This window comes from Enhydra lutris, unplaced genomic scaffold (genome assembly GCF_002288905.1).
Source record: "Enhydra lutris kenyoni isolate GAN:26980312 unplaced genomic scaffold, ASM228890v2 scaffoldscaffold11, whole genome shotgun sequence".
Taxonomy (NCBI): domain Eukaryota; kingdom Metazoa; phylum Chordata; class Mammalia; order Carnivora; family Mustelidae; genus Enhydra; species Enhydra lutris.
In genome coordinates this window covers 6,550,421-6,673,434 of record NW_019154095.1, presented here as the reverse complement: position 1 = coordinate 6,673,434, position 123,014 = coordinate 6,550,421, and the positions used below count along the sequence as shown (strand labels likewise).

At 44.3% G+C, this 123,014-nt stretch overlaps 1 protein-coding gene across 1 annotated transcript; it reads right to left on the bottom strand.

Moving 5' to 3' along the window:
• Positions 1 to 39,520: 39,520 nt before the first annotated feature.
• LOC111144580 (1-acylglycerol-3-phosphate O-acyltransferase 5) lies at positions 39,521 to 113,355 on the bottom strand. Its single transcript, XM_022498942.1, has 8 exons — positions 113,080 to 113,355; positions 99,398 to 99,467; positions 93,983 to 94,098; positions 91,753 to 91,842; positions 80,463 to 80,553; positions 65,544 to 65,705; positions 58,661 to 58,784; positions 39,521 to 42,088 (listed from the first exon to the last, which is right to left on the bottom strand). The coding sequence occupies exons 1-8, from the start codon at positions 113,296 to 113,298 to the stop codon at positions 41,863 to 41,865; spliced, it is 1,098 nt and encodes a 365-aa protein (XP_022354650.1). The 5' UTR covers positions 113,299 to 113,355; the 3' UTR covers positions 39,521 to 41,862.
• Between the last annotated feature and the right edge of the window lie 9,659 nt (positions 113,356 to 123,014).

The following is a 123,014-nucleotide window of genomic DNA, read 5'->3' as shown; positions in this document are numbered from 1 at the left end:
GAATATTAGGAGGAGCCGAACAGCTGCTTGCTAAGCTCAGCATTCTCTACTGATCTATCCAGCGGCCATCACCGCCCCCGTAAGTGGCCATCACCCAGAGCCTCAAAACACACGTGTCGCTCCCATGGTCTTGGCTCCAAGGGTATTTATCTTACGTCTGCTGTCGCACCTGCCCACATGGCTTTCTTGATTTCTTTAAGGCTACTTCACTTCCTTCTTATCCCATGAAGCCACAGGGGACGCAAGAAAGGGACTACCAGTACCCTTAAACACTACCGACCAGACAAAAACTACCTTCACTGCCGTTTCTAAAAAGCAGGAAACCCGGGTCTCTCCAGAACCCGAGGGATATTAGGGCCGACTCCCATGTTTCTACAGCGACTGTATGCTGCTAGCGGCCAGTTGTCTCCTTCAGCTCTTTGCCCCGGGGAGTAAGTAAGTCGAGGGGCAGCTCATGGCCAGCGGTCAGTCAACACGCAGTAAGTGGAATTGAACTTCTAGCTTTTTCCTAGATGACCAAGGATTGTACTTCCATAAGCAATGCTTCTGAATAGCCATTTTGGTTTTGTTTTTTATTTTTTTACTTTTTAAAGTAATCACACAGCCAATGTGAGGCTCCAACCCACGACCCCGAGATCAAGGGTGGCACGCTCCACCGACTGAGCCCGCCTGACCCCACTGAGCAAGCCGCTTTGGAGACGGGTGTTTGTAAGACCATTACAGACCCCCTGCCTTTTTGGCAGAGGACTTTGATCTTGTAAGAACAAGACCGATGCTCTTCTGCTTCCACAGAGTAATCAGAAGTCTGACCAATGGGCCGTTGACAAGGTTGTGGGATGTGGGGGATGGAGTTCTAGAAACGGGATGGCAGAGGACCCCCGCTGCCACAGGAGGAGGCCATCAGACTCTGGAAAGCTCTCGCGGCGGGACAAGCAGATTCCCTCTGTGCTGTTGGGGACGACCCCCCTCCTACCACTGCTGCCTTGGCCAGTCCGCGGAGGCAGGGGGCTGAACACAGTCTGCAGAAGTGGGCTTTCGCAGCCCCGTGGTGGGAGGGGGAGCAGAGCACCACCATACCCCTGACGCCTTGCACAAGCCCTCCAGCACTTGCCTCCCTACCCACTGGCCCCCAGGCTGTGGCCGTTGGGAAGAGGCTTCCACTTTTCCTTGTCTTCTGCACCCCTCCTGCGAACAAGAGGAGGGTAAAGCAATTGGTTTCTATTGACTGAGTTATTTAGATTCTGAGCTGACAGTGAAACGCTTTCTGTGACCTTCGCTGCCCCAAAGACATAATTCATTGCCAGTACTTCTATTAAGAAGCAGAAAAACAACTTTTAACTAGGGGGTGACAGATGCGACCCTTCTGTAATGTGCAGAAACAGCGAATCAGCGCGAGGGACACCTGAAACTAGTGCATGTCAGTTTCACCTCGATGTTGAAAGAGCAGAAAGGTGAGAACGGAAGTTGTGAGGTCTCCTGCGTGCCCATGACAGCAGCAGGGAGCCTGGCACAAAGAGGACACTTGAACACCTTGTCACAGCTGCTATCGGACAGGTGCGGAGCAGCACGACAGAATTCGATTGGATGAAACAAGGTCAAGTTCCCTCTTTAAAAGCAGGGGTTCTGAGTGAGCTTGGAACGGAAACACACGCACCTGCGGCCTCCAGCAGCGCGCACTTCCTTGTCCCTCTGGGGTCTGCGGGGCCTTCCCGGGGCTCTGCCTCGGGTGCCGGTCAGTGCCGTGCGCTCCACGTCCCGGGGAGAGGAGCAGTGGACACACCGGCCAGGAATTCCCTGAGGACCGGGCGGCAGCAGGCCACCCTGCCAGTCCTGCCCATGCTCTGTGACCTCAACCACTCATGTGGCCAAGCCCACCTTCTGTGGAGAGAGGGGAATAGTCCAGCCCCTTGGGCTGAGTTTCTCCAGCCGCTGGGACTGGACTTTGTTGCCGAGTTAGTGCACGTCCAACAAGACTCTGAATTCACGACTCCAGAAAGAGATGCTAGACATACCCCTAAGCCTCGGCGTTTATGACTCCAGAGATAGATTCGATATTCATGTCCTGATGGATCTTTTTAGACATCAAAAAGGAGGTCTGATATCCATTTCTCTCATTGCTCTACAGCCTTGTCCTGGGGTTCCTGGACCAATGTTTTTGGCTCTGGCGTTGGCCATACTGGCCTTCGTTTTGATTCTGTATTCCTTCCTTGCTCTTGACCCCAGGCAGCGTACAGTTCCTAAGGACGGCTCTCACAGCCCTGGGAAAGGCAACCAGAGGAACCTGAGAGAAGATCCAGAAGGGGAGACCCTTGGATAGGGCGTTATGTGGGGGCTCAGGTAAGGAACCCCTGATCCCAAGATGGGCTTCTGACTTCCTTCTTCTGCATCCTTTTCTTCTTCTGGCAGAGAGAAGAGGGATTTGCTAAGCAGCCAAGATTCTGAGGAAAGCCTCGAGGTGGTGGGACCTTTGGCAGCAACCCCCTAAGGGGGACCTAAACCCCCGTGTGATGCCTCGTTCTGCTTATGCTTCCAAAAGACCAGAGGAGAGGTTAACCTCTGAAATTGTTAGCCAGATTCGTGGTTTGTTTGGTTTTTCACATCACATTCTGCTGCGCCAACCGTGAGACTCGTACGTTCTTTTTGAGCTGTTTCCTGAATATGTTCTCAAGTTAAATGCTGATTATGCTTAGGTATTTTAAGCATCAAGAAGGGATTTTACTTTAAACCTCAGTCTGGTTGTTCTCTTTAAAATAAGGTTATTACTTTTCTGCCCTTCTGAACTTAATTCAATTTTCCATACTATTTATGATGACCAACTATCCTGGTTTTCCTGGGGCTGGAGGGTTTTCTGGGATGCAAGGTTTTAGGGCTGACACCAAATAGTCCCAGGCCAGTTGGGATGGCTGGTCACCCTAATACCTGTCAGCCCTATTCACTTTCTGTCCTTTAATGTAACCACCAACTCAGAGAGGAGAGGACATACTCCCTGGTTAAAAATCTGGGAAACTGGACAAGTTTCCTGACATAAATTTCTAAACCAGCAGATCCCTATCCCCTACCCTTGTCAATCTTGCAAAAAATCAATTTGACTAATATCCCCCTTGCCAATCAGGCCTACCAAAGTCAATACAGTCACTGACTTCAAGCTCTATGGATGCCAGGGGAGATCCTGCTCGAAAGTCAAAGCTATAATCCAGATTCTAAGTTAACATCTCTCAGGGAGGAAATCTCCCATGGAAAATACCATGGAAAAATCCATGACTTTGACCACACAGATACATTCATTATGGCAAGACTATAATCACAACATTGCCCGTCAGGGTTTCCATTATAAACGGGGTCTGAATCTTGGTGGAGCACAATTCTTTCCAGCTGGAGTAAAGCATGGACAGGTTTTCAGCCCATTGGGGATTTTTCTGATTTGTTTGCAAATTGGCAAGCCTGGGGGTGGGGGAGGAGGGAAAGTGGGGGAAGCTGAGGCTGGGAACAGAATAAACAATATGGACTTTGTTCTTAGTTCTTTAAACTGAAACTAAGAAAACACAAACAGCAACCAACCAAGGTCAATGAAGGGCATCACTGAGATGAGATAATTCTGTCTTTAAAGGCAACACTTTGTCTTTAATTTACTTTAAAGTAGGGAATGTTTGATAAAAGAACAAGGATGTGCTTCTTCTTTTTTTTTTTTTTTTTTTAATTTTTCCTATACCTGAGGTTTAGTCAACCACAAATGTGAGCTTTGGGCTCTCCGTGCCTTCAGGGAAGCAGCATGATGGGGAGACCGTGTGGGAGATTAGACCTGGGCTCTCTCTGGACTCTTTCTCTAGCTAATTCCCTCACTGTCCCTAAACCAGTCCCCCTTCCTAAGCCTCAGAGCCCTCTCCTGTCAGGAGGAGGCCTGGCGAGGTTATAGGATTCTTACTCATGCCCACCAAGGCACAGGGTGAACTGTCTGGCCCCGGTGTCAGGAGCCTTCTCTCCCTTTCCATCCCTCATGCTCACCCTCTAAAGAGTTGCAGTCTGACAGGCATCCTGTGCATCTAGGGGTCTGCTGTTTGCCGAGGCCATGGAACCCAAGGGGCCTCCATCCCCTGTCCTGGATCTTGGCTTGTCCCAAAACAAATGCATACGGGATCCTGATGAAGAGTTAAGCTTGTTTTCACTAAAAAGTTTCACAGAATTTGCTCCAAAACCATAGCCATATTTGAGGAACATCTTGCTTTGGTCTTGTGACCTTGTTTGGCCTGAGAGCCAGAAACCTCATCCATGGTTAAAGGCTGGGGCCGAGACCCTTCTCAGGCCTCGTCGGCTCCAGGGTGATGGAATGGCGCCAATGCAAGGACCAGCACACACGCTGGGAATCTCCGGAAGTTCTGGGAATCGGGAAGAGGACCGAGTCTAGCTGTCCCTCATGTATCCGTTTGCTTTAAACGTCAGCCTCGGTAAAGTGAACGAGAAGGTTTACCTGCCTCCTCCGGCCCCGCTTCCCGTGCTCAAACGTCCTAAGAACTGGGAGGTCAGTAGGTAGTTGTTCCCGGCGGTCGGGAAGCAACGTGATTAATCTGAGTGCGGGGTCAGGCGGGCGAGGGTGCCAGGTGAATTTTGTATGGCTGTAAGAACGGGAGTCATTTGAACTGGTTATAAGATTTGAAGTCATTTGTTTTAAATACCTGTCTGCTCAAACTCAGCCTGGCTTAGTTCCCACTTGGGTTGGAAATAACAGGCCAGATGCCATCTTCTCTCACTTACTTCACGGTCGAATCTCGCCCTAACGACGAGGTCTGGGTAGGAACCTGCGCCGCGCAGAGGTTAATGCACGGCGTGCTCTAGGACCCGGCGGCCGTGGCTGATGGGGACCTTCCGCGGGGGCGAGCTGAGGGGGCAGATATTATGAGTTAAGCACACTTCCCACTCATGTTTTACTTTGAGACTTAATGCCCTTGTAATCTGGCCGAATTCCCAGCCCTGGGCAGAGCGCAGCATCCCGCCCCCGCCCCCCGGGCCTGCGGCTGGCCGGCGGGCCCCCTGCGCAGGCGCGCTCGCCCTCCCGCGCACGCAGGGCCGCGCGGGCTCAGCAGGTGGCGCTGTTGCCTCTGCAGCGGCGCGCGGAGCCCGCGTCCTCCCTGGTGCTCCCGCCAGCATCCCTTCAAGTGTAACGTAAGCTCCTATGAGAGCCGCAGTCACACCCCGGACCCCACGGGGACGACGCCACGGGCGTGTGCGCGCTCGGCACACACAGTGCTTGCTGTCTTTCCTCAGCAAGCTCATGACCTCTCCTGGTTGAAGTCGTGTGCTCAAGGCTTTACTGAGACCATTAGGTGTTCAGATGCGGTTATCCTTTCCCATTAAAGGAACATGAGGAATTTCCCATTTCAGTAGCAAGTGCCCTTCAGTTTGAAGTCAGCATTTGTGAGCTACCCAGCGTCTTATCCATGAAGCTCATCTTGAGACCCGACGTGCATAATACCTAGCCTGCATTTCGGATGACAGGGTCCATCGGGCTGGTTTTTATTATGGGGACAATTACTATTGCTGTTAAGGAAGAAAACAAGCCCTTTTCTGTGTCCCTTTAGGGACAGTGGATTCTGGAACGTGCCAGCAATTCTATTTTCTGGATTCCACGTTCAGTCTAACTTCCATGGATCTAGAGAGCGCTTTTCATGTCTGTAAGTTGAGAATCACCTCATCTTAGACAATGGAATATGAGTTAGTACTGAAGATAAGTGACCCATGAAGGCATGAGTAGCCACGGAGGAACCGTAAGAGCATATCCCTAAGTGAAAGAAGCCAGTCTGAAAAGCCTACACACTGTGTGATTCCAACCACATGACATTCTAGGAAAGGCAAAAGTATGGAGACAGCCAGATCTGTGCTTGCCAGAGGGTGGGTGTGGAGGGAGTAATGGGCAGAGCAGAGAGGAATTTTTAGGGCAGTGAAACTATCCTGTGTGATACCATATGGCAGATACATGTCATTATACATTTGTCTAGAGCCATAGAATGAGCAACATCAAGACTGACCCTAATGTCGACGATGACCTCTGGCCGATAAGGATTGGGCAGGGGTTGTGGGTTCATCATTTGTAACATTACACGTCTGGTGGGGACGTGGATGGGAGGGAGGCAGAACGTGTGAGGGTGGAGGGATGTGGGAAGTCTCTGTAGTGTTCCCTCAACTTTGCTGTGAATCTAAAACCACTCTAAAAAGTAGTCTATTTCCAAAAAACAAAAAACAAAAACCAAAAAACTTATGTACGTTCTCTTCTCAGGGATAGACCAAAACTTAATCCTTATCAAAACATCTACTCAGGCCCCTGTAAGCAGCCGGCGCTGGAAACGGAGGCCCAGCTCTTGGGTGTGGGAGCCCAGCAGAAGACAGACACGGGGGGCGGGGGGTGATGGGTCATCTCCCCTGTAGCCTTGCTCTGAAGATCAGATGCGGCCCCTCACGGATCGGTTCCTTCACTCGTTACGGGGGCTCTGCCAATGTTGGCTTGGAACCTGTGAGTAGGATATGACCTTGAAAGGCCCTCAGGATTCCCACCACCCTCCTCGGAGGCATCTCCATGGAAGTCTGGTCCGGTGGACAGAGCACCCACATTCAGTCCGCCTCCCTGGGTTTGAATCCCCGCTCCCTTCCTTGTGAGGTGAATGGCTTCACCTTTCTGTGGGAAGTGTCCCTCTCTCCAAAGTAAGAGTGACAGGAGCAGCCTGCATATTAGGACTGTGTGTCGAATCAAGTAGGGTAAGACCCAAAAGGCTTTTAGCCAAGTGTTTGGCCCAGATTAAGAACATGGCGTTTAGTGAAGATTAGTTTTCCAGGTGGCAGGCCTGTGAAGAGAGGTGAGTAAGCCATGAACTCATTATCTTTGTGACTACACGGAATTACACGACTTTTCTCTGAGACGTTTGAAGTTCCCTCAAAACTCGCAATACCCATGTGGCAGCTTTTGTCTGCCCTGTCCTCCCCGGGAGGGCGAGCCCACGGTGGGGACAGAGATGACACCAAGCCTTCACTCTGTCTTGGGGTCTCACTGTCAACCCCCTGGCAGGCGTGTTCAGACTTTCTGAAGGCCAGTGTGAAACTCCTATGGGGTCTTTTTGAGCCCGAGGTAAAGTCAAGGAGTAGCTCTCCTAGAACTTTCTCCTGGCAAGAAAAAAAGGTTACAGGGTTTTTTTTTTGTTTTGTTTTCTGTTTGTTTGGTTTTTTTTCTGGTTTAGAGAGTTCCTGACGTGCTTTTTCTTGTTTTTCTTCATACTTGGGGACAGCAGAAATGATGCACAACCTCCCCATAATCGCGGGGTGCTGTGCGCTGGACCAAGTTATATTTACTGAGAAATTTTTAATAAATAAACCACAGCCATGAACCCATGCGCCCTTATAAACCAGCCGTTTCTCATGGGGAGAGTTCAGGAGATTTTATGGAGCAATACTGTGTTCTCATGAGAATTTTATTAGAAATCAGAGACTTGAACTCCATCAAGCAGGAAATTTATGAGGTTACATGGGAACTATCCTTTCATTGTGACATTCTGGGTTAATTTACTTCTTCATATTATGTTGATTTACTTTGTAAATTTCAGCCCTGAATGTTGTCCTGAATTTCTTAGCAGACTCAAGCCAACTAATTGATTTCTTGACCTTTTCACTTTCCATTTTTATCCTTAAAAGAAGATAGATAATTATTGATGGTCTATATAAGAAAGCAACCCCCCCACATCTGTGGGAAATGCATATTGCTGGTCAGAAACGTGTCCAAGCAGGTCTTTTCAAATGCCAGGGAATAAACAGAGCTTAGTGGAAAAACATTTTTATAACCACTTGCAATTCTTTACGTCTCTAACTTTTCCGCTCAATAGTTTCTTCAAATAACGTTTTTTTAAAATTGTGTTTTGCGTAGCACCCAGTTAAAATTTCACTTACCAAAAAAACAAAACAAAAAAAACAACTTGTTTATCATCATGTAACCCAACTTGGAAAATAGCCCAAACCCAGAATAGATGTTTGTGCCGGGGAAGTGAGAGGAAGTGTTCTAAACAAGTGTTTCGTCTGGGCCTGTTCCAGCCCTGCATTAATTGTCGTGTTAATGGTGTGAGGAAGGAGGCCAGGCAGGGACTGGCCTTGAGCAGAGGCTAGAAAGTGAGTGGTAACACAGGAACTGGGCTTCCATTAACCAGATGACCCCTTTGCCCACATTTGAGCTTAACTCCTGGGGTAAAGTCCCCAAATTAGCTAATTTCTCTTAATCTCTAAATTTAATTCTTTTTTTAAAAAAGATTTTATTTACTTATCTGTCAGAGAGAGACAGAGGTAGCAGGGGGAGCAATAGGAAGAGGGAGAGGGAGAAGCAGCCTCCCCACTGAGCAGGGGAGCTCCATGCAGGACTCGATCCCAGGACCCTGGGGTCATGACCTGTGCTGAAGGCAGAGACTTAACCCACTGAGCCACCCAGGTGCCTCAAGACCTATTTTTTTAAGATTTTATTTATTTATTTGACAGAGATCACAAGTAGGCAGAGAGGCAGGCAGAAAGAGGGGGAAGCAGGCTCCCCGCTGAACAGAGAGCATGATGCGGGGCTCGATCCCAAGACCCTGGGATCATGACCTGAGCCGAAGGCAGGGGCTTAACCCACTAAGCCACCCAGGCGCCCCAGGGAGTTAGAATTTGCGGAGATGCCACAGTGGTATGGTTACTTTGTTTTAACCTTTTCTACCCAGCCATGACCCCAAAGTTGCTAATTTTAGAAACAATATTTGTAAGAAAACAATCAAGAAGTCACCTGCTTGCTGGCCTCAAGTTTCTTGGTATCAGAGAATGATAGCAGCTGCCCCGTCCCGGTTCAGCTCCTCTTTGAACCAACAGAACTTAGTTGTTCTTCCAAAAAGCGAATAACCATTGTTGCCACTAGCTCGTCTTTCTGAGTGCTCCGAGGCACTCAGCTCTGAGCCAGGCTCTGAGCTACGTGTATCTATCAGCACGTTTACCCCTGGAAGCTCTCTAAAGTGGATCCTTTTCCTCTCCCATTTCCCAGATGAAGAGCTTGAGGCTCAGGTTGGGGAAGCAGTCTCTCCGGGGTCACACAAGCAGACGCGGGGCCCAGAATATTCGGGGGCAAGCTGCTACCTAGGTGTTGTGGGGACAGACCATTCACACAAGCTCTGCCTTCAGGAAGCTCTCGTTCTGGTTTCAGGGGCAGAGGACTTGAGAGGGTAGCCAGTGCTCAGGTCCGTGATGGCCCGGGGTGACTGTCGTTGTGTCTGTCTGTGTGTGGGGTGGAAAGAAGCCTGGATGGCAAGTAAGCCCAAGGAAAGAGGCTCCATGTCGTATGTCCTCGGGGAAGCGCAGAGGCAAACAGGGAGATGCCGCGGCGCACCAGGAGAGTGGCCCGACTGTGGGAGCACCGATGACACCAAGTCCTGGAGAGGCTGTGGAGCAACGGGGACCGCCGGGGGCATGCAGAGTGTGCAGCTGCTTCGGAGACAAGTTGGCAATTTCTTACAGATTGAACATGTTCTAACCGTACGATCCAGGAGATGTGCTCCTTGGAACTTACCCAAAGGCGTTGAAAACTCATGTCTAGACAAAAATCTGCACCTGGATATTTATAGGGGTTTTATTCATAATTGCCCAAACTTGGATACAACCGAAAGGTCCTTCAGGAGGTGATGGATACGTAAACAGTGGTCCACCCAGACGGTGGAAGAGAATCACAGCCGTAAAGAGATGAGCTGTCGGGCCACGGGAAGACGGGAGGAGCCTTAAATGCATGTCACTAAGTGAAAGAACCCAATCTGGGAAGGCCCTGTGATGTGTGACTCCAATTCTCTGACGTTCCAGAAAACGCAGAACCATGGGAGCCATACAGAGATCGGAGGCTGCCCAGGACTGGGAGGAGGAAGGAAGGACTGGAGCTCAGAGGGGTTTTCAGGTGGTGAAAATGCCCCGTATGGCATCATCACGGTGGAAACACATCATTATACATCTGGGCAAACCCACAGAACATCCAACAACAAGAGGGACCTCTGGCGCAAACCACGGACTCCGGGTGATGACGACGTGTCCACGGACGTTCATGATTCTAACAAAGGTGCCGTGTGGCTCAGGATGCGGGGAGTGGGGGAGGCTGTGGAACGGGGATCAGGGACTGCTGGAAATCTCCACACCTTCCATTCAATTTTGCTATGAGCCTCTAATGGTTCTAAAAAAATTAACACTCTAAAAAACAAAACAAGGAAATAAGAATGTCTTTGACTTTAGGAAATATTCACTCCAGTGGTTCGGGAGCAGGGCACTTTGAAACAGGGCTGTACGTATCAAGAAACATAAAAACAAATCAAAGTGACAAATCTGGCTCATTGATGTGGAGACCATATCAACGAGTGCTGGTAAAAGGGAGGACAGCGGGGAGGCTGCCTGTTGGAGGAGGTCTGGAAGGGCTGGAGGGTGTGTTTGACTCATGGCCAGAGAAGGAGATGAAGGCCCTGGACCAGAGCCTGGGACAGACCTCTCATTCAGCCTGGGGTCTTTCCCGTGGGATTTTGCCTCCAGATTCTTACCCCTCCCCTCCTCTGGTCTCTTGTTAGGGGAATTGGTAACCAGTTGATTCACTCTAACCCTGGGCAAGCTGTGTTTGGTGATGGACCAAGGAAAATCCCCACAGAATACAAACCAGCCTCCCAGAACATACGCAGGAAACTGTTGCAGGCAACAATCTATCTTTAGGAAGCAGCCGCAGAATCAGGGTCTCTTGGTCCTTCTGCAGAGGTCTGAGGGTCCCGAGCGCAGAACATGCATTCCATGGGTGTGGCCTCTGCAGGACCGCCAGGAAGGACCACCAGGTGTCGGCAGGGCCTTCTTCCCTCTCCGCTGGGACATGGGATGTTTCCAGCGTCACACACTGAGGGAAGTCCCCTAGCCCTAGGAGAAGCTCCGGCCCCAGGGAAAGAGATCCAGAGAGTACCCCCTCCAGATCAGAGCAGTGCAGGGGCGGGAGTGCCACAGCAGGGTCAGAGGGCAACGTGGTAAGTCCTCGTGGCTCTGACTGCTCCACATCCTCACGCCCAGCTGGGGGAGGAGCACAGGACACACACTTCACATTTGAGATCCAAGCAGGCTCCCCATGGGCACCCGCACTGCAGACGGTCCCCAAGGCCCCTGTCACAACCTGGGCCAGGAAGGTGACCCACTTTCCACTGTCTCCTACCTTCAACCCATTGTCTTGTTGGGGGCCGGAATGGCAAGGGCTACAGGTGTCTTCTCTCTGCCTAGAGAGAGTTCTGGAACATTTGAAAAGGCTCTGACTCAACAAGAGGCCAAAGATATGGGGGTTGAGCAGCCGTCTAGCAGTGTCTTCTAGAAAAGGTGCTGACTCACCCTTGGGCTGCTGGTTTCTCCAAACAGTGATGTCTTCATCCAGAAGGTCGAGCTGAAAACAGGACAGGGTCAAAGCCGTTGCGCCTGATTCCCATCAAAGAGAAGCAGTTTCCTCACCGAGGTAGAGCAGAAACACTGGCCAGAGCCCCCAGGGGATGGAGCATTCCCGCTGGAGATTAAGCTAACTTTTGCAATATGTTCCTGCCCCACAAGAGCCCGTGTTGAGCACTTAGTGCACTGGGTTTAAGAAGCATCCACAAAGGTTCTGCTTTCCACCAGCTGTTTTCCTCCACAGAAGGCCATCAGGGGACACCCTCTCCCCAGAAACTTCTGGCAGCCATGGACCTCATCCGTCCTGCTCCCCTGCATCCCCAGGGCTTACAGCCATGCCCAGAATACCCTGGGTACCAATACAAGTTTACTGAAGAAAGTGATTTAAAAAAAAAAAAAGATTTTATTTATTTATTTGAGAGAGAGAGAGGGGGGCAGGCAGAGGGAGAGGGAGAAGCAGAACCCCTGCTGAGGAGGGAGCCCGATGCGGGGCTCGATCCTGGGACTCCAGGACCACGACCTGAGCTGAAGGCAGATTCTTAACCAACTGAGCCACCCAGGGGTCCCTAAAGTGATTTTTTAGTGCCCTTGACTCTGCACTGAAGTCGTAAAGAGACCTAAGCTCTTCCTGTCTTTGATGAAGAGCCTGAAGTGAGGAAAGCCCACAGAGCCTGAGGACAGAGGCTGCCCGCCACTCACTGAAGGGCCACGTGTGCTGGCAGCCCAGCCCCGGGGCTCAAGCTTAGGGGTGCAGCCTGTGCGGCCCAGGCCCCCCACCCCCGCCTCATCTGGGCCACTGCAGGCCAGACTGAGTCACACACGCAGGACATGCGACGGCGACATGAGCCCTATACTCGCACCATAGTGACCATCCTCCAGGCTCCTGAAGAAAACCAGCAGAGCCGGAAACCGAGTTCACTGTAAATTCAGCCTCTTGATTCCAAGCAAGGATCTTCGTGCTTTTTCAAAAAAGCTTGATTCACCTCCCCTCAGTCCCTAAGACCTTGCCCATGAGGTTTACCCCAGCACGGTCCTTTCTGGGAAGATGGAAAACGTGTGCGCAGAACCTGCTTAATTCCCCACGTCTTCCCACTATAGAGGCTTTGAATTTTCACTCATCCTCTCCTCGCTCTCCTGTCCCTCCTCCATACAAAAACCCATCTCCCAGCCTGGCACGTCAGCCCTCCCTGCTTCGTCCTTCCCTTTCTCCATGAGTGACCCACTTGTCTGTCTCTAGATGCTTCCCCTAAGATCCCGAGCGTCTCTGAGTATCCACCAGTAGGATACGTCACCCGACACATTTCCCTCGGCCCCGCTGCTCTCCCTCCCTGAGCCTCACTACCCCCAGCTCACCCCCACTTCTGGCTCCTTCCCAAACAGGGGCGGCCTCCAGCTGACACCAAGAATATATTGGATCTAGAAGAAATCTCAGAGGCCACCAACCCAACACTCTCCTTTTAGGCTGCAAGAAGAATGGAGGTGACATTCCTGCCCCAAGTCACGGGAGTTCAGGTGGGCTCGGAATCAGAGCCCTGACCCCCTTTCCCATTCAGAGCTTCCCAGTCCCACATGGCTTCCCCATCCCCGGACCCCCAGAGGCAACGTGCTCACTCCCTTGCTTACAACCTGGCTGGACCTCTGCCAGCAGCTCCCACTGCTCCTACGTGGGCTGAATTTGCGCACTGGCCTGAGACGCTGCCCTGCGCACAGACAATCCCTCACTCCCCAAAAGCTGCCCATGGTTGGTGCTTCTGACCCCAACGCTCTGTCCACGGGAAGTGATGCCGTTGCCCCTTCTCTCCCACAGTGCGATGCATGGCACAGATTGTCTCCTTTTGCTTCTGTAGGCTTTGCCCTTGAAATGGGGAGTCTTTCCCATCTTGTTCCATTTCTGTAGGAATTACGACAGTGATATAAACAGATGGCCCCGGTGGTACTCGAACAGTGGGGTAAAGGGTCGAGGCAAAATACATCTTAGAATAATTTAATATCCAATTATGGGATTGTTACACATGAATATTTTCCTGATTTCCTTTAAACAGCATACAGTTCCCCTTCAGGAGGCCAGATTCAGCAATCCTCATCAAATTCTTCCAGCATCCTTCTAGAGGCTTGAGTTAAAGGAGCTCTCTAGGGCTGTGCCCTGGAAGAGATAACAGATGTAATAGCATCTAATTGACGATTAGGGTCAGGATTTTTATAGGAGAAATTACTCCTCAGCAGCACGTTTTCAGTCATTCATTTTTCACTGATGTGTTTAGCAAATTCTTTCTCGGTGAGGCTGAAGTTTGTCTGGATGGACCGCAAGTGCCCGGTGCACACACCTTGGGTAGCCTCTGTCTGGACCACGGGTCAGAGGAGTCCTTTCTTCCTTTCCCTGCCCTCCTATCTCCAAGTCAGCTTTTATGCAGAAGAAGAAAGAAGAAGAAAAAAATAATTCTAGGACATGTTTTCAGCGTCGTAATCACAGAAACCACAAGCCCTTGTGTGAAAATGTGCAATTATGTCCTTTGCCATCTCATCTTCGAACACTTCGAAAGTTCCAAGATACCTTCTTCTACTTTTGCCATCTCACGGAAAGATACATTCGTATTTGAAAGTTTATACGGTATTTGTAAAAGCAGAGCAGAAAATAAAGTACATTGATGAGGGACGCCTGGGTGGCTCAGTCAGTATGGCGTCTGCCTTCAGCTCAGGTCATGATCCCCGGGTCCTGCGATCGAGCCCCACATCAGGCTCCCTGCTCAGCGGGGAGCCTGCTTCTCTCTCCCACTGCCCCCTGCCTGTGCTCCCTCTCTCTCTAACAACAAATAAATAAATAAAATCTTTTTAAAAAACCAAAACCATCAGTGGGCAGCAGAGACCTCCACGGAGCATGGGGGGTGGCGGGGAGCAGGCAAATTTGAAGAAAGGTTCTCAGCTGTCGAGTCGCGCAGGCCTGCTGATGGCCATGGCCAGGGCACCTACCTTGGGCCTCAGTCTCCTCATCCACAAACTGGGCCTCCTCTAACACCTGCCCAGCAGTAAGGTTGTTAGCAATTTTGAGATGGCGTAAGTGAAGCACCTTCTATGGTTTTGGCATATCACATCCATAATAAATATTCATGACGGAAAAACCCGAAAAGCAAAAGAAAAAAACTTGGTTGAAATACTTGAGTGATAAACACTAGTTTCTTCCTTCTGTGGGTTATCCGCGCTTCACTCATCGGCGGGGGGTTCCAGCCACGACCAGCTCCCATGCCCCCCATACAGGTCAAGAAAAGGCTGCCCCGTCTGGGTTGGGTTCTGCTCCCCGTCCCCTCAGCTGGAATTCCTGTCACAAAATACAACTTCCACGGCTGTGCCCAGTGGCCACTTTGTCACAAACCAGAAAATTCCGTATGTGCTTCCTCCGTCCCCCGATGGATTTGCGTATCCGGTTCTCCAGTCAGTTGGTCTTGCTCCGTGCACGTAGGGCTTCGTTTTCCACCGGGCCCCCAATTTCAGAGTATCCATGGGGCCTGGGCCCTTTGCCAGAGAACCACACAAATGGGGCCTGGAACTCTTCTCACAAAATCTAACCAAAACGTCCCCCTGGCTGAAGTCCAGGTGTCGGCTGGAACGCAGGAGCTGGGACGAGGGCCGACCGCTGGAGGAGCAGCCGCGGGGACACCCGAACGAAGGGCTGTTCCAGTGCGGGCCCGAGACGGTTGGCAGGAGCGGCCAGGAAACGCTTCCTCGGAACCGCGTGAACACGGGCGGCACCTCAAGAAAGTGTCCATGCAGGTGCACAGAATTTCTGGGCCCTTCTCAGCCCCTCCACGGGTGTCCTGGCCTCTGTGCACCCAAGCTCTTAGGGGTAGCCTTGTGGGGCCCCTCTTCCTGCTCAGTGTCTTGGGAGTTCTGGCAAATCGTCTTGGCCCCAGAAATGCAACACTGGAGTAGTCAAACCCCACCAAGGGGCCCTATTCGTGCATGGGGCTAACGTGCGAGGAAAAACCTCGCAAGACCAATATGGGGGCAGCTCTGGGCTTGAATTCATGGGGAGGGTCCATGAAGCACCCTGGGGGAGGAGAAGAGGAGATCGGAACAACCAAACCTCTCTCAGCGATGGAAGGTTTTTTGGCGGCAGCGACGGGGGTGGGAGGCCGTGCTAACGTACACAGGTGACTGGAACCACCTAGGATCAGGCCATGACTGTCCGTCACATTCAGTCATAATCGTGGCTGTAGTTTAGGGCACACACGCACCGTCCCAATTTATTTCTCAAACTGGTCATAGTCTCCTCATTTTGTAGATACCAAAACCTGTTTAGGAAAACCAAGGGATTCATCCAATGTCCCAAGGAGGCAGTTGGCAGAATCAGAAACAGAGCCTAACTGAATCAGAAACAGAGCCGTCTGACCATCTGCCCTTCTCCTTGCCAACCCCCAGCGGCTCCTCATGGCCCCCCGACTGTCACCCCATTTTCCTGGACACACTCGCCATCCTCCGCAACACCGAGGGTGTGCACGTTCATGTCTTCTGCCCGAGGTGACCTGCACTTCCTCTCGGCTTTACTTATCATGCTCTACGGATTCTCGAAAACCCTCTGAGGGATCCTCCCAGCCCGGGATGAAGCCACATGGCGGCCGCGTAGGCACCTGCTCACCACGAGCTGAGGCTGTCGCCGTGGCTCCTCCCCCCGGGAAGCATGTTACTAGGCAGCATTTTCAACAAAGTCTGTATTAGGTGTTTAAATATTGGGGAAATTGGAGAACTGAGATTTTAGACAAAGATTTGATTATCTGCGTCTGAAAAAAAAAAGGTCTATACGCAAAGTGGGTTTTTTTTTTTTAAGATTTTATTTATTTATTTCACAGATGGAGATCATAAGTAGGCAGAGAGGCAGGCAGAGAGAGAGAGAAACAGGCTCCCCACTGAGCAGAGATTTCCCATGTGGGGCTGGATCCCAGGACCCAGGACCCTGGGATCATGGCCTGAGCCGAAGGCAGAGGCTTTAACCCACTGAGCCACACAGGCGCCCCCGCAAAGTGGTTTTAACGGAACCCCTTCTCACTGGGATAGTCATCAGGGCTTTGTGCAAAGGTCCTGACTCTCCTCTCCTTCCCGTCACACGGAGGTAAGTCATGGCTGTGGTCGTGCCTCGGCCAGTGAAATGTGAAAGCGGAGGAGAGTGCGTGGCACTTCTGCATGGGAGCTCCACGTAGCGCCACGGCCGGGCAGGTGCTCAGGACGGTGGTCCCTAGAGAGCCCCTGGACCACCTCGCCAGCACTGGTGGATTAGATGATGACCCTGAAGGCCACACCCCGAGCTAGATCACAGCAGCCAGAGAGGGGAGTCCCCCAGCCCGCCCTACTCACCTCCCACCTGCCAAGCGGGCATGGGGTGCTTCGTTCTTTGCCTCTTGAAAAAAGCGAGGGTCATTTCCTGAAACACAACCAGGAGGCCTCAGCCAAGCCTGTCAGTAATTCCTCCCACTTGCAGCCCGCCTCGGTGCCAATGTGGAAAACTACTAGGCTGGAGGAAACTTTCCCCTCTCATAGCATTCGTATTTGGTCTATAGAACAGGTCACAGGGACCCCAGGGAGGCTGTGTTGCCGGAGAGCTGGTCCTTACCTCCCACCTGCACCCATCCTTCTGCCCCCACCAGAAAACTCTGCTTCCCAATGGCATGGCTTATCCTTCCTTTTTTTTTTTTTTTTTTTTTGGTCTTTTTCCAGTCCCATGTGCTGAAGCAATTTTTAGGGGAAAGACATTGATTACAAAGGACAACTCTAGTGATCGGATGTGAAGATTAATGAGGAGGAAATGCCCCGGGCGCATGGGCCAGGGTTGAGTGAGGTCTCAAAAAGGTAGTGACAGCCAAGAGGTAGAAACAGCCCATGCGTGCGTCCAGGTTGGAAGGATAAACAGGATGTGGGGTCGCCCTACAGTAGAGTGTGAATGAGCCTTGGAAAGGAATGGGATCCCGACACCTGGCCCAGCACGGATGGGCCTCGAGGACGCCATGCCCAGTGAAAGATGCCTGTGGGGTCAGGAGAAGTGCTGTGTGATTGCACTTACATGAGGTCCCTGGCGTAGCCTAATATTAGGGACAGAAAACAGAGTAGAGCTCTCCAGGGGCTGGCAGAGGGGGAATGCAGCGTTCGTGGGTAGTGGGAACAGTTTCAGTTCGAGAAAATGGAAAAGTTCGGGCAGTGGACGACGGTGATGGCTGACCAGCAATGAGAATGCGCCGAGTGCCACTGAACTAAAAACTGTGAAAATGGTAAATTTAGGTTAGGTATTTTTTTACCATAATTTTAAAAAGTAAGCAAAGAAGGAGGGGTATGCTGGTCTTTGGGGGAGGCCAACATTCTCGCATCGTCTATCACGGGCAGAACCAACATGGTGCCCTCTGCCCGGTCCGACACCCACCACACCCTGGGTTGTCTGATGCCAAGCCTTCTCCGGGCTGTGCCGACCCTCCCATCCTCTGCGCCCATCCTCCCTCCAGGTAACGGAGCAAAGGTGAGGCCCTAGAAGCTTTATGAAGAGGATCGGCTCGACGTTGACCAGCAGTTACTGTGCTAAAAGCCAGAAGTGCCTTTCTCGCAGTGCCAGCTCCCAGCGGGAGCTGCGAGCCTAAGAGGAAGGTTCTGGCACAGCTGGTTTCTCACCAGGCTGTCTTCCTGGTCTGCAGATGGCTGTCTCCTCACCGTGTGCTCACACGGCTTTCCTCTGTGTGCGTGCACGCATGTGTGCGCAGCGAGACACACACACCGAGAAAGTGGGCTCTCTGGTGTCCCTTGTCATCAGGACACACAACCTGTTGGATCAGGGCCCCACCCCTCTGACCCTGCTGAACTCTAATCACTCTCCTAGAGGACCCATCTTCACATACAGTCACACCGGGCGTTGGGGCTTCAACACATGAAACTTGCAGGGACACAGACCTTTAGTCTCTAACACTGCTGTCCTGATGAAAAGGGGGATTGGAGCACAGAGACTGACCCACAGCGGGAAGACGTTGTGAAGAGCTACGGAGAGGAGACAGCCCTCTATGAGCCAAGCAGAGGGGCCTGCGACAGATCCTTCCTCTCAGGCCTCAGAAGGAACCAACAACGCAGACAACTCGCTTTCACACCTCCAGACTCCAGAACCGCGATTTAAGCCCCGGTCCGTGGTATTTTGTTACGCCCGCCCCAGCCAACAAATACAGATGAGAAAGTCCAGGCTGGCCATGGCTAAGTGATGGACGAAGAGTTATGTAGCTGGCAGGGAGCAGGGCAGGAATTCGAATCTGGTCCGGTGGTGTGCGGGTGGCTCTCAGGCACGGGTGTGGGGAGCCCTGACTTGGAGCTTCTCCCTGTTAGCGTGGCATTAATACCCCCTATGGCGGATTGCCAGCTTCCAACATGGCGTCACCGACCAAGGCACTGGGGAGAAACGTGCCCGGGGTCTTGTGGCTCTCCACAGAGGAAGCTAGCCAGCTCCAGTCCAACCCTGCCTGAGAACTGTGTGGTTTTTCCTGGTCTTTCCTACTAACAAATGTTTTTTTTTATTTTATTTTTCAAACACATAAATGCTTTTACATGTATGGCTGGATAGGGTAGAAGTTGGGATACAAACTGGAAGGTTATTTTCCTATTCCCTCCCCTTACACGGTGTTAAAACCAGAAGGACTTCCGCAGCCTCAAGACTTAGTAACCTTGTAAATGTACCAGGTCTTGAACATCTTGTAGCTTCTCTGATATCATTTATTGAAAAAACAGGGTGAGGTGGGATGGGGAGACATTGGTCAAAGGGCACAAAGTTTCAATGATGCGAGAGGAGAGAGTTCTGGAGAAGTCACAGCATGCCGGTGATGGTCAGCAGCACTGGGCAGTGTACCTGAAAGTCAGTAAGGAGACAGATCTTCAGTTCAGTCTTCTCAACTCACGTGCCCCGTGCTACTGTGGTGGTCATTTCACGATGCAAAACATCACAGGAGACGTCTTACCATGAGACCATCAAAGATATCTCAGTAAAGTGGTTAGAGTAAAATAAAATAAAACAATGGGGAAAGCAGTAGCAATTATTAAATAACTGAGCGAGATAAGCTCTACCCCTTGTTTCGGTAACACGGAATAAACTAGCCATTTAAGAAGGTCTGTTGCATCATGTCTAGTCTATCCTGTGCACATTGGGTTACATCGTCTTAAAATAGTGCCTCCACTGTGTCAAAACAGCAGCATCCACAGGCAGGTCATTTGCTCATGGCAGCAGCATGGCAGTGTCCTGTGGTGCTCAAGACACCAGGAGACCCCACCTTCCAGGCAAACGTCCCCCTGCCCCCGCCTTGTAAGACTGCGGGAAGCAAGCTCTTAGGAGGATGCCAAGGGTCTGGACGCATACACCCTTCTCCTCCCTTTACCACGCCCCCTCTCAGCTTCCATCAGCTTCTCTCTGGGAAGTTCTCTGCCGTGGAGCAGGGTTCCCACTGCCGCTCAGAGAGAATCCCGTCTCTGATGCGAGTCTGGACCCTCTCTTCAGGAACAGCTCTGCCTCCTCCTGGGCTGCTTCAGAGCAGAGCTGTGGTCTTTGTTGCCCTCACTGGGGACGCAGAGTCTGAAAGCAGCACGTTAAGTCCCGTCCAACACGTAGATTAGACGGCCTTGTCAAGCACCTTTGGGACCCAACAAAAGTCCCATATGTCTCAGTCCAGACAGAATTCTTCAAGGCAGCGAGCAGAGAAGTTGAGGAAAAGCCATGTTTGCTGAAGCTGGCTGGCCCAGGAGAGGCCACTGAATGCCCAAAGCACAGCCCCCTCTTGCAGCAGGCGCCCAGCAAGGCTTTCCAGGGTGCAGTGCTGCTCTGAGGAAGAGAAAGAAACAGTCTGATGGTAACATAGTAGCAGGCACGGCAGAGAAGTCCTTTAGGAAATGCCAGTTGAATGAATGAAGAGGTGAGTGGACAAGTGGGTGAATGTCAGGTACCAGGTCCCTAGAGTCATAGCCCCATCAACTCCCCAAAGCAGACAGAGTATGTGTGTCCACGCAGGGACCCCTCCGAGGGATCGTGGTTACCAGCACACGACAGGGATAAATGAACAGAGGACTGGCTTTGCAATCTCTGATCTCAGCATTGCCCTCAGGGCAGACACAGATAGGAAAAGAACAGACAAGGTTGGCTCTCCGCAGTTCGCTTTGGAGGGTGAAGTAGAAGCGACGTATCTGTGTAGAACCCGTCTGTGATCCGTGGTGCAGCATCTCTGAGGATCTTCCTGCTGCACGTTGGTAAATTCTGATCTAGGGCAAAGATTTTATTTTCACGGGAAGAGTCTGTGATAGAGCCTTCCATGTTCTAGGAATGATTCAACACACAAGCTGAAGTTCACGGCGTGCTAGTGCCTGTCCTCATGTAATTTTCTCTCGGTCTGTATCAAATGCTCTTACAGATGAAGTTTTATGATGATTGTTCCCATTATAACTGGAACCAGAGCAAATAAATTTTTCCTGAGATTAACACTTAGGGAGATGGTCTTAATGGATACAGGAAAATTTAGAGTGAACATGTTGAATGAACTGTTTTTTCTTTTTCTATGAGGGCGGGCAGAACACTCATCAGATAACGTCTGTGACAAATCCATGCTAAATGAACTACTGATATTCATGTAATTCATATACTATGTTCATGGAACTCATCCATCTTTATGTCATAGATATGCAACTAGAATATTTATATAAACAAAATACTATTTGTAACAAAGTAATCTTGAATTCTTTAGTAAACTTACTATCTAAACGCATTCCACACATTTTTAGAGCAAACAACTGATATTTTGAAAGGAGACGATGATTTTCTAATTTATCTGTTTTCAATAATCTAGGAAACGATGTATGTGTAAATCCTGTCAATTTATAGGTTTTGGTCTGCACAGCCTACTTGCAGGTGCTTATCTCTTTTTAGAAACTTCTCCTGAAAATGGGGTTAACTGCATTTGGCAGCAGGTTTTTCTCTGGTCCAACAATTTCACTACCCATAACACTTGTTCATTGGACCTAAGAGAACCTCGAGTTCTCCACTTAATTTTATTCTCTAAGGAGTCAGAATCCTCGATTAAATCAGTTAAATCTCTTACTGAGCCTACATGGGTTTCCTAGGACAGCCATACCGAAGTGTGTGGCCAGAGCATCATCTCCCAGGTCTGGAGACTGGAAATCCAAGCTCAAGGTGTCAGCAAGGCCATGCCCTGTCTGAAACCCCTGAAACCCCTCAGGCAGCCTTTTCTCACTTCTTCCCAGCTCCTGGTGGTTGGCTGGCAAGCTCTGGTGGTCCTAGGTTTGTGGATGAAATCTCCAGTCCTCCTTGTTCTCGTGCGCTCTCCTTCCTCCCTCCCTCGCGCGTGTGTGCGAATTCTTCAGTGCAATTAGAAACCTTCTTAACAATCTCCAGTCACTATCTCCTCTCAGCCTTGCTGACATCCAACTGGTTTCCACCTTCAAACTCAACTAGAACACAGTTCCAAATTCACTCTCAAACTTGCAAAAGTGAGACATTTTCTGACTCCTCTTTGGGTTTTTCACCAAAAGTCTTTATAAGCAGTTATCCTATGGCCTTTGATGCTCACAGATGACAGACTCCTCAAAATCCTGCTCTGCTGGAAGCTTTCTGCTTTGCAACTTGCCCAGCCACAAGGTAGAACACAAGACAAATGGACTGGTGGCCCAGGAGTGTCCTGGTAGTTATACCAGCCTCATTCTAATAAGTGAGATGCTGGCTTTCCTGCCATCCTGCTCTCTCATTCCTCAAAACTCCACCTTCTTCCTATGCAAGATATTGAATTTCTATTCTTTAATTGACCTCCCCAACATCTGATTGCTTTAAAATAAGAACTGTTTGGTATTGGCTGGGACTTGGAGTAGTTAGGACAAGAATGTATTGATCTGAGTCTTAAAGGCTGCAAGGAACAGACAGGCTGATGTCACCATCCAGAAGGGGCCCTTGGAAGGTCAGCTACGGGACACGCAGGGTCTCTAAGTTTCGTAGACCAGGGAACGCAGCCAGATGTAGGTAGAAGTAGGGCAGGGGTTCCCCACAATCCAGAATACAGCCTCATTCACGTGCACCTGCTTCTCAGGGTTCAACTTCACTTTACAGGGCTCCAGAAAGGGGATTCAATGGGGTGGTTTGCCACCATCCAATATGGTGGACCAGTATCAGATGGAAACTCCCACCAAGTCCACTGGGACTCAGTTGGACTTCTTCCCGGTCTGTGCTCTATTACTCAGGAGGTCTTCTGTGTTTCTTCCCATGCACACAGCACAGTCCATAACAGCTTTGTTGGGGAAAACCTGTTGCCATCAGCATTCTTAAAATGCAACAGGCATCTAAAGCTTCAAAGACTTTTCCAGAAGTCTTTAGGAAACACGGTAACCCCTCTTGCACTCCTGCTGACAGTGTTCCAGGGTGCTGACCTACCTTATCGGATAAGCAGGATCATTTGACATACATTCACAAACGTGCGGCAAGTTTGTTCTCATGGTTCCCATAATCCTTTTGCGAATCCGAACCCAACCAGCATGGCAGCCTTTCCCCTCCCCCACTATATCACAAAGCTTCACATTCCTGGATTTTCTTTTTCACAGGCTAACCCTGTTAGTCTCTATCACCTCAATTTGCAGATTGTTATATAGACGCTCAAAAGGAAAAATGCATCCAGATCCCACAGTTTGTGTGTAACCGTTACGACAGCACGCTGCCCACGCGGAGGCTAATCCCTGTTCATCCTCAGATGGTCTCAAAACCAACGAGGGACATCACGTTCCCAGTGCTTTCCGACTGAGTCAAGTGGCTGTGGTTGGGGAAAAATTCGACTTACACCAGATGGACTTTCATGTTTCCAACAAGGTCACGGCTTCTGTGGTCAGACTCCGAGGAAATGAAGTAGGAAATGCTTTTGACATCATGACGGGCAGAGGACTCCAGGGCGGTGATCTCTCCCATTAGGTGTGGTTTTTCCATATGGAAAGAAAGCAGTCACCTAGCCAGCAGCCTCAGACTGGTCCTCGGCCAGTAGGAACCATCCCCACATCATGGCAGACGTCATACGTGGAAAATGAGCCTACATCATTTTGTCCCGTCCCAGGAAGGGTACTCGTGAATGACTGGGCGGTCGGGAGCGATGGAGCAATGGGCTTCCAGCCTGTCCCAGGGGAGGCCTTGCGATGTAATGACTCCCCACAACTGTAAGTTTCCTTTAGTTCAATTGCTTGTTTACATTTGGGAAGTTTTTTTGTCTTTTTTTTTTTTAACGGAAAACCAAGCCAAAACGGATTTTTTTTTTTTCTTTTTAGCCTGAAGATGGTAGTTTCCCATTCTAGAAAAACATACTAGCTTAAAATTTGGTTGATGATGGGGCGCCTGGGTGGTTCAGTGGGTTAAAGCCTCTGCCTTCGGCTCAGGTCATGATCCCAGGGTCCTGGGATCCAGCCCTACATCCGGCTCTCTGCTCAGCAGGGAGCCTGCTTCCCCCTCTCTCTCTGCCTGCCTCTCTGCCTACTTGTGATCTCTCTGTCAAATAAATAAATAAATAAATCTTTTAAAAAATTTGCATTGATGTCCTTGGACTTCTTGTAATGTGTTCTCATCTTCAGGTGATAATAGCAGATACTCATCAAGCCCTTGTTACGTGTCGGCTGTGATGTCCAGCTTCACCAGATTCCTCCAACAATCCAGTGGGGAAGGAACGGTTACCCTTTCCCGTGCTGCAGATGAGGGAACCCGAACTCAGAGAGACTTGTACCCAGAGCCGACCAGTAGCGGCCGGAAGCCCACATTCATGTGCCCACTGGACATGGGAGAGAAAGTCCACACTTTCTACACTTCATAACCTTCCCGTCCACGCCAGCTTCACTCAAGTTGGAAACAAGCACGTTATAGCAGGAACCCTAAGCATTTTGAATTGTGGCAGGTTATGCACGGGCCCGAACCCTATTTTCATAACACTTTATAACGTTTTCATAACATTCCATAACTTTTTCCTTCCCAAGACCTTCTTCAGACCACGCCATGTGCTTTTGGGGTCAAGATGCTCCACTGTTTTGTGAAAACAAAGGGGTGACTGGACAGGCAGAGGCCAAGCCTCCGGCCTCCGAGACCCTTGTCCACCCCAGGCCTGCAAGGCCAGGCTCTCTGCGAGTCCCCTCTTTGCAGCTCTTGGAAACTGTCCCTTTGCTTTAGATTTCCAGCCAATATCCTTCCCTTGGTGTCCAGAGAGAAAGTAGAACTATCTATTTCTGGGTGTTCTGCACAGAGTGAAAGCCTGCCCATGCCCCACATGTCAGAGGACCCTGACCAGGTGTTCCCGCCACCACCAGGCTCCTGCCGAAAGAGGAAAGCCCTGTGCCTCCTGTCAGTGGAAGAGCCAGTGCGGGTCACTGGGGTGTGAGACAGTGGCCGTGGAAGGCTGGGCAGAAAGTGTGGGGTGGATAACACGAGCCAACACCCCTTGGCCGCTGCTGTCCGCCGTTGGGGGCCATCTCCCTTCTCCGCACCCCCTGGGTCGCAGTCACCGGCAGGCGTCCGAGACAGCGAGTTTCTGGGATTCTCTCAGACCTACTGACGCAGGCTCTGTGGGATGCACCCGGGACAGTCAGTGACCAGATGGGGATCAACGCCTACTTCACTACCCCCGGCTCGGCTTCTGCCCCCAGCGGCTGAAAGCCCAAAGTGAAAGGGGCCCCTCTCACATGCCACCCAGCGTGACCCCCGCCTGGAGAAGGCTGCGGGGGAGAAACCAGAAGGAGAAGGGACGTCAAGTCTAGAAGCGGTTCTCTTGCAGGAACAAGGGGGAAAGCGCCAAACGCAAAGGCCCTGAATCTGGAGGCCAGTCTGGGAAACAGGATGCAGCCAAAATGACGAGTGGGTCTCAGAAGCAGGAACGCTCATCTGTGAAGATCAGCGCAGGCCTAATCGCCCCTCCTCCCCACCCCGCAAAGTGCAGGAGAAACGGGGCGCCCCCAGCCGGTGCCCTGGGAACAGGCTGCTTTCTGTCCAAGGGCCACATCAAAAGTCGTGGTACTGGTTTTTATTTTTCTGCGGGTCTAGCCTCTGGGGCTCTGCATCCCCCCCGCAGGAAACCCCGAGCTGTTTACGCCTCTGGGTCCACGGGAGGGGCTTTTCCCCACCAGACCGGCTCGGGCGCTGCGTTTACGAGGCTGGTTGTAAATCCTTCAGAGCCAGTGGCCTAGACCCTCCCGGGGCAGACGCCTGCCACCGTCCTCTTGAGCCCCGCGCACCCAGGCCCCCGGGCACTCTGCTGTTACTTTCCACCGGGGCCAGCACCGCGGAGACGAGAGAAGCTGAAGCGAGCTGGCCCAGAGGCTGGGACTCCCACATGTCCCCCAGCCCAGGGGCAAAGAGTAACTTGGGGTGGACAGTGAGTACCTCCATATCTGCGCCGGTTGGGGCATCTGTCCGCTTGGATGGTCTTATTCTGTGTGCTCGGTCCAGGCGAAACCCAGGGGGTGAACAGCAGGTGGGACACGAGGCAGGCGTTTCTCTGGGCAGGAGCTGTTTGCAGAGGAGCTCCTGACTGCCTCCTCCTGCAGGGGTCTGCAGGCTCCCGAAAAACAGGAAGGCCTGGGGAGAGGAAGAAAGAAACAGCCTTCAGCTTCCCTGCACTTTATTTTGGTCCCCTTTGGTAATGGTCTTCTTGTCAAATAAAGGAGGCCTTTCCTCGCCCCAAAAATATCACCAGCTTGTTCTCTCCCGCCTCTGAAGTAAGACAGGCTGACACAGTAGCACCCAAAGTTTAAACAGCATAAGTTCCCAGGTTGCTTCCGGCCTGTGGGGCGGCGGACCCCGGGCATCCTGGCAGCTGGGTTCTTCCTGCTGGGTGCCGAGCTCTGCCCTGTGCTGCCGGCAGAGCCGAAACCCGGCCCCCCTCCACGGGGCCCCCCTCAGCACAGAGCAAGCAGCCTGCATCTCAGTTTGCAGCCACTATAAGAAAATGCTATGGCCCAGAGGCCTGAGCAGCCCACAGGTGTTTCTCCAGCTCTGGAGGCTGGGGTCCGAGGTCAAGGTGCCCGCAGGCCCCATGTCTGGAGAAGGCCTGTGTCCTGGTTCATACACTGTGTCATCCGGCTGTGTGTCCTCACATGGGGGGGAAAGCCAGCTCTGATCTTTTCCTCTTCTTTTCTTATCAGGGTGCTGATTCCATCACTTGAGCCCTGCCGTCAGGACAGCGTCAAACCTAATTACCTTCCAAGGAGCCCCACCTCCAAATACAATCACATTAGGAACTGGGACTTGAACGTTAATTTGAGGGGGACCCATTCAGTCCACAGCACCCTGGTCGTGAGTTTGTTTAACAAAGACTGATCCTGTTAAGGAGGAGCCGGTCAGCTCAGCTTGGGGAAGACAAACCCCTGAGATGGGTTTTGAGACATGTGTAGGAGTTTGTTAAGAATGAAATACATGACAGACTGAGGGAAAGGGGATCCTACCCAAGGGTTTAGGTAGTTGCAGTTATTCTTAATTGTTCAAAGAGCAAAACAATAAGCCAATCCATCCAATAAATCTCTCCTCCACGAAGCATTTAAGGCACTCAGATGGGAGTCCCTCAGTGAACAGCACTGAGAAGTGAGTCCCTGTAGACTCTCCAGATCAACCGTTCTGCTCTAACGGACCTTCAGAGATCTCCGGACGGAGGGAGAAGTGTTGAGTTGTTTTTAGAATGTCAGCATTGTGGGGGATGTAGGTCTCAGCGAGTTTAGGATGGCAGGGAGGTCTAGAAGCCTTATGGCCATCTCAAGTCACCTCCGTCTGGGACAGTCTCAGTGTGCATGTGCTCTGCCTGCTGCAGTGTCCTGAAATGGGAATTAAATATAGGTGTGAAGGGAGAAGGGCGGGGGAGAGGCGGAGAGAGGCAGGACAGTCCCGTAGGGGCTCCACCAGCATTCAGAGATGACGGGGCAGTCACAGGGAAAGCACGTTGCTGGCACACAGACATTTAGGCACGAGTCCCACCTGCCGGACAGTGAGTCCTCTGAGCCCGGGGATGCTTCTCATTGATCCGTCAGTCTGCCCTAACAAAATACCACAGACTGGGCGGCTTCAATGGCAGGAGTTTGTTTGCTCCTAGCGCTAGAGGCTGGAGGTCCGAGGTCAAGATGTTGGATCTCCGGAGGTCACTCTCTTTGACATGTAGATGCCACCTGTTTGCTGTGTCCTTGCTGTGTGTCCCCCTGCAGCCCGCCCCCCACCCAGCCCCCGTGCACATGCATCCCTGGGCTCCCTTCCAGTTCTTACAAGGACATCAGTCAGACAGGATTAAAGCCCAACCCTGATGACCTCATTTTACTTCCGTCACCTCTTTTAAGACCCTATCACCAAATATAGTCACCTTCTGAGGTCCTGGGGTTAAGAGTTCAATCTATGAATTTGGGAGGACACAGTTCAGTCCATAACAATCCCCATGAGCCCAGAACCAAGCACAAGCACCCGGCACGTTGGTGGGGGGAGGGCTGACACGTACTGATTCACTCAACCTTAACATCTTTTTACTTCCACTGGACTCTGCTCGGCTCTAGAAAAATGGGCTACCTTGTCAACGGTGTATTTACAGAGGCTACACATTAACAGACATTTTGAGAGCAGGAGGGTCTATGAATTAGGCTGGGGAGGTCGGAGTACCACAGGAGGAGGCAGTCAGGAGCTCCTCTGCAAACAGCTCCTGCCCAGAGAAACGCCTGCCTCGTGTCCCACCTGCTGTTCACCCCCTGGGTTTCGCCTGGACCGAGCACACAGAATAAGACAGCCCAAGCGGACCGATGCCCCAACCGGCGCAGATACCGAGGGACTCACTGTCCACCCCAAGTCACCCTTTGCCCGGTGTCACCTGAGGCAAATAAAGGCAGAGCTGACCGCTCCACGCTTGCTTTCTTTGTCACACGCGCAAGCCCCCGGGCGCAGGCACCCGCCTGAGGAAGCCGCAGCCGCGGAGAGCCGACAAGCCCTGGAGGAGAATGTGAGCGGCACAACCTCTCCTCTCCGAGTTTCTGGTTGAGCGGGGACAATGCGGTCATGCTTGTCCCCGCCACAGCTCCCCCGAAGGCAGACACGTCGTAAACAGGAAGAACACGTAGAAAGCAGGATGAACAGGCACCAGGAAGTATCCACTGTTCCTTGGGGCCGAGCTCGGTCCTGCCCAGCAGGTCCGCTCTGCAGAAAGGAGGCTGCGAGCCTGGGTTTCTACACCAGATGTGTGGGCGCTAACACATGTCACCAAGCCCATGCGTGCGCTTTTCCAGCTGCCGGAGAGCTTGCAGGCTACCCGAGCTACTTATTTTGCACAGATGCGGGAACGGACCCCGTGCCGGGTGCCTTACAAGCTGAGCCAAGGGAGCAGATTGGCCTCTCCTCACGTCCAGGGGCTGGTGCTTCCTGAGGTCCCATCAGAGGCCCTGGGGAATGGGGGGAAAGTCCTGGTTGTGGGGTCAGGCCAACAGAGGGGGGCGGCCCCTGCGGGGACTTTGCAGTGACCTTTCTGCGTTACTAACCTGTGCAGGGAAGGCTCGATGCACGCCTGTCCCCTTGGGGTCTGGTGGGGAATGAGCAGGAGCGCGCACATCAAGCCTTTCCGGGGCCGGTGTAGGCCAGGCATGACTGAACGAACGTGGGGCCATTTCCTTCTAGTTCCTCTGCCCCATTCTCCCAGCAGCTCTCTGCCCACAGCCCTGCCTGCTGTCGCTGTCACGGGCAGGCTCCCTCCGCCTGGAGACCCCCCAACTTTCCTCCCATGTGCTCGGGCCTGAAACTGCCTTCCTGCTCTGCTCTCTGCCTCCTACGACTTTGCAGAGAAGCACACGTGTAATCACAGGCGGCAGCTCTGTGGCGGCTGGTTCGGCGGCGGCAGGGGCGTCTTTGGCTGGTTCCAGGCCTGGTCCTCTTGGCGACACGGCGAGAACCATCATGCCTGCTTTATAAATCCGTGCGCATGAAGTAAACACAGCCAGCACCTGCCAGGCGGTGGGCACTGAAGACACGATGGCCGTCCGCTGCTGGTGGGACTACTCAGGTCCAGCTCAAGGTCCACGTGCTCTGCGAAGCCTGATTCTTCCTAGAAATCAGAAGCCGTTAGACGCGGTTTGACACTTACCTAGTCTCAGTCATGAGCTCATCTGGCTGCGTGTCGCCTGCCGGGCTGTGCGCTGTGTGCGGAGATGGTGGCGCTGGAAATGGGAGGACGTTGCTACTCTGGATCATGACAGGCAGGATTAACTGTCGGCCTCAGCAGCTGGGCTGTCCCAGCTGGCCCCATGCGACATGCCAACGGCACATTCTTCCAAGAGCATTGCTGGAAGCATCACCATCATTTTAGGTGGGTTCAGGTCTGCTGAGGGTCATGGGTGTTGTTCCTCCTATTATTCAGGAAGACGCCAGACACTGACCTTCAGGTTGACAAGAGTCTGGCTGAGGTTGTCCCTCAGGGAAGACATAGGCAAAGTCGAAAGCTTCGAATGTAAAGGGTTAAGCATGACATGATGATGTCCCTGTGCTCTCTCCTCAGGTTTAACACAAATATCCATGTAAGCCTTGGGCGAAACCAACCGGGGGACATCCTGGAGGAGGACAGCCCAGAGGTGTGGAGGTGGGGAGGGGAGGTGGGGAGGGGAGGTGGGGAGGGGAGGTGGGGAGGAGAGCTGTAGCTGTGGCCTCCGAGACCCCGGGCCTAGACCCACCAGTGCCCTCTGTGGACCGCCTCCCAGAACAGTCCTGCCTCTTGGCGGCTCAGAGCCAGATAGGGTTCTCCAGCTCCTGGGGGGACAATGAGAGTGAGGGGGCGGGAGGCAGAGGCTCGTGTGTGGCGGAAAGGGCTTGGGCTCTGCTCTCAGGGCCACGCGCCCCTCCTGCCGGCCTGACCTATGGTGTGCTGTGTCTCTGGGCCTCGCCCATGGCGGGCAACGTGCTGGGGCAGCAGCACGCTCATCATGCCGCCCCTGCCACTGTGAGGGTACCCTGGTCCCAGTCCCCTTGGAGGAAGGGACCCCGGCCCAGCTCGTCTCCACCGTGGCCTTGGCCTCCTTGTCTGAACATCGCTGTCCAACTCCGGGATGCGGGGCTCCTGCCTCCCGCAAGGCCAGCCTGTCTTGGAGGTGCGGCGGGGTGCTGGGGTGGAGCGGTGGTGGCGAGGGAACAGGCACGTCCAGAACCTTTGTGGGGACTGGGTGCCAGGCTGGCCTCGGGAGACGGCAGCCTCCTCAGCGGGGCACTGAAGGCACGTCAGACCGAGGCACCGAGCCAGAGCTGTTCTTGCAGGCTCACTGTCCATCCCAGCCAGTTAGGGTACCGGGAACGGCGCTCCCGGGGGCGGAGTGTGCAGCTGGACTGTGCCCCTGGGCCTCGGGTGGCCTCAAAGACAGGGCAGCCCCAAGACGGGGACGCGGGCCGGGAGCTGAGCCCTGGCTGCAGGTTTGCCATTTGCCCGCGGGGGGCACGGCCTGCCCGGTGTGCGGCGGGTCTACGGCACCCGCGCCACTGGAAGAGGCTGAAATGAGGTCGTTGAGGCGGGGAGCCGGGGAGAGAAGATGCCGGCAACATTTCCTGTGGCTCCCATGGTCCTCGGGGGTGGCAGGACGTGTGAGGTTCCCCAGGGATCTGTCCTCTGCCCGAAGCACTCTGCTGCCGGACGTGGCCACCAGGGGGTGGCAGACAGTTGTGGCGAAGACTTGGACCCAAAGAGATGCCGCTGGGCCCCCAGCTCGGTCCCTGTTCCTACACTTGTCTCACAGCAACCGCACACTGCCCCATGTGGCCTGTCGAGACAGGCCTGAAAGCCTGAAAGCCTGAGGTGTGTTTGATCTCGTCCATTAACCGGGCCTCAGGTGACGCATGTTGGCCATATCCAAGGTTTGTGGCTGATGGTTTCGGTGGTGATGTCTCCTACTCTTCAGAGTCCCACGCCTCTCCCATGCCTCCCACGGCAGGGGAGGCGTCCTTCCAGCTGTGGCCCCACCAGACACACTCCATCCTCTCTGGGGCAGAAGAGCCAATGTCAGGCATCTCTAAGGACTCAGCTCTGCTTGGGATATTTTTAAAAAATGAAATCCGTATTCACTGAAGGACATTTGGGGATCCTTCCCTACCCCATGAGGTTATCAAGAGAAAGTAGAACATGTGAAGCGCTTTGCACACTGAGTTCGTAAACAACATAGGATGGTCTTCCGCTATGATGAAGTTTTTATTTGAATTATAGATATGGCAGAGACTTTGGGAATTTGTCAACTGTAAAACTTTACATTATGTACATTATCCATCAAATATTGCCACATAAAGACCCATTGCTGTCGTGGTCCAGCAGAGGCAGATGAACATGGCACGAATATGCATATAAATGTAATACGTTGTACTAAGTAAAGATTTCTACAAGTTGTTTAGAGAGAGGGTAATTGCGCAGCTGTGGAAATTAAGGAACACAGGGCAAGTCATTTATGTCAGAGTCACTGTCTCCAAACTAATGGAGGCTTCAGGGTGGAGTTTGGTTGAAGACTTCACTGTTCCCTTAAGCAGGTCACCCACCTACAAACCAGGGGGGACTCTCTTCAGAGGTCACCTAGACCCTGGGTTCAACATTAAAAATGTGAAGACAGGGGGCACCTGGGTGGCTGGTGGGTTAAAGCCTCTGCCTTCAGCTCAGGTCATGATCTCAGGGTCCTGGGATCAAGCCCCGCATTGGGCTCTCTGCTCAGCAGGGAGCCTGCTTCCTCCTCTCTCTGTCTCTGCCTGCCTCTCTGCCTACTTGTGATCTCTGTCAAAATAAATAAATAAAATCCTTTTAAAAAAAATGTGAAGACAGGTAATGCATCACTCTGAAAAATCCTTATCCTCAATGGGAAGTATTTTCTGTACCGTTGCATATGTATGTACACACATGTATATTTCATATATATGAAAGCACACTTATGCATCATGTATCTTCTCTTATTATATTGCTGATAATAAAGTCACATTGATCCGTGGTGATTAGGGTTCAAACTGGTGAGCACCAAGAAGACCAGGTTCTGTCTCTACTGCTTACTCCCTCCACCTGTAAGATCTTAAGTCACCGTATTTCCTTTTGATGATTGTTTCTGCATCTGGAAAGTGAACTGGCTGTGCGTGATGCCCCTCTACTTCTTTTCCTCCAACTCTTCAAGTTTCCCAACTGTATCACGGCACTGAGTTTTTTTTTTTTTTTAAGATTTTATTTATTTATTTGACAGACAGATCACAAGTAGCAGAGAGGCAGGCAGATAGAGAGGGGGAAGCAGGCTCCCTGCTGAGCAGAGAGCCCGATGTGGGGCTCCATCCCAGGACCCTGAGATCATGACCTGAGCTGAAGGCAGAGGCTTAACCCACTGAGCCACCCAGGCGCCCCCGGCACTGAGCTATTATAAATTGATCTAATATGTAACTACTAGTCTTTTTTTTTTTAAGATTTTATTTATTTATTTCACAGAGAGAGACACAGAGAGAGGGAACACAAGCAAGAGGGAGGAGAGGGAGAAGCAGGCTTCCCTTCGACCAGGGATCCCAACGTGGGCCTTGATCCCAGGACTCTGGGATCATGACCTGAGCCGAAGGCAGCTGCTTAACGACTGAGCCACCCAGGCACCCTGTAACTACCAGTCTTAATCTGCAATGCCAAAATCATTTACTAGATAAAAAGAGCATTCTTTTAGCAAAACAAGGGGAATCATCTGGTTTCCTATGCACTTCTCAGAGTTACTGGCTGCTGCCTTGTTAAAACCCTCATTCTTTTGCTGTCCCCATTTTTAATGTGTCTTCTGAGGCCACTATAAACACTCTGTTTTTCAACACAATTCATCTCAAATAACTTCCTTTGGGAAGAGTAAAAGGAGCAGACAGAAGTAACAAATTTTAGGTCTTTATTACAAGCAGATGCAACCTCAAATATTTCCATTAATTATTTGGTATCGTAGTACCAGGTACCATTAACTGATTACATCCATTTAGATACACCAGAGGAATTTCCAATTATTTGCAGATTGTCAGAGTTTACTGATTGCATTCATACTTGGACACATGATCAAGGGAAAGTGGTGACTTATTTAACTAGAGATCATGATACAATATGGAATCACCTTCAGATAATATTGCTTGAACAATAACCTATGTGCTTCAATTTAACATTTTCTAATTTGTTAAAATTTAAGGATACAAAAACAACAAAGAAGAGTATGACACAGCGTCCACTGCAAGCCCGATCCAAAATCACATGACTCGGTACGGTCGTATTTCTTCTGACTTTGTTTCTTGGTTGTACTTTGCTGTCCTGAACACCAATAATTTCTAGAGGATCCTTCCAAATCATACCTTCCATATCACTTATTAAATATTTACTGCATATACCAATATACTGCATATAAGGAATTTGTTGGCTTCAGGGTGTAAAGTCAAAACATAATGGCTTTAGAGACTCTTCAGCTTTTAATCATTGAATCCGATACTGCAATTAATCATACAATGTCTAGCCTCAGATGTCTATCTGTTGAATAAACACATCCTGCTGAGTGCCAGATATGAGCTGGGAACTGTGGTCGAGTCTCAGGATAGAAAAGTCCAATAGAAATATAATGCCACACAACTATGTAATCTTTCATTTTCCAGTAGCCACGTTAGAAAAAGGTGAAATTTTAATATATTTTATTGAACACAATATATCCACTGTTATTACAATATGTAATCAACAAAAATACTAATGAACTACATTTTTTAAAGTAGTTTATTTTAAAGTAACCAAAAAACAATCTGGTATTCTACCCTTACAGCACAGCTCGCATGTGGGGGACACCGGACTATGGTCACATGGGAAAGAGCAGGTGTGGAGGCGGGGTGTGACTCCCACATCGTCAGAGGGGAACTGGGAAGCGGTGTCCTGGCCGGGAATTTGGGGGTTAAGGGGCCGTGATGGGGCGAAACGTTGAGAGAGAGGAAGCTACTGGGGGTGGGAGGGAGAAACCAGCGGGCAGCCGGGCCCGAGGAGAGCGGTGGAAGGTGGCCATGCATCTGATGCAGTGGGCTGGGAGGCCGCCTGGACAGGGGGGCACGACAGATGGGAAGGTGGAAAGTCTGCGGGAGATGGACTCGATTCGTGGAAGTGACCCACTGTCACAGATTTGGGACCTGGCTGCCCACATCTGCAGGTCTCCTGACTCTCAGACTAGCGTTTCTGTGCCCGGCTCTGCTTCCGCGCCACGTGCAGTTTAGGCCTGTTGCTGCTCTCACAGAGCTCGCATCAGTGACAAAACAGATCCGGGGACAGAGCGACACGCTAGGGAAGTTCAGAGAACCAGAAGCCAGAGTGGGCGCGGGAATAAGAGCCCGCTGAGGACAACCAGAGCCAGGAATTACTGGAGACAGAGACACACGGAGGCTGCTCTGTACCCGATTTATTTCTGATCTAAAATCCCTTTTTTATCTCAACTTCTAGAAACAGAGGAGAGGACATAGAGAGACAACATAAAATAACGATATTAGCACACGAGAACAGAGGGATACGGTTTGGGCCTGATGTTTTAAATACACTCTATTTCAGTGTCAAGCTTGTGTTTGTCACCTGCCAACCTAGAGCAACAGATCACAAACCTACAACAGAAACAGCGTTAGTTCGAGCGTGAGCAGCACGTGCTTGTCGACATCGTACGAAGTATCTGAGGGGTTTACAGCAAAAGGCACGAGTGTAGCAGAACCTGAGCCAGTGTCCTCCCCAATACTAGGATTTCTGAGAACAGGGGTCACTGCCTTCATCGGGGCACAGGTCGCCAGAGCGCGAGCACTGTTAAGCCGGGCACCGGGCGCCTACCACGTGGCAGGCACGGACCCAGGTAGATCCGCGTGTCATTTCGGTTCTTCCTCACAGACAATTATTATCGTCTGTGTTTTGTAATTAAGGAATCAGCAGTTGGGGACTAATCCTAGTCCCCTCAGCTGGCGGGGGCAGGGGAGGGACTCGAACGCCAGTGGCCTGGCACCGGAATCCACGCTCTCACTCCTCCCTGAATGTCCTTCACAAAGAGTAAGAGGGAAAATGAATTCTACAAACCTATTCCCAACTCCTGGACTGCAGAAGGCCCTGATTTTAAGACACACAGGGTGCGTGAGCATCCATGGTGTCGGTGGTGTGACTGACATGGTGGTGTGGCCGCCGGCCGCATGGGAGTCAGAGCGGCCAGTGCGTGTACTCGGTCTGGGATCAGGGGTGTCGCCTCCTGCGAAGAAACAGCCCCCGATGGCCTGCATCGGGAGCAGCTCTCGCCCACCCGGCCCAGCATCATGCCAGCGCTGTGCGGAGGGTGGGGGCGGGGCCGCCTAGTCCAGTCCGAGTGCAGGGCCCAGGCCCCCCCACTCCACCACCCTGGCCGGCGGGCTCCCGAGGCGGCCTGCCCCAGGGTCCCAGGCGGCCAGCCCGCGCAGCATTCCAGGATCCTGCAGGGACAGCACAGGAGCAGCCGCAGACAGTGACGGCATCACAGTCCGGACGTTCTCAGAAGGGACAAGAGCAGTGCTGCCCGCGATTCTGCCTGACCTCCTACTAAAAGGTCAGCCTTCAGCTGCCACCATTCAGAATAATACCCAGGCAGCCGGGGCAAACACCGCCCCACCAGGTGTCCCACAGACGGACTCACTGCCATGGCGCCCTCACAGCCACTGCCCGGTGACCAGATTCTCCTTCACCTACCGCGCTCTTCCTTCTACGTTAGGTTCTTCATCCCCTTTTCCGTTAGACAAAGAAATCATCTCCCAGGGTGGTCCCTGCCACGATCCATTCGGGCCAGTGACAAAACAGTGGCACGGGGTGTCGAGGGGAGGAACATATCCCCTCTGCCATCTTTCCGTCTGTCCACAAGATGGGGCATGAGACAGGACAGACAGAAGGCGCTCAGGAACGAGTGAGACATGGTGCACCGTCTAGGAATCACTCAGCGGACCTGGGACCCAAACCCACAGTAACTCAGGACACGAGGACAGGACGCGGAACCGCAGGGAACATGTTGAGTAATGAACACTGCTAACCATCTGCATCCGAATTCCAGAATGCAGCCGAGAATAACGGACGATTATTTATCCACACAATATAGACAGGAAGTAGAGCTGAGATGATTTAGGAAGAATTATGATAATCTTTCACATTTATGTTCAACCTGTATAAAAATGCATTTTACAACTATTATCTCCTTTGACTCTAGGCTCTACGAGGCAAATAAGCGGTTCCCTTGCGTTATTGCTAAAGGAAGGCTCCAACAGGGGACGTCGTGTGCTGAAGGTTACACATACGTGGAGTGATAAGGCACAGACCATCTGATAATGTGGGGTTTCCCACGGGAAGTGACCCTCAGAAGGACCATTTCGAATATTACTGTACTCTGTGCCACTGCAAGGAAAGACCTTCGACTCTGCCAGTCCACATCCCCCTTTGCCAACGTGAGGACCCCGTGCTACCAACACAAGGAACAGGTACCCCCCAGCCCTCAAGCCCACCACAGAGTCCGTTTGGACGCCATGACATCTTCTCATCAAAGATGGAGAATCTTTCCTTTTGTAATTTTTTTTTTTTAATTTATTTATTTGACAGACAGAGATCACAGGTAGGCAGAGAGGCAGGCAGAGAGAGAAAGGGAAGCAGGCTCCCTGCTGAGCAGAGTGCCTGATGCGGGGCTAGATCCCAGGACCCTGGGACCATGACCGGAGCTGAAGGCAGAGGCTTTAACCCACTAAGCCACCCAGGTGCCCCTCCTTTTGTTAATTTCTGTGTTTGGTTTAGATTTTAAACAAAACCTCTTTAAGTGACTACGATCACAGTTATGACCATCTATTTGTAAAGGCACCGAGGCAGTAGGAAATACTGCAGTACATCTTTGTTAAGCAGAAAAGAACGGGCACACGTTTTTCTGCTAGAAGCATTAGTGGGACTTCGGAGTATTTTATTCACACTCCCAGAGTCTCCGTTTCCTCATCTGTAAAACTGGGAGCAAGAGAAGTTGAAGGACAAGATTCACTGAGCAGCGGCCACCTTCCATGGGCTACGACCAGGGCTCTGATAACTCACTGAGTCACCAGCCACCCTTCGAGATAACTGCGATGATCATCAGTAATTTACAGGGGAGAGCATTTAAACAGAAACATCAGGTAGAAACAGAAACTTTAAAGAACTCGTCCAAGGTGGAACACCAAGTGGGAGAACCAGGACTCACTTGCTGGTGGTCGGCCCACAGCTGTTCGCCTCCGGGCTGAGCGACCCCCACAGCCCAGGGTCCACATGTGAGGAGGAGATGAGACAACTCGCTTAGGATGTGAGCACGTGGCCCAGCACGCAGTAAGCACTCAACAAACTTTGGCAAGTATCAGAAAAAAACAAAATTATAATGTATCCTATAGCTGTTACTTGGCAATAAAACACACACGTACATAAAACATACACATTATCATAAATATGTGAAATAACCATCACCCAACAGATATTTTATCATCCTATATCACCAAGCAGCTTTTGAGATTTATATATATATATAATTTTTTTCTGGATTAATGAAGCACCAATAAACTCAAGATAAATCAGAATTTATTCTGAACATACCATAAGGAGACAAGACTGTTAGCCAAATATCATTTCCTCCTGAACATAGAGAATATCGGTGGCATCTTTTTTTTTCTTTAAGGCGCAATGATTTATAAAAATAAAATTAGCAGAATAGGTCTTTTTTACATATTCACACATAAAGTCATGAACCACTACTAATTTAGATGGAATAAGTGACCATGGATAAATAGGTACTGAGAGTTTGCTCTACAGATCATATTTTCTTTAATACAGAAGTAACTGAGCTTCCTATCTGGAGTGGTTTTCCGAATAATCACTTTTCCCCCTGCTCGAGATAGGGTATTTGTCCCTCTGACCTCATGCATGACTACCTTGAGAATAACTCCCCCGCTGGTAAAAGTAACAGATTTACTTTCTTGTCCACAAACTGGAAAAGGTGTCAAATGAAATCTTGGGGATAATGTTGACTCATAACTACTCTAAACTAAGTCAGTAATTGTATATCTGGCACTTCAAAATACCTGAGCCAAGTTTTATATTCAATTACATGGAGCTGACCCATATAATATCAAATATCTGAATGTTTCCAAATTATCAGTTTGACTAAGTACCAATTTCATTCTAATGTTTGACTGTTATGTTAAATTAGTCTGTGTATAATGCCAAAATACTAAGTGGTAACACATTCCAAGTAAGCCAATCTTTAAAATTATGTGTACCCCATAATAAAAACCAGTCTAACCCGACCCTCTCCCCCCAAAAACACTACTTAACAAAGATATGTAACTCACTACAAGGTGGTATCTGGAATATCTGCCAGGACAGCCTTTTCTTCAATCTAATACATCAAGAACAATACTATTATGGTTAAAATCTATTAGTACATTTGCAATTGTACACATGAATTATCATCAGGATGAACATTTCTCTTCCTAAATGTGTGTCCGATAGGTATCTGGCAGTTACTTTGTGTCTCCACCTGATGGGCAAATTTTATATATACCATATTTTTCTAATGGTCCATCTATTTAAAAGATCACTGTCTTGACATAGATCCGTTCAGTGAATGTAATAATAAACCATGTAACATTGCAAAGGAAAAATAAAGCTTTATATGTAACTAACGGAAAATTGGGACCACGGTACAGGAAACAAAATCACATGGGAATGGAAGACATGAAAGAAACCAGCAGTATGTACGGGGCAGGGATTAGTCAGATTGGTTCTTCACTTACCAAACTGGCTAAGTTTGGGCCCTGGACAAGGCTCAGTGAGGCACCCTACTGATTACGGAACTGTCAGACAACTAACACTTGCGATACACATCGTGTAAGAGGCACAGATGAGTTTGTACAATGAAATAAAATATTGCTTCACAATTTTGAGTATTGGAATGTATTTTTAAAAGTCTGCACAATATTTATGAAAAAATATTATAATTTTATACGTTCAGAATGTAGGGCCAGTCACAAAGCTTATGATGTAACTGAAGAAAGAGTGTTGGGGAATTTCTGGGTCACAAAATGTTAAATAGCACAGACAGTAGAGACAGTGAAAGATTTTATTTTTTCTTTTACTTTCATCCAAACACACCCTTTTCTGGAAAACATAAAAGCATGCACATTGATGGCATTCTTATAAAGAAAATAAGTAATAACTAAGCTGCAAATCAATAATGAGAATAACATAAACATAGGCTTAAATGATATGTGAAGAGATTTACAGGTAGATCCAGGGCTCTTAATTTTAGAAAATAATAATTCAAGTCATATCAGCACATGTTAAAAAGAAGCTTCTAATTTTCCAAATATTTTGATACAAAATTTTTAAACTAACAAATATATTTTATAGAACTTCTATGAGAATATAAGTATGTTCACAAGAAATATGATGTTCAAAGTGATCTTATGCAGTTCACTGTGACTTCTTAAAATCAGTTATAATCAACATAATTTCAATGTACTACTTCTTAAAATTGAAATTTAGAGCATATCCATGATATTCAAATAAGTTGCCCAACTTACATATACTTTGATCTAATTAGAAACAGGTTCTAACTTTAGGATAGTTAAAAAAAATATATTAACAAAGACATGGGATGGATTTAAATTTCACTTTACAAGTAAGAGAAAATGACAATTTGGCATGAGAACAATTTTCAGAAGTGTGACCTACACTGCCATGCACAATTAGGCCGGCTGTGTCCTGCGGGGATGTGTGTACACATACTCACACTATTGCACACGGACAACTCACACTACCCAGCGGTGCAAGGTGCTGTCTGACATGGCCTGCTCTCTGGGTCTGGAGAAAAACTTGGACGAAATTTCCTTTATTATTTTCATTTTGTTCATCATGATTCAGCTGGTGTGTTTCATCTGGGGCACAGATACAATTTTGCAACAAAAATCCATGAAGCAGAAAATGTTATCCTAAAGGACTGGTAGGCAATCAAGTTGAAGTTCTAACATCCACACTGAGCAGATCCAAAAAAGGTCATCCTCTTGCACATTCATTATTTCATGACTGAAAACTGAATTGGGTGATTTGTTTCCTGAAACACCGCTCTCGTTCGGAGGTGATATGGATTAACTGTGTAGCCCCATTAAAAGTAATGAGAACTAAACAAATTCATTCAGGCCTGATGGATTCAATCTCCCTGGCTCGTGGAAGGTCGATCTCTTGACATGAGACCAGCACAAACCGCCTCTGGCGCAGCCAGCAGGGCCACTCACGAGAGCTTCCGTGAGCCACACTCTGCGGGGGGACAGACACTGGCTGGCTCAGAGCCCTCCTGGGCGTGTCCTGTGCCAGGCGCCGAGCAGCACGCGGCCAGTCTTCCAAAGGAAGAGAATCCGAACACAGTGGAAACTGACTGTGATGACATGAAAAAAAACGACTTCCGAACCAAATGTTGTGCTAAACTCAAGAGTAACAAGCAAAGGCACGTGCTAGTAAATCTAGTCAGACGTCTGGAGGCTCCCATCACCTCAAATATCTGTGGACTCAGGTCCAACTAAGGTTCACACTGATTATTTTGACATAAAAAGTAATAGGAAACCTGGAGGTTTTCAAGTAGTTATGGCACAAATGTTGGGAAGTACTAAGAGCTTAGTGTAACTCTTCAAAAAGCCGGGCAATGTAAAGTTCTGCTACAATGAATCAGGGTCACAATTCTAACTTAAACTTAATTCTCATATTTTATACATTATTCTTTTGTATACAATACAGGGTGTGCAAATTTAGCTGTTTCAATAAATATTAGAAATGTTAATTACTCTGCAAATATAAAGTAAAATCAGCTAATAATGCAATACAACAAAAGCATGCGCTAACCAGAGCTTCCTCCCCATGGACAATTTCTTGCCCTTTTCCTTGTATCCCTCTTGTTACTTATATACAATTTCTTTCACTCACTTGGAGAAATTAAGCAGAAAGCAAAATATTACATAGCTCCAAGATACTAAATACTTTAGTGATAAATGCTGGACTAGTCAAAGTTGTAAAAAACTAAAAGTAACAAATACAGTGAAATATACTGCGAATTAATGTTCATGAATGCAGCTATCTGAATTACAAAACAATAACAAATTATACAATCCTAATAGTCTTCTGAAGATGACATTAGTTCATAGGAAATGCCAAGTAGAGCATAAACTGTTTAGCTTTCCCCTTTCCAGCGGCTTCTGTTCTAAAGTTGTAAAACCATGTATGCTTGCCCAAGACCAACTGCATGCCGGCTTTAATCAGAAATTCTATTTTACCCAATGTTCAATCAACAAGGCTTTATTTACACTTCTTATTAAAATCAGGAAACAATTTGCCGTACGGCGTGGCTGCCAACACTGAACCACGGAGCACATTCCACTGCCTGCAGACAGCTACCTGCTCAAGCTTTTATACTAACCCACAAGCAGCCAATTAAGGTTCCATAAATCCACGTTCTTACATAGAGTTTCCTTCCAGCCTCGGTCATAAGCATACCAGCAGTCAAACCACTTAAGATCAATAATGATGGTAAAGTCTTTTTGAGACTTAATTTAGAATTAACACTTTCCCCAGGAAATTTGTTTCTTCTTTCTGGATCCACTGAATCATAAAATTCTATAAGCAACCTATGGCCAGAATGGAAAAAAAAAAAAATTAAACTTTCAGGTTTAGTCATTTAATATTCTAGTTTAACAAATAGCTCTGTTTGCCTATTACATGCTGGAGAAGCTATAGGTCCTTGGGAAAAGGAAATACCTAGAGACTTGATTTAATTGGGGTTTCTAGACTTTGAAAATACCTTTATATGCTCATGATTAGTGATGAATTGTATTATATGTAATTTTTTTTAAAAGATAGTTTTAAGTAATTTTGTGGGGATGATTTTTTTAAACTTTAGATTTTTAATAATTTTGCAACAACCAGACTCACTCACACATGGGTAATAACCAACCCCACTTTGTCTCCACCTTCCCCAGTCTTTACTCCTCCCTCCTAAGACTCCCATTCCATCAGAAGTCAAAGAGAAGTTAAGCAGTTCTTATAACGTATAATGGAGTTTCCCCCAAAAAGCCCTTATTTGCATGGGATTATAAAAATAGGTACAAGAAGGAAAAAATAGCATAGTTAATTCATTTTCCTATCTTATTCAAAAAATGTAAAGTTATAACAGCAAGAGAGACTCAGCAAAAAACTCTCAAACACAAGTACAAAGCAGAAAACCCTTCTACTACCTTAACACACTCCCTAGAGATAACCACTGTTTTAAAGGTCCAGGCTCATTCTAAGTATGTATATAACATGAAATACATTGGATGTTAAGCATATTGTTCGGGTTTTTTTTTTTTCTGAGAACTGATTTTCATGTCAAAACACATGTATTTTACTTTTGAAATTTCTTCCATAACCCACGTGGGTGGCAGTGAATGGCTGGTGGTATAAATTCTGTCACGTACAACTGATGGGATACGAAATAAAGAAATGTAGCTACTTGTCCATAAACTTCATAAAGTTTCATTTTCAATGCAGCACACTTTTAATAATTTTCGTTTTCTAAAGTTAACTCAAAAGGGTTACAGAGGAAATAATTTTATTGTAATACAACAAAGAAAGGGGGACCAGAGCAGTCTGCTGAGAAGCGTATCAGGAGAATAAAACACAGGTAAAATTTCTGAATATAAACCTAATTTTGGAAGTCTTACTTCTGAGTCTGTAAAAACGCCACACTTGGGGTTTTAGTAAACAATGCGTCCTATAATTAATGGATCTGTTTTTTTCAAAAAGAGGGCAAAAAGTAGAGATGTTTAAAACATATCTTTCAAAAAACAGGATATGCACCAAAGGATAAAACTCCCACTGGCAGCAAACAAATAACAAATAATATATCCTAAAGTTTTCACCCAAGAGAATTCAGTTTCTAAGTATCATATCAAAACCTGACATCCGGGGCACCTGGGTGGCTCAGTGGGTTAAGCCTCTGCCTTCAGCTCAGGTCATGATCTCAGAATCCTGGGATCGAGCCCCACATCAGGCTCTCTGCCCAGCAGGGAGCCTGCTTCCCCCTCGCTCTCTGCCTACTTGTGATCTCTCTCTCTGTCAAATTAAAAAAAAACAAAAACAAAAACCTGACATCCACTTTTTATCTTCCTAAAAAGAGAAGAAAATTCTAAAATTTTTTCCTTTAGAAAACTGTATTAAATCCCAGGGGTTCTATCATCCCCTATGGAGGGCCCCTGGTCCTTCCAGATTTGTTCTTGGGTAAGCAAAACTTCACACTCCCTCCCTAGGTTCGACCTCATTAAGCCATGCCTCACCCAGGCGGTGTCTAAATACACCTGTAATTCATGGCAGCCAACGCTCAACAAGGCTCAACACTACTGTCTTGCTCTGAAGTGATGTGAATAGCACAGATGAACATAAGCTCAATCCCAGAAACTGTTTAGGCCCCAAAACACTAACAGCAAAAGACATTCTGGTCAGAATGTCACCTGCCCCTTCTTCCAGCAAGTATACCCATGTCATTTCTACACATACCCCGGACACAATGCTCTATCCCACAGCCTCGCTTTCTGGGCACCACGGGTATGCCAGCTAAGTTCTCAAACACAACACCTCTTTGACCAGGGAATGGAGACGGGGGGGCATCTCACAGTGAAAAGGGGTGTGTGTGTGTGTGTGTGTGTGTGTGTGTGTGTGTGTGTGTGTGTTTTCTAATTTTATATCCCACCACAGAGTACCTCTAGAAAATATTGAGAATGAAAACAGGAACGCCTCCTCAAACAAGTTCTTTCACAGACAACATAACAGTAAGGTTTAAAACAAGAACAGACTGGACTTGAGTTTACAAAAAAACATACATTAGTTTGAAATTATTTATTTACTACACTGAAATGTAGCCAAACCCAAGTTTTTGAAGTAGGAGAACTGTTGTTACTCACTTATCTTTAATTTCAAAACGCTCATGAAGCCATCTTCTCATAAATGCTTGTTCTTCTGGGACATCTTTTTTGTCTATACGATCAATGTGAATATGAATTTTTGGACATTCTTTGCAAAGAAATTCTAACAAGAAACAAGAAAATTCATTTTTCGTTATTTTACAACTCATCTTTATATAAAACAACTGAAAATGAGGTAAAATATATTTTTAAAAGATGAAAAAGTAGATTAAGCTTAAAAAAGAAAAAAGTTAATATAAAAAAAGAAATATATACTGATGGTTTTAGGTTTCAAGCTGAAGTAGAAGAGTGCTATAATGTCCTAGTCTACCACAATTACCTGAAGTCATTCAGTTAAATCAAAAGTACCAAATGTTACTCTGCATACAAAACCTTCAAGTCCGTAGGTGGCCCAGGAATAGAAACTTGTCCCCAAATGCCAACCACCCTCAGGCTCACTAAGCACCTGCATGAGCGCACCAGGCCGCTGCGTCCAAGCGTATCACTCGTCACACACTGTCACTGCTGTTCCCACTAGACTGTGAGTCCCCGAAGGGCGGAGGTGAAGTCTGGCTGGTTCACTCTGCCAGAGCACTGGGAGCACGAGGCACTTAACCCCCTGAGTCCCTAGTGCCTCGGCCGGGTATGTCAGCCTGTGATGGAGTGTCACATACCCAGCACAGACGTGGGAAAGAGAGCTCCACTCCTCTAGGACTTGCTGTTGGTTTCTACTCACTGGTACCCCCAGCTCTCGTGCCTTTGCCATATTTTCACATATCCTACTTGGTTTAGGAACCAAATTCTTTCTGTGGAATAGCTATGAGCTTTTAAGTGACTACAGTTCCTAAGACACGCTAATTTGAACAAAGCAGGCAGTTCTTTCTCAGCCTGCGTCACATAAGCCATGAGGCCAGGATTTATTCCAAGACAAGAACTCTGAGCTGGGAAATTCCCCTTCTCATGGATGCCTTTCGGTGAAAAGCTGAGATCATGAACAGATTAAATTCCCTGGAGAACAAGGAGATGTTCCGAAGAGATTTCAAAGGAGACTATGTTCCCTAGGTGGGAATGCAAGGAGGCTTAGACCTGTTTTCTCGAGTTGAAATGTGTTCAAAGACAGGGTTCCAAGAAGTGGTGACTCACATGGTCTGCAGTTGAAAGAAGTTTCTGCTTCAACAGGCGTCTCGGGACTCCACAGACATCTCTTTTTCGCTAAGGATTCTCTACGATTGTTCTTAACCACCGGTGTCAAGCCTTAATAGCACGAGGCATCTCCGGCATCAAAACTGTCCTGTTATATACTTTCAGGAGTGAACTGGCTTTGATGATACAGGCACAAAAAGCACAGGGGGAAGACCTGACTCTGCAGAGTTTTTGTCCTTGCTTTCTCAAGTTCCGCTGTCATTTATGTAGTCGAAGGATCTCAGCGGCAGAGTCTCGCAGAGGTTCGGAGCACGGACAGGGAGCCAGGCAGGTTGGGTCCCGCTCCCTGGTCAGCCCCGGGCAGAGGGGCTCGCTGTCGGTGCCTGTCTCCCAGTCCGCAAGAAAGAGATGAGGGAGCAGCGCTGGTCTGATGGGGCCGCCGTGAGGAGTCTGGACGTCGAGCTCCGAGAGCAGCGCCAGCACACCGTACGCCCTACAAGTCGGCGATTCCAACTTTCTAGCTGCACATTACTTCTCATCTAGCCCTCTCATTTGTATTTCTGATCCATAAAAATGCAGAGCCTGATACCAAGTCCCCGACCTGCATCTAATTATCTATGTCCCCCGCTCAGCATCGCCGTCATTCAACAGTAGGCCAACCTGTAGTTAGCCCTGATGCCGCAGGGATGCGCACGGCCACAGGCTGGGGAGATAAAAGTGAGCAGCCTTGAACTCGTAATTGTGGTGCCCGGGAAGTGACAGCAGTGTCTCTCACGAGACATCAGCTGAGGAGGGAAGAGACACGGATACTGAGAAGGACTTCCAAATTCATACGGGAGTAAAATCTACATGGTACCCTGGTGTTTACAACCCAGTTTCGTCTACATTATTTCATTCGACCTGCAGGAGTCCGTGTAGGCAAGTGCTACTACCCTTGTCAGGCTTGGAGAGGACCAAGACCCAGCATGGACGGCTGTGGAGCCCCAACAGCCCAGTTCCTGGGGTGGGGACCCAAATGAAAACTAGGAGAGAATCATCAGAAAAACACTAAAAGACTTTCAGGAGACAAGAAAGGAGTGACATAAATGTTTTTTCCATATTTAATAAAGCTCGTGTCTCTATACTTGTAAAAACTACATTAGTTGGTGCTTATTTCATACCGCGTAAGCAACAATTTTCCCATACTATTCAGAAATATATGGAAAAAGTATTCTAATTAAGGTATAACTTTTTTCCTTTTTTTTAAAGATTTATTTTTTTAGGAGGGAGGGAGAACACGAGGCGGGGCTGGAAGGGGAGGGGGGAGGGAGAAGCAGGACCTGCCAACCAGGTGCTCCAAGGTATCATTTTTTTCCAGTTAGAACTTTCCCAGGGGAGCCCTAGTAGAGCCCTAGAGTACACATATGCTAGGGCAATAGGAGTCTTTCAAGTATTCATACCTGTCACAAGGACTAGTCTCTGGAGAAACTAAGTTACATTTGGTCTGTGCCTGGGGAGCCAGGCGAGGCAGAGACAGGAGAGAAAAGCAGAGCTCCGACAGCGGGAGCAGAGAATGTCCATGTGCTGCGCGGGGACAACCTCCACACACCGGGGCCTCACCTGGCTCCCACACTGCTGGCTCATAACCCGCCCCCTTTTCTTCTGGGGAAAAATGACCTAAATCCAGGAGCAGAAAACTAGGTAGATAAGCCAGTGTACAGTCACATCAATGGACATCATGTAGCATTTTTAAAACATTATAGAAGTGTATATACTGACAGATAAAGATGTTTATGACTAAAAGCAGGACATAAAGAAAACAATATATACAAATGACCTTATCTAAAAATATCCGAAGGCACATACTCCAACACAGTGACGTTATAAAAAGGAAGATTTTGAGGAAAATATTCAAATTGTTAACTGCATCTGGACAGGTTAGCCTGTGGAGTTTTCTTCCTTCTTCTTTTGGATTACCTGTAATTTTCCCCTCCCAGTAAGTTTTATTTTCATATAAGAAAATGTTAACAGGAAGAAGCAGCCTAGCACCATACTAAGTGGTTAAACAGAACATCAAATGTTATCTTAACTTCACAATTTATTGTGGTACACCTCCTACTGTAGAAAAGGATTTTAAGTAAGTCTATAATCAGACTGGCCTGTCTCTCCTCTGCCTAGTGAACACTGTCCAGGGAAGACAAAGACCCTCATGACAAGCCCAGATGAATCACAAAGCGCACAGCCAGATGGGCGCCGATCAGTATTCACCTTGTAACAAAGACACCAGGAAACGGGAAGCACCAGGGACACTACCTGCTGCCTAGCTCTCTAACACGAGGCCTCATTAAGGCCCAAACCCTAAGACTCGTGATCACAACAGTTCATTAACCCCGCAGGTTCTGCCCTCCCTTGCAGCCAATGCACACTAGCAGTCTAGAGCGAGCAGAGGCCTGCGCAGTCAGCAGTCGTCCCGGGTGACTCGGAGGGAACTGTAATACTCTTGGAGTATAATGCAACTCAGTACGCTTTGAGAAAGATTGGCCTGTGGCATACAAAAGCATAATCTAGCAACTATGGAAATAATGTTTTTTAACTGGGCTATCAAATATGAGTATTAAGTGATAGTATGTATGGAGATACTATTTAATACTAATCCCACGGAACCACCAAGTACTTATGATATTCTAACTTACGGAATTTTATACCTAACTCAACGTACATCATCAATTTAAAGTGCATCTTCATCTATTCTAATTTAAAGTTGAGCATAATAGCAATCAATTTATATAATAATGAGAGTGGGGATTTTCAAGCCACTCTCATTCATCACTCAAGTCCCAAACTCACAATTAAAATCAACATGTGACACGGAAAACCAGATGTCGCCTCTCATGTGCACAGGCACACTGGCAGCAGTGGCGACGTCCATGCCAGACCCTGCCAAGGGTGGCTTCTGCAGAGGCTGCACAGCCCTGCACCCTGAACAAAGTACAGACGTGACTCTTGTACTTGAATTTCACCCACGGGCCTGTTACCAAACCCGATACTGGGATTTTTGCCAATCTGATAGTAAAACATGGTATCTCACTAAAAATCTTAATTTGTATTTTTCTTACTATGAATGAGATGGAGCATTTTTTTCTGTGACCTACTACTGAGTTACTGATCATCTTTTTATCAATTTGTAGAAGCACTTTCTACGTCAAGAAAATTCGACTTTTTTTCTGTGATCTAAGTTGCAAATATTTTCCCAGTTTGTCTTCAGTCTTTTGATTTTACTCTGGTGTATTCTTCCTTGTGGAAATATTCACTCTTAACTGACTGAAATGACGGACTTATTTTTCACATGGCTTCGGGTGTGACAGTTAGAAAGGCCAACCTTCTCAAAAAGAGACAATTTGTAAGGAAAACACAAAGCCACTGGCACTAATGTGTATGCAGTAGAGGAAGCAGAGCAGTAGGAGGGTGCTGGGCTGGAATCGAGACAACACAGCTCTAACGTGGTTTCCTCCTCAAGGCTTCCCACCCACTGGGGGAAGGTAAACGATTACCATAGGCGGAGCGCTAACTTTGTGGCTTAAGCACTGAGTGCCACAGGACCGCTAACGCAAGAGAAAGCAAATGAGTGAGGGAAGAGGAATGTTGTGGTAACAGCCAAGTTGGGGGAGGGCACCAGAGGAGAGGGGTTTCACCCGGGCCTACCCACAGCCTTCCATTCCAGAAGGCAGTGGAGAGAAAGAGAGTGGACAGCTAGGATACAGAGTCCTCGGAGGGCAGGCTACCAAGGGTGGGAGTTGGCCTGTGAGCACTGCCAAAGCCAGGAGCTCCTTATGACCGCGACGGTGGCATAATGAAAGCAGTTTGCAAAGGTTCTCATAAACAATTATATCTGTTTCTCATAAACAATACTCAATAAATCTTTTTTTTTAAAAGATAAACTGGTGATAATATTGTTGAACTAAATGAATGTGTTTTCAAATGTAAAAATAGGTCAATGATTCCTTTGATGGTTAAAAAAAGAAAGAAAAGGGCGCCTGGGTGGCTCAGTGGGTTAAAGCCTCTGCCTTCGGCTCAGGTCATGGTCCCAGGGTCCTGGGATCGAGGCCCGCATCGGGCTCTCCGCTCAGTGGGGAGCCTGCTTCCTCCTCTCTCTCTCTGACTGAATAAATAAATAAAATCTTTAAAAAAAAAAAAGAAAGAAAATATTAATACATTGTCTTTTTGACGAGAAGGGAAGAATTTCTAGAGTTAAGAATATAGACTTAATTTTGCACATGTGATACACAAACACTTAAGGAAAGTGGTTACCTCTGGGCAGGGGAAGGTGGACGCAGGCAAAGGGGTATGTGGTGGAAAGCAAGCCATTTCACTATACACTTTATACAGTTGTGGTTTTTAAACTATCTGATGTAGGACATATTCATTTAAAGTGAAAAAAATTGGGGCGCCTGGGTGGCTCAGTGGGTTAAGCCTCTGCCTTCAGCTCAGGTCATGATCCCGGGGTCCTGGGATCGAGCCCCACATAGGGCTCTCCGCTCAGCGGGGAGCCTGCTTCCCTCCCTCTCTCTCTCTGTCTGCCTCTGCCTACTTGTGATCTCTGTCAAATAAATAAATAAAATCTTTAAAAAAAAAAAAAGTGAAAAAAATCTTCAGCTTCCTACATGACAACTGCTCTGTGTCAAAGGCAATTGTGAGAGCAATCAGTCTACTACTTCAGATTTGTATTTCCAGCCACTGTGACCGATTTCATCCCATTCACCTCCAATTAGTGCTTCATCCTTCGGTAGCTCTCTCCCAACTTCCTGCTCTGGGAAGCTACTCCCTAGGTCTTCGGGACATATTTTGGACATCAGTCATCAGGAGGTCCCACTGACACACACACTTGACAGGCCTGGTATTTCAACCTTCAACAGCCACCGATGTGACATAAAAAGCTCGGGTTCTCTCTCTCGATCACAACTCGAATGGACACTTCGGTAAGGCAATACTCCCCACTTCCTTGTTTGCTTAATCCTGTATTTAAATTTCTCTACCAGTCAAGGGTGTCTTTGGTTATATTTAATTAAAATATTCTGCCCACTTAAAATTCTATTTTTTCTTGTTATAGCTGACATATATATAGGCAATAGCTAAAAAGTCTTTAAAACCCAACACAGGTTAGGGTGTCTGGGTGGCTCTGTCAGTTAAGTGTCAAACTCTTGATCTCAACTCAGGTCTCAGTCACAAGGTCATGGGTTCAGGCCCTTTGCTGGGCTCCACGCTGGATATGGAGCCTACTTAAAAACCAAAACAAACAAACAAAAAACCAAAAACCCCACAAAAAACCCAGCACAGGTTTGAAAAAAGAAAGAGTCATATTTAACTATTTCTTTCTTGCCAAAGAGATACTAAATTTCACAAGCATTATATAAAAGTCCATATGAAGGTGAACGCTGACCATTAGTATATCTCCGTACTGCCAGGTTAGCACTCTCCTCCCCATTCCCTCTCTTTGATTTCTGTAGCCTTCCGTTCTTACGTGCCAACTCTGGGTAGAAGGAAACTGAGTTAACGATAATGGGGAAGTCTAAAGGACTACTATGGCAACCAGGAAAGACTTGTGAAATTCAAACTGTTATGGATTAATAAAGAAATACCTGGAAAACAGATCAAGCATACACTTAGAAAATACATCAAGTAAATGTTATGAAGTACATGTACCCATTAAAGAGACTAATTACACACTCGCCAATATATGACATAATTGAAAATACCAACTCACCGGCCATGGACGGTGCTTCTTTCCGCTGTCCTTTATCATCAATAGTCCCTTCAAAAGCCACTGTCACATCATAAATTGCATCTAAGTAATTCTTCATAGAATCAAAAGCAACATGAGTTGCCTTTATTCTTGGTGTCAGCACATGTTTTAATACTGCAAAGCCTAAAAGAGAGGTTGTGGCCATGAGTTAATTACAAAACATCTCAGCAGAATATAATATCCAGACTGTCTTTAAATTTCCAGGAATAGACCAAAATATATTAAATATATTAAAGCCATATCTCATATACATGGACAGGGCTTGAGGTTTAGAAAGCACTCTTAAGACTTGATGTATTTAAATCAACATTCATTTACTACATATTTATTAGACATCTACAGGTACGAGACACTGGGGAAAGCTGTCAGAACGCTGGCCCTCAGGAAGCTTCTGACCTATCAGAAACCCTTCAATCTGCTAACCCCGGGCATGGGCGGGTACTACCAACCTTACCTCTGGCCACAGAATCAAGGCTGCATCATCCTGCCCATGGTCACTGCAGATTCAGGAGTACGATTTGTAATTCTGACTCCTAGTCCACGATTTAATTTTATTTCTATTCAAATAGGGACGCAGGAGGGAGGCAGCACCTGAATGACCCCTGCTGCGTCGAGTGCCCAAGGGAAGAGCTGCTGTGGTCTAGTTCATGTGGCACACTGGGCTTGATGCTTAGAACACTGTTGTTGTTGTTCTAAAATTAAACTGAGATACCATTTACATGCCATAAAATTCATCATTCCAAACTGCGATTCAGTGGTTCTTAGTAGCTTCACAAAGCTGAGCCACCATCACCACCATCAAATTCCAGACCATATCTGTCCCTCCAATCACATCCATTGAGTGTCCCACTACTGTTAAGACTTTGCTCTACCCTTCATACTCCCCACGGCCTCTCTTTCTCTTGATTAGAATATTTACTGACCGTGTAACAGAACAGAGTAGCTTTCTGAAGTGACATGAAAATAGACTAGACAAAAGTTGATTTGGATCTTCTCCTGCCTCTCTCCAGGGAAAATCAACTGCATAAGGAAGAATAGCTATAGTATGTTGGGACCCTCCTGCAGAAGAATTTTTAAAATGCAAAGCGGTGTGGGAAAGAAGAAGATTCCCACAACCACATATCTGACTGAAGTCCCCAGGGCAGAAGCAGCTTAATTTACTCAAAAACTTATAACAAAAGGCTGAATAGTATACAAGGCTGGGAAACATTCATTTGTCGATTAAATTAGTTAATACATCCTTCTTTGCTTTTGGAGCTCACCCAATTTTATTAAGTCCAAAGCTCCACAGAATCACTCTGTGGTATTCAGTAAGAATACTTACTAGAATTCATTAAGTTAGCGAGAAGACAGGAAGACAAAGTAGTATTTAAAAAAATTATACTGAAAGTCAGAAAAATCAGTTTTGTGACAGATGAATAAGAAATGCCCATCATTAATATGTAAGAAAAGCTAAGAAAAAAAAAATCTTCTCACTGAGGAATGCACCAGGAGCAGCTCGAGTGCCCCAGACACATTTTCTAGATCCAACCCACATTCTGCAGCTTCCACCTTTTATCTTCCAGCTCTTGAAAGAGAACAGCCAAAGAGGAAGAAGAAAAACAAGGAGACTGGGCTGACATAGAGGCCCTGAGTAGAAAACATCTCAAGAAGGAACTAGTCAACGAAAGACCCGGAAAGATCCAGAACTGAGAAGTGGCCCCCTGGCCAAACAAAGGTCACCTGTTACCTGGACGAGTACTTTCTGAGGAGTGGTAGGAACGGAAGCTTACAGAAGAGGTGAAGTGAGGTGAGAAAACACCAAGAGCCCACTCCATCCTGCATGTGTTTATTAACGCCCAGTCTGTTGATCTTCTAAGCCTAGACCACCACAGGACCCCCTTACCGTCCAACAAACGGATGCCGCTAAGCGAGAGGTCACTGGGAAACTGGAAGGGAACAGACCTCTTCAGAATGGGTGGAGTCAAACAGGAAAATGACAGGGGCCCAAACTTCTCCTTTAGCACAAAAGACAGGGAGAAGAAGAGTGACACTACAGGTGCGCTACACGTGGGTGTGTGAGCACGCACGCACACACAGACACACAAAGACACGCACACACACAGTTTGCTTATATGAGAATCAGACCACGTCGGCAAACTGGGGCAAACCGAGTAGCCAAGAGCGTGCTGGTGAGGTGTGCAAAACACTCTTGACAAGAGTGTGCAAAAAGCAGCTCTTAGAGCAGTAACATTAAAATCTTGAAATACAGAAGGATATGCATGACTCGATGCAATCTTGTCAGAGTAACAAAACTCCTTCAAGACAAAGACACCCTGAGATGCGAGGTGAAAAAAGAACAGATAGTTCTGTTCAAAAGGGAAAAGGAAAACAGAACTGCTCGACGTAGGGAGGAGCCAAAGTGGGTCAGGCAGGGCTGAGAACGGGCAGGGTCCAGTCACACCGGCAGGAGCAGGAACCGAGTGGGAACCGCGGGGCGGTGGCAGCAGGCTGCGGGGCAGAGCAGGCAAGAGCTACGCAAGGCCCAGAGCCGAAGAAGGACCAAGGAAAGCGAGGTTAGAATCAAGCCGAAAACAGGCTCAGGGCAAGGAAGAGAGAGCAAGAGGCAGAAGCAGAGCCATCGACAGAATTTGCAGGACCCAGTACAATTTCAAGACTGTGAAACAGAGCACCAGACCGAGCCCCGGATCCTGTGCAAGCAAACAGATTTTCCCTAAAAGCCTCCAAAAAGGACTGCAGCCCTGCCCCCCCAACCCCGACTCCAGCCCAGGGAGACCCACATCAGACTCTGGCCTCCTGACCCGTGAAAGAACACACACGTAGTGCTGTAAGACACCAACGTCTCTGAATGTGCTTCCACAAGGAGCAAACACACCCCCTAAGCTCCCTGCTAAAGAAGTGTTCCTGCTCCACCAAATGTGGGTCGACACTGGGCAGTAACTTTCTTTTTTAATGTTTGCCAGGTTGACATTTGATCGTGTGTGGATCATTCGTATCTCTTAAACTTCCTACTCACGCGCTTTTCTCATTTTTCTAGTTTATATTTTTTTCTTAGGTTAGCAAGAGCTCTTTTAATACTAAGATTATTAACACACCATACTTTGCAAATACTAGTTTAGCCTGCCATTTGCCACCTAAATTTGTTAACACGACATTGCAAGGCATAATAATTTTTATTTAGTCTACAAAGGAAAAAAAAAATTCCCTTTTTGTTTTAAAAGGACAATTAAACCTACACAACAGCCTGTGCTATTCATAGGATAAAAGCAAATGCCATTAAACCTAAGGAGTTTTAAAACTACAAGGATCTTTTTTACTTGTTCCAATAATACGAAAATTCGAGGTATTCAGTTTGCCATTATAGATGTGTCCCTAAATTCATCTTTTTTATTATTACTAGGGTTACTAAGTCTAAATATGTCATCTTGCCGGCTGCTATAGTAAAAAACAAAACAAAACAACATGAAGCTCACTTTAATAGGTTCAGGAGGATTAAGATACATTAGATTCCAAATTTCTTAGTAACCTCTGAAAAGCAATATATCTAAAATGACTACGGGAAGTTAGTCAAAATCAAACACTTCACATAAGGGAGGGGTAGGAGCTATTACAGCAGCAGCAGTGTCTGGATGTTTCCAGGACCCACATGGAGAGCCTCCCAGTATCCACCTCCAAGTCTCCAAGTAACTGCCACCAAACTCCCCTGTTTCTTAGTTAGGCCTAAGTATAAAATAAAGGCTCGCTCACCAATAAATATTAGATCCACATGTCCTAGAAAACACAAAAATCTGACCCAAGTAACCTGCTGAGCACATGACTAATCTTTCGGATGCACCAGAATCGTGGGGAAGGCAGAACGCTATCCCTGGAATGTCTGATGTAGCAGATGTGGGGTGGATCCCAAGAATCTGGACGTCAAGGCATTTCCAGGACAATGCTGACGTTGCTGGTTCACACAACACTTCAGGAACCCCTGACTCAGAACTCGGGCCATGGCCTGAACAGCTGAATTCTTTTCACAAATGAGCCAGTGAAGGAGTGAAAAGGCTGGGGGAATAAGGGGTAATATTCATTTTGGTAAAAATTTGTAAGTAAATGGTATGGAAGTGGCCTCAAAGAAGCAAAACCAAACTTTAGAAAGTCCTGGGCATTTGCTCTGTCCAAAGCCCTGCAGGAGCATACAGTGGTGACTTGATCCTCCCCACACTACTCCCCTCGGTGCTCCCCGCTGTCATCTGTAAGGCTGTGACTTGACCTAGGGGACAGGCGGGAACATGCTACAGAAACAGGGAGGAAGAGTAGGCCAAAGGATGAGAATGAGATACAGACAGTGATGGAGAGGTTGATATGCAAAGTGAACCAACCAGTTTCTTGAGAAGCACTATAAATATAAATATCATTTAAAAGCTATCTTACTCCCTTCATTCATCCCTATTCTTTTCTAAAAATGCCTTGCATACAAGAATAAAAAGTTCTAGAGGTGCTTGAGTGGCTCAGTCGATTAAGCGTCTGTCTTCGGCTCAGGTCATGATCCCAGGGTCCTGGGATGGAGCCCCACATTAGGCTCCTTGCTCAGCGGGGAGCAACCCTCTCCGTCTGCTCCTCTCCCCACTTGTGCTCTCTCTCTCCTCACTCACTCTCTCTCAAACAAACAAAAAATAAATAAATACAAAGAATAAAGAATTCTAGACTGGGAATACAAGTCCAATGTAATTCTTTTCTGTTTTTATATCCTGAACCATCTGTGATCTTTCATTCAATAGTGACTGAGGCCCATGAGATTTATTTTGTAGCCTTCCTAGGAACAGGCAGAATCCTACACCTCACAAATCACTGCAAAGATTAACAGATACCTGACAACACAAAATTGCATTAATAGTTCAAAAACTGACAAAGAAATGAACTACCAGGGAAGTAAGAAGAGGAAGACGTCATTCCTTGACCAGTTTGTTGGATTTAAAGTAAAATGATCTAATTGGGCACGTAACAAAACAAACATTTAAGAAACACAATTTTAGAATGATCATTTTTATCTGATACTATTTTATTTATATTCGTATAATACTGTTATATTTACATATTCTGTTGCCATTTTTCTTACTAAATGTTTCATCACTGATTTTGTTTGTTTGAGACGGAGAGAGCACAAGCAGGGGGAGCAGCAGGCAGGTGGAGAGAGAGAAGCAGACCCCTTGCGAGGCAGGGAGCCCAACACAGGCTCAATCCCAGAGCCCCGAGATCACGACCTGTGCTGAAGGTGGCCACTTAACCGACTGAGCCACCCAGGTGCTCCTCACCATTGATTTTTTTAAATGACAAGTTCTACGCTAGCCTTTCTAAAAATAAAATTCCCTTTTCCCTAATTTACTATTGCAAAGTGGAACAGTTTCAATATATACCTTGCTTACCTGACATTTAATAGTTTCTTGAGGAGTCTACCTATATTTCAGACCTTTTAAAATCTTAATTTTTGTCTTGAAGAGATTGTAACTAAAAACAAAATCTTGACTAATTTATTTAGAAATATGAATAAGTCTTCTTTAAAGAAAACTAAATTCAGTTGAATGGGAAGGAAATCTAGAAGGCACTACGATGACAAACTCTGAAGGGAACAATACTAAGAATTCATGACATGCTAACACAGACATTCCCTTAAATAACAACCCTAACACTAAATGCCCGTAGTTTGTGGCTAATACATTTTTGAAGTAAAACGCGTCTAAGAAATAGTAATAACCACAACCTTAAAATATTTAGAGTTAAGACAGACACACCCATATCCATCACTCATACTTCTTAAGCCAGCCAATACCAAAGACCATGGAAAACTAAACAGTAGAAGGTATAATTATTTAAACACATGAACACATATCACATGTTAAAAATCTAAATTAAACAGGCTGGTTTTGGTCTTTCTATTTATTTTTTTAAGTCAGAGTCAAAGGAAGGTATTTTAGGAGCAATAATAATGTTGTGAATATCACAGACTAAAAAGTGCTATTAAGTTTCAACTTTCTTGAAGAAAAATTAGTTTAACAGATGGAGAAACAAATTCTTTCATTTTTATTTTCAAGTAATCTTGATTAGTTGTGATCTAAGCGGAAAGAAAACAGGAAGCACTTTTTCTAGATATATGGTTCACAAATCAATTTCTTTTGTGTATGGTGGGAAGTAGTTACCTTATACTCACGAGAAAATATAGTTCTGATAGAGAGCAATAGTTTCTCCAGTTGTAGAATTTAAAGAAAGAACAATCAGCAATTAAAAATTATATCTATAAGACAAATTATTCATTTCCCCCCCTTCTGGTAACTTTAAAAAGATCTACAACTCAGAGAAAAAGGACAGATCAATAATTGATTAATTATAGGTGAGTGGGTTATTATCAGATTAAAAAGCTAGAGAATATATCATTATTATGACATTTTAAGAATTACTTAAAAATACTTGATCTAGCATTACAAAATTAGTGTGGAATTTTAAAATTAAGTAACTTTTAGGAACTATATTAAACAGTCATCTCAGTGAGAATGGATAATATAAGTAAATATTCATCTTAAATTATTTTAAAAAATAATGAATTAGGTTTCGGGTCAAGATGGCGGAGAAGTAGCAGCTGAGACTACTTCAGGTAGCGGGAGATCAGCTAGATAGCTTATCTAAAGATTGCAAACACCTGCAAATCCAACGGGAGATCGAAGAGAAGAACAGCGACTCTAGAAACAGAAAATCAGCCACTTTCTGAAACGTAGGACTGGCAGAGAAGTGAATCCAAAGCGACGGGAAGATAGACCGCGGGGGGAGGGGCCGGCTCCCGGCAAGCGGTGGAGCAGCGGAGCACAAAATCGGGACTTTTAAAAGTCTGTTCCGCTGAGGGACATCGCTCCAGAGGCTTGTTCTCAAACACAACACCTCTTTGACCAGGGAATGGAGACGGGGGGGGCATCTCACAGTGAAAAGGGGTGTGTGTGTGTGTGTGTGTGTGTGTGTGTGTGTGTGTGTGTTTTCTAATTTTATATCCCACCACAGAGTACGACGGGGGGGCATCTCACAGTGAAAAGGGGTGTGTGTGTGTGTGTGTGTGTGTGTGTGTGTGTGTGTGTGTGTGTTTTCTAATTTTATATCCCACCACAGAGTACCTCTAGAAAATATTGAGAATGAAAACAGGAACGCCTCCTCAAACAAGTTCTTTCACAGACAACATAACAGTAAGGTTTAAAACAAGAACAGACTGGACTTGAGTTTACAAAAAAACATACATTAGTTTGAAATTATTTATTTACTACACTGAAATGTAGCCAAACCCAAGTTTTTGAAGTAGGAGAACTGTTGTTACTCACTTATCTTTAATTTCAAAACGCTCATGAAGCCATCTTCTCATAAATGCTTGTTCTTCTGGGACATCTTTTTTGTCTATACGATCAATGTGAATATGAATTTTTGGACATTCTTTGCAAAGAAATTCTAACAAGAAACAAGAAAATTCATTTTTCGTTATTTTACAACTCATCTTTATATAAAACAACTGAAAATGAGGTAAAATATATTTTTAAAAGATGAAAAAGTAGATTAAGCTTAAAAAAGAAAAAAGTTAATATAAAAAAAGAAATATATACTGATGGTTTTAGGTTTCAAGCTGAAGTAGAAGAGTGCTATAATGTCCTAGTCTACCACAATTACCTGAAGTCATTCAGTTAAATCAAAAGTACCAAATGTTACTCTGCATACAAAACCTTCAAGTCCGTAGGTGGCCCAGGAATAGAAACTTGTCCCCAAATGCCAACCACCCTCAGGCTCACTAAGCACCTGCATGAGCGCACCAGGCCGCTGCGTCCAAGCGTATCACTCGTCACACACTGTCACTGCTGTTCCCACTAGACTGTGAGTCCCCGAAGGGCGGAGGTGAAGTCTGGCTGGTTCACTCTGCCAGAGCACTGGGAGCACGAGGCACTTAACCCCCTGAGTCCCTAGTGCCTCGGCCGGGTATGTCAGCCTGTGATGGAGTGTCACATACCCAGCACAGACGTGGGAAAGAGAGCTCCACTCCTCTAGGACTTGCTGTTGGTTTCTACTCACTGGTACCCCCAGCTCTCGTGCCTTTGCCATATTTTCACATATCCTACTTGGTTTAGGAACCAAATTCTTTCTGTGGAATAGCTATGAGCTTTTAAGTGACTACAGTTCCTAAGACACGCTAATTTGAACAAAGCAGGCAGTTCTTTCTCAGCCTGCGTCACATAAGCCATGAGGCCAGGATTTATTCCAAGACAAGAACTCTGAGCTGGGAAATTCCCCTTCTCATGGATGCCTTTCGGTGAAAAGCTGAGATCATGAACAGATTAAATTCCCTGGAGAACAAGGAGATGTTCCGAAGAGATTTCAAAGGAGACTATGTTCCCTAGGTGGGAATGCAAGGAGGCTTAGACCTGTTTTCTCGAGTTGAAATGTGTTCAAAGACAGGGTTCCAAGAAGTGGTGACTCACATGGTCTGCAGTTGAAAGAAGTTTCTGCTTCAACAGGCGTCTCGGGACTCCACAGACATCTCTTTTTCGCTAAGGATTCTCTACGATTGTTCTTAACCACCGGTGTCAAGCCTTAATAGCACGAGGCATCTCCGGCATCAAAACTGTCCTGTTATATACTTTCAGGAGTGAACTGGCTTTGATGATACAGGCACAAAAAGCACAGGGGGAAGACCTGACTCTGCAGAGTTTTTGTCCTTGCTTTCTCAAGTTCCGCTGTCATTTATGTAGTCGAAGGATCTCAGCGGCAGAGTCTCGCAGAGGTTCGGAGCACGGACAGGGAGCCAGGCAGGTTGGGTCCCGCTCCCTGGTCAGCCCCGGGCAGAGGGGCTCGCTGTCGGTGCCTGTCTCCCAGTCCGCAAGAAAGAGATGAGGGAGCAGCGCTGGTCTGATGGGGCCGCCGTGAGGAGTCTGGACGTCGAGCTCCGAGAGCAGCGCCAGCACACCGTACGCCCTACAAGTCGGCGATTCCAACTTTCTAGCTGCACATTACTTCTCATCTAGCCCTCTCATTTGTATTTCTGATCCATAAAAATGCAGAGCCTGATACCAAGTCCCCGACCTGCATCTAATTATCTATGTCCCCCGCTCAGCATCGCCGTCATTCAACAGTAGGCCAACCTGTAGTTAGCCCTGATGCCGCAGGGATGCGCACGGCCACAGGCTGGGGAGATAAAAGTGAGCAGCCTTGAACTCGTAATTGTGGTGCCCGGGAAGTGACAGCAGTGTCTCTCACGAGACATCAGCTGAGGAGGGAAGAGACACGGATACTGAGAAGGACTTCCAAATTCATACGGGAGTAAAATCTACATGGTACCCTGGTGTTTACAACCCAGTTTCGTCTACATTATTTCATTCGACCTGCAGGAGTCCGTGTAGGCAAGTGCTACTACCCTTGTCAGGCTTGGAGAGGACCAAGACCCAGCATGGACGGCTGTGGAGCCCCAACAGCCCAGTTCCTGGGGTGGGGACCCAAATGAAAACTAGGAGAGAATCATCAGAAAAACACTAAAAGACTTTCAGGAGACAAGAAAGGAGTGACATAAATGTTTTTTCCATATTTAATAAAGCTCGTGTCTCTATACTTGTAAAAACTACATTAGTTGGTGCTTATTTCATACCGCGTAAGCAACAATTTTCCCATACTATTCAGAAATATATGGAAAAAGTATTCTAATTAAGGTATAACTTTTTTCCTTTTTTTTAAAGATTTATTTTTTTAGGAGGGAGGGAGAACACGAGGCGGGGCTGGAAGGGGAGGGGGGAGGGAGAAGCAGGACCTGCCAACCAGGTGCTCCAAGGTATCATTTTTTTCCAGTTAGAACTTTCCCAGGGGAGCCCTAGTAGAGCCCTAGAGTACACATATGCTAGGGCAATAGGAGTCTTTCAAGTATTCATACCTGTCACAAGGACTAGTCTCTGGAGAAACTAAGTTACATTTGGTCTGTGCCTGGGGAGCCAGGCGAGGCAGAGACAGGAGAGAAAAGCAGAGCTCCGACAGCGGGAGCAGAGAATGTCCATGTGCTGCGCGGGGACAACCTCCACACACCGGGGCCTCACCTGGCTCCCACACTGCTGGCTCATAACCCGCCCCCTTTTCTTCTGGGGAAAAATGACCTAAATCCAGGAGCAGAAAACTAGGTAGATAAGCCAGTGTACAGTCACATCAATGGACATCATGTAGCATTTTTAAAACATTATAGAAGTGTATATACTGACAGATAAAGATGTTTATGACTAAAAGCAGGACATAAAGAAAACAATATATACAAATGACCTTATCTAAAAATATCCGAAGGCACATACTCCAACACAGTGACGTTATAAAAAGGAAGATTTTGAGGAAAATATTCAAATTGTTAACTGCATCTGGACAGGTTAGCCTGTGGAGTTTTCTTCCTTCTTCTTTTGGATTACCTGTAATTTTCCCCTCCCAGTAAGTTTTATTTTCATATAAGAAAATGTTAACAGGAAGAAGCAGCCTAGCACCATACTAAGTGGTTAAACAGAACATCAAATGTTATCTTAACTTCACAATTTATTGTGGTACACCTCCTACTGTAGAAAAGGATTTTAAGTAAGTCTATAATCAGACTGGCCTGTCTCTCCTCTGCCTAGTGAACACTGTCCAGGGAAGACAAAGACCCTCATGACAAGCCCAGATGAATCACAAAGCGCACAGCCAGATGGGCGCCGATCAGTATTCACCTTGTAACAAAGACACCAGGAAACGGGAAGCACCAGGGACACTACCTGCTGCCTAGCTCTCTAACACGAGGCCTCATTAAGGCCCAAACCCTAAGACTCGTGATCACAACAGTTCATTAACCCCGCAGGTTCTGCCCTCCCTTGCAGCCAATGCACACTAGCAGTCTAGAGCGAGCAGAGGCCTGCGCAGTCAGCAGTCGTCCCGGGTGACTCGGAGGGAACTGTAATACTCTTGGAGTATAATGCAACTCAGTACGCTTTGAGAAAGATTGGCCTGTGGCATACAAAAGCATAATCTAGCAACTATGGAAATAATGTTTTTTAACTGGGCTATCAAATATGAGTATTAAGTGATAGTATGTATGGAGATACTATTTAATACTAATCCCACGGAACCACCAAGTACTTATGATATTCTAACTTACGGAATTTTATACCTAACTCAACGTACATCATCAATTTAAAGTGCATCTTCATCTATTCTAATTTAAAGTTGAGCATAATAGCAATCAATTTATATAATAATGAGAGTGGGGATTTTCAAGCCACTCTCATTCATCACTCAAGTCCCAAACTCACAATTAAAATCAACATGTGACACGGAAAACCAGATGTCGCCTCTCATGTGCACAGGCACACTGGCAGCAGTGGCGACGTCCATGCCAGACCCTGCCAAGGGTGGCTTCTGCAGAGGCTGCACAGCCCTGCACCCTGAACAAAGTACAGACGTGACTCTTGTACTTGAATTTCACCCACGGGCCTGTTACCAAACCCGATACTGGGATTTTTGCCAATCTGATAGTAAAACATGGTATCTCACTAAAAATCTTAATTTGTATTTTTCTTACTATGAATGAGATGGAGCATTTTTTTCTGTGACCTACTACTGAGTTACTGATCATCTTTTTATCAATTTGTAGAAGCACTTTCTACGTCAAGAAAATTCGACTTTTTTTCTGTGATCTAAGTTGCAAATATTTTCCCAGTTTGTCTTCAGTCTTTTGATTTTACTCTGGTGTATTCTTCCTTGTGGAAATATTCACTCTTAACTGACTGAAATGACGGACTTATTTTTCACATGGCTTCGGGTGTGACAGTTAGAAAGGCCAACCTTCTCAAAAAGAGACAATTTGTAAGGAAAACACAAAGCCACTGGCACTAATGTGTATGCAGTAGAGGAAGCAGAGCAGTAGGAGGGTGCTGGGCTGGAATCGAGACAACACAGCTCTAACGTGGTTTCCTCCTCAAGGCTTCCCACCCACTGGGGGAAGGTAAACGATTACCATAGGCGGAGCGCTAACTTTGTGGCTTAAGCACTGAGTGCCACAGGACCGCTAACGCAAGAGAAAGCAAATGAGTGAGGGAAGAGGAATGTTGTGGTAACAGCCAAGTTGGGGGAGGGCACCAGAGGAGAGGGGTTTCACCCGGGCCTACCCACAGCCTTCCATTCCAGAAGGCAGTGGAGAGAAAGAGAGTGGACAGCTAGGATACAGAGTCCTCGGAGGGCAGGCTACCAAGGGTGGGAGTTGGCCTGTGAGCACTGCCAAAGCCAGGAGCTCCTTATGACCGCGACGGTGGCATAATGAAAGCAGTTTGCAAAGGTTCTCATAAACAATTATATCTGTTTCTCATAAACAATACTCAATAAATCTTTTTTTTTAAAAGATAAACTGGTGATAATATTGTTGAACTAAATGAATGTGTTTTCAAATGTAAAAATAGGTCAATGATTCCTTTGATGGTTAAAAAAAGAAAGAAAAGGGCGCCTGGGTGGCTCAGTGGGTTAAAGCCTCTGCCTTCGGCTCAGGTCATGGTCCCAGGGTCCTGGGATCGAGGCCCGCATCGGGCTCTCCGCTCAGTGGGGAGCCTGCTTCCTCCTCTCTCTCTCTGACTGAATAAATAAATAAAATCTTTAAAAAAAAAAAAGAAAGAAAATATTAATACATTGTCTTTTTGACGAGAAGGGAAGAATTTCTAGAGTTAAGAATATAGACTTAATTTTGCACATGTGATACACAAACACTTAAGGAAAGTGGTTACCTCTGGGCAGGGGAAGGTGGACGCAGGCAAAGGGGTATGTGGTGGAAAGCAAGCCATTTCACTATACACTTTATACAGTTGTGGTTTTTAAACTATCTGATGTAGGACATATTCATTTAAAGTGAAAAAAATTGGGGCGCCTGGGTGGCTCAGTGGGTTAAGCCTCTGCCTTCAGCTCAGGTCATGATCCCGGGGTCCTGGGATCGAGCCCCACATAGGGCTCTCCGCTCAGCGGGGAGCCTGCTTCCCTCCCTCTCTCTCTCTGTCTGCCTCTGCCTACTTGTGATCTCTGTCAAATAAATAAATAAAATCTTTAAAAAAAAAAAAAGTGAAAAAAATCTTCAGCTTCCTACATGACAACTGCTCTGTGTCAAAGGCAATTGTGAGAGCAATCAGTCTACTACTTCAGATTTGTATTTCCAGCCACTGTGACCGATTTCATCCCATTCACCTCCAATTAGTGCTTCATCCTTCGGTAGCTCTCTCCCAACTTCCTGCTCTGGGAAGCTACTCCCTAGGTCTTCGGGACATATTTTGGACATCAGTCATCAGGAGGTCCCACTGACACACACACTTGACAGGCCTGGTATTTCAACCTTCAACAGCCACCGATGTGACATAAAAAGCTCGGGTTCTCTCTCTCGATCACAACTCGAATGGACACTTCGGTAAGGCAATACTCCCCACTTCCTTGTTTGCTTAATCCTGTATTTAAATTTCTCTACCAGTCAAGGGTGTCTTTGGTTATATTTAATTAAAATATTCTGCCCACTTAAAATTCTATTTTTTCTTGTTATAGCTGACATATATATAGGCAATAGCTAAAAAGTCTTTAAAACCCAACACAGGTTAGGGTGTCTGGGTGGCTCTGTCAGTTAAGTGTCAAACTCTTGATCTCAACTCAGGTCTCAGTCACAAGGTCATGGGTTCAGGCCCTTTGCTGGGCTCCACGCTGGATATGGAGCCTACTTAAAAACCAAAACAAACAAACAAAAAACCAAAAACCCCACAAAAAACCCAGCACAGGTTTGAAAAAAGAAAGAGTCATATTTAACTATTTCTTTCTTGCCAAAGAGATACTAAATTTCACAAGCATTATATAAAAGTCCATATGAAGGTGAACGCTGACCATTAGTATATCTCCGTACTGCCAGGTTAGCACTCTCCTCCCCATTCCCTCTCTTTGATTTCTGTAGCCTTCCGTTCTTACGTGCCAACTCTGGGTAGAAGGAAACTGAGTTAACGATAATGGGGAAGTCTAAAGGACTACTATGGCAACCAGGAAAGACTTGTGAAATTCAAACTGTTATGGATTAATAAAGAAATACCTGGAAAACAGATCAAGCATACACTTAGAAAATACATCAAGTAAATGTTATGAAGTACATGTACCCATTAAAGAGACTAATTACACACTCGCCAATATATGACATAATTGAAAATACCAACTCACCGGCCATGGACGGTGCTTCTTTCCGCTGTCCTTTATCATCAATAGTCCCTTCAAAAGCCACTGTCACATCATAAATTGCATCTAAGTAATTCTTCATAGAATCAAAAGCAACATGAGTTGCCTTTATTCTTGGTGTCAGCACATGTTTTAATACTGCAAAGCCTAAAAGAGAGGTTGTGGCCATGAGTTAATTACAAAACATCTCAGCAGAATATAATATCCAGACTGTCTTTAAATTTCCAGGAATAGACCAAAATATATTAAATATATTAAAGCCATATCTCATATACATGGACAGGGCTTGAGGTTTAGAAAGCACTCTTAAGACTTGATGTATTTAAATCAACATTCATTTACTACATATTTATTAGACATCTACAGGTACGAGACACTGGGGAAAGCTGTCAGAACGCTGGCCCTCAGGAAGCTTCTGACCTATCAGAAACCCTTCAATCTGCTAACCCCGGGCATGGGCGGGTACTACCAACCTTACCTCTGGCCACAGAATCAAGGCTGCATCATCCTGCCCATGGTCACTGCAGATTCAGGAGTACGATTTGTAATTCTGACTCCTAGTCCACGATTTAATTTTATTTCTATTCAAATAGGGACGCAGGAGGGAGGCAGCACCTGAATGACCCCTGCTGCGTCGAGTGCCCAAGGGAAGAGCTGCTGTGGTCTAGTTCATGTGGCACACTGGGCTTGATGCTTAGAACACTGTTGTTGTTGTTCTAAAATTAAACTGAGATACCATTTACATGCCATAAAATTCATCATTCCAAACTGCGATTCAGTGGTTCTTAGTAGCTTCACAAAGCTGAGCCACCATCACCACCATCAAATTCCAGACCATATCTGTCCCTCCAATCACATCCATTGAGTGTCCCACTACTGTTAAGACTTTGCTCTACCCTTCATACTCCCCACGGCCTCTCTTTCTCTTGATTAGAATATTTACTGACCGTGTAACAGAACAGAGTAGCTTTCTGAAGTGACATGAAAATAGACTAGACAAAAGTTGATTTGGATCTTCTCCTGCCTCTCTCCAGGGAAAATCAACTGCATAAGGAAGAATAGCTATAGTATGTTGGGACCCTCCTGCAGAAGAATTTTTAAAATGCAAAGCGGTGTGGGAAAGAAGAAGATTCCCACAACCACATATCTGACTGAAGTCCCCAGGGCAGAAGCAGCTTAATTTACTCAAAAACTTATAACAAAAGGCTGAATAGTATACAAGGCTGGGAAACATTCATTTGTCGATTAAATTAGTTAATACATCCTTCTTTGCTTTTGGAGCTCACCCAATTTTATTAAGTCCAAAGCTCCACAGAATCACTCTGTGGTATTCAGTAAGAATACTTACTAGAATTCATTAAGTTAGCGAGAAGACAGGAAGACAAAGTAGTATTTAAAAAAATTATACTGAAAGTCAGAAAAATCAGTTTTGTGACAGATGAATAAGAAATGCCCATCATTAATATGTAAGAAAAGCTAAGAAAAAAAAAATCTTCTCACTGAGGAATGCACCAGGAGCAGCTCGAGTGCCCCAGACACATTTTCTAGATCCAACCCACATTCTGCAGCTTCCACCTTTTATCTTCCAGCTCTTGAAAGAGAACAGCCAAAGAGGAAGAAGAAAAACAAGGAGACTGGGCTGACATAGAGGCCCTGAGTAGAAAACATCTCAAGAAGGAACTAGTCAACGAAAGACCCGGAAAGATCCAGAACTGAGAAGTGGCCCCCTGGCCAAACAAAGGTCACCTGTTACCTGGACGAGTACTTTCTGAGGAGTGGTAGGAACGGAAGCTTACAGAAGAGGTGAAGTGAGGTGAGAAAACACCAAGAGCCCACTCCATCCTGCATGTGTTTATTAACGCCCAGTCTGTTGATCTTCTAAGCCTAGACCACCACAGGACCCCCTTACCGTCCAACAAACGGATGCCGCTAAGCGAGAGGTCACTGGGAAACTGGAAGGGAACAGACCTCTTCAGAATGGGTGGAGTCAAACAGGAAAATGACAGGGGCCCAAACTTCTCCTTTAGCACAAAAGACAGGGAGAAGAAGAGTGACACTACAGGTGCGCTACACGTGGGTGTGTGAGCACGCACGCACACACAGACACACAAAGACACGCACACACACAGTTTGCTTATATGAGAATCAGACCACGTCGGCAAACTGGGGCAAACCGAGTAGCCAAGAGCGTGCTGGTGAGGTGTGCAAAACACTCTTGACAAGAGTGTGCAAAAAGCAGCTCTTAGAGCAGTAACATTAAAATCTTGAAATACAGAAGGATATGCATGACTCGATGCAATCTTGTCAGAGTAACAAAACTCCTTCAAGACAAAGACACCCTGAGATGCGAGGTGAAAAAAGAACAGATAGTTCTGTTCAAAAGGGAAAAGGAAAACAGAACTGCTCGACGTAGGGAGGAGCCAAAGTGGGTCAGGCAGGGCTGAGAACGGGCAGGGTCCAGTCACACCGGCAGGAGCAGGAACCGAGTGGGAACCGCGGGGCGGTGGCAGCAGGCTGCGGGGCAGAGCAGGCAAGAGCTACGCAAGGCCCAGAGCCGAAGAAGGACCAAGGAAAGCGAGGTTAGAATCAAGCCGAAAACAGGCTCAGGGCAAGGAAGAGAGAGCAAGAGGCAGAAGCAGAGCCATCGACAGAATTTGCAGGACCCAGTACAATTTCAAGACTGTGAAACAGAGCACCAGACCGAGCCCCGGATCCTGTGCAAGCAAACAGATTTTCCCTAAAAGCCTCCAAAAAGGACTGCAGCCCTGCCCCCCCAACCCCGACTCCAGCCCAGGGAGACCCACATCAGACTCTGGCCTCCTGACCCGTGAAAGAACACACACGTAGTGCTGTAAGACACCAACGTCTCTGAATGTGCTTCCACAAGGAGCAAACACACCCCCTAAGCTCCCTGCTAAAGAAGTGTTCCTGCTCCACCAAATGTGGGTCGACACTGGGCAGTAACTTTCTTTTTTAATGTTTGCCAGGTTGACATTTGATCGTGTGTGGATCATTCGTATCTCTTAAACTTCCTACTCACGCGCTTTTCTCATTTTTCTAGTTTATATTTTTTTCTTAGGTTAGCAAGAGCTCTTTTAATACTAAGATTATTAACACACCATACTTTGCAAATACTAGTTTAGCCTGCCATTTGCCACCTAAATTTGTTAACACGACATTGCAAGGCATAATAATTTTTATTTAGTCTACAAAGGAAAAAAAAAATTCCCTTTTTGTTTTAAAAGGACAATTAAACCTACACAACAGCCTGTGCTATTCATAGGATAAAAGCAAATGCCATTAAACCTAAGGAGTTTTAAAACTACAAGGATCTTTTTTACTTGTTCCAATAATACGAAAATTCGAGGTATTCAGTTTGCCATTATAGATGTGTCCCTAAATTCATCTTTTTTATTATTACTAGGGTTACTAAGTCTAAATATGTCATCTTGCCGGCTGCTATAGTAAAAAACAAAACAAAACAACATGAAGCTCACTTTAATAGGTTCAGGAGGATTAAGATACATTAGATTCCAAATTTCTTAGTAACCTCTGAAAAGCAATATATCTAAAATGACTACGGGAAGTTAGTCAAAATCAAACACTTCACATAAGGGAGGGGTAGGAGCTATTACAGCAGCAGCAGTGTCTGGATGTTTCCAGGACCCACATGGAGAGCCTCCCAGTATCCACCTCCAAGTCTCCAAGTAACTGCCACCAAACTCCCCTGTTTCTTAGTTAGGCCTAAGTATAAAATAAAGGCTCGCTCACCAATAAATATTAGATCCACATGTCCTAGAAAACACAAAAATCTGACCCAAGTAACCTGCTGAGCACATGACTAATCTTTCGGATGCACCAGAATCGTGGGGAAGGCAGAACGCTATCCCTGGAATGTCTGATGTAGCAGATGTGGGGTGGATCCCAAGAATCTGGACGTCAAGGCATTTCCAGGACAATGCTGACGTTGCTGGTTCACACAACACTTCAGGAACCCCTGACTCAGAACTCGGGCCATGGCCTGAACAGCTGAATTCTTTTCACAAATGAGCCAGTGAAGGAGTGAAAAGGCTGGGGGAATAAGGGGTAATATTCATTTTGGTAAAAATTTGTAAGTAAATGGTATGGAAGTGGCCTCAAAGAAGCAAAACCAAACTTTAGAAAGTCCTGGGCATTTGCTCTGTCCAAAGCCCTGCAGGAGCATACAGTGGTGACTTGATCCTCCCCACACTACTCCCCTCGGTGCTCCCCGCTGTCATCTGTAAGGCTGTGACTTGACCTAGGGGACAGGCGGGAACATGCTACAGAAACAGGGAGGAAGAGTAGGCCAAAGGATGAGAATGAGATACAGACAGTGATGGAGAGGTTGATATGCAAAGTGAACCAACCAGTTTCTTGAGAAGCACTATAAATATAAATATCATTTAAAAGCTATCTTACTCCCTTCATTCATCCCTATTCTTTTCTAAAAATGCCTTGCATACAAGAATAAAAAGTTCTAGAGGTGCTTGAGTGGCTCAGTCGATTAAGCGTCTGTCTTCGGCTCAGGTCATGATCCCAGGGTCCTGGGATGGAGCCCCACATTAGGCTCCTTGCTCAGCGGGGAGCAACCCTCTCCGTCTGCTCCTCTCCCCACTTGTGCTCTCTCTCTCCTCACTCACTCTCTCTCAAACAAACAAAAAATAAATAAATACAAAGAATAAAGAATTCTAGACTGGGAATACAAGTCCAATGTAATTCTTTTCTGTTTTTATATCCTGAACCATCTGTGATCTTTCATTCAATAGTGACTGAGGCCCATGAGATTTATTTTGTAGCCTTCCTAGGAACAGGCAGAATCCTACACCTCACAAATCACTGCAAAGATTAACAGATACCTGACAACACAAAATTGCATTAATAGTTCAAAAACTGACAAAGAAATGAACTACCAGGGAAGTAAGAAGAGGAAGACGTCATTCCTTGACCAGTTTGTTGGATTTAAAGTAAAATGATCTAATTGGGCACGTAACAAAACAAACATTTAAGAAACACAATTTTAGAATGATCATTTTTATCTGATACTATTTTATTTATATTCGTATAATACTGTTATATTTACATATTCTGTTGCCATTTTTCTTACTAAATGTTTCATCACTGATTTTGTTTGTTTGAGACGGAGAGAGCACAAGCAGGGGGAGCAGCAGGCAGGTGGAGAGAGAGAAGCAGACCCCTTGCGAGGCAGGGAGCCCAACACAGGCTCAATCCCAGAGCCCCGAGATCACGACCTGTGCTGAAGGTGGCCACTTAACCGACTGAGCCACCCAGGTGCTCCTCACCATTGATTTTTTTAAATGACAAGTTCTACGCTAGCCTTTCTAAAAATAAAATTCCCTTTTCCCTAATTTACTATTGCAAAGTGGAACAGTTTCAATATATACCTTGCTTACCTGACATTTAATAGTTTCTTGAGGAGTCTACCTATATTTCAGACCTTTTAAAATCTTAATTTTTGTCTTGAAGAGATTGTAACTAAAAACAAAATCTTGACTAATTTATTTAGAAATATGAATAAGTCTTCTTTAAAGAAAACTAAATTCAGTTGAATGGGAAGGAAATCTAGAAGGCACTACGATGACAAACTCTGAAGGGAACAATACTAAGAATTCATGACATGCTAACACAGACATTCCCTTAAATAACAACCCTAACACTAAATGCCCGTAGTTTGTGGCTAATACATTTTTGAAGTAAAACGCGTCTAAGAAATAGTAATAACCACAACCTTAAAATATTTAGAGTTAAGACAGACACACCCATATCCATCACTCATACTTCTTAAGCCAGCCAATACCAAAGACCATGGAAAACTAAACAGTAGAAGGTATAATTATTTAAACACATGAACACATATCACATGTTAAAAATCTAAATTAAACAGGCTGGTTTTGGTCTTTCTATTTATTTTTTTAAGTCAGAGTCAAAGGAAGGTATTTTAGGAGCAATAATAATGTTGTGAATATCACAGACTAAAAAGTGCTATTAAGTTTCAACTTTCTTGAAGAAAAATTAGTTTAACAGATGGAGAAACAAATTCTTTCATTTTTATTTTCAAGTAATCTTGATTAGTTGTGATCTAAGCGGAAAGAAAACAGGAAGCACTTTTTCTAGATATATGGTTCACAAATCAATTTCTTTTGTGTATGGTGGGAAGTAGTTACCTTATACTCACGAGAAAATATAGTTCTGATAGAGAGCAATAGTTTCTCCAGTTGTAGAATTTAAAGAAAGAACAATCAGCAATTAAAAATTATATCTATAAGACAAATTATTCATTTCCCCCCCTTCTGGTAACTTTAAAAAGATCTACAACTCAGAGAAAAAGGACAGATCAATAATTGATTAATTATAGGTGAGTGGGTTATTATCAGATTAAAAAGCTAGAGAATATATCATTATTATGACATTTTAAGAATTACTTAAAAATACTTGATCTAGCATTACAAAATTAGTGTGGAATTTTAAAATTAAGTAACTTTTAGGAACTATATTAAACAGTCATCTCAGTGAGAATGGATAATATAAGTAAATATTCATCTTAAATTATTTTAAAAAATAATGAATTAGGTTTCGGGTCAAGATGGCGGAGAAGTAGCAGCTGAGACTACTTCAGGTAGCGGGAGATCAGCTAGATAGCTTATCTAAAGATTGCAAACACCTGCAAATCCAACGGGAGATCGAAGAGAAGAACAGCGACTCTAGAAACAGAAAATCAGCCACTTTCTGAAACGTAGGACTGGCAGAGAAGTGAATCCAAAGCGACGGGAAGATAGACCGCGGGGGGAGGGGCCGGCTCCCGGCAAGCGGTGGAGCAGCGGAGCACAAAATCGGGACTTTTAAAAGTCTGTTCCGCTGAGGGACATCGCTCCAGAGGCTTAACCGGGGTGAAGCCCACGCAGGGTCAGCGTGGCCTCAGGGCCCGCAGGGTCACAGAAGGATCGGGGGCGTCTGAGTGTCGCAGAGCTTACAGGTATTAGAACGGGGAAGCCGGCTACAGAGACAGAGCCGAGGAGTGACTCTCAGCTCGGGGTTACCTTGAACCGGTCGCAGGCTCGGTCAGCTCGGAGCGCGGCCGGAGGCAGGGTGACGGGAGTCATTGGGCGCTGTTCTCTGAGGGCGCACTGAGGAGTGGGGCCCCGGGCTCTCGGCTCCTCCGGGCCGGAAACCGGGAGGCCGCCGTCTTCATTCCCGCCCTCCGGAACTCTACGGAAAGCGCTCAGGGAACAAAAGCTCCCGAAAGCAAACCCGAGCGGATTACTCAGCCCGGCCCCTGGTAAGGACGGTGCAACTCCGCCCGGGGCAAAGACGCTTGAGAATCACTACAACAGGCCCCTCCCCCAGAAGAGCAACAAGAAGCCCAGCCAGGACCAAGTTCACCTACCAAGGAGTGCGGTTTCAATACCAAGGAGAGCAGCGGAATTCCAGAGGAGGAGAAAGCAAAGCACGGAACTCATGGCTTTCTCCCCATGATTCTTTAGCCTTGCAGTTAATTTTTTTTTTCTTTTTCAATTTTTTTTTCTTCTTCTGCTAAATTTTTTTAACTTTTACCCTTTTCTTTTTTAACGTTTTTTAACTAGTTTATCTAATATATATATATAATTTTTCCTTTTTATATTTTTTCTTTATTGGTTTTCTTTTTTTAATTGTTTCTTTTCTTTCTTTCTTTTTTTTTTTTCTTTCTGAACCTCTTTTTATCCCCTTTCTCCCCCCTCACGATTTGGGATCTCTTCTGATTTGGCTAAAGCATATTTTCCTGGGGTTGTTGCCACCCTTTTAGTATTTTACTTGCTCCTTCATCTACTCTTATCTGGACAAAATGACAAGGCGGAAAAACTCACCACAAAAAAAAAGAACAAGAGGCAGTACCAAAGGCTAGGGACCTAATCAATTCAGACATTGGTAATATGTCAGATCTAGAGTTCAGAATGACGATTCTCAAGGTTCTAGCCGGGCTCGAAAAAGGCATGGAAGATATTAGAGAAACCCTCTCGGGAGATATAAAAGCCCTTTCTGGAGAAATAAAAGAACTAAAATCTAACCAAGTTGAAATCAAAAAAGCTATTAATGAGGTGCAATCAAAAATGGAGGCTCTCACTGCTAGGATAAATGAGGCAGAAGAAAGAATTAGTGATATAGAAGACCAAATGACAGAGAATAAAGAAGCTGAGCAAAAGAGGGACAAACAGCTACTGGACCACGAGGGGAGAATTCGAGAGATAAGTGACACCGTAAGACGAAACAACATTAGAATAATTGGGATTCCAGAAGAAGAGGAAACAGAGAGGGGAGCAGAAGGTATATTGGAGAGAATTATTGGAGAGAATTTCCCCAATATGGCAAAGGGAACAAGCATCAAAATCCAGGAGGTTCAGAGAACCCCCCTCAAAATCAATAAGAATAGGTCCACACCCCGTCACCTAATAGTAAAATTTACAAGTCTTAGTGACGAAGAGAAGATCCGAAAGCAGCCCGGGAAAAGAAGTCTGTAACGTACAATGGTAAAAATATTAGATTGGCATCAGACTTATCCACAGAGACCTGGCAGGCCAGAAAGAGCTGGCATGATATATTCAGAGTACTAAACGAGAAAAACATGCAGCCAAGAATACTATATCCAGCTAGGCTATCATTGAAAATAGAAGGAGAGATTAAAAGCTTCCAGGACAAACAAAAACTGAAAGAATTTGCAAATACCAAACCAGCTCTACAGGAAATATTGAAAGGGGTCCTCTAAGCAAAGAGACACCCTAAAAGTAGTAGATCAGAAAGAAACAGAGACAATATACAATAACAGTCACCTTACAGGCAATACAATGGCACTAAATTCATATCTCTCAATACTTACCCTGAATGTTAATGGGCTAAATACCCCAATCAAAAGACAAAGGGTATCAGAATGGATAAAAAAACAAAACCCATCTATATGTTGCCTACAAGAAACGCATCTTAAACCTGAAGACACCTCCAGATTTAAAGTGAGGGGGTGGAAAAGAATTTACCATGCTAATGGACATCAGAAGAAAGCAGGAGTGGCAATCCTTATATCAGATCAATTAGATTTTAAGCCAAAGACTATAATAAGAGATGAGGAAGGACACTATATCATACTCAAAAGAACTGTCCAACAAGAAGATCTAACAATTTTAAATATCTATGCCCCTAACGTGGGAGCAGCCAACTATATAAACCAATTAATAACAAAATCAAAGAAACACATCGACAATAATACAATAATAGTAGGGGACTTTAACACTCCCCTCACTGAAATGGACAGATCATCCAAGCAAAAGATCAACAAGGAAATCAAGGCTTTAAATGACACACTGGACCAGATGGACATCACAGATATATTCAGAACATTTCATCCCAAAGCAACAGAATACACATTCTTCTCTAGTGCACATGGAACATTCTCCAGAATAGATCACATTCTCGGTCCTAAATCAGGTCTCAACCGTTATCAAAAGATTGAAATCATTCCCTGCATATTTTCAGACCACAATGCTCTGAAGCTAGAACTCAATCACAAGAGGAAATTTGGAAAGAACCCAAAGGCATGGAGACTAAACAGCATCCCTCTAAAGAATGAATGGGTCAACCAGGAAATTAAAGAAGAATTGAAAAAATTCATGGAAACAAATGATAATGAAAACACAACGGTTCAGAATCTGTGGGACAAAACAAAGGCAGTTTGAGAGGAAAATATATAGCGGTACAAGCCTTTCTCAAGAAACAAGAAAGGTCTCAGGTATACAACCTAACCCTACACCTAAAAGAGCTGGAGAAAGAACAAGAAAGAAAGCCTAAACCCAGCAGGAGAAGAGAAATCATAAAGATCAGAGCAGAAATCAATGAAATAGAAACCAAAAAAACAATAGAACAAATCAACGAAACTAGGAGCTGGTTCTTTGAAAGAATTAATAAGATCGATAAACCCCTGGCCAGACTTATCAAAAAGAAAAGAGAAAGGACCCAAATAAATAAAATCATGAATGAAAGAGGAGAGATCAGAACGAACACCAAAGAAATACAGACAATTATAAGAATATACTATGAGCAACTCTACGCCAACAAATTTGACCATCTGGAAGAAATGGATGCATTCCTAGAGACATATAAACTACCACAACTGAACCAGGAAGAAATAGAAAGCCTGAACAGACCCATAACCAGTAAGGAGATTGAAACAGTCATGAAAAATCTCAAAACAAACAAAAGCCCAGGGCCAGACGGCTTCCCGGGGGAATTCTACCAAACATTTAAAGAAGAACTAATTCCTATTCTCCTGAAACTGTTCCAAAAAATAGAAATGGAAGGAAAACTTCCAAACTCATTTTATGAGGCCAGCATCACCTTGATCCCAAAACCAGACAAGGATCCCATCAAATAAGAGAACTACAGACCAATATCCTTGATGAACACAGATGCAAAAATTCTCGCCAAAATACTAGCCAATAGGATTCAACAGTACATTAAAAGGATTATTCACCACGACCAAGTGGGATTTATTCCAGGGCTGCAAGGTTGGTTCAACATCCGCAAATCAATCAATGTGATACAACACATTAATAAAAGAAGAACAAGAACCATATGATACGCTCCATAGATGCTGAAAAAGCATTTGACAAAGTACAGCATCCCTTCCTGATCAAAACTCTTCAAAGTGTAGGGATAGAGGGCACATACCTCAATATTATCAAAGCCATCTATGAAAAACCCACCGCAAATATCATTCTCAATGGAGAAAAACTGAAAGCTTTTCCACTCAGGTCAGGAACACGGCAGGGATGTCCGTTATCACCACTGCTATTCAACATAGTACTAGAAGTCCTAGCCTCAGCAATCAGACAACAAAAGGAAATTAAAGGCATCCAAATCGGCAAAGAAGAAGTCAAACTATCACTCTTCGCAGATGATATGATACTATATGTGGAAAACCCAGAAGACTCCACTCCAAAACTGCTAGAACTTGTACAGGAATTCAGTAAAATGTCAGGATATAAAATCAATGCACAGAAATCAGTTGCATTTCTCTACACCAACAAGACAGAAGAAAGAGAAATTAAGGAGTCCATCCCATTTACAATTGCATCCAAAACTATAAGATACCTAGGAATAAACCTAACCAAAGAGACTAAGAATCTATACACAGAAAACTATAAAGTACTCATGAAAGAAATTGAGGAAGACACACAGAAATGGAAAAATGTTCCATGCTCCTGGACTGGAAGAATAAATACTGTGAAAATGTCTATGCTACCTAAAGCAATCTACACATTTAATGCAATTCCTATCAAAGTACCATCCATTTTTTTCAAAGAAATGGAACAAATAATCCTAAAATTTATATGGAACCAGAAAAGACCTCGAATAGCCAAAGCAATATTGAAAAAGAAAGCCAAAGTTGGTGGCATCACAATTCCGGACTTCAAGCTCTATTACAAAGCTGTCATCATCAAGACAGCATGGTACTGGCACAAAAACAGACACATAGATCAATGGAACAGAATAGAGAGCCCAGAAATAGACCCTCAACTCTATGGTCAACTCATCTTCGACAAAGCAGGAAAGAATGTCCAATGGAAAAAAGACAGCCTCTTCAACAAATGGTGTTGGGAAAATTGGACAGCCACATGCAGAAAAATGAAATTGGATCATTTCCTTACACCACACACGAAAATAGACTCAAAATGGATGAAGGACCTCAATGTGAGAAAGGAATCCATCAAAATCCTTGAGGAGAACACAGGCAGCAACCTCTTCGACCTCAGCCGCAGCAACTTCTTCCTAGGAACATCGCCAAAGGCAAGGGAAGCAAGGGCAAAAATGAACTATTGGGATTTTATCAAGATCAAAAGCTTTTGCACAGCAAAGGAAACAGTTAACAAAACCAAAAGACAACTGACAGAATGGGAGAAGATATTTGCAAACGACATATCAGATAAAGGGCTAGTGTCCAAAATCTATAAAGAACTTAGAAAACTCAACACCCAAAGAACAAATAATCCAATCAAGAAATGGGCAGAGGACATGAACAGACATTTCTGCAAAGAAGACATCCAGATGGCCAACAGACACATGAAAAAGTGCTCCACATCACTCGGCATCAGGGAAATACAAATCAAAACCACAACGAGATATCACCTCACACCAGTCAGAATGGCTAAAATTAACAAGTCAGGAAATGACAGATGCTGGCGAGGATGCGGAGAAAGGGGAACCCTCCTACACTGTTGGTGGGAATGCAAGCTGGTGCAACCACTCTGGAAAACAGCATGGAGGTTCCTCAAAATGTTGAAAATAGAACTACCCTATGACCCAGCAATTGCACTGCTGGGTATTTACCCTAAAGATACAAATGTAGTGATGTGAAGGGACATGTGCACCCAAATGTTTATAGCAGCAATGTCTACGATAGCCAAACTATGGAAAGAACCTAGATGTCCATCAACAGACGAATGGATAAAGAAGATGTGGTATATATACACAATGGAATACTATGTAGCCATCAAAAGAAATGAAATCTTGCCATTTGCGATGACGTGGATGGAACTAGAGGGTATCATGCTTAGCGAAATAAGTCAGTTGGAGAAAGACAACTATCATATGATCTCCCTGAGATGAGGGAGAGGAGATGCAACATGGGGGGTTAAGGGGGTAGGAGAAGAGTAAATGAAACAAGATGGGATTGGGAGGGAGACACACCATAGGTGACTCTTAATCTCACAAAACAAACTGAGGGTTGATGGGGGGAGGGGGGTTGGGCGGGGTGGGATTATGGACATTGAGGAGGGTATGTGCTACAGTGAGTGCTGTGAAGTGTGTAAACCTGGCGATTCACAGACCTGTACCCCTGGGGATAAAAATATATTATATGTTTATAAAAAATAAAATTAAAAAAAAAAAGAAAAAAAATAATGAATTAAGAAATACTAGTATTAAATATAGTAACATATAGGAAGATAATATAAGACCCTGTTATGGACTCATGTGTCCCCTCCATCCTCCGCCCCCCAAATTCATTTTGAAGCCCTAACCCCTAAGTGACTGCATTTGGAGATGGGGTCCTCAGGAAATAAATAAGATTATCTGAAGTCTTTCTCTGACTTACTTCACCTAGCATTATAATTCGCAAGATCCACCCACATCTTACAAATTGCAAAATTTCATTCTTTTTATGGCTTAGTAATATTCTATTGTATATAGAGACCACATCTTTATCTATTCACCAGTTGATGGACATTTGGTTCTTTCCACAATCTGGCTATTGTTGACAATGCTGCCGTAAACACTGGGGTGCATCTGTCCCTTTGAATTAGCATTTTTGTACTCGTTAGGTAAATACCCAGTAGTGCAACTGCTGGATCGTGGGGTAACTCTATTTTTAACTTTTTGAGGAAACTCCATACTGTTTTCCAGAGTGGCTGTACCACTCTGCATTCCCATAAACAGAGCATGCAGGTTCCTCTTTCTCTACATCCTCACCAACACCTGTTGTTTCTTGTGTTTTGATTTTAGTCACTCTGACAGGTGTGAGGTGATATCTCACTGTAGTTTTGATTTGTTTTTCCTTAATGGTGAGTGATGTTAAGCATCACTGGCCTTTGGGCCAATCAAGTGAAGCTCTCTTCTGGGCAGCTACACCTACAGGTCTAGAGTCAAACAGATGTGGGTGGAAGAAAGCTTTTTTGAGCCATCAGCAATCAAATAAACGGTGGCTAAAGCTATGGATCTGGATGAAGGCCACAAGAAAAAACATGAAAATGAAATGAATGAAGGAGCAAAGTCAGACAATAGAAACAGCATATGAAACAGGAGAGAATGAAGCAGACGAGGAGGCTAGAAAGGAGACTGACCAGGAACACCAGAGAGGGAGGGGGAATGGAGACAAGCCCTACAGAAGTCTAGGGAAAGAATTCCAATAACGGAATTATCAAGAATTTTGTATCAGATCCCAGTGAATTAATTAAAATTAACAAAAATAAAAATTCATTTCCCCTGATGCACTACCACATGTGGGTAGGAGCTGCCATGTTGGTCAGAGCAGACTGAGACACTGCTATTGCTGCAACAAGTTCTCCTAGACAGCCCACACAGACCTCAAGGCATGGGCTCAGTAAGTGCTTAGGGATCAATGTACGGAGATCATATACTAATTCACAGCCAATCATTAAAGGCAACTTTGAGAACACAGCACAGCCACTGTTTTCTGTTTATATTCCAAATTAGTGAAACTGAATAGGTTATAGGTATATTAGTTATCCAACTTTCTAAAACACAGATACTAAGAACATTCCTGTTATTGGGGACATTTGTAACTTCTAAGTACTGTGAACCAACTTTGCATCACATTTTCCAGTAGGAACTTGACATACTTCTAATGTAATTCATCCACAAAGGCAGTCATAGATATACCTCTGAGGTACTACGTCCCAAGAGATGAGGAGACAAGCTGAGTCCATGAGGCAACTCGCACCCACATAGCTGACGGACGTCAGAGTTGGGACTCTAGCCCAGGTATGTCAGCCCACAGAACGGAGACTCTTTCCATCACACAACCCACAATGGAGAAAAAGCTCCACAATCTGGTACCCAGCCAGATTTTCACTAAATCCATGGCACTGGAATATGTATTTTAGCAAGGCCTCGAATTTAATCTCATATATATATATTTAATAGCATGCCTATGAATTAATGAAAAAACTTCATTTCCAAAGAGATGATACATATATTCACTGAAGAAATGAACACATTAACTCATTTCCATTGCTGTAAGACATAAATATCCTCTCCAGGAACAAAAATGAAAAAGATATTTATTTTTAAAAATTATTTTTCAAGTATAGTCAAGTTTTTACTTACCTTCTTGAGCAGCAAATGTTTGACTAGCTGAAATGACTTTTGTTAGTTCTGGATTATACCTTGTTCCCTCTGGAAAAATCACAAGATACATCTGTGAAACATAAAGAAATTTGGTTTGTTTTGTGTGAGCTTTTTTGGTTGTTCTTGTGAACCTACCAGTGCCTACTCTATTAATGCTAAGAGAGTACATTCTATGGTAGGAAAAATGTATATTCGCTTTACATGTGACCTTCATTTCAAGCAGAGCAAACAAAATGCAAAAATGCAATTAAATCTTAGCATGAATTATATTTAAAACACAGTCATACATTCACTGGTAGGTCAATCATTAAGACTCTAACAATGTTTCTAATTACACACCAATATTCATTAATTAAAAATTTGCCCATGAAATTCTGACTCATTTAAAGCCTCAAGTAATTAAAGAGCTTTTCCCCCTAAGATTCTGAAAAATTACATTTTTAAATGGTGCAAATTTTAGACATTAGTGTCCCTAACTATTAATAATAAAAGCTTATCTCATCCAAAGCAATATCTAAATTTCCACAATATAAAATGTAGTAAGTATTCACATTTCAAAAGATTCCCACTATTCTTATTTTACACAGCTCCCTTAATGCATTTTAAAAAATTCAATTTATAAGCAGCTTCACAAATTGAAATAATGCACTTATAAAGGAGAAAGCTGGATGTTTACTAAATAATCAATTAGTTTAAGTTTTTACTTTTATCTCCTTGGGAAAATAAAGACAGAAACAGTGAAACTATACAATGAGAAACTCCTAACTTTATAAGTGAGTTACCCAAAGTATACCGACATTGTTACTTGATAGCCAGAACACACAACTGAGGCATTTGTAGCAAATCTTTTCAAATACAAACAGAATACAGGAACACAGGGATAGGAGGATAGCAGGAAAGAAAATTATGTTCCTTTTATCCAACCTCATCTGATTCCAGGTGATGCTGTCCATCTACATATCTGGTACAGACCCATTCCCTTATCTAAATGGTCTAGGATTATCAAACTCCTACGTAATAAATTTATGGGAGAGTTCACATTTTTTCATTAGATTAACATGATTAATCTCTTCCAAACTTTCACCTGAAAAACTTGTATTAATGGCAGCTCTACAATTCTTCATTTTCAACTTCCCTGAAAATACATGCATTTTTTATTCATCCATATAAATTGTCTTTAGAACCCACTATCGTTGCCTAACTTAGAAGTTAACAGATTTCTATGTATCCTAACGTCTGATAAGAAAGATTAACCATAGCTGCCATAAAAATGTAGAAAAATGAGTAAAATTAAAAATTAGTTCCCAAACCCACAAATTCATTATCATGAGAACATATATCAGCTTATGGGGCAACTAGCTGGCTCACTTGGCAGAGCACAGGAATCCCCACTGTGGGGTCATAGGTTCCAGCCCCACACCGAATGTAGAGGTTACTTAACAAAATAATAATAATTTAAAAAATAAAATCTTTAAGTAAGTGAACTTTGTAATCAAAGCCATGAAAGCAATTACTGATGATTTTTAGCTTTTAGTTCAAGCATTCAAAAATAAAGTGATTCAAGATTTGAATGGTTATTAATAATTCATGTGGCATTATTTTCCCATTTCTTATACATTTCATTAAAAAGAACACTGATGGCCAACAAGAAAGCAAGAATGAACAATTTTTTCAGGGCTCGTTCAAAAAGTATTTCTTATACACCTATTACGTGCCAGGTACCATGGAGGATAATGATATAGATACGGTCTTTGGAGACAAGTGAGAAAAAAGTACATTAAACAAATTTTATAACTACACTTCTGTGACTGTGAAGAAAAAGAGCAAGATATTATGAAGGAGAATTACAAGAGGATAACTGGAGTGAATGATGGGTCTGAGAGCTAAAGAATGGTAACAGAATAAGTGCTTTCACCAATAGATGGGGAACAAGGCAAGGACGCCTACTCTCACCAGTGCTAGTCAAGGCTGTACTAGAGGTTCTAGCCAGGGCGCTAAGGCAAGACAAAAAAACAAGAGGCATCCAGATTAAAAGAAAGAAGTAAAACTGTATTTATACACAAATGGCATGACTGTTCATGTAAGAAATCTAAGAAATATTACTATTTTTATTGTTGCTAAATAATAAGTCTAGCAAGGTTACGGAACAAAAAGTCAATAAACTGAATGTTTAGATACTAACAATCATAAATAAAATAAAAAATAATGTCATCTACAACAGCATCAAAAAACATGAAATTAAGAATTCATTTCAGCAGATGTGGATACTTTTGGCAAAAGATGAGTAAATCTGTATAGTTAAAAGCCACAAAACGCTACTGAGAGACATTAAAGAGGACCTAAATAAACACTGTGTTTTTGGATCCAAAGATCCAATATTGTTATGACAGCAATTCTTCCCAGAATGATCTATAGATTCAATGCAATTCAAATTAAAAAAACCCAGCAAGCTTTTATGCAGAAACCGACAAGCTGATTTTAGAATTTATACAGGAAATGCCAAGGACCTAAAACAGCCACGCAGCTTTGAAAAAGAATAAATATAGAAGATTTAACCACACCAGATTTCAAAACTTATCATAATAAAGCAAGAGTAATCAGGATAGTGTGGTAGAGGCATGGGGATATCCAGATGGATTAGTGGAACAGAATAGATGGCTCAGAAACAGACACATATGTATGCAATCACTTTATTTCAAACAACGGGGAAAAGAATGACCTTCTCAGTAAGTGGTGATGGATGTCCATATTTGGACACACAAATTCTCACCTTACACCATATACAAAAGTTAACTTGAAATGGGCCACAGACCTAAATGCAAACTAAAACTAAAACTTTCAAAAGAAAAACAAAGAAGAAAATCTTCAGATCACTGAGTTTGGCAAACCCTTTTACAGTAGGACAGAAAAAGCAGAAATTTTAGGAAAAAAAATTAATCAGACTTCAGCAAAATTTTTTAAACTTTTGTTAAGACTCTGTTATCATATGAAAAGGCATGTCACTGATGCAAAGAAAGACCCGTAAAGGGGCACCTGGGTGGCTCAGTGGGTTAAGTCTCTGCCTTCGGCTTATGTCGTGATCTCAGGGTCCTGGGATCGAGTCCCAAATCTGGCTCTCTGCTCAGCACGGAGCCTGCTTCCCCGTCTCTGCCTGCCTCTCTGCCTACCTGTGATCTCTCTCTCTGTCAAAAAAAGAAAAAAAAAAAAAAAAGAAGACTCGTACAGGAACATTCTGAGGGTTACATTTTAACAGCCGCAAACTGGCCGCCACTGCACAAAGCAGATGACCTTCTGCAGGGAATCCTACGCACAGAGACTGCACTAGAGAAAGAACACAGAAGAGTCTGACTACTCGGCTGCAACCTCCAGACTCCACTTTCAGGCCCCGAGAGCCGGGATAAATTCCTTATCCTCTCTGTGCCTGCGGCTTCTTGTCTGCGGGAGGAAAGGATGGTTGCACCTCACCTTCAAGAGCTATGGTAATGATAGCAAGTGATAATTTATGTAGTCTAATTAGCGTGCGCTTGGCACAAAAAATACTGCAACTTGCTGTTGTTAAAATGAGGACAGATGTGCTTTCCCAATGTGAGACGACGCATCGGGGCAAAGGGGAGCGACAGGAGCTGCGCAGCGGCCTCGAGCCTTCCCCGGAATCAGCTCCGCACACTGCATTCCCAAGAACGGCCTCTGAAGGCCACATGGCCAAAGCAGGGCTCCTCATCCTAAGGAGAGCTGAGCATGCCACAGAGCACACACGCAGAGTCACGATTCTAAAGTAAAACTTTTCTCCTCCTTCAGCTGTTCACACCTGATAACTTCCTCACCGCCGCTTTCACACGCCGACCAGAAAGGCAGAACTCTTCCGCAGTTCCCATGGAGATGGAGAAGGTGGCAACAGAGGAGGGGAAGGACGAAACATGAGGAATTAGGGCAAGAAAAGAACTCCGGGGTGGTGTGACATCTCTGGACCAACTTAATCCAGGAAAACCCCTGCTTGAGGGCAGGGAGACCCCAAGGATGACAGAAATTAACTGGCACACAGTCAAGACAAACCGAAGTATGTACAAGGTTATTGCCACTGTTCACAGAATCTTTTATTCTGCTAAATTTTCATTTGGAAGGAACCAGAGATTCTGTTTTCTTTAATGAGGACTGACTTTGCATCTAAGATCTCTAGTCAAGATGTGGGGCACCATTCTAAGTGTAGATACTTCCGCCTCTAGAGGAAATCAGCAAGCTATTTCATACTAAAATTCCATTCAGAAAGAAAAGAGAAAAAAAAGAAAGAAAGAAAGAAAAGAGCTATTTAAGGATTTGAAATATACTCCTATTGCAACCATCATCAATTGATGACTTTCTGTTAAAAACAGCCTTTCCTCTGTGCTTTGGATAAGTTAATTTACTTTTAATTGAGCCTCAGTTTCATTCCCAAAGGAAGACTGAAGATAGCTGTGAGCAGGAAAGGAAGTACGTGAAAATGTCAAGCACTGTGTGGCAGTCTCTTTATATTGTTTCCTTCCCCTCTGGTTTTTAAAAATTCTGTCTAGTTCACTAAAGAGTTTCAAAGCAGGCACATTTATATGGAAATGATATCTCAGAACTTAATATACTTTGATTAGCTAGACATCTCTTAATTACTGCTTTGGCTTTAAATAAAACCCATTTCATATTTAGACGTACAGAATATAAACAAGATAGTTCATCTCTGCTTTCTTCCCCCCAAATTAATCCAGTCTAGCAAATCACAACTGTTAAAAAGGGTTTACAATTATAATCAGAAACATTCAACTCATCAAAAATTCCATTATACATTTACAGAGGGAAAAATGCAAAAAAAGTGATGGGATATAAAGTAACAATCTCCTTCCTCAAAGAGCTTATTATTTAAGTATGTAAGTGCTACACATATGATCAGAAAACAATTACAAAGTCACACAAATGCATACATGAATGCAACAGGCAGAATAATGTCAGCTCCCCAAAATGTCCACATCCGGATCTTTACAATCTGTGAATACATTACAGAACATGGCAAGGGGGTTGAAGACTGCTAGCACTGGACTGAGAGATAATAACATCAGCCTAGAATGTCTAGGCGGGGCCAATGTCATCGCAAGGGTTCTAAAGATGAAAGGGGGAGGCAGAAGAGTCAGAACCAGAATGATGGCTGCAAAAAAGGAACAGAGCAGCCATTGCTGGCTTTGAAGACAGAAAGAAGCCATGACTTAGGGAATGCAGGCAACCTCTAGAATCTAAAAGAGGCAAGAAAATGGATTCTCTCTTAGAGTCTCCAGAAGGGACCTCCACCCCAATGACACCACAATTTTAGTCCAGTGGGATCCATTTTGCACTGCTTATCTCCAGAATGGTTAAAATAATACATATATGTTGTTATTTTTCCTAGATGTCTAAGGGTATGATTGACAATAAAAATTATACACATTTGAGGTATATAATGTAATGTCTTAATATACACAGACATTGTGAAATGATTACCACAAAGTAATTAACCTATCCATCACTTTGCATAGTTACCATATTTCTTTGTGTGTGTTAAGAACACTTAGAATCTACTCTTTTTAACAAATTTCAAGTATACAATATAGCATTATTACCTACAGGCACCACACCATACTGTATGTCCTCAGAACGTACTCCTCCTGTAACTGAAAGTTGGAACCCTTTGACCTACATATCCCCATTTCCGCCAATCCCTAAGGCCCTGGTAAACCACTGCTCTACTCCCCAGTTCTACGAATTCCACTTTTTAAAATTCCATATGTAAGTGAGACTATGCAGTACTTGTCGTTCTAGGATTTATTTCAGTTACTGTAATGCCCTCGAGGTTCACCCACATTGTCATAAATGACAGAACTTCCTTCTTTTTTAACACTGAAAAATATTCTGTTGTGTATACATACTACATGTTTTTTATTCACTCATTTGTTGACGGACATTCAGGTTATCTCCACACCTGGCTATTGTGCATAATGCTGCAGTGAATATGAGGGCAGGAAATAATCCTATTTCCTTTGAATATATACCTGGAGTGGAATTGCTGGATATGATATTTCTACTTTTAATCTTCTGGGAAAACTCCACTCCATTTTTTGTAGTGGGTGTACCAACTTATAGTCCTGCCAACAATGTCTAAGAGTTCTCTAAGTCGTCATCCAACCCTTAACTTTTGAGAACTATTTAAGAACAGTCACTGTAACAGGTGTGAGGTGTTAATCTCATTATAGCTGTGCCTGGCATTCCCCTGCCGATCGATGAGTGAGGTTGAGCACCTTTTCATACAACTGTTGGCCATTTATTTGTATGTCTTCTTTGGAGAAACGTCTACTCAAGTCCTTTGCCCAAATAACTCAAAATTGAGTTATTTGGTCTTTCTTTTTTTGTTGCTGGGCTGCATGTTAATCTTAAAAATTAGCATCAGATATGTCATTTGCAAATATTTTCTTCCTTTCGGCAGGTTGTTTTTCATTTTGTTATTCTTTCCTTTGCTGTGCAGAAACATTTAGTTTGGCGTGGTCCTACTGACTTATGTTTGCTTCTGCCGCCTGTGCTTTTGCGTAGTGAGTTTGTGGTGAGCTGTTATAGCAGCAGCTGGAAACGCCACAATATGCATAACTTTCAAGCATGTTACTTAATCCTAGCTACTGAATGAATTATTAACAGCTGTAACATATAAAGAAAACAAGCTTAAGAAGTTAAGTGACTTGTGCAAGGTAACAAAGTTTACATGGCAGACCTGAGATATGACCCCAAATCTGGTCTGGCCTCAAAGCGACAAGCACTCACGGCAGTGACAGTCTGTAATTCAGCACTGTTGCGCAAACATCAAAAAGCTAGACTTCTGCCCTGGAAAAACAGAAAGTTCTCTGGTAGCCCAAAGTAAAAGACTAGGTTATTTGAACGAGCCTTCCTAATGAAAATTTTAAAAGCTGGATATAACATCATTTAAAGAGTATCAAAGAGCTGAAAAGATAAAAATGAAAGCCCAAAGACCTTCTAATAAGAGTGAAAAGAAGTTGGGACACCTGGGTGGCTCAGTCGGTTAAGTGTCTGCCTTCAGCTCAGGTCAGGATCCCAGGGTTGTGGGATGGAGAGTCCCACATCGTGCTCCTTGCTCAGCAAGGAGCCTGCTTCCCCTCCTGTCTGCCACTCCCCCTACTTGTGCTCTCTCTCTCTCAAAAAAAAAAAAAAAAAAAAAAAAGGAGTGAAACGAAGTAAAGGGAATACCAAAGACTATATTCTTAGGGCAAAAGTAAACCAAAAGTCAATCAGTCTCACATGGATTTGCAACTTTAGTCCAGTTAACCTCAAGTTCAGAATTCGGTCTGGGTGGGCTCACAGTGAAGAAGCCTTAAGGGGCACAGCTAAAACAAAGGCAAATATTCTCTGGAGGAAGGCACTTTTTACCCTTTGAGTTGATTTCTACAGATAATTTTCCAAATAAAGTTAACCAAGCACGGAAGGAAAGAAAGTACCATGAGCAAGAACTGGCAGAAAATGACAGGGATTCACATACTGACATTACTAAATACATATCTACTCAATACAACTTTTAAATGATGCCTTCAGTATTTAAAGAAACAAAGTCTGAAGATTAAATCAAAAATAACATGGGTGCCTGGGTGTCTCAGTTGTTAGGCATCTGCCTTCAGCTCAGGTCATGGTCCCAAGGTCCTGGGATCGAGTCCAGCACTGGGCTCCCTGCTCAGCAGGAAGCCGGCTTCTCCCTCTCCCACTACCCCTGCTTATATTCCCTGTCTCTCTCTCTCTGTCAAATAAATAAATAAAGCAAAAATAACAGATTTGATAATAACCATACAGTACAGCATACCATGAAAAATACAAAATAAAGTTAAAAAACAGGTATTAAAAGGATTTATGGTATAGTGGATTGCATCTTGAAACAAACAAATAAAAAAGGACATTAGAAAAACTAGAGAAATTTGAATAGTCTGTAGTTCAATTAATAGTATGACACCAATGTTTCTTTCTTAGTTTTGACAAACGTACCATGGTTCGGAAAGATGTTAACATTAAATGTTAACATTAAGACTAGGTGAAGAATAAATGGGAAATTCTGTACTATCCATGCCACGTTTTTGTAGATCTAAAATCATTCCAAGTTTTACAACACATTAACAAAAGAACAGGACGAGGCTTCCATTTAGGACAAAGATATTACAAGAGTATCTCTCCAATGTAAAAACAAACAAACAAACAAACCAGAAAAACAACAAGCTGAACCCTTCAGAGTTGAAGTTGCTAGGCAACAGCTCACCTGGACATCTAAAAGAAGAAAGGCAATTCAGAGAGAGGAGATGCATGCACGCATTTACCTGGGGCAAATGCCAACGGTTGGCAAAAACAAGATTTAGTTAAAATTTTAAGCTGCAAAGGCTAAGTTGGGCTAGTTCAAAAGAAGAAGCCCTGAGGGCTACAGACACAGGATAATTCACTACAACTCAGAAGATCTACTCTACAACCACACTTTACACACACACCCCCCCCACATACACACACAAACCAAAAAGAAAAAAAAGAGAAATTGGAAAAGAAGAAAAAGGCCGGGCCAGGGCAATGTCCTGCACACTCATCCTGGTGATGACGACAACAACAATGATCATGATGGAAGGCTTCAGGGAGGAGAGAGCCAGTGCTGGGAAGGCATGAAGCCCAGCTGAGAGCCTTCTCCTCTACCTTTCCTGCAGAACATTCTTAAACTCTCAAGTGATGAAAACCCAATGTGGCTGGGAGATGTGTACAGAAGGTTAAAACTCTCTGCTGAGAATGGGGCAGGAACACATCCTGGGCACAGATGTAGGAGGGGGAGCAAGGCAGGATCAGAGAAGGCTGCACCCAAGACCTCCCTGAGACAAACAACAAGCCACCCCTCCCCCTCTCTGCCTCCTTCTCCCTCCCAACCCTCCTCCCCTCCAAACTAGCAAGAATCCAGAGGACATTGTTGGGGGAGGTGCAAAAAGGAGACTCTAAATGTAGTGCCAAAAACTGTGTGTGGAACAGGAACTGAGAAAAACTCTCCAGCAAAACATCTCCGGCCCTATACACATAGTAAAGAACGCTACAGTAATTTGAAGTTTCTGAGAAAAATTATTTCAACAGTAAAACCCAAGTCAATACAACTCCTGACTAAACTGACTCAAGCCCTCTGGAAGCCTCGAAAAAAGACCAGTGTAGCCATTCTCAGATATCAAGACTACTTCAGTCTCGACTATTCTACTCAAGAGGCCCAATGTTCAACAAAATCATAGGAGTTATTTAAAAAGTGAGATAAAGCAGTCCAAAGAGACAGAGCAATCAAAAATTTCAGGATCAGATATAGCAGGGATGTTGTAATTATCACATGGGGAATTTCAAGTACATGCCAGCAACATCATAAAGGTTACAGCAGAAAAGGAGGTCAATCCTCATCCTCAGATGGCTGCCGTTAGCACAGACGTGCACACCAGGAGACAGAATCCAAGGAAATTCCGGGAATGAAAAACAGGAACAGAGATGAAGAAGGCTTCTAAGTGGCGCCACCAGCAGGCGAAGCCAAGAGAACCATCAGTGAGCGGGAAACAGATCGTGGGTATTAGCAACACTGTAACACACCAGTGAAAGAGAGTGGAAAAAAAAAAAAATAGAAAAAGGCATCCAAAGACTGGGGAACAAATAGCCCCAAAGATGTGTAATTGGAGAAGAAAGAGAGAACAGGACAGGAATAACATTTACAGAAATAAGAGCCAGGGATGTTCCAAAATTAATGACAGACACGAAGCCAAAAGTCCAAGTTCAGAGAAGACCAAGCAGAACAAATAGGGAGGGAAAAAGAAAAAGAGCGCACTAAGATGCACAGTACTTAAAGTGTTGCAAACCAAAACCAAAGAGAAACTTGTGAAGGTAGCCAGAGAGAGAAAACACATAACACAGAGGAGGCGGCAGGGGGAGCCAGAGAGAAAAACACCTAACAGAGAAGCTGGGGAAACTGCATATAGAACACTGAAATCCATGTAAAGAGGGGACTGTCCCCATCTGTCTGGCACAGACGACTGTCTACAGAATAGCCAAGAAACCAACTGGCAGCTCCCCTGCCTGGGATGGCACACAGCCAGAAGGCAGCAGAGGGACGGACTCTCTAATGTGTAAGTCACTGCTGAAATTTAAAATTATTTTTTGAAAAGACAGTAAATATACATATTGCCAATCTATTCTGTCTTGTGGCGATCTATAAACAACAGCCCCCGTTCTGCCCAATATACCAAATCGTTCAGAGTAAACATATCTTTCAAAAGGCTACACTGTGTTCTCAAGGGTAAGCAGTAATGGGCTCAAGGGGCAGTGTTTATCTCACCACATTCTACACCACCTCTTCCCCAAACGATGCACCGTCATAAGGTCAACACGGCCAGACGAGGTTCCTAAGCAAAACTCTTGGCCATTGGGGCACCTCATCAGCCGACTGTGGAGACTCGTCTTCAAATATGAGCTCGGTGCTACCTATGGGCGCTAGTGAGGAGAGGAAAAGAGAAGGGCAGCCAGAGAGAAAACAAAAGGGAGGAGGAGCAAAAAAAAAAAAAAAAAAAAAGAGAGAGAGCGAGAGAGAGCACGAGGGGGCTAAATAACAAAACTGTAGCCACGAGCCAAGGCGCTGAGCGCTGGTGACCAAAGAGCAAGCGGCAGCTGTGAGCAGGTGCTCTGCCCTCGGTGGGGCCGGGGCAGAGCCACTGGGTAGCAGTTAGCATTCTTCCAAGAGGATACCAAGATGCCTTTTCCAGGGAGCAAGTTTTTATAACTAATATTTTCACTGAATGATTCTTCATTTAGATATTCATACCTTTTTTGAAATAACTGAATATACACAAGCAATCCAAATTTATACTGACACACAGAAAAGTTGTTCCTTCTCAAACTACATGCGATACTGGAGAGCAGCAGTGAGCAGCGGAAGTGCAGGGTCACGGGTGTGGTCTGGACTTCCAGCCTCAGGCCGCAGACACCCACCGTTCTCGCCGGTCCTCCGGGAGGTCCTTCCTGGCCCCCCGCGAAGGACGGAACCATCGGCAGCCTCCTCCGGGGCGGAAAGCAGCCGCTCACCTACACGGACACGGTGTGTACTGCCTCAACAAAGCTCCCAATCATTTACTGCCCACGGGATAACACATTTCCAAAACAATTCTTCAGTTCTAATTTAGTTCTTAGACGAAACACTGGGAATTGATACGGAAAACGGTAAGAAGGAGCATGATCTTACTGGAGTTCCTGCGTTCATGTACCTCTGCAGTTTGTTTCTCATGTCCTTTTCGTTAAATTTGGCACTTCGCTTTACATAGATCCCTCCGTGCTGCCGCATTTAAAAAAAAAAAAAAAGGTGGAGGAAAGAATTTACTATTTAAACATCCAATGGCCGGTCATCAAAAAGGTAACTTTACTCCCCAAAAGAATAAAATTACATTTTAGGACTTAAACTGTATTTAATATATTCAAATATTAGCACCTCACAAACGTTTAACTGAAAGCTGTCCTAGGGGTCAACATAACTGACATAAAAACCACATGCTACATGACACTCAAAAAACACATGAACATTCTGTTTTGTTGACAGTTAAAAACGCTTTCATTTTTTAAAATAAAAAGCTTGATCAGTAACATAGTTCTTAGCTCTCAATTTTTCCAATGACATAGAATCACTAAAAGTGTCCTTAAAATGTCAATACTCATGGTCTTTAGGGATTTTTAAAACTATCCCAGCTACAGGTGTTAATGTAGCATGGTTATGAACTCAACTGTGTTCCCCCAAAATTTATATGTTGAAGCCCTAACCCCCAGTGTGACGGTATTCAGAGACAGGGCATTTAAGAAGGTAATCAGGTTAAACAAGGTCTTTAAGGGTGGGCCTGAATCCAGATGAAGAGGTTAGGACACCAACAGGCATATGCGCAGAGGAGAGACACAGGCAGAAAGCAGCTGACTGTAGGCCAAGAAGAGAGGCCTCGGCAAAAACCAATGCCAGTAACACACTGATCTGGTGCTTCCAGCCTCTAGAGCTGTGGGGAAACACGTATCTGTTATCTAAGATCCAACCTGTGGTATTTGGTTAGGGCAGTCCTAGCCAACTAACACAGGCACGGTCCTACCAATTAAGAGATCCTTCATGAAACTTCCTAAGTGTATGTCACCAAAACTTTGCATCAAGTTCACATTATCTGCACTTGTCTGTGCTAATTTGAACTCCTCTGTAAAATAAACCAACTGGCTGAATTTTATTTCGTCTTAACCAAGAATATGAGTAAAAGGAAATGCACAGATAGGAGCAAGGAGGGGACTGTAGAGAGACCCTAAAGAGGAAAGGAAGCAAGGGAGCCCTCCATCTTGATGGTGGTTCCTTCCAGATAGAAACTGGCATGCCTGACTGCAGAGGAAAAACTCCAAGTGCTCTACAGAAAGCATGTCACTGCTAGCCCAAGTAAGAATAGATTCATTCTTTATGCAACCTTTAGAATCAAAAGCCACAGCATGCGTATACCACTACGTAAAATTTCCCCAAGCTGTAGTGGACGTGATGCCTACTCTTTACATACTAGTTCTTGTCGTCATTGAATTTGCTTCTTAAAGTCTATTTTAGTTCAAAAGCACCTGGGTTCCTCCCCAGGTATATGGAGGCTACGGAAGTGAAGGCCACATATCTTTCCTTACAGAACTTAAAAACTAGTGGGGAAGTGAAATATGTATACAAGTGCGATACCAAGAGAATCTGGTAAGTGTAATAATAAAGGGAGCCCAAGACAAAAGCAGGGTGGAGGGAACCGCCAGGCTCAGGAAGGGTTTCCTAATCGCAACTAAACTGGGCTTTGGAGACAGGAAGGCATACTACCTTGAACTAAACAACAGCCTGAAGAAGGACAGGGAGGGAGAAACCGATTCAGGCTAGAAAAAGAAAGGTGGGCTGCAGGGAGGCAGGGCACAGTGGAGCGTGAATGCCACGCACGGGAACTGGCACGTGATACAGTTGAGAAACACACACTTGGAGCAGGTCAGTGGCCTGACCAAATGTATGCTGGAGAAGGAAATTAAGGGTATTTTGGAAAATATCATTTACTAAATGTTTGTTATGTACCTGATACTCATGCTCAACACGCTGTATTACAGCACACTATTTTTTAATATCCTACAGATCATAATTAAGTTTTACTATTAATTTCTTAAGGGAATCATTTATCAGATTGTATGCCTTTAAATTTTCCTAGTTGTCTGATTTTTGTATGCTTGTATTTTTCCTATTTAACTACCTGGGTGATCAGACATGCACAAAAATGCACACCATTAAAAATGTCCCAGTAAAATTACTTCTGTTTGGAATAAGTAATTAAACCCATAAAAATAAACAAAACAACCTACACATTTATATTAAGTGCATGTTAAATTTCCAAACCTAAAATTCTTATAAGCTACATATATAATGAAGAAAACATGGAAAAAGTTACCTGGGAAAAATAACACCCATACAATGGAAGCCACTTTAACCCATCTTTCAGCACGTAGCGGACGTGTCCAAGAGCATTCTGCCTGATGGCCAAAATATCAGCAATAATCCAGTCCACTGCAAAGATACAACCCCATTAGTGCGTAAATCTGGCACTCCTTTCCCAGAAACAGAAAAAGCCTCTTCACAAGATTATACTAGGAATATACTTTTGGAAATAGGAGTAGAATTTTAAAACTGCAGATCAACTGCAGATATTTAAAAATTACAAATTTCATTTTAAAACTTTTTTGTTGGTGTTTTTTTTTCTTTTTGCATTTCTTTCTTTCTTTCTTTCTTTCTTTTTTAAAGATTTTATCTATTTATTTGACAGAGATCACAAGTAGACAGAGAGGCAGGCAGAGAGAGGGAGGAAGCAGGCTCAGGCTCCCTGCTGAGCAGAGAGCCCAATGGCGATGCCAGGCTCCACCCCAGGACCCGGAAATCATGACCTGAGCCAAAGGCAGAGGCTTCAACCCACTGAGCCACCCAGGCGCCCCTCTTTCTGCATTTCTTGAAGGGCTTTTTATTTCAGAGGCAAAATGCAAAAAGTCACAAACTGCCAAATGATATGAAAGTAGCATGAACAAAGAATAAAGCATCTCCAATTCTTAGTCTAAAAAATATAACAAAATTATAAGCAAAAAATGGTTAAGCGAGACCGTCATATATATTGTGTATATACTAATATGTTCCACACAAGGCAAGGACACTTCATCTTTGCTGGTGAATTCCAGGACACAATCCTAGCTTACAACGTCAGAGCAAAGCCTCACAGCTGCACTTGGCAGATACGTCCCTTACAGACCCACGGCACATGGACCCAGGGTGCGAGTAACAGTCATACATTGGTATGTCATCACTAAAGGGTCGCAAAAGCAAAAATAAGAAGCCATGAGTGTGTTGATAACAACAACGCATATAGGCAGAGAAGAAAATCCAAACAGAAGGACTAGTCTGTGCCAAAGCAAAGATCCAGAAACCAGGCAACCGTGCATAGAAGGTGGCAAATAGGAGAGAAAGTCGAAATAGTCTGAGGAAATGAAACAAATGAAGCAGGAAAATAGTAAAAAGAGTCTTGAAGACTTGGTTCTGAAAGCAAATGGCTACAAACTACTCTATCTCTTTGATAACAATGAAAACTGAACTGGAGTTTGGGACACTGGAGGGAAAATAATGGTAAGAATCTCTGAAAAAAATATAGTCTTACCATCACGTATGTATCCAGGGCCATAAAAGCCAGAACAAAAGGACTGAATTAGAGGGGAAAATGTTAAAATAAGATCTGTGGCAAATAAAAGCCTGGAAACTTAAGCAGTTAACAGTAGTTTAAACCAAAACGGGCAGTTTTCCAAGGATTACAGCTGTTTGCGATCCTCTAGAGAGGATACTAGAGAGAATATTCTAAAGAAGAGTTAAACACTAAAAATTATTCTTGTGAAAAATCATTTTATCAATTATTGCAAATCTTTTTTTAAAAGATTTCTTTCTTTATTTATTTGACACAAAGAGAGAGAGATCACAAGTAGGCAGAGAGGCAGGCAGAGGGAAAGGGGAGGAAGCAGGCTCCCTGCTGAGTAGCGAGCCCGATGTGGGGCTCAATCCCAGGACCTGAGCCCTGAGCTGAAGGCAGAGGCTTAACCCACTGAGCCACCCAGGTGTCCTGCAAATCTCTTTTTAATCTCTATCATTCACAAATTCTTTCCTGATGACTCAAGTTATAATTATACACTTTAATGTATTACAACTCCTTTTAAGTAGAGTGATGCGGAGATATCCTCCTACACCGGGGAACCCTCGAAGCTGTCCGCTGGAGACACCTATATACAGAACAATCAGCCATCACTCTACTCTCAAGTACATGCTGCCTATGAAGGCCATCTCCCTAGGCCCCTTCCTTCTCATTCAAATCACCTCCACAATACTGATAAGCACAGTTCTTTCTGATTACATCTTGGAAACCAAATGATCTACCTGATAGCAACCATAGCTAATGTAAATAAGCTGGAGAACTAAATCATCCTGGAACATATTTGGCGTACAAGTCTAAAAACAAGATATGGTATTTTTTCTTGGAACAATTATCTTTTTAAAATTTGAAGGAATTTTTAACAACACATTTTTATATTGAAACAAGCAGGGCTACACATGGCCTAGAATGCACCTTCTAAAACTTCCAAGATTCAGTGTAAAATGTGTCATGTTGGTATTAAGTCCCCTGGGCTTATGACCTTAAGCGTGTGTAAATTTTAGTGGAACAGCTTAAGAACAAATTTAAGTAGTTAAAACACCCAGACTTTGTGCCATCAAGTTTTGCTACTCGATTATCTTTACTTTTCCTGTTTATTCTCACCCAGATTTCTGATAGGAGACACCAGACTACAGCTGGGTTGCCAACAGCTGACATGGGAGTATGTACCTTTACAGTAACTATTCACACAGCACAGCAGTGCCATTGTTCCCATGAACAACAAAGAGAGGAGAGGGCAGCGAGGAGAGACAGCAAGAAAAGTGAGGCTTTTCTCATCGACTTTCTCATGTAACAAGAGGCCCTAAGTCATGAGGTACTGTGTATGTCACCGAGATGCCGGGCAGGAAGCACTTGCCCAGCACGGACACAGTCGCTGCCATCGGCGTCACCACGACCACCCCTGCTGTTGAAAGCCCCCCATAAGCCAGGCACACTGAGAGACTAGGAGATAGCCCATGTAAACCGCCTAAAACCCCTGAGCAGTAGACCTTCTCACAGCTTACAAATAATGTTAAGAGAAGCTAAGTAATTTGCCCACGGTCACAGAGCCCACTGCAGAACAGCACATGAACCAGGGTCTGAGGGCAAAGCTCACACCTTTTTATGATGATCTACTCACCACACGTTTTGTTAGTCAAGGCGAGTATCACTGAAACCAAGAAAAGGGGTGCATTTCATGAGATCAAGGTAACAGTGGCAAAAGCAGGGATTTAAAAAGGCCAAGAGGAAGGAATAAGAGCCACTACACCCTCTCGGCAGAGAAGTAAGTTAAGAGACCAAGAACAGAAAGACAGCAAGGATGATCACGTGAAAACGCCAGAGAAGAGATATTAATTAAAACATCAATGGTTTGGAATGTGAGGCCCAGAACAGACTTACATTCTGGCAGGCCTACTAGAGGACAAACAAGAAAGTCTAGGTTGAACAACAGTCCTTGAAATATTCTTCCTGCTACTTACATTTTTAGATACTCATTTGTGGTTCTTAATATACCTCAGAAGGGTCTGGAAAAAAGGGTACCCAGACCCCGCCGGCCAATGACCCATGACCATGGTTAAGCTTCAGGAACCTAAAACTATACACAAATTCATATGTGCCCATTTTTCTGGGCATAATCTATCATATTCTGACTATTCTAAGGTGAATTAAAAATCACTATCTAGTTATGTTCCGAAGTTATGGGTTTTTAAAAATTTTTTTCAAAGCAGCTTTCTCAAATCCCAAAGGCTAACTGGTATAGGACCTGGTACCAGAGAGTCTGAAGCCCTGAGGGGTCAGGTAAAGGGACGAGGAAATGGCTCTCCTACCTGAGAAGTGAGACTTTTCCAGGTTGGTTGTGGGCTGACTATGGAGCTCATACTTCCCATATTATCTTCCAGTTCTAAATACGTAAGTCGGAAAGAAAACAAAACTGCTTTCTTCCAAATGTTTTTCCCAGAGGCCTCACTCTGAAGTAACGTATATAAAGGTCACCACGTAGTAAGCACACCAGTGACAGCAGTGGTTCTCCTTTTATTGCTAGTGTTACTGCCACCACCTCCAACGCACGGTCAGCCTTACTTACTCCGCACGGTCAGCCTAGCTCCGCAGCTCTGTTAATAGGGCTACTTCCACACTGAAACCCAGCAAAAGAAAGTTGGCAGAGAACCTGAACAAGGAATTTTAAGAGAGATCCTCTTTAAACACATACAAAAAAACTCCAATAAAATGAACCAATGGGTCAATATAAAGGAAATTTGGGTTGTCCTGAGCCACTCCCTACCCTGGGCCTATAAATCCTTCATATTTGGATATCAGAAGCCTGGTAGAAACATGCCATCGGCAACAAGACTGCAGCAGCAAGACTTGTTAGTAGTAAAGACCCAGTGTGTCTGCGGAAACGGAATATAGGAAGAGTAAGGCCGCTCTATAGGCCAGTGCTGCAAGCGGACCCTGACCCAATCAGGCTGCGTGCTCTGCTAAAGTCAAGTGTAATTATACTGTCCAAGCCAGTCACATTCATAAAGTCAGGGAGATACACAGATACATCAAAATTCCTATCAACCCTTCATAGAATCAACTCTTGTCCCATAAAACTGAAGGTAATCATTAATAAGCTTAACTGAGAAAAATACATTTCAACTTTTTACTTTCTTTACCTTATCCATAGTATAGGCAGTATTAAAAGCAACAAAATCATAAAGAAACACAGGTGACAGGAGGAAGATAAAGAACAGCCATAGGCTTAAGTGACATTTCCATTATCCTATAATCCATTCAGGTTGTTTTTAGCTTTGAACTTCTGGGTACTATATTTCTTAAAGTAATAAAAATGGAATTTAGGAAGTGTGCATCAAAAGCAGTTACAGGCTTGAAAAAAATGTGAAGTGGGATTTTTCTTTGGACTGAATTATTCGTATGACTAAAAAGTACCTTAACCAATGCCAATTTCTTGGGCTTTGATACTGTACATACAACAGCTATATAACATGTCATCATTGGGAGAAAATTGACTAACAGGTCATGGGACTCCATATACTGCTTTTGCAAATTCTTGAGAATCTACAATTATTTCAAAATAAAAAGTTTTTTGAAAAGGTACTTTAAAATATATACTGCACTATAATTGAAGACCAGACTCTTCTGAGTCTTCTGACAAAACAGCAACCTGTAATTAAACCAAAACATTTGATGAGGCAAAAGGAACTGCAGACATTAGAAATTAGTACTGTCTTTAGGGAAGTGGTAGTCACTTACTAGCACAACCTTTCTGCTTACCAATCAAAAATGTAAAATGTATATACACTTAGACCCAATTTTACTTCCAGAAACAGAACTTACAAAAGGAAGAATGCATAATTTATTCAAAGAACTCTTCAAAGAAACAAAATAAATGAAAGAAAATGGCTCCTTTATACCCATCAGAGGGAAGAAGGCAAATTTGGGAAAATTCATAGTTTTCCTATGACTGACTTTCCAAAAAAGTAAAATCACAAGAATACAAGGTCACAATATAATATCTGCATTGAAAATTCATGCTTTAACAATAACCAAAAAATTTTTTCATGTAAATAAATAAATATATTACTTTGAATGCCCATCTACTTTTTGTAGAAGACCTAAATTTCATGGAAATGAAATACAAACCTGTGCTTTGATGATTTGCTAAATATATTATATTTTCTTTTTTTTTGGGCAAATCTCCATATAGCAATATCTAAAAGATAAAACAAAAAGAAACATTAATATTTCAAAACATGCACTACTGTAACAAACAAAATAGGACTGGCAAATGAAAATGCCATGACTATTTCCATCCATGATTAACAAAAATTAGACTTCTCTTAGAAGCAGCAGCGACCATAAATGACACGTTTATAAAGCAGTTAAGTGCAGGGCAGGTAAATGATTATAAAGTGAAACACAGTGATCAACACCCCCATGAGAAAAAGACAACAAGCATTTATTTACTGACTGCTCACAATATCTGAAGCTTTTTCTGTAAGATACATCTTCCTTCAAAAAGCCTATAGTGGGACAGACAGCCATGTAATACAGTAACTGCGGTAAGACATAACACTAACATTATGAAAATAGGACACATTTTATATTCGAGAACTGTCGACCACAGAACAGAAGCAGCATCCATTAGGTGTGGTTTCAGGAAATGAGATGAAGGATGTTCACGAAAATGTGGACAGAGAAATGGAGTGGTAGCGTCCAAGGCCTATGGACTCCGCCCCCCCAGCCCCCCACTGCAATTTCACAGTAAAACCACGGCTGCATGCAGAGTTGGTCAGGAAGAGCAAAGAGACTCCAGGGAAATCTGGACCAGTGGAAAAAGTCTTTCAAATATCAAATTGAAGATTATTTTGTAAGTAACAGGGAAACATGGCTCATGATTAGGACTCTCTGTATCTCTGTAAAGAACAGAGAAACTTCACTGGGGTGCCTGGCTGGCTCAGCAGGTGGTGTGTGACTTGATCTCAGGGTCATGGGTTCCAGCCCCATGTTGGGCGTAGAGCTTCCTTAAAAAATAAATAAAATCAGAAAGAAAGAAAGACGGACAAAGTTCAGGATACAGGTGACTTCCAGGACTGGGCCGGGGGAGGGAGGCGACATGGTAGTGGCACATGGCGGTTTCAGCTCTAGCAGTCACGTTTCATTCCTTAAACTAGATGGTGGGTATACAGGTGTTCATTATGAGTCTGTATGTAGTTCGGTATGTCTTAAATATTTCACACAAATTATATCAAGAAATTAAAAGTATATTTTTAAAGACTTTAAAGGAAAGGACTGCTAATAGTGGTTTTTTTTTTTTTTAAGTCAGGGCATTTTTGCTTATCTTGTCATCATGGATTATGCAAGATTATAAATTAACTAAGGGTTTTTAGATCTCTGTTGTTAGATGTCCATACAGATCTTTTGGTCACAACACTCTTCATTAACATCTTCACAACAGAAGAAAGAAAATGACATTAACTCAGCATCTCTGTAGAAAAGTGGAACTAGAGGACATAACACTGTGGAAGTCAGGGACTCAGACTGAAGTTTCTATTCTTTCCCAGAAAACCATACCTTGCTACACACATGCAATATGTGTTTAGATATTTGCTCAATTTTTTTTTATTAATAAAGTCTATCAGTGCCAAAAAACAAAACAAAATCTTAAACCAACAGTTTGATCTCTGCAGGGTTAAAAGGGGAGTTCTTGCTCGTGAACGATCCCCATTCTCTTGCCAATACGCAGGAACTGCTTCGAGAGCACTGGGTATGACGCACTGCGTTGACAATACTGCAGCCACTCGACCTTCTGTTTTTTGGCTTAAGGTCCCTGGATGGGATATTCACATTTAAGGGTTTCAGTTTAGTTGATTCAACCTGATTACCACTCTTTGGAGACCTGCCTGCCCCCAAGCTGAAGCCAGCACCTGAACCATCTAACAAAAGGGTCTCCCTTTCCTTTCTTACTCTGAGCTTGAATAACAGACTGTCAGGCTGAAGTCTTTGAAGGTAGATTAAAAGGCTTTTTTTTTTTTTTTTAAGTTTGATTGTGGTAATTCTGGCATGTTCTGACTCTGTTTGGGGCCGGCAGCACAGCACAGGTTGTGAAAAAAATCACCCAAGGCAGAGCATAGGAGACAGAAGTTTATTGAATACACTGCGAGAACAGGAGCAGGCAGGATGGCCAAGGAGAGACTGTCTGTCTAGGCAGAGATGAGGGACTGTAGTAATAGGTACAGGAACATATGGAATTCTTCCTTTTTTGGTAACTGTGCCTGGTTGTAAGCAGCCCTTTGGTAGGTGAGGGCCTATAGCCATTTGCAGGTGGGTCGCTTAATGAGCCTGTTTGCATCCAGCTCAGTGGTCCCTGTGGGCCCTTTTCCCTTGCTCACATTTCCACTGCTGAAACCTGCTTCCTAAAAGTGGCCTCAACGGTATCTACAGAAAATCAATAGTGAACTTAATTGGGCAAAACAGATGGCGAGGGATGCCTGGGTGGCTCAGTTGGTTAAGCAGCTGCCTTCGGCTCAGGTCATGATCCCCGCGTCCTGGGATCGAGTCCCACATCGGGCTCCTTGCTTGGCGGGGAGCCTGCTTCTCCCTCTGCCTCTGCCTGCCACTCTGCCTGTGCTCTCTCTAGCTCCTCTCTCTCTGACAAATAAATAAATAAAATCTTAAAAAAAAAAAAAACAAAAAACAGATGGCAAAAACATAGTTCTACTGCTAGATCACTCTGAAGGAAAAAAAAAAAACCAATTCATAGCTACTGAAGGGAAAATATACACATGCATCCTTCCAACTTTTTTCAAAAAAATTATTCTTCAATATGCATAGTATCTCACTGAAATAAAAGGCATTTCCAAATAAAATGCAAGAAGATAGGAAAAAAAGAGGGTAAGGCCCTCACAAAACATAATTTAGTTATCTTAAAGTAAATATGTGGACTGATTGCCTATTTAAATTTTTTTCATTTGCCACTATAAATTGGTTGGATTCATCAGAAGTAAGTGAGAAAAGAGGAGCCCTTCGTAATTAAAACCTGAAAAGATCTAAAAGCAAAGTAAATGAAATTATGAACTATAAATCTTACTGTAATAGTTGAAAATCTTTATTAAGTATTCTGAATAATGTTGACAAGCCAAAGAAAGGAATGCATAATTACAATTTTAGGTATCAATATATGCAGTTTTAAATTCTTCACTTGGTTTATTTCCAAGGTTTCAAAGAAAAAGCATTTCATTCTAATTTAAAATTGTCAAATTTCTTTTATTCATTTAAGTGGAAGGTTTGTTTTTAAATTTACTAACAAGGAGGAAAACAAAAAATTTTTATTCTTTAAGAATGCAGATTCTCAAAATACTTAACAGCTATTACTACGTTATTAACAAATACATGGTTAATTAGATAGCCGCAGTTTCTAAATTAGAGTTCTAAGAACTTACAAAATACCTATACATATTAACATATTAATTATTAAATGATTATACAGAGACCAAGGGCAGGCTGCCCCTAGACAGTCCACTTTGGCATAAAGATTAAGTTAAAAGTAATCAAAACCCAGCAGATGCAGGAAAAGCTATCTGCCTGGCTCTCAAAGGCCTACATCTGCGTTGAAAAGGAGAGCCTGTTCCAGGAATGGAGCTCTAACCAGACTCCCCTTTACCTAAGAAACTTATCTACATCATAAGGCACCTCCTCTCACCTTCCTGCTAACAGCCTTCTCCTTGTCGTATCCGAACCCCCCACCCCTTAGCTCAGGTAAGCTTCCCATTGACTATCTTTGGAATCTCATGTGGGTGTGGAGTCCCCATACATACACCATTAAATTTGGTTATCTCCCATTAATCTGTCGCATGGCAATCTGATTCTAGGTCCCGCTAGAAGGACCACTGGGCAGGGGACGGTCTTCTTCCCTGACCTTTATATGATGACCTATAAGCCTACCAGCGCTATCTCAGTGTAATCATCTTAAATCCACTCCTCAGCACGCATTCACCTCTTCTCTGAAGCGTTCCGGCCTTCTAACCCAGAGGCCGGCATTAATCACACACACACACACACGCTCCCATTTTGCCCTGGAACAAACCCATTCACACTCCTATGGGAGCATCAACCACATGTTGTGCGTATTTATCTGCAAGTCACGTATGGGTGGCTCATAAGCTCTTCCGTGGCACGGTCTTCATTTTTCTACCCCCCGAGCCTGGCACTCAGATGGCTTTCAGCACAAGTTTACTGAATTATTAAGTTGCATTTTTACTTTTCACAAGTAGATAAGGCTAGATCTCATTTTCAGCAGTAAAAGGTTTTGGAATAAGCGTAAGTAAAACACTTTAAATGCACCAATGACTTTTTAAGGCATTCTGTGAATCTTCTAGTACATATATTTTGAATCACATTCATCAGGTCTTCTGCAGATAATTTGTTCCTTCAAAACAAGGCACATGAAAAACATGGCTTTTTTTCTTCTTCCCAATTCTTTAATTTTAGGTTAATCATAATTGTTTAATTTTAGCTTATCCATTTTTTAAAAACTCATCTAAAGTCTCTACAGAGGGGTGCCTGGGTGGCTCAGTCAGTTAGGTGTCTGCCTTCGGCTCAGGTCATCATCCCAGGATCCTGAGATCAAGCCCCACCGCGCAGAGAGCCTGCTCCCTCTGCTTGTGCGCGCGCTCTCTCTCTCAGTCAAATAAATAAATAAAATCTTGTGGAAAAAAAAAGAAAGTCCCTATAGAAAAAAGAACAATTTTTCCTTTTCATTTTATTAATTCAGAAGGGGACAATAAAAATGCTCTTTGAATAAATTATCTTCATTGCAACTGATCCTCTAGTTACTATTCTGCTTTAGTCAAACAAACTTGTTTAACTTGCACAAACCGGCTCTCAGAAGGTGGCCTGGATGTAGCGGCAGACTTCTTTCACCTCACTGTGACCGTATCTTTGTATTATTTTTAAATTTTCTCCCATGATATGTAAACAACCTAAAAACTCTTTTGTATCCTGAAAAAATGGGAGTAAAATGGAATCTATAGTGACCATGTGTTTAACACAGCAGAGTATCTAATAATCCCACCAGGACATAAGTGGACAGCATTTTTTTTTGGGGGGGGACAGATTCTTTATCTCAATAATATCCATTTTCTTTCAGTATGCAAAATGAAATATTTTTTAAAAAACTTTTTCACTGCCCTTAGATCTAGACTCTGTTCAGGGTGACCAGAATATGCTACCCCAAAATATGCCACATGGCATAAGGATATTTGAGGTGAAGTAAAGTGAGAAGCAGCAAACACAGGAAGACCCCTCTGCACCCCCCTTCTGCCTGAGTCCTAAGCTTCCCTTTGTAAGGGTGATGTTAATACCCATTCCTAAAGGTGTTCCCTTCTAGAATGCCAGAAAAAAACAGAGATAGCACAAGATGAGTCCGCATGGCAAACGTTACTAAACCGCTCTTATCTCTCACCCATTCTCTAGTGACCTGCCCACAATTTACCAGCCCTAATGGCCAAAGGCCCTTTTTCTGTCATGTTGAGTTACTGCCCTTGTTAAAATGACATATAAACCCCTCAAGCCGAGTCTATTCACTTCTTTTCGTTTTCACTTATTTTCTGTGAGGCACCAATGCATGTAAAAATATTAACATCAGTAAAATGTGTGTCTTTTCTGCTGTTAATCTGACTTTTGCCAGTTCAATTTGCAGATCTCAGCTACGAACCTAAGAGTGAGGAAAAGTTTTTCTTCCTTTACACTGCAACATAATAATTCACTAAGAACACAGGTTTAAGTATTCAAGACTTGGATTTGAATCCTAGTCCATCACCTTACTAATTGTGTGAAATTGAGCAAAATCCCTTACGTCTCCACATCTATTTCTTTACATGTAAAATGAATGTCCTAATGGCAACTACTCCTAATTAATGAGACCAGGTAAGTTACTTCATACAATGCCTTGAACATAGTAACCAGCTCCCCAAAAGTTAGCTGTTGTTATTATGACTGTCCAATAAATTGAAATTTTTTATTCACAACTATGCTATGTGATTAATGGATAAGAGGGGAAAAAAGTCTGTGATACACAAAAATGCAACTATAAATTGTTTTAATACGATTACATATATAATTTATACTCTATGATATTTATAATCATTTGAAATGAATTTTTAAATGCATTTTTATGCTAATGAAATATATCACAAGTTAACCAGCATAAGGTGTCTACTGTAACACATACAAACATGATGGTTTTTTTCTGCCCAATCTCAAACACTTTACCAAATAAGAAAATTACAATGCCCTCTGATTAAAGTAGAAACGTAGTCATTTGTCTAATAAGCAGTATGCTATAAGGACCATGCAACATTTAAAAGGAACCTTACAAACCACAAGGCTTTCTTACACATTCTTCATGCATGTCCCTTGGCACAGTCCTTACCCTACAGGGTGTTTTGCTGAGCACCTATGACATGCCGGTCACTGAGGGCAGCTCCGCACGCTGCCTCATTCAGTCTTCCAGACGGCATGACTAAGTATTCATTGAAGGAGGAGAATACTGAGCTGGGAGCTGACTTACTCAAGCGGACACATACTCTGTCAGAGAGCTAGGAATTACGCCCAGGTTTCTCACACCAAGATCCAAAACTCCTTCGAACGTTACAAAAGTATCTCTGCAAAAATTCCAAATACGAACTTTGAATGAGGAAACTTCCCATTTATTAGAAGCTTATGTGATTTTTTTTTTCAGTCTGAACACTAAGGAGATAAGAAACTCGTAAGAAAAAATTAAAGAGACACAAAAAATATTCCTCCAGAAAGGCAAACGAAGACAGGGAACAAAGCAATACACGGGACAGGAAGAGCAGCGGCCTTTCGCTCCGTGGGCCCTGCTGTACCCGAGTCCTCCACTGAGCCGCACAAGCTCCCTGCAGTTGCGGCAAGCGCTGGGATTCAGCTGCAGAGCTCTTGTTTTCCCACGGCTCTTGATTCCTTTCTTTTGTAACTTACTCATACACGCTTTCTTTAAGCTGACTTCTTTCTACACTGCTAAACTGTGTGTTGAGAGTACAGATTATTTTCTCATTCTAAACCACGAGTGCCCAGGGAGAGCCTGGATGGCTCAGTCGGTTAAGCGTCTGCCTTGGGCTTGGTTCATGATCTTGGGGTCCTGGGATCAAGCCCCGAGTCGGGCTCCCTGCTCAGCGCAGAGTCTGCATCTCCTCCTCCTGCTGCCTCCTCCCCGATGCTCATGCTCTTTTTCAAATAAAATTGTTTTAAAAAATTAAGTTTAAAAATAAAGGAAAACATGAATGCCTAGAATATGATTAGCATTTTAGGTGATGCTCCAGGTATCACCCCTGATTTCTTCTTCCTCCTGAATTCCACCTGGAGACCAGGCAAAATAAAGCTGTCTTCCAAATACCACTTTCACTTCCAGAAGCATACAGTCCTCTAAAATACTCAGACAACACTTGCTTATTTGGGATTTCCAATGCTAGTTCCCATACAGAAAGAGGAAACAAAATAAGCCTTAGAGAACTGCATAGGTTCAAAAGTAGCAAAAAGTACAGGTTCTTATGGACAAGCAAACAAAGGTTTCTCTATATTGCTGGCTGTTGCAGAACTGCCTCCTTTATAAGGTCTCTGACCTTATTCTTTCACAGTTTTACTTCTAAGTGTGCAGTTCATGTTTCTTTCCCTTTTATCTATTTAAGTAAAAAATACAATTAGACTCACTAGACCTGTAGTCCCTATTAAATCAAAACCTATCAACCAGTAAGCTCATTCAAGAACCCACTCCTGTTAAAAGTGAGATTCATCTACATTTCCACAAAAACTCAGACCAGTATTCCCTGTACTCTGCCCTTTTGTTAAAAGGGAAAAATTAAGATACTGTCCCCTTTATTGCCATCTCCACAAGTTTACAAACTTGTAGAAGGGATAATACAAACATTAAAAGACGCTAATGTTAATGTTAATATTTCATATGTTAATTCACGTGTGATGCTGACACCGAGAGGGGGTGAGGGAAAGCTGAGGCTTCAGCTAGAAGAAAGTATACAGAGAACAGTAGTCCACAGGCACATGCTTAAAAAGACACTGGTGATGTGCGGGGGCTGGGGAGGAAGCAGCAGTTGGGCTACAGTGAAACCAAGAAACAGAAAAACTGGCCAGAGCAAAATTTAGACAGCTTTGAAGGCCACACTTAGTTGTCTTCATTTTCATTCAGTTGTCCGGTGAGGGCCTCTTTTTCCTAAACACACGATACTTTCTCCCGTTTGAAGTAAAGATTCAAAGCAACTCAGAAAAATTGATACAGCCTTCTTGAAGAATCCAGGCGAAGTTATTTTATCTTTGTATCAAAAAGCTAACAAACACTCCGATTTCAGTATTTTCCTCTACTGGAATTGTTTGTCCATATTTTTCCTAGCACGAATAAACTGAGAGCAGGGATCTCATTTCAACCAATATAACCACACCATCAAGCAAAGCATCTTCGGAAAATGGATCCTGAAGCCAGAGCACCTTGTACTGAATCCTGCCTTAACTACTACAGATGTGAACTACTGGTGCCTCCGTTCTCATCGGTAAAATGGGAAGAACAGCGCCTACCTTGTGACAGTGACGCAACTGACATGCTAGAACACAACTGACACAGTCAACCCCAAGTTTGTTACAGACCCCTCCCTCTCCTTTCTCTTCCACAGCCAGTCACAAAGCCCTATCAGCTACTTCGAAAATAGATCTGGGAGTCTTTACATTCTCTCCATGTCCATTCTGTCCACAACTCTGACCACCATCCCTCGCCTGGTTTACTACAAATGCTCCGATTGGCCCCTTTTCAGAGCTCAGTACAAATGTCACCGGTGTGGGCACACTTCCTCAACCACTAGTCTAACAGTCTCACAGAGCACAGTACATTGTAGTTTTCTTGTTATCATTTGTCTCTCACTAGAAGGTGAGCTCCAAAAGGGCAGGGATCTTGCCCACAGTTCTCCTCACTGTGTCCCGCAGCATCCAGCTAAGGATCTGGAACAAGATACACACTCCGACACTGCACGAATGAAGGAATAAAGAGTAGTTTTGGGGGATTCCTTAGAACTTACTACTTAGTTTTGGGTTACATTATCAACCTGTGTTTGAGAAACCATAATAAAACAAGAAAATATTAAAGGAAAAATCAATTTCTCTTTTTTTTCAGATTTTATTTATTTGACAGAGAGAAGCACAGCGAGAGAGGGAACACAAGCAGGGAGAGTATGAGAGGGAGAAGCAGGCTTCCCGCTGAGCAGGGAGCCCAATGCGATGCGGGGCTCAATCCCAGGACCCTGGGATCATGCCCCGAGCCGCAGGCAGCAGCAGGCAGACGCTTAACGACTGATCCATCCAGGCGTCCCAGGAAAAATCAATTTCTAGTCCATTTAGGAAGAGTCAGCTGTCAGTTCATTTGGCTCGACAAATTCTGACAAATTCATGAAGAGGGAAAGTAAATTATGCCTGTAGATTCATATTTTCCTATCCTCATCATAAGAGTATAGAGGTGTCCCCGCAGGTTACAGACATATTGGGTGCGACTATAAAACCCTCCTGAGAAGTTAATTAATTGCAGAAGTCTTCCCACAATTTACGTTTATTTAAAAACTCTTAGAAGGAATCTAAAGTTACACACCAAATTGTTGCATACCTGGGAAAGGTGTGTGTAGGCAGAGGGAACTTTAACTTTCTCAAAATATTTTGGCAGTGCATGAATGTTTTATTGCATCTGTGATTTAAAATAGAAAAATAAGACATTAAAAGGAATCTTAGACCAATGCAACCAAAACAAAAAACTTGCTTGCTCAATCAGGGATTTTTATTTATAGAAAGTACAAAAATTTTTATTTATAGAAAGGTTCTAATTACAGTTCTCTAAGTTTTTTTTTTAAGATTTTATTTATTTATTTGACAGATAGAAATCACAAGCAGGCAGAGAGAGAGGAGGAGGCAGGCTCTCCGCTGAGCAGAGAGCCCAATGTGGGGCTCGATCCCCGGACCCTGGGATCATGACCTGAGCTGAAGGCAGAGGCTTTAACCCACTGAGCCACCCAGGCGCCCCTCTAAGATTTTCTTATAAGTCTACTCCCTATCCAGACTCAAAATGTGTTAGACTGGAATCCTATTTGATTTGGGAAATGTTTAATTTCCCCTATGAAAGGCTGGTGTCATTCTTAAAAACACAGAGGCAGAAGCACAACGGAATCTGACTGGCTCTGTCAGGCCCCAGCTAAAACTGAAGGAAGTCCTCTCAGGTCTTTTAAGGTCTTCACATGGATGATAAATAAGCAGAGGAAAAGGAAATTAAGGATACAAAGTATTCATATTCTCTTTAGGACTACTGATACTTAAGATGACTCTGGGCAACCTTTCAGCAGAAATGCAGACAGAATCCAGATGTGGTAAAAAGGAGGTGGGCTTGCAAGGTCCCTTTTCCCATTCTAAATAAACATGTTTTATTCAAATAGTTTAGCTGCCTTTAGCTACAAGACACAAATTTAACTAAAAGTCTAGGCCTATGTTTGATGAAACAGTGCTACAAAAAGAACCAGTTATAAATGGTCTCCAGATATGAATGCCTTGGTTGTTCTGGAAGAACTTGAAACAATGTTTCAATTAAAAGTATGAATTAGAGAAGTTAAGAGTATTCTAACTGAACATATTTTAAAAAAATCAAAATTTTAGGCTTAAATTCTGTCATCTTGTTTCTGGTGTTTTTTGGACTACTTTATATTTGAAGTAGGTCAGTTGAAAAATTAAATTCATCTTATCTCAAAGTCCACATTTTGTTGTTCTATCATGTTAGCATTTGAGGAACAGCAAATTAGAAGATAGGGCCTGTAATGTAAAATACATTTTAAAGTAAACTCCAAATGTTAGAAAAGGATTTAAGCAGAAAAAAAAATCTGACTAAAATACTTATTAGATGTTAATGAGGAGGCATGTATTATATCACTAGATATTTTTGTTCTGCAAATATCAATGATCAGTTTTTAGTTCATCCCATCAGAAGGAGGGAAAAAAGCAGAACTTTTTTTTTTTTTTTAATAATGAGAAAGGAATTCTGACATTTAGGAAAAAAATACATTAACTTTTAACAGCTTCCAAAGCAACTACTTCCATCCAGTTCTTTTTTAAAACTTAGAATTAAAAAGCATTAAAAATTCCATTTAAAATAATTCTAATTTATGCTCAACATCACTAATCAACAGGCAAATGCAAATCAAAATCATAAGTTATCACCTTACACCTGACAGAATGGTTAGTATCAGAAAGACATTTAGCAAGGATGTGGAGAAAAGGGAACCCTCGTGCACTGCTGGTGGAAACGTAAACTGGTGTAGCAACGGTGGAGGTTCCTCAAAAAATTAAAAATAGAAATACTACCTGATCCAGTAACTCCACTATTGGGTATTTACTCAAAGAAAACAAAAACACTAATCAAAAAGATATACATATACCCCTATGTTTATTGCAGCATTGTTCCCAATAGCTGAGATACAGAAGCAACCTATGTGTCCACTGATAAATGAAGATGTGCTACACACACACACACACACACACACACACACACACACACACACAGGAATATCACTGAGACAGAGAAAGGAATGATCTTGGCATTGGGGACAACATGGATGGACGCAGAGGGTATTATGCTAAGCGAAATAAGTCAGACAGACAAATACCATTCGGTTTCACTTTATGTGTTATCTAAGAAACGAAACAAACAAAAAAGAAACATGAACACAGAGATCAGACTGGTGGTTGCCTTATGAGAGGTGGTGGAAAAAATTCCAATTTAAATATACTTCTACAATTTATATAATTTAATGGCGAACTTCCTTTCATCCAAAAACTTAAAATTACTAACACTTCTTCAGAAATGAATCAACATTCTTATATTCAGAACAGAGATGAGGATCATCTCTGTTCTTTGCAAACTAGAGGTGAAAAACAATTCAAGGGGAAAAAAAAAAAGTCCCCTAGCAAAATAAGAAAAACTAAAATGTTAATCAAATCTTTACCATGACAGTCACTGATGAAAACCAGTAAGTAATACTAAGAATTAAGTGATAGAATGCCCTTATAAATACATTTCCTTTCCTTTATTATCCTGGATATTGTCATTCATGCATCTATAAAAGGATATCTAATGGCCCTTGAGTACAATTCAAAGTTTTATTTAATGTGTGCTCCTTAAAGTTTGTTAGGAATTCTAGAACTGATTGCCCACTGAGGATCAATAGATTAAATTTTTTAAAAAACGAAGTGCTGAGAACTCAAAAATTAAACTGGAGGTCTACACTGAACAGGGTATAAGACATACAATTTAGAAACACCGGAATTTTATAATCATTTTTAAAATAAGAAACTTGCTAAACACACTGGTATATTATCCATTATATTGCATGGAACATGCTATATTCTTTGAACAAAAATGAAATAACCCACCACAGGCAGTATTCTTTTTCTAAAAGGTAACTGACTTTGTCCTATGTTCTGTTTGTACCCTAGCCCAGGTCAGCTATCATCTGATGTAAAATTAACTCTTTAATCATGACAAAACCATACATTTAGACAAATACGGTGAAGAGCAAAGGGAGGCAAATGATTGGTCTGAATTTGTGAAAATTTTAAATGAAGACCATTTTTTTAAAAGCCAATTAACAGGAAACCATGATCTGAAAGAGCGTTCTTTTTTTTCTAGGAAGCACTTACAGATACTGGTTTTAAATGTAGGCCCTGGCTTCTCCTACTTCCCTTCCCCCAAACAACCTCCAACTGGGGCAAACTCAGAGTCATCAGGGATCCACAGCAGTGCAACTGCAAACTGAAAATAGTAGCTGGTTGACAACAGGGTGAAAACAGCTGCTTGAGGAAAAAAAAAAGGCAAAAAGACAAAACTAATGCCATCCCATTCCCTTCAACCCAACCCTGACTAAGAAAAGGGGAGGAAAAAAAGGACTAATTGGATATAAGGAATATCCAAGAATCAAGCTCTTTTATTCAAATTGGGAAATAAAAGGAAAATCTGCAAACGTTATTTTTGTAAAAGAGAATTCAAATAACTAAAATTAAGGGACCTTCTACATTTTTTTATACATATTTAATCCACAGATCCAGTCTCTACAGAAAAATAACAGAAAGTCATCAGACAAAACATCAGTCACACATTTGAGCCCAGTTTAAGTTGGCAAGAATTTTATCTACCGTAAGGCTTCTACAGTAACAAACGTATTAATTTCCTCGTCCAGCTTTCACTTATACTGGGGAAGAATGCAAAACAGAGTTGTAATTATTGTCCAAAAAGCAACATTCATCGGTTTCAAGAGAAGGTCTCCGATTTTGAAAAGCGCCCTTTTGACTTCAAATATTGCCAATCTTCTTAGACCAGACGCCAAAAAACTTGTCAACTGCTTGCCCTACTTAAGTGCTCATCTGCACCTACTTAGCTAAGCACCGAGACAGACAGTAAAAGATGCGGAGAAGGGGGCGGCTGATCCCACTTGTGGCCTCAGAACAACATAACCACAGCTCCCTGGAGAGCTTGGGGTACCTGCAAGGAAGTGTCAGACCAAACCCTACCTAAGAACGTGAACCCTCCCGCGGCAATGGGAGGACAGGGCGAGGGCACGTGTTCTTGGGGCCGGATCTGCCAGGCAGAGAGGAACGATCCAAAAGTACCCTGGGGTGGGGGGCGGGGCGCGGGCTGGAAGGTTCCTGGCCGAGACCCGGGTGGAGAGCCGGGAGCCGGGCGCGGCAGACGCACGCGGAAGGCGGGCCGCGCCCCTCACCTGCACGCCGGTGTAGTTCTCGAAGAAGAAGAGCACCATGCTCTGATAGATGCAGTAGAGCCGGTCGTCCACCGCCTGGTAGCAGCGGGAGGGCAGGAAGGCGGACAGCAGCCGCCAGGCCCCCCAGGCCAGCACGTAGGTGGGGGCAGTGCCCAGGAGCACGGCGGCCGGCAGCACGCAGCGCATCGAGTACATGTGGAGCACCAGGGACAGCAGCATCTTGCCGGCGCCGCTCGCGGAATGCTCCGCTGGCTGCTCCCCGCCCGGGACGCCTCCAGGCCGCCCCGCTGCCCTCAGCCGGCGGCCAATCACCGGGCCGGGCCGGGCCGCACCGCCGCCCCCTCACCTCTCCGGGCCGCCAGCCGCACCTGAGACGCCCAGCCCGCGCCCGCTCTGGCCTCCGCCCCCAACCGCATGGGCCGCACCGCCGCCTGACGCTGGGCGGGCCGACGAGTGCGGGGCCGGACGCGCTGCTCGCGGCCGCGGGGCAAGGGGATGCCGCGGCCCTCCGAGGCTCCGGAGCTCAAAAGCGTTTACACCCCATGACCCTCGCCCGTCACCCAGCGCCCCTGTCGGGGGCGGGGCTCCGCGGCAACAACACGCCGCCTGATTGGCCTCCGGTTGCCATAGTCCCCCGTAGGGGGCGGGATTCCGTGAAATTAACACATCCTCTGATTGCTCGAATGCGCTGACAGTGAAGCGCAACTGTCGACCGGAAGCGCGGACAGCCTGGGTCTGTCCGCTACGCATGCTTCGAAGCTTGGTCTCGCTGCAGACGCGGGAAGAAAGGTGGCGACTGGCAGGCTCGGTGGGTGCAGGTGGGTGCGGGCCAGAGGAGGGGGCCCGGGTTGGTTGGAGGGCAGGCCCCACGTTCTGCTCGCACGCTCTGTGGGCCCCTGGTCCCGGAATGCGCCTTCATGCGGCGATGTCCCCTAACACGGTGGGTCTCAGGCGTGGTGCAGAGCGCTGTCTTGTCAGGAGGACTCGTGCGTGCGCGGATACTTGGCGGCTCAGTTCGGGCAGGCCCAGACGGCAGGCCTGGAGTGGAACAGGGGGTGCGATAAGCGCTATCAGAGCTCCGCCCCGGATTATCTACCCAGCGCTAGGCTTGGCGAGATGCCTCCCCTCCCTTTCTAGGTGGCTCCCACCGCCCGCCTTCCCCGCTTGGTCCCTTTCTCCCCAGCAAGCGCGCTGGACTCCCTTCCCTTGCCGCGCCACTCGCGAGGTTCGGAGTCAGGCTCGCTTTTTCCCACCACAGTAATGATGGCAATTGCATGTTGGCGCTCGGCTGGACCGCCTTCTCGCGAGGTGCTTTCCACGCCTTGACTGTCAGACCTTTCGGATTCACTCCTGCTTCACTTCCCCGGCGCCTGGGTCTCTGTCTTCCCATTTTGTTTTAATAAGGAGCCTCGTTTTGGGGTAGTACTTAAAAGTACCTGGACTGTACATACAGAATATATAAAGTACTGACACACTTTTTGACCGAAACAAAATTCTAGGAAGGCGGGGCAGTTGTTTTGTGGATGTGAAGACGGATCCAGTGATCTCTGGATCCTTCTCCTGCCCTTTGGCTTCAGTAAAAGTGGTTTAATGTGTAACCTTTTCTGGGGACGGTTGCACTTCCAAAGGATGCCAAATGCTGTAAGTGATAAGATTTTTTTTTTTTTTCGTTTTTCTTCTTTTTTTTTTTTCCTTAACGGAAGTCTGTGGGGTAGCTTTATGCTGGGAGCCATTTTAATGGAAAGTTCTAATCAGGGCCAGAACAGTGGCTACTTTCTGTGACTATAGGGGATCGACATCGTGTAACGTGATTGGTAGATGCTTATCTTCGGAGACAAAGCCAGGTGACTAGACTTCTCAGGGAACAGGTACTTGGACAAGTGTATTGCCAACAGGAAGCATTACACAAAAGAAAGATTTTCAACAAGGTTTCCCCTCTCTTTCTGTGGGAAGTAATGGCCTGGACTGTGAGAAGAACTAGATTTCTTTTTGGAAGGAAAAAGTCCTGGGTGTAGGTAGTGGGCTTCTCCAGTGCCATTCATGCTTCCTTTGAGACCAGACATGCCTACAATTAGAAAAAAATGTATGAAGAGATAAAGTAGGCTCAGTGTTCACATTACGATCTGTATGTACGAAGTCAGTAAATATGTGTGGTGGGTGTAAATATGTTGCTTTCTGTGAGTTACGCCCCAGTTACTGTTGGTCACCAAGGAGTGAAGTTCGGTGCAGTGGTTTGGCCTGGAGACGCAGAGCTTAAGTTCCTCTGGTCTCCATTTATATCCAAACCCAGGCCTGCCTCCCTGGTTAGACCCGCGCTCGTCTCCCTTCCTAGTAATAGTGGCAGATTCACTCTCCCCTCTGGTCACTTACTCCTTTCTTAAGCGGTAGTCAGCCCACATTCTCTGTTTCTACCTCTTTACCTCTACATTTTTTTAATCTCTTGCAGTCTAACTTCCTTTTCTACCGCTCTAGAAAAATGTTTTTTTAGGGAAGTCCAGCTACCCTAGCCTGCATGCAGGGGCACTGGGATAGAGCAGTGGAAAGACCAGTTCTGTTTGTGACTTTCTGATGCTTAGTTAGGTGCAGTGAAGGGTTTCACGCGGGTAAGTTTTACATAAAGAGAAAATGCATAGTACTATGGGAACATTTATTAAGGAGATTTCATTTAGTCTGGGTACAAAGAATACTTCTCCAGCAGAGTGACACTTAAAGTGAAACTTAACAGTGGAGTTAGCTAGGCGACAGCAAGAGGTAAGAGGAAGAGGAAGAACCTCCCAGTGAGAACTTCATATCTGGAATACAGAAGCTGAGAGTGCAGTGTACCCAAGCCCTGAAAAGCCCTGTGTGGAGCATTGGAATGGGGGACACTTTTTTTTTTAATTTGAGAGAGAGGTAGCATGCACAACTGAGGGGGGACTGTGGGATGTGGGATGTGGGAAGCAGGAGAAGACTGCCTACTGAGCAGCTCCATCCTAGGACCCTGAGATCATAACCTGAGCCAAAGGCAGATGCTTAACTCACCGAGCCACCCAGGAGCCCCATGGAATGGGCCACACTTAAAAAAAAAAATTGGATGCCACCTAAAAGAATTGTATTTCCCTCACACATTTTTAAGTTAATAGCTAAAACTGTTTTTATTATAAGTTTAATTACTTACAAAAGTAAGTTCTGATGAATTATGACATTTTAAAATAAAGTGGTGGGGCACCTGAGTGGCTCAGTGGGTTAAAGCCTCTGCCTTCAGCTCAGGTCATGATCCCAGGGTCCTGGAATCGAGCCTCACATCGGGCTCTCTGCTCACCATGGAGCCTGCTTCCTCCTCTCTCTGCCGGCCTCTCTGCCTACTTGTGATCTCTGTCAAATAAATAAATAAAATCTTAAAAAAAAAATAAAGTGGTTATAGAAATCTTTTAAATGGTCTGAATGGATTAGGAATACCATGGTGATTTATTACCCATCATCATCTGTTTAAATACATCTGTTTAAATAGTTTTTTAACCAATTAGAATTTTACATTGATCCTTTCTTTTTCTCCTTGAAAACATATTTCATTCCACTTGTACCACAGAATTTAACTTAATGAACTGTCCTTTTATGATTCAAAGTCTTTTATTGCTCAAACTATATCATCAAGTATCTAAAAGCAAAAATTTCTCCTGTATTGAGCTATTATTCTTGTTAGCAATATACCATGAATCAGTGTGTATCACAAAATCTGATAATTATTGTAAATAAAGTTTTATTTACAATGCCTGTCTTAATGATGCCTTAATTAAAATAAATTTTAAGTTATCTTTTGGTGTCCTCAAGTTTATTACACCTTTCCACCTCTGCAGTGCTGTGCAGTGAAGATTTGAGGTGGACTCAGTGGTGGGGACCATTGTGAAATGCAAGGTAGGTCTGGACTCCCGGGAGTCTTCATAGGCGGGTCTGTTTCAGGGAAGTTAAGTATCTGAAACTCAGGTCCTTTAGAACTACTCATGACCACATCTTTACATATTCTCAGGGATACCCCATGGAATAGTTTGAAAATTGTTGGTGGAGAAAGTAAGTGGGGCAAGGGAAGGCGACAAAGATAGTAGCGGTTGAATCAGGAAAGGAAAGATGGGGGAGGAACCACATGACGGTGGGACTTATGAGACATGTAACAGATTTTAGACCTTATCCCAAAAGGTCTGGAAAGCTACTGAAAGGTTTAAAAAAGGGTTTTTAAAAAGTCGTTCTGGGCAGCCTGGCAGGTAGATCGGGAGCAGGTTGGAGATGTTGCTAACTCCAACATCTCAACTAGAGAGAATGTCGGCTTGGACTTCGTTGGTGACCCTGTATGGAGAACAAGACATTAATTCCTCCTGTACAGCCTTTTCAGAGGGAAATTTGACAGTGTCCGCCACATGTGGACAGATAGCTTTGAATCCGTAAATCTACTTAAATAAGCGTCTGTAGTATAATGATTACATGAATTCACAAAGATGACAAGTGAAATGCTATATTGTAGGTGGCAAGAAACAAACAGATTGAAATGTATTCCCCTAGATCTCCAGCACATTAAGTGAAAGAAAAAAAAAAAAGATTGCTGAGTAATCTAAACTAAATATTTCTACGTGCAAATGTCTAGAAACTACTGATGACTAACTATCTCGTGGGGGGGCGGGGAGTAAGCTCAGATAAAGTGCAACAGGACTTTCTGCATTGTTTCAGGTTTTTACCAAGAAATACTGATTCAACAAATGTATATGCACTGCTAGTCGTATATCCCACCCACTCTGTTGGGTTTCAAAGATAAAGAGCAGATGGGGGCCTTGAGGTCATGACCTTTGTGAGGTGTGTGTGGAGGAGGTATGAGATTTACTTACTACCTGGGCAAATAAAAATAAGCAGAGAGGTGAGTAAGAGATAGCTGAAAGGTGTGATCCACGGGAGTTAATTGACTGGTGGTGATAAATGAGAAAGGGAGGAGAGAGGAAAGCCTTCCAAGTTTCAGGCTGGAGTAACCAGGTGGAATTTCATCTGATGGAGTGGAAACAGGCTCCGTGGGGTGTGGAAATTAGCTGAGAGAGTGGGAGCCTTTGAAGAAAAAACACAAGTTTACAAATACAAAAGTAAATGTGAACATGGATATTTATTTAGAATGGGAAAAGAAATCACAAGAAAAAAATAGCTGGCAGATCACAAAAATTAAATATCCAGAAAAATAACATTATTTAAGTATATCATGTATCTGTAGAGCATACTTTTTTTTTTAAGTTTTTATTTATTTATTTGACAGAGACATAGTGAGAGAGGGAATACAACCAGGGGGAGTGGGAGAGAGAGAAGCAGGCTTCCCACTGAGCAGGGAGCCCGGTATGGGGCTGGATCCCAGGACCCCAGGATCATGACCTGAGCTGAAGGCAGACACTTAACGACTGAGCCACCCAGGTGCCCCTACATTTCTTTTGATTATGAAAACCATTTTATATTTGCTACATATAGCAAGAAAAATCGTCTTTCCTCTAGGGCAATAAATGGGAATTTAGTTTTTATCACTGTTAGGATGTATGACATACTCAACATCACACTCTAACTTTAATGCGTATTCAATAGAAATCTAACTAGATTTTTTTGTTTTTGTTGGGGGAGGTGTGAAGGAGCAAGAGAACAGTGTAGTGGGACCTTGACAAATTTGTTCTAAAACTCATGAAGGAAAACAAGTAGTTTTTCTAAAGGAGGAATACTGATTGATAGAATGACATTCATCCGAAGATAACAATATAATTTCTGCAACTTGTGCATAAGTTAGTTTCCATGGCAAAGGAGAATGTGAGACTCAGATGGAATTTAGGATTACTAATCAGCACACGTTGAGAGAATCTTGGGCTATCCAGGTTGGCCCATGTGATCAGCAGGGCCCTTTCAAGTAGAAAAGGGAGGCAGGAGAATGTGTTCAGAGACATGCAGCTGGAGAGGGCTCCATTCGTTTGCTCGTTTGCTCGTTTGCTCGCTTTGAAGGAGGAAAGCAGCTGGGAGCCAAGGATGGGGGACAGGTTGCCGAACAGATCTCCTCCCTAAGCCCTCAAAGGAGCCAGCCTTGCCAACACCTTGACTTTAATCCAGTGAGGCTCATCTTGGACTTCTGATCTCCCAAACTGTGAGATAACAAATTTACATTACTTAAGCTACTATGTGGTAATTTGTTACAGCAGCAATAGAAACAACACACTGATGGGAGGGGGGTGGCTTTCTCCGGTACATATCAAACCTACTCTAATGCTGCAGTAGTAGTATTTTCACTAGTGAGCAGAGAGGTGCTTCAGCGGAGGAAAAGGAAGAGCCCCCAAATCCATGCGCTGTGAATTTTGTATTTTTTGAAAGTGGCATTTAAAACCAGAGTAAAAAGAATGAGTTAGTCAAAAAATAATGTTAGTACAACTGTCTGTGTTTGTGGAAAATGTAAATGAACATAACCAACACCAAAATAAAAGATGGTATTGAAACATAAAAATATTAACAAAAAAATTAAAAACATGGACATAGAAAAAACAGACGATAATACTTCTACAATATTCAGATGGAGGAGGTCTTATTTGGATGATCCCAGAAGAGTCCTCCTAAAGTATATATTCTCACAAGATCTTGGAATCTCCACAGAATAATCTGACAGCAGAGTTGAGTAAACAGTAATGTTCTGTACAAACTACAGAATATTCATCCTGAATACTATGAGATTTCACGGTATCCCTGAGGCCCTTGAGGAATGTACATGAACTCAGGTGTGGCGTGTCATTAAAGCTATAACCTGATCAACTGTGTAAATTGACGGTCCAGGTGGTAACAGGGTGCTGATTTGGTTGTGATGGCATTAGAAACAAACAGAAGCACTTGTCTCCGTGTGAGTGCTGGAAAGATCCCAAACAAGAATGCCTTCAATTCAACAACGACCTAAAATTATACAGCCCAGTACTCTGCCTCTGTTGGTCAGCTACCATGCAAACCTTTATTTTTTACTTGTGAAACTAAAACAGGCATCCTTGTTCCAAAAGACCTAAATAATACTTCAAAAAAAAAAATATATATATATGTTATGTATATGTACGTGGAATGAAATCTGGATGTCTCTTTCAGTGCTGTTCAAATCCCACTGTCTCGCCTAGAGGTTAGAGTTGTAAAAGTGTTCTAGCTCTTCGCCTATGCTTCTGTTAGTGGATGTTTGTGCATCAATGGTCCTGTTCGCCTCTTGACCTGATTGAAGGTTTTCGTTTGGGTCATATGTCCATCCCTCCCCCAACCAAGGTCCTGTTTGGGAGAAATTGGCTTTAATCTGGGCTCTGGGGTGGGCCATCAGGCAGTGGTGTCTGAAGTGTGGACCTTGAGCCCCTGAAGGTTGCCCCAGGGTGAAATGTTTCTTAATGGCAGTGAACTGTGATTTGCCTTTCTTACTGTGTTGAATTTTCAGTGACGACCTTGGGTAATTCCGCTAGCACCCTAGCATGCATCAAAGCCAAAATACCACATGTCCACATGTTCATCGCCACATACTTGTGGCAAAAACACCATCGTTTCAGTTAATATCCTTGATGAAGCAACAAAAAAATACTAGGTTTATTAAATCCTTACCCATTAACATTGTGAGTAAATGGGGAGTATCTGTGAAGCAGGCGTGATTTCACTTAAGTACAATAGTTCCCTGGAGAAAACTTTGATTTTTTTTTTTTTTTTCAGACTGAAATAGCTACCTTTTGTTTTTGTTTTGTTTTATTTTGTTTTTTAAGGAACATCCTTTTCACTTGAAAGAATAACGTAAGTTATGGTTATTCTGGCATATTTTCTCAAAAATGAACAAAATGTCACTTCAAGGAAAACAATAGATAGTATTGCTGGTAATAAAACTTGAGCTTTCAAATGAAAATGATAATTTTGGAAAGCTTAAATTTGCTCCTAGGAATCTGACCCGTTCTCAATACTCCAGACTCTTAAAAATTTTGCGGTAATAACCATCGTGACTTTCCATATTGTATGTCAATATTTTAGAAGATTTGCAAAAATAAGTGAACCAATAATCTGTAAGCCACTGCTTTGTGTCCAAATCCTTGCATGGGTAAGAGGTTCTTCCAAAGTACAAGGGAAACCTGTGGATTTTAATGTAATAGGATGCAAAACTTTCCTATATTAAGTTCCATGATGCGAATAACCTCTCAGAAATGACCAGTTGCAGAGTTTAACTCTAATGTGTGCATTCTTTCTTATCTATAAAGGCTAATACACTCCTTTCTTCCAATTACATATCTGATGGAGGCTGCAGTCTCTCCGTTTGCCTCCACCAAGAAACCATGGCAACAGAGTGAATGCAGGGAATCCAGCTGTATTTAATTAAGCCAACAGTGGAGAGACTTGCAAGACCACCTGTAACTAGACACTCTTCTTATTAAATTTACTTCTGGAGGTCCATTTTTTTCACGAATATACTGTTAAAATGCAATGGGTTTTAAAGTGTTTTTAAAGGGATAAAGTATTTTTAAATTTCTTGTTTTAATTTCCAAAAGAGTAAATATCAATAGATAGAACTTTTTTTTTTTTTAAGCTTTGTCTAATGGTTTCTTAAACCATCAGTCTATTATAAGTAGCCTACTTGTGTTGCTACAAAAATTGGTTTAGGGATGAACCCCTAAGGGTTTCTGAGACCCAAAGACAATTGGGGTATTCTGGAAAACAATCCTGTCCACTCTGCTAAAGAAGTCACCAGAAGACCACACCAGGCTCCCTGCTCAGCAGAGAGCCTGCTTCTCTCTCCCCCTCTCCCTGATGCTCTGCTTACTTGTGCTCTCTCTCTCTCTGTCAAATAAACAAATAAAATATTAAAAAAAAAAAAAAAGTCACCAGAAGAGCTGCTCCTCTCTCTCTCCACTTAGTGACTCGACTGGGCTGACACCTGCAGCTCCATAGCCACTTTGCCGTCTCATGGAAAGTCAGTTTTAGGATGGTGCTGACCCCCAGCAGAGAAATAGATAAGGACTTAATTTGGATTTTACTCCGAGATGGGAGGATCTTGGACAGAGACGTAACAAAAGGATCACGTTGGCCGCTGCATTCGTTTGCTGGGGATGCCATAACAAAGCATCACAGGCTGGGTAGCTGTTGAATCCAACCAGCTCTGAAACCTACCCTCAACCCTGGGGTTCTAGGAGCAAACAAGTCTCCCTGAAAGGCAGGTTGATGTGGATTTCTGTCTCATCTGTTATCTACCCAGTCCTCCACACTAGAAACCAAGGTTACTCTGCATGTCTCTGTTGCTCACTGTTGGCCCTAGGGCACCCTTCATTCACCCCACCAGTGACTGAATGCTTGTGTGCAAGGCTCTGTTGTGGGACATGGTAATACAGCCATGACCAAGGCAGATAAGATCCCTGTCTTGGTGTTAACTTCCATGTCTGTAGTAAGAGATGGATAATCCCATGTCAAGGAATTATAAGGGCAAGCAGTGAGCTAAGATAATGTGATGTGATAGTGGTGACATGACACCTTTACACGGCAAGGCAATGGAATGCCTCCCCAAGGAGGAGGCCTTTAAGTTACAATTGGAATTATAAGATCTAAGATGATGGGATTTCAGGCTGAGGGAAAAACAAGTGCAAAGGTCCTGAGGCAGGAAGGAGCACAGTAAGTACTAGTTTTAATTTCTCACTGGCTAAATCCTTACAGTCCTTCTTGATTCTTCTTCCCCATCCTGCATGCAATCTATCAGTAAACTCTACTGACCTCACCATCAAAACACACCCAGAACCCATGCCCTCTCTCTACCTCTTTGACCTTCCTCATCTAAGATGCCACCCTCTTACCTATGCAACTGTGATAGCCTTCATGTAGTCTCCCTGTTAATATTCTTGTGCCTCACATTTCTATTCACTCTATTTGAATTGTGTCTTCAAAATTCATACAGTAAAGCCCTAACCCTCAGAATC

Bases quoted from the DNA above. Each gene is read 5' to 3' on its own strand.
- LOC111144580 (XM_022498942.1), bottom strand. From the start codon at position 113,298: ATGCTGCTGTCCCTGGTGCTCCACATGTACTCGATGCGCTGCGTGCTG. The intron at 99,468-113,079 runs GTGAGGGGCGCG...TTTATCTTTTAG, and splicing joins AGAACTACACCGGCGTGCAG to ATATTGCTATATGGAGATTT. The intron at 91,843-93,982 runs GTAACTTTTTCC...TAAATGCGGCAG, and splicing joins ATGGGTGTTATTTTTCCCAG to CACGGAGGGATCTATGTAAA.